Source organism: Barbatula barbatula (assembly GCF_947034865.1).
Source record: "Barbatula barbatula genome assembly, chromosome: 2".
In the NCBI taxonomy this organism is placed as follows: Eukaryota; Metazoa; Chordata; class Actinopteri; order Cypriniformes; family Nemacheilidae; genus Barbatula; species Barbatula barbatula.
This window is the reverse complement of record NC_136767.1, coordinates 16606346-16728241: the sequence shown is the minus strand read 5'-3', so window position 1 is coordinate 16728241 and position 121896 is coordinate 16606346. Positions and strand designations below refer to the sequence as shown.

Here is a 121896-nt window from a genome sequence, read left to right as displayed (position 1 = left end):
GTTAACATGTGTCCCTTTATAAAAATAAAAACAGTTTTATCGTGTTTTTAAAACAAACAAAAAAACTAAACTTAACTAAGTTTCCAGTTTATTTTGTGTGATTCAGACACAAAACATTAAAATCACTTTACAAACAAAACAACAATCTGACAAGATTATATGAAGAAATTCATAAAAAGTGAGTAATGGAGTGCCTTTATTGAAATGCGTGTAGGGTTTTTTCTTTGTTTTATGAATTTAAGATATGTTTTTACTCCAGAGTCTAGTTTATAACATTTTAGCAACATATAAACTGACCAGCAGACCGTTATAATAGCTCATAGAAAAAAATCCGCTAGGCGTCAGGACAGAAACTACAACAGTCAAAAGACGCACAACCACGAAAACTTCATATCCCGTGATGCTTTGCGGTTTGAATGGTTGTAGGACGGCGTCTACGGAAAGTCTTCTAATTAGAACTTATAGAAAAGAAATGAAACTGTAGTGCTATTGACTATCAATGAACCACGAATAACTGCCGGTTTGCCCCGAAGCAACAACTTCTAACTCAGCAGAGACGAAAGATCCGCGGTTAAAAGTCGAGTTCAGAAGTCAGACGAGTTTGGGGATGGATAAAAGCTGTAATGGCCAACAGGCGAGACGTTTAACCTCACAATTCAGAGAATCTACATACAAAGCTTTAACTTTACTGCGGAAGAAAGCGAAACGACGTCAAATAGAAGCGGGTAAGTCTTGCGGATACACTTTTGTTTTCGCGGGGATTGTATTTTCTGAGGGCATCTGGTCAGGCAGCAACGAGTAACTCTTATAACATTCCCAACAGGACTCAAAAGTTAGTCAGTTATGCGTTCTTCATTACGTATTTGCGTTTATTCAATTCTAAAAGGCGCTGTAAATGAATATATTGAAAGTTATGTTGTAGTGAGTGTGTAGTTAGAAAAAGCGGATCCTTTTATTACACGCTAAAACATGAATATGCCTATAATAGTTTTGTTAAACGTATGATAGCGCTAGGCTTAATACCTACGGCATTGACGTAAGTTATTCAATTGTTACTTTGGCCAAAAATGACGCTTTCAGAATTGTTCTGTCATATTGTTTATTTTTGATGACTGGTGATAGTGACAAGTCGTCACGAGTTTTACTGTAGAAAGAAAAATAAATTACGACTTCATACAAGAAAACGCCGATTGTATATTTTGGGGAAACATTGTTACCATGTCAAAATGTTCCGGGGGTCAGTTAAGTTACACTTGAGTGCACGCGCTGCCACGTTTTTACATTCGGTTGAAATAAGAGATCTATTCATCTGTGAGAGGCCAACAACTTTTCACTCGCACATATTATCGTGAAAACTGCGTGTAATTCACAGAGTTACACGGGTTTCCTTCGGTCTATTCAATGACTGGATTAACATCGTGAGCTTCTTAGCAGTTTTGGGTTATTTCATAGGTTTTAGGACGCAGGGGCAGTCTCTTCATACACACCGACTTAGAACTAATAATCATGCCTTTCAATGGAGAGAGAGGCCAATAACTGACATGTGTCCTGAAAGGGGTCTTATAAGATCCCTGAAATGTTTGATTTATGATGCAACTTTCTGCTCTTCTCATTTATTAACAAGACCCGGAATTCAATTTCGACAGATACGATGATTATCTTAATAAGTTTGCCAGTTGCTTTTATTAAGCTTTATGAAAGTTGACTTTTTCAGTCTGTGGACTTGTCTTTAATTCTTTGCCCTGGGGGAGAGAGAGTTATGTTTAGTGTAATAAACTGAGGAACAACGCACAGTTTCAGAATTGATCTGACACGGCAAGTCTTTCCTCTTTTGTTTGATTTAGTAGGTTAACATATGATGAACTTGTGATTTACATCGTGTGTTAGAATCAGGTAATGACACATCTTTCACCAGAGAGCGTTTCAAGAAAACGACGTGTTTGTTTGAATAGTATTGTTCTGGTGTCTTTGTGGGATGGTTCTGAGTATTGTTATCAATCTCTAAGTTTCTTTCTCACAATGATTTGGCAAAGGGCTCTGAAGATAATATCATTTTTGATGGAAGATTGTTGTCATGTGTTGATTCTACGTATGGTGGGATGTGTGCAGAATATCAGCACACATTTGGGTGATAATTTACAAGCAAACAGGCTAAAAAGCCTCATGAAAGCAGTATGCCGTACTGCATTTTTACACACTTGAACACTAGGAATGATTAACATGTGATCATGTACAAACACACACAAGCATCCCTGCTAAAAACAATAGAAACCATCACAGAAATTACATCACAGGATATATTGGTCATATTGGCTCTTGCATTGGTTTTAAGTGGAAACTGTAATGGTCTCTACTGGTTTTGTTGGGTTCTGTTGGTGTGTTATGGCCAATGGTAACCAGTGGAACACTGGGGTTGGGCAGAAAATCGATTAATCATTTAAAAAAACGTGGTTGATTAAAAATCGATTCTCAAAAGCTGTGAATCTATTTAGTTTCTTTCATATTTCTGCAAGCACTGAACATTCATTAACGTGAATGTTACTGCTACTACTATCCACTATCACTTTTCTTTTTGCAAAGGGAGGAGGTTACAACAGGGAGCATATCGTTCATTCATTGCTTAATTGACATGCGGGATGCGGGCGTGTCGTCGAATTTAACATAAAAAAGGCAACGGTTCATATGATTACAGGCCGTCTTTAAAGCAAATTTTGTGAAATGTTGTGTTGTACTGTATCTTAAATGTAAAAGGACTTCAATATACCCAAGTGTGTTTAAAATTTAATATACAGGTTTGTGGGTCTTCATCAAAACATTTTATTCACCATTGTAATGTGATATTAAGTATTCTTTTTAGAAATATCTGTAGGATTTGTATTAAATAGTATTTGACTCAAATCCATAATCGAATTGAATCGGTACATCAGAATCGATACCCAGCCCTATAGAACACCATGAAATCCGAATAAGGTGAATAAGGCATGAAACATGCTACACAAAGGAATTGTTATGGTTTTAATGGTAAACAGCTAATGGTTCATAATCGTATTGTATGTTGGACTTCAGAATTTGTATTAAATCAAAAGTTTTATTGAAACTTTAATGAGAAAAGAGTCTCCTTCAGCTCAACTAGAAAAATGAAGGATAAAGGAAGCAACAAACAGGCTTTGCTGACAGGTATTTATATGTTCTGCAGTGACATTATTGATTGTTAGTAAGTTGTTAGAGAGATAATATTACTCAACGAAGCTTGATAAGGTAATTCATTTCTCCCAGTTTCTTAATGTTGTTGGATGACCATTATGCGACCTTTGTAGCTAAGAGTAGGAATATTGGATGTCGGTAATCTTATTACGCTCTGATTTTGAGTTATTATAGACATAGAAATATCAATGTTTTATCGTCACATTGTTTTGAATGTAGTCTTGTTGCTGCAACTGGATGCATGTTTTCCACATGCTGCTTTAGATGGATGAGATCTTAGTTGACCCTTTAGGTAGGTCTGTTCATTCACATGGTCTTGTCATTTTAAACCTGTATGATTTTCTGTTCTTGAAGACAAGACAAGAAAATAAAGTTTGAAGAATGTTGTTAAGAACAGCCAAGGCAAGTCAGTGGTTGCCACTGTGGTTTGGTTTCCAACATTCTTTAAAACATCCTTTATGTTCTTCAGATGAAAGTTATACAGATTTGAAAAGACAAGTATGTGAATAAATTATGACAGAATTTTCATTTTGGGGTGAACTATCACTTTAAACAAAAACATATCTTTCATCTTTTGCAGTATTCTGTATAATAACTGTGGTTTTGATTACGTTTTTTTGTGGCTAAACACTTGTCATCATCTGATCAGAAAGCTGAAAAATGCAGTAAAGAAACCTTTCTGTTCTCCGCTGCAAGAACGTTTGTGAGAATAGCACAACAGACCGATACCAAAGGTACCAGAGATACCAAAGGGTCTTTGAATTGAAAGTACAAAGCAAATAAACAATTAACTGCAAACAGCTCACAAGATTCTACAAGAGGAAGCTGACAGTGCAACACATGGTCTTACTTTCGGTTTCATTATATATATATATCTTCTCTGTTTCTGTTTGGTGTGAATGTGGTGTGTATGCATGTAGTACATTTCTGGAAAGGTCAAGCAGAAAATAGTGCAGATCCTATCATTACTAGAGAAACATCTTTTGTGTGTGTTGTGTGTGTCCTATGTGGTTTACTGTGTGTTTAGGCAAATATATAAGTAACAGCTGTTCTTAGAACTCTAGACCAAATGAGCCACATGTTGTGTATCTACCTTGTGGTCTGGCCTACAAGTTTACAGTGTTTCAGGATTTCCGTAGTTATGTGTGGATGCGTCAATGGAAGTGCTCTAATATTTTTATAATATTGAATATAAAGGAAATAGAATTATGCAATGGGTGTTCACTATTATGTGTGTCTGACATTTCAAAATGCATCGAAAACTAAAAATATTCAACCACTTGAAAGAATATTTAATTTCAACCTCTATTCTAACGTTTGTATTTACACAAATTCATTAAAAACAATTATCACAAAAGTTGTGAAACGAGCAGTTGGCCACATCCAGTAAAATGCCTTTCTATGGCCCTCTGCTGGTCCAAATAATTCAATATTCATTAACAAATGTAATTAGCATAATCGTTGTAAAAGTGATTTTTCACATTCGGGCTAATTATATAGTGGAGGAAATTGGTGGTGAATGGGTACAAAAGTACCTACATTTTAACTTAATTTATCTCAAAACACAGCATTAATGTATAGGTGAGAAGTAAACAAAAACTGATATATTATTTGTATGGTTAAAAATGTATATATTCAATTGTTGGGGTCAGATTGACCCCAAATACCAGTAGTGTCAACAGGAAACGAGGACCATATAAGGGTTAATGCTGGGATATATTGCATGATTTTTTTGGCTGGGGGTGTGCAGTCTCTATATGTTCTTTGCGCCGGGGGACCAGTAAATACTTCAATAAAGTCAATTGAGCCCAGTCGAATATGTATATAAAAAGTTAAGATCTAATGTTTTATCAGGCCATTTATTTTATATTCTGATTCCCACAATATATATATATGAAACATAGAAGGCCTGGTAACTGTAGATTACTAGGAGAATTAGACCTTTACTGTCTGAGCATGCTAAGCAAGTTCTTGTCCTGTCTATGGGAATTCTCTATTGGCTGGTCTTCCAGCTTGTACAACCAGACTTCTTCAGATGATCCAGAATGCTGCGGCAAGAGTGGTAGTTTGCACTGGCTCCCTATAGTCGCTCGCATCCATTTCAAAGCTCTGCTATCAGCCTACAAAACCACCACTGATTCGGCACCCCAATATCTTTACTTGCTAATTCAGATTTATGCACCCGCACTATCCCTGCGCTCTGCAATCGAACAACGTCTTGTGGTGCCGTCCCACAAAGGGAAGAAATCACTCGTATGTGTTCCACGATTCTGGAACGATCTCCCTCTTGCCACAAGATCAGCGGATTTTGTTGGCTTTAAGAAGATGGTAAAACACATCTCTTCCGTCAACATCGGACCCATTACAACAGTATTCTACTTCTTTTCTGCTTTCCTACCCCCCCCAAACAATTTTAATCAATATTACAATCTTCGCTTCGTATACTGTGGTAGGCTAAATGAGACAAGTTTTACTGCACCGATGCATTGTTGTCCTTTTGCTGCACAAATTGCTTCTATTAATTTCCCCTATGTTGTAAGTCACTTTGGATAAAAGCATTTGCTAAATGACTAAATGTAAATGTAACTGAAACTCAATACTGGGAGCAGAGGAGAATTGTAAACGTGCGGCCATGTAGAGACAGAAACGAAATGCCGCAGTGTAAATGAGTTAAATAACTTAAAGCTATTTAATTTGATTAATAAAATACAAGGTATAGGATAGGTAACCTTAAATTACTTCTCTTGTGATCTGGCGCTATATAGAAAATAAAATCAACTTGACCTTCAAGGGGTGCTGGGGCTTGTGCCGTTGGAGGGGCGGGATGCCCCCCTAAGGTAATGGTAGGGGAAACACTGAGTGTGAATCCGCAACACGGCGGATGGTTTTCTGAAGTTTTTGAAGCAGCTTTTGATTTTCTTGTGATTTCCATCCTTTTGCTAGTTTGTGTGTGTGTTACTGCAGGTAGTCATGCTGTGTTTGAAGTGGAAATGCTAGTAGAGGTGTAGAGGTATGTGTTTGAGGTGATATTGCTCAGTGTATGTTGTGTATTTATAGATGTGCATATGTTTTAAAAGTGATGGTTTGTGTGTATGTGAGAGACAGATAGTCATGGCTTATTTCCGCTCAGTTTGTCACAGTAAGCAAGTTGATGTTTCCTTGAGCGTACTGTGATTGGCTTCTCAGTATTTTGGTGTCCATCAGTCTTTGGGAATGTGAGGTCAAAGCTGACTCGCTTACTGTCATTCATTTCCTATTTTAGATTACATCGTCTGTCTCTCTCCTATTGTCTGTTTCATTCTCCTTGTCTTTTTGCGCCTGTCTGAGATATTGCTTCTCTGGTGCAAGTATGTGTTTATTTGTTGCACGTCTCATGTCTGATAGACATTAAAGAAGCCCATCGAAAAGGAAGTGATGCGTGTATGATAAAGCCATGCCATTTTTGTGCTGTGACATTTTCCTTTGTGATTTCCTTTCTGATCCCTTGTTTCCTGAAGCGTCTGTCCTTCTCCACTGCTTTCCTCTACCGCCGCTCTCATAGTACCCAAGGAATTACATCTAATTTAGTGGAACAGGAAATGACTAGATTGTCTGAAATTTGTATCCAATCAGAATGAAGTATCGACTAGTGGAACCAACTATTTATTTAGGTGAATAATGAAACACTTGTAATTAAATAAAACTTTGTGTGCACTGACAGAAATTTACTTCTATGTTTCAGATCAGTAAATAACGGCAGAACTTCACATTCTCATAATTCTCAGTTTTATTTACCAAAAACCCAATTTGAAATGTGTTATTGCTTTTCAGGATCATGCCAAAATCCTTAAGTAAAGAGTTAATTTTCAAAAACAGAATATCATGTTTTATTGTGTTAGTTAGTTGTATTTTGTGAGTTATTATTACTTAATCAAAATAACCCAACTGCTGTTTTTCATATAAACTCCTTTATTCATTTTTTAACCAAAACAACACATAAGCACCTTTTTTTAAATGCTGCAGGTGTGCAGGTGGGTTTTGAGCTTGTTGGTTTGTTCCCTTTCCCAAGTTTAATAAGTTTATGATGCACCCGTCCCAACTCTGCTCCGGGGCCGAACCACTCTAATAAGACTAATTACAGGCCTTTGTTGATGACTGCGTTTGAGCGTGTTTGGCATGTCAGGGCACACAAACACGCACAGACTCTGAAGTGTGGTACGCGAAGGAGGAGTTTTGGAGGGTAGAACATTTGGTCTCTGAAACCAGATGGTGCAAGTGGGTGGGAGAGTGGCAGGAAAGACCAATCCCCCCACCCTCCCCCTCAGGATAACTCCACCGCAGTACATCAGATCTTCCTCCGATATTCTGAGGTGATTTGACTAACATTGACTGTTCATAATGGCCCGGTTTGGATAAAACCCATTTTCCGGTTGGCTTTGGGTGTATTAATGGCTTTTTCAGGCGAGTTTGAGTGTTTCCTGAATGTTAAAATGTTGGACCTCTAGAGTTTGAGCGATTAGGATGGAGGGGTCGTCTCCAAAGCATCGAAAGGGTCACGGTGAGTTTTAACCTTGCTTTTTTCATCTGTACATTTGGCTGTGGTTTCCACACTAAAGTGTCCCCAACCGGCTATAGCTTTGAAAATAAAGGTGACGACTGGTGTTGACCATGTGGTTTGATATACACTTGGAAACTTGAGAAAGGATGAGGTTTCAATTGTCGTCCGTCAGACCCTAGGGCAATTGTTGATTTTATTTCCAGTCCCACATGTACAACAAATTGCGTCTATTTGTGTGAGTGTATGGATTAGAGCTGTTGAATAAGACCGTACCAGAACAAACTGGTACAGAAACACCCCACTGCTTATAAAGCACATAGTTTGAGAATTTTACCTTTAAACCCTAAAACTGTTTGCAGTCAATGAAGAATGTTAATCATACATTTGTTTGATGGGGGAAGCAGAAAGCGGGATAGGTCGAAAAAGTAAAGGAAAAGTGTATTTGGGGTAAATGGAGGTGGACTGTGGGATTGTTTGGAGAAGCCAATGAACCGCTAAGAACAATGAGCAGCATTGAGCTAAACGCACACACACATCTAAAGCGCAGAAAACATTTCCTTCCACACACGTATACACTCAACAGTTGCTATTTATTCATACAGCAGTTGCCTCTATCTAAAGTGTTTCTCCTATTTCACATCCAGACACACCCAAAATTGATATGAGACCCACGAGGAAGCATTAACAGCATATCTGTAAATAATTCAAGTGTCTGGCCAGCGCACAATGTGATGTTCAGTCAGAAACTTAGCGAAATTCTTTGCATGTATTTATTGAAAAGAACCAGACGTGTATTGTTAGTATCCAGAAATGAATCTTCAGCTCATTCATCAGTTTGTTCACAAATACAGTTTTATTCTTATGGAACGCAATAAGTTTTGAGAAACAGAAGGACTCTTCAGAAACGTTTCTGAAAAATACAGAGAGTGTTCTGAAGAACACAGGAGACCGTAGAAATGCACAGAGACTAAAAAATGCAGAATCGTTAGAAACATAGAGACTTTTCAGACCGCACACACAGACTTCTTAGAAATGTGAGGGAACATGCCGTGACTTTGGAGAAATGTACTATGACCTTTCGGTCTCATCAGAAATACAAAGACGTTATAGAATTACCAGAAATATGTTCAAACGCGGAGGCCGAGCAACCACTTGTACTAGGGCTGGGCGATAAAACGATAACGATATATATCGCGATAGACATGTAATCAATATCAATAAAAAATGCGCTCGATAAAAGTTCGATAAAGTTTTTTTTTTTTTTCTTCGTCGGAAGAAACCCATGAAGAAACCAGAGGTTTCAAAGCAAGTTTGGTTGCATGAACAAAGGCACTCGCTCTCTGGTAGCCTAGCAACGTAGGGAGTGACAAGCTAACAGCCAATCGTGTAACAGTATCAAGTTTGGTTGCGCTGTTTCGTTGTCTCGTGCTGGTCTGCTGGATTCCTCTCAGAAACCGGCGACTGATAAGCAGAAAATGAGTGCCGCGGCGAGCGAGGAAATTGTAAATAAAAGAGGAAAAGTCAGCTCGCCAGTATGGCAGTTTTTTGGATATTACAAGTCTGACCGTAGTCAGACCAATGTCGTCTGCAAAGTATGCAAGACCGTTGTCCCCGCCAAGACTGGTAATACCACAAACTTGTTTTACCATCTTAGTCGCGCTCACCCTTTGGAGTACAGCCGTATTCAACCAACAACTTCTGCAGCTGCTGCAACACCGCATTTTGCACCTTAAATGTTAAGAGATAATTGTTAAGTGTTCATTGTGACTTTAGACTTATGTTTACATTTTAATTATTTGAGTTTTGCATGATTGTGTTGACATTTCTGTCTCAATAACTGAGGGGATTATGATCAGAGGAAGTTTAAGTTTAAAATAAAAATGTTTAAATGTACAATATTTTTCTCCTGGTCCTTATTTTAAATGGGTCATAAAAATATCAATAATTATCGATATCGACCGATATGAAACACTGATATCGTGATACAGTTTTCAGCCATATCGCCCAGCCCTAACTTGTACTCTGATGGGCACATGACACACCTACTTTTGGACATTTCTAAGTTACCCACAAAATTTGTATACAATAGCCGAATCATCTGCCAACTAGTGTAGTGTGGTGAACAAACAGGCGGCAGTCTATAATGGGCTAATGCCTTCTATTTTTCAGCAAAACTACTACACAAAAAGTGTGCTATATAGAACTAAAAGTAGTTCTTGGCTCGTAATCATAAGGGATCCACTTTTAGTGCTATATGGAACCATATTTTGGTGCTTCAGTGGTTCTTTAGCGGTTCTTTGGGATGGCTGAGGTGCTATATAGAAGCGCTGAAGAACCATACCGGGGCATAAGAGGTTCTTTATTCGGAAACTGTGCTATATAGCACACCAGTCACCCCAAAGAACCTCTGATTCTGATGATTGATTGAATAAAATGTTATGTATTTCTATATTTCATAAAATGCCACAAAATCTGTTGGCCCCCTGGATCCATCTGAGAGTCAAAGAGGCTACGACACCCAGTTTGAGAACCACTGCTCTATTGTATCACACACACATAATTTTGGCCATCTTGAGTTGAACCATCTGCTCATGGGGTAAGAAGTTCAAGCAACTTGTCGCCTTCGAACAAGAAGCACACACACATGCAGAGCATGAGATTAGACTCCCTCCCAGCAAACAGCAGGTTCACACTAAATTCTATTTACCAAAGGTCACCCCCCAAGAAGACGACACACTTGCAGTGCCCACAGTGAGGCACTCATGCACTTGTTAACATTACGGAGCTTTCGAAATGAGATTGAATACTTTCCCCCGGCTCATCAGACGTTCTGTTGGTTTCGAGCTCATGGGGTCATTTAATGTTTCTTTACCCCGCTGCGGTTTTAACTCATTCAAATGCCTCCCTGTCTAATTCTGGTTTGTTTTGTTCGTGCAGCAGGGATTACCCAGGCTTACTCCAAATCACTTTCACCCGCTCACTGAGGTTGGGGGCTGCAATGGTGCGAGTGGGTGGGTGTCTTATTAATCATAAACGTTAGTAAGTTATTTTATACTAATCCAGGTTGTGTACCCATCGGAAGGTTTTCTAATGACTGTATAAAAATGTATCTTCACTTGGTTCATTAGTTACAGCTAATGCCCCCCCAGAATACATGACGTGCTTGTACATACTATGCTATATTTATATGTAGGGTAAAGTAGGTAGAAGTCATCAAATTGCAACTTTCATAATGTGATTGTGGGTGTTTGAAAAGTGATGTTTTACAGTTTCTTTTATAATAATATTCTTAAGCTCAGCTCAGTGGATAGCGCAGCACCTCCCTTGCATTTCCATTTGTTATGTGAAAGGTTTTATGATTGAAAATGCATACTGTGTTGCATACTTGTTGATATGGCATCCAGATACAGTACAGGATGTTTTGTTGGTAGATATTTTATAGCAAAAGATTTAACAAATCAACTTGCAAAGAAACTACTTTTCTTTCACCTCAAAAAACAATCGAGATTCACTGACAATACCAACGATGCTGAAAGCACATTGAGGATAACAACTGAAGCCAAGATTTCTTTTTATTCTTGGGGCAAATTAAAGCAAGACTTTTGTCCATTGTGACTGAATAACAGAATGTCTTTCTGAACATAACCTAGAGCAAACTGCATAATAAAGCCAGAAAGCAGCAGCACATGTCAGGAAGGCAGAACTATATGTTTACTGAATATAAATAAGTCTTGCAACGCTTTAACAAAAAGTACTAGGGGTGTGATGAGACACGAGGCTGGGTTCAGGAGACCGAGACAAATTTTTTTCGACTTTTTAAAAAGAAAGCCTCAATGTAGGGCTGCATGATTTGAGGAAAATGTCACATTGCAATTTTTTGAGGTAAAAATTGCGATGTGCGATACGATAAACTGGGTATAATGAGTCAACTTGATTGATATCAAGGAAAATGCACACATAGATAACTGAAAATGCTCAAATTTGTATTTCTCAACTGAGATATACCGTTCAAACTAGCAACAAGAACTAGAATTGCACAAAGTTTTCAAATTAAAATAAATGTTATTTGATTTTGATTTGATTCAATTTATTGTCATTACACACATACAAGTACAGTGCAACGAAATGTATTACAATTAAATAGCAGTAACATCTTTGCATTACTGAATTCAATTAATTTAAAATATATATATTCTCAACAGTACAGTAAAATTAAACAAATAGAAATTATGAAAATAATCCCAACAAACAGACATTTAAGCAGATTGTAACATATACTTGTATGAACTCTTTTGAAAAATAAACTGGATATAAATGTGTGGTTCACTCTGTAAAACTTAAACCTCTATAATCTTTGTTGTTGCTTTAAATGGTTGTTACTCAACCAACTGGTTTGATCCTCTTTCTAAAACATTCTATTGGTACTTTATTTACAACTTTTGCCAATTCTGCACATTACCTCTCTCTGCTCAGTGTCTGATATCCTGAAACAAAAATATCGCTGCATCCATTTCTCCCGTTTCCACACTGCGCAAGCCCCGCAAGTAACGTGACCAAGCAAGCACACGCGCCACAGAAGACGCCTCGTTTTTTTCTCTAGCATATAAAATGGGCATATATATCTTAGAATGGATGTCTCATCACGTCCACGAATGCACTTGTTTCTTTAATATAATCACAACATTTTGCCGTCATGTAATCGCATAGCCTGAGATCGCAATTGCAATATGATTAATCGTGCAGCAATATCTCAATGATGAAATATATAGGGTCTTCTATTCACCTTAACAAAAAATGAAAAAATGTTGGCATTATAAAATCAACTTGTACTTTATGAAACATATTATAAATTATAAATTTAACTGAATTATACTATGCAGTAATAAACAATATGTAAACACTACAAAATGTTTTGTCATAAACTCAAATGACAGGCAGTAATTGCACAAAATGTATTCTTCGCTTTCTTAACAGGTGAAGCTTTTAGTAAAGAGCTGTAGTTATTTTCTCTATATGCTTTTGCATAGTGCTTATGTTGGCAGAGGTGCCGATCATTTCACTCTCGGAGCACGAACCTGCGTAAATACTATTGCTTTTATGCCCGAGGCGCTGCAAATGCAGGGGACCTCCTAGCTTGTGTTTACATAGAAAAACAGTGAGAAAGTGCGGGATGGAAAATCACGGAGTCTTTGAATGGCAGGGCGGGTAACTGTAGCTCACAGCACGGCACGCGAATACTTTGTGCAGTTCTTAGCATGTTCTGTACAGTAATGAAAACAGGTAACGCCACAACTAAATATGCACTCACACAAATGCTCCCAAATATATTTTGTGGTTGCACGGGTTAAATTTAGGGAGCAGATGCGACCAAAAGGGTCGCAATTTTGAGCTCAGCACTTCATGCCAATTGCGTAAGGAAATTGTGTTCTCGCGAGACCAGTCGGATGGTCTCGTGCCACGAGAACTCGTCACACCCCTATAAAGTATACATTATACACATTCACAGGATCAAGTGTCCTTATTCTTGGATTCGCTTTGTATAGCTATTTTCATGTTGGAGAGCATCATGTGGATTTGCTTTCAAAATGAATTAATTTTAAATGCGAAACATGACAGGGAATCGGTGAGAATGTCAGATCCACTTCTTTTATTGATTTCTAAAAGGAGAGTGGTGCGGACTCGCAAATAAGAAGTGAAAATCTTAGCTAGAAAAGTTGACAGGTGTGACATCACCGACTGTTATAATGTTTGCATACTGAAACATTGTGTTGACACTATCCATAGAATTTGCAGTTGTATTGAGGTGTATAAACCCATACATATGGCATGTTTCGGGCATTAAAATGCCCTGTTTAGATTTAGATGTTTGACGCATTGTAAGATGGTTGTTATGTTGTTCACTGTGGTTCTTTGAATGCATTGTTTTCATGTCATGAATCAGTATCCATATAATTATAGTCTATGTTTTTAAAGTAGTTCCGACAAAAAAAACGACAGAAAGACTCTTTAGGGACAGTGAAATTGAAAGTGAATCGAGAGGCTCTAAAACAAAATCTTCTGTTGGTTTCTTTGCTTTACTCATTACTGAGTTCCAGAAAGTTACAGCCGCTGTCAACATGGTCGCAAAACTAATTTCAGAACAATAAAACTTGAAAAATAGAGACCAACGTAAATCAATTCAAAAAAGTTATCGACTGAAAGTGTATCAAATATTGCACAATATTCTTCACAAAAACTATCCTAAAACTATTGACAGATGTATTTAAAGGTCGTTGATATATTTGTAGTCATTATTGTGACATCCGTGCAGTCGATTGCAATTACGTTCATAAAACCACAGGAGCCTGTAAGACGTCAATACTAGTTAAAGATTACATGCGCATGGTTGAATGTTTGCGTGAAAGACTTTCTCATATCACCCTTGTTTTAATAAATCCCAGTGTGTGCTTAGCAAATAGCAAATACACTTTATGAATCCAAATTGTGTATGTATAAGTGATGTTATATAGGAAGTTCTCTTGACACTTTTCTAAGACAGAAGGTTCTTTCAAAGTTGAACATGTTTGTGGGGGTTTATGTACTATTTTTCACAAACTGTAGTTTATTATAAATTAGCTTATTTCTGAGGGGAACCATTATATAGCTGTGTGGTCAACATTCAGAGACATTTCATCACCCTTATGAATGCTTTAAAACCTCAAAGGAGGCTCTTAAAACAGCTGTGAGAAGAATGTTGATACACACTGAATGAACACTCTGTATCACTGTTCCTGGAAGAGCTTTATTTAGCTCATATGTGGGAAATATGTCTTTTGGTTGTAGATATGTTATAAGTGTAGGGCAGACTTTAATTGTGAGACTGGCCAAATAAATCTGTGCTGCCTTAAAGGTATATTTCACTCAAAAAGGAAATTCTGTCATCATTTATTCTAGTTGTTTCAAATCTGTATACATTTCTTTGTTGAACAAAGAAAAAGAATTTTGAAGCACGTGGGAAACAAAACAGTTCTGGGACACTATTGACCACCATAGTAGTTTTGTTTCCTACTATAATTGTCAATGGTGCCCCAGGACTGTTAGTTAGTCAGTCTAACAATAACATTTATCCAGGTTTGAAGCAACTTGAGGGTGAGTAAAGGCAAAAGTATAGTCCGGTCGTCCGCGTCTGTGTGCCGTCGGCATGATGCAATTTTTGTCATCAGGAGGTTCAGCGGTCATCTGCACACCCCCTGTGCACTGCGCGGAGTCCACTCGGTGACGCACTGTGCATGTGTCAAACTCGTCTATATGCGTTTATCTGCAATTGAGTATGCTCAAGAATGAACAACAGGCGAATGCTCTAGTTAAGTAAGTTATCTTTACATTGTGTTGTGAACATGATGAAAAGTGTCCTTAATACAAAATAAAATCATTATAAGAACGTATTAAGACCTTTTATTTTGCTTAACACTATAGACAATAAAATATATACCTTTTCATCAAAATGACATGCATTTTTTCTGTTGATTCAATGAATTCAGTACCAATTGGGTTTGGTTATGCAGAGTTTAAACGGTCTCTTTACTTGGCACTTAAAGCTTCTCTGTAAGCGATGCCTCTTTTTTAATAATGAGCAGAACAACTGTCACCTGCGGTTAAATGCACAAACTTCTTGTATATTAAAACTATTTTAACACATTTACATGTCTGTACAAATGTAAACGCATTTAAAATTGTCCAACAGAATTCTGCAGATTTTAACTAAATCTTTCCACAGAATTATCAAAACAGTCCGGATTCCGTATGACACTGATATTGAGTAATGTTGAGTAAATTGAGTGAAAAAATGTTTGTCATTGGTAAAATTGCACTGCAACAATAGAAACCTTTAAGAATCCTTGAGTTTTTTAGGTAGAAAGCGATGACGGCTTTAAAAATCCACACTCAGAAAGGTTTGAGTCCAGTTCTCGTGAAGAAACTTGCCCAGAATTTCTGTACCCATGCAAGAATGAACATCATAAATAAACACTGATCTCTTATCATCCGAATATCTCTGGGCAGAAAGAATTAGAGAAGATTCAAACTCAAGCTGGGTGGTATGACAGTAAATACAGTATGACGTAATGTGGCAAGCAAAAAAGTTTCGGAAGTAGATCTGTTTGCATTATATACCAATAGTCAGGAGGATTTATGTACAGTATTGACACATGAGGTGAATCCTGAGAGCGGTTTAAGGTGATTTTTGCGGCAATTCCGGCTCAAATCTGTATGGATTTTAAAAGCAGATTCATTTAATGCATCTCATGGTAAAATCATGTTTGATCTGAATTTTCCACGTCATCTTCTAAGCAGTAGGATATTAGATGTTGACCTTTTCTTGCACCAGTGAAAAGTATCTTATTGTGAAACGGCATCACCATTCAAGCAGCGGTCACACTTGACTTTTCATTCCATCGACTTCCATTCATACGCATGCGAACGCGTCAGACCGGAAACGCAAGCCCGTCCCAAGATATTTTGTATTTCGCTGTAGGGCTTTGTAATCTTATCAAAAAAGCATATAACAATCTTCATAATAAAGTATCTAGATCCACGATCTGAATTGAAAATAGTTACACTGGTGCTACAGAGGTTTAAAGTTTTGTAGCACAAGGCAAACAGTTGTACAGGGAGCACAAGTATAAAATGTCTGTTATCATCTTTAAAAAACACAAATGCAGGTCATCACATAAATAGACTGGTTTACGACAAAGGACATTAATGTAATGTAACGGATCAATTAGGGTGGTTTTTTTTCCTGTGTTGTCCCGTTTTAACTATACTTTACAGTATTTTTATGTGGAGAAATATATTACTATTGTATAGTATTTACTAGGATTATAGTAAGCTGCAGTAAAATTCATAGATAATATAGTGTTTTTGAACCTTACCATCGCTTAACGTCACACACAAACAAGCACAAGGAAGGACAAACACACTTCACACAAACAAGCTGCTCGGTCTAATGTACTTTCAAAACTGTAGCGCACATGTATCTACACTGGTAATTTTTCTTCGCACAGACCAATTAATGTCGCACTGCATAGCCCTGCTGAAAAACACTTCAGTATTTTGCTTTATCCTATACATTTGTTTCTAAGTATGTGCAATCCCCTGGGATCGAACCCACAACCTTGGTGTTGTTAACGCCATGCTCTTACCATTGAGCTACAGGGAAGCAGGAAACCATTTTCGTAGCACTGTCCGAATGAATTTCGCACGCTCAAAGTCAAGTCTGATCGTGGCATCAGTCCTTTTCCATTTTTTACTGTTGTGTGTCTGTGTTTAAATATATTGTAAATGTGAAGGTGTTATAAAATAATTAGGGCTGTGATCGTTAACATGTTAGGACATGCGATTCATTGTTTTCAGATTAAAGTGTTAAGATAAATGGTCATTTTATATGTTATCGGTATCGTCGGTTACCGATATGGCCGATCATTTATTGTGCATCCCCACTAAAAAAGTATGATACAATCGCTAGTTCATACATTATATCCAGTCATCGTGGTGTCAGGATGCTTCACCCCGGCAACATCACCTCCCAACTTCATTTTTATACCAGAACTCTTTAAACTTCCTGTTTATTGACCCGAGAAGAAGGAGAGGTTGGGAAAAGGAAAAGAGGGGGAGGGTTGTGGGGAAAGAGAGGAAAAAAGGAACACTTAAAGTTAGGGGGTTTCCACCTTCCAAGTGATGAGAAACAGCTACAGGAAACGGTTCATGTTTTAGACCCTCTTTGACAGCAGTAATGTGACGATTCCTATGTTTTGCTTTAGCTAAAAGCAGAATCAGTAGCAACTATGATGAACATGAGAAAAAACAAACCGTATTGATGTTGAATTCATACTCATGCTTTGTAACCAAGGTGTTGATGTGAATCCGCATTTAAATGGATTGTCAGGCTATGTGTGCGGTGACTTGAAGTGTGTGGTATAGGCAGTAGAAATGTGGGCGTCTGGGCGGGAAATCCAGCAGCACTGCTGGGAGTTCTGGAATGTTGAAGGGGCCGAGCACAGAGACAGGAAATGTAGGAAGCTGATCCAATCATAGGAATGAAAAGTGTGCGTACGTGACCATTTATGTTCATATCTGAATGAATATGAGCTTGATCTACAGATTTAGGATTTAAAGTTAGATGTTTAAGTTCAGATGGTGTCAGAAATGAGAAAGGGGGCCTTGTCCTTATGCTTGTAAAATTAATCTGTTGATATTCAGCTTATTCAGAGAATGTGCTATTGTGTACTTTTCAGTTTTTTTAATAGACTTTATGAAATAAATTTTTCGTATGATATTTTCCTAGAAATCAGGTTTTAGACCTTTACCATTATGCTGTGATTACAAAAACATACCCACACAGATTTGTGAAGGTCTTAGAAAGCGCTAATATATATATATATATATATATATATATATAAGTAAATTAGTTTTTAGTTAAGTTAGAAACAATTTGGGCTGTCATAACAGGTTATAAGAGAGAAGTAAGGCTTTGAAACTCTAAATACTTGTCGTGTTCTGTATGTGTTAACACAAAGCTGCGGAAAAAATTAAGAGTCCATCCAAATTTCTAGATGTATTGTCGGCATTTCAGTCCAGTGTCACCATGATAAAATCAAACCTCAGGAGTAACATAAAGTGATCCAACTGCAATGAAAGACTGACAGCATGCCAAGACACATGAAAACTAATAAAATGAGAGGTTATCAAGTACGAAAATAAGTTTGGAACTTTTCCTTAATACCTGAAGAAATATTACTGTTGTTTTGCTTAAAGCGGCTGTGCAACTATGTTTCATGCATTCTGACTTATTTACAATGTTAAACGTGTTGTCTTCACATGCTTGACATGGTGAACTTGTCAAAAAACGAGTTGGACGTATGATGTAGTATTTCTCTGCTCTATACACTCCCCCAGTGTTCGTATAGGTTTCTGAAAGTTTGTTTCGAACATGAAAATCGCTTTCGTATCAACGTTTCTTAGTCCCTTATTTGACAATTCTCCCGGAAAAACAACGCGACAAGCCCACGCATCAACCAAGGAGAGCGGGAGAAGGAGCATGCACACAAGTCACTTTCATAGTAGCCTAGTTCTCATAATGAAACAAAATGATAATTTTAACTAAACACATACCTATAAATAGTGACCTAGAAAAACGGTCTTTGCAATGGTCTAAGTTTTTCAGATACTGTACAGTTGAAGCACCTATAAATTGGAAATGTATGATGAAATGCTTGTATCCGTCATATCCATATGAAAAGATTATGTATTCATGTATATCGGGAAAGGATTCTTTGGACTCTAAAGTGGATTTGATTGGACAAGAATTTTGAATAGAGGCTGAAATGTAGCATGGGAATGTCTGTATTTGTTTGACCGCACGTGCCAGACTGTCAGTTTTGAACATTATTGATCTTCTAAATGCAAAGTTTGTCACCACTTAAACTAATTGGTCACTTTCAACATACATTTTCATGATAATTTACTCACCCCCAGAGCAAGATCTTTATGTATTTTTTTCTTAATTCGAAAAGAAATTAAGTTTTTTGATGAAAACATTCCAGAATGATTCTCCATGTAGTGGAGTCAATGGACTCCAAATGGTTAAAGGTCAAAATTACAGTTTCAGTGCAGCTTCAGAGGGCTTTAAACGATACCAGACAATGTATAAGGGTCTTCTCTAGCGAGACGATCTGTCATTTAAAAAAAACCCATTATATTCTTTATAAACACAAATGCTCGCCTTGCTCTGTTCGCGCACACGACTTCACGTAATACGTAAATACGTTGAAAAGGTCCTTTAATAGCATATCGGTTTATTGTCGTCCTTAAGGCTCACTCATTTTTAATAGAAGGAAAAATGATCTAATGATTTCACTAGAGCTGTAAATACAAATATTGTTCCTGACAACACTTGCATGCTGTCTCCCATTGTTTTGTATTTGGCTAACAAACATACACGCATTTAACTCCTAAAGCCTTTTTTTTCATATTTGTCCTAAGTCTGTACTGTGATTAACAGAGACATGTCATTGGCTGGTCAGCATACTTATGGATCTGATTGGCTAATTTTCCTGAATGATAGAGGATGATGCTCTTAATGTTTATGCTAATGTGACCTGCTCATGCAACCTTTATATTGTTATTCATTTCATACTGCACAAAGGCTTTTGCCATTCAAAGGACTTGTTCACAGGTTAAATGTCATCTCCTCTAATAAATATTTAGATCTTCCATTAGCGTATTTTTAAGTCCACAGAGATTTCTTTCTAAAATGGCTTCAACTCAATTTTATGCCATCCAATTAAAGTCACTATAATGAAATAAAAAACTCCTGTATTTCTCCCTAAACAGGGATTATTGCTCATGACACTTCCTCAAATTTACTGACAAAAGTCAGTAACTGAACACTTGTCTGTTAATTGTTGACGTAAAAACAATATTTAATGTGTTTACTATTAATGTGTAGGTACTAAACAACAATTTGTTCTGTCAGTCTGACATCAAAACAAAACAAAAGAGCTTTCGATGTCTCCTATTAAACCTGAAGTGTGGAATCTCTCTTGTGCTCTTGAAGACGTAATGGTAGAGATCTGTACTGTAATATTGATGGGTATGAAAATGGTGGTAATCTCTCGCTCTCAGAAATCTTTATTTGAATTCCAACACAGAAGGCATCATCTGACAGCTTTAAGGTATATTTATAATGAGATGGCCTGTTAAATAATGAAATCTGTTATCGAGTATTCTACCAATTATTCCATCGATCAATCGAGTATTTGTATAATAAATGACTATTAAAGAGCAACCGTAAATATACAAGAGAAAATAAGACTCTAAAACTAATTTGTTGCCGAAATTGCATACATTGCTATCTGTGAAAACTAAACCCATTTAGCACATTCCATTGCCATATTACTTTCAAAATGCAATTAATACAAATGTATCAATAAGAAACATAATTAAATAATAGAAAGAATAATTTAAGGTAACCAATAATATGCCTGTTATCTCACAAAGAGTTGAATTGCTTTTCAAGTCTAGTATTTCTGTATAAACTGAATAAGTTAAATATTCCACTTCGCCACATCGCCAAGCAGTGACCACAGACTGATCTTATTATGTGGCCACAGATTACTGCTTATCTAAATAACTATAGGCAGGTCTTATTCATAGTGATAGTAATAATGAAAGTGAGTTTAATTGATATATTCTGAATGTTTCCTTTTTAATCAACTGATAAGAATCTTGGTAATCATTAACTACATAATTAATTTCTTTGAGGAATAAAGAGCTTAAATGAAGCTTAACGCTCAATTGTTTAATCAAACTGTGCCCTTAATTTTCTTAAATCAACAGAACAGAAAGCGTATACAATGTATTATCATATTAATTAATTATCATCAATCTCTCTCTCTTTCTCAGAGCTGGAGGCAAAAGAGGCCTGTGATTGGCTCCGAGCAGCAGGTTTTCCTCAGTATGCTCAATTCTATGAAGGTAATCAAACTCTCCTGCAAACAACTTTCTCCTGTATTTCCACACTGTCTCCTTCTTTCACCCATGAACATTGTGTGTGCCTGTGTTTTTTTTCTTTTCTGGTGTTCCCCATCTCGTCATTTTAGAACAGAACAGGGATGTTACATCTGCCTCTCGCTCGCTCTCTCGCTCTCTCTCTCGCTCGCCCTCCCTTTCTCTCTGTTCCTGCTCAGGACTGAATGGATGGAAGCACTCCACTGCAGACTTCTTAAATGTTATTGTTATGTTTCAGGCTTGATGGGGGAAATAGACTTGAGACCAGATGGCTTTTGGTTCAAATCCCTTTTGGGTTGTGAGCGTAAAGCCATGTTGTACCACTGAGTTTTCCACAGCACAGGTGCTAAAGATATTTTAAGCTTGTTTTAGTCCTGATGGTCTCTTTGCCCTCCAGAGGTTGATTTTTACAATTTCACATATGCTGAAGATAAACAAATCTGGAAAGCTCATGCAGACTCCGTGTACAGGCTGCAGGGATTGGAACCATTTAATAAGGACGACAGAACTTGAAGTCTTTAGACTATTTTAAGACTAGCTTAAAAAATGAAACCATTTGTCAGCAGTTATTCACTCTTATAATGACTTGTGTGCTATATTTGGTGTAGTCTGAAGTCACACAGTTGCTGTGTGATGAACAGTCTAATTTCCTTTTTTTTACTGATACTGATGATGAGTTTAACTGTTGCTGGAGATTTGACATACGTGGCATAAAACACCATTTGTTCTTGGTTGTCTCGCAACCAATTGCTGGACATGTCGCACTTGATAACTTAATATTGCGTAGCCACAGACACAATATTTATGGAGCTTAACGCACCTGTCCTCATTCATTTACATCCTATGGTAAAAAGTGGTCTGCATCAAAGTTTGGAATGACACAAGAGAGTATTAATTTTCTTTTTAGGTTGAACAATTATTTTAATCTTTTTACCAAAAATCGGAAACCGTATTCTAACAGCTTTTAAAGCTGCCTTCCAGGAAACCATTATTAATGATGTGTTGCCTCAAAGTTTTACTTTTATGAAAATGTGCAGGGATTCTGTCACTGATAAATCTGTAATTTTAATCGTTCCTCTTTAGGCACCCCAGGCCCATGAATATAAACCGAGAACCAAATTGTTTTTTATCCATCCTTAAATAAGTGTTCACTGTTGACATACATGGGATGCAAACCTGTTGTTTCATATGCATGGAATTTAACAATAATATTTACAAGGGTTTTTCTTAAATGCATAAACATATGGATAAAACGGTTTGGATAGAAATGACAGCCAAATGCGTACTGTAAATATAAACACAAGACCTTTAAAAAACATTACGTGTCACATTTCCAAATGCTGATTGCATCTAAAAAAATAAAATAAAATAAAAGCTGTCGATGTTTTGTTGCCTTTTAAACCCTGCCCGTTGATGATAATTGCAAAGCAGGATGCAACAGCACTTCTTTTCACTTGTCTCATTGAAGCGACCTGACAAACACCTGCCATCTGCTCGACTTCCTCTGACAGAGTTGTGTATTTTTCTGCAGCATGTCACAGACTAAACGCAGTGCCCTCCTTTCATTGGTTCTTGACCTGCGTTTGCTGTGACAGAAACAGGAATGTGCTGAATTAAAGATGCCGTGGTGTCTGGAACGTTCCTCCCAGTGACGTGTAGGGCTCTGTATTGGAAATATTCTTATGCGGTTATATATCAAAGCAGACTTGAACTCATTCATCCCTGTGGCATTTGTATAAAAATAACTTTAAAGGAACAGTGGAAAGAATTTAACGTTGAAGAAAGACTTTGATGCAGTGACTGATCACTAAATAACTGCTGTGAATCAGTAGAGGTCATTACTGAAGGATTCTGTGATCTCTTTTGTCTATTGATGTCCGGATTCTGCGTAACTGCTATAGAGGTTTCACACTTTTATCTCAGTATCATCCCATGACGCTCTAAGTAAAACTCTGTAGGTGGCGCTTTGTTGTTAAACAGCAGGGTTCCTTCTGCGAATGCTTTTACTCTGTTGCATGTAACTTGTATTAAAAATGGCTCATGGAGCGCTGCATGTGAGTCAGTCATGCCAACTTATTTCCGTATACATGTGATCTGTTGACAGTTTATTCCACTGCAATGGAATATGCTTTTATACCATCCAGCTATATGCAGGGCTCTAGACAAACATTTGAGAGAGGTGGCACTGGTGCTACCGAATTAGTCAGTTGGTGGCACCAGCCCTTAATTTGGTAGCACCAGAGTCATGGGGTGAGGTAAGAAACAATATTCACTAAAACTTCATTCAAACGTGTTTAATACATTAGTAAATCAATTAGAAACTGATACAAATCATTGTTTATGATTTAATTATTTTTATTTTAAATGTAAACTCTCTTGAAACACTTTCTTAAACACACAACTTTCTTAAAGCTACTTTTTTCCTTTATTTATTGTGAACAACTTGTATTACAGATGCGTTTCTGATAAGGTTCTGTTGAGCCAGATAAATATATTTGGAGGAATCTTAGCAATTTTAGTCTCTACCATAGTAGAAAAAATATTGTATTTTATTTTTTTCTGTTGATCACATAATGAGATATCTTGAAGCATTTAGGAAAACAATCAGTTCTGGGGCACCTTTGACTAGCATTTAATTATTTCCTACTACGGTAGTCAATGATGTCCCAGAACTGAAAATTGCTTACATTCTTCCAAATATCTTTGTGTTCATCAGAACAAAGATAATTATACAGGCAAGAAATTACGTGAGGGTGAGTGTAATAAAGTTCGTTAGAAGGGAAGGAAGGACGTGGGAACCGGCGAACATTCAAACACCAACACTTTAATTAAATCACTTAAACAAACACGGAAGTAAAGACCAGCAGCCACCTCACGGTCGACTGCCGGCCATAAAACATACACAAACTAAACACATGTTCTGGCTCGGTCCTCTCTCGTCAACAGTCCTGCCGATCGTCCTTTTAAGCTCCCAATCTCCTCCGTGATAAGATGCGGGACCGGTGCGCGCACAGCTGCTTGCACTTATCACTCACGCCACCGGCCCCGCGTCACGGCTCTCGTCCCGACTTCCTCACCAAAGTGAGTAAATAATGTCAGAATATTCATTTTTGGGTGAACTATCCCTTTAATATCAGTGAGTGTTTTTGGGCCGGTCCTTTGTTGTTTGGTGAACAATACACAGTTATTATGCGGCTGCCCCTTTAAGAGCTTGCGCACCATACTGTCGTACATATTATTTTTGTTTCCAAACTGTTTGTTCCATAACGGACTACTTTTACAAATATTCTTGTTAATATGGGAATTTTGATGTAATTTAGTGTTTATATGTCCGTTTCAGAGTTGTGCAAGAAGGTGTGAAAGAGAACTCAGTTTAGTATTTTGTGCTCAAGACCTGAATGCTTTTAGGGATTATATTCTTCATGAAAGCTGCTTTTTTTGCTGTTTTGCCGGGGAAATTCTTGTATTCTGCAGGCTGCAAGACAAATTTGAGTTTGAGCAAGATTGAGCGCTTCACTCATTTAATCTGTTGGTACGTCCGCTTCTTAGCATTACATGTGCTTCTTACACCCGTGCATTACGTTTTGGGGCGGGGGCATTGATAGATAAATTAATGGTTGAAGGAGAGACGCGCTTTAAATTTATAATAAGCAAAAATTATATATTGATCAGTTTGGCAATCGCACCGGTGCAACCATTAAGATAAACTGGTCGCACTGGCAATTAAAAAGCTGCAGTCTTGAGCCATGTATATGTGTTCTGTAATATCATGTAGTTTATATTTGATTTATATGCATTTGTATGTATGTTTTTTATTTTCAAATGCCCTATCAGTATTCTTGACGTTTTAAACACAATATTTGTTCCTCCGTGCCTGGAATGTTTCTTTTCAATGGGGCCATTGAGCATTTCCTTTAAGCAGACAATCAGACGGACGGTTTTACAAAGTATTTGATGGTGCAAGGAAAAATGAACCATTGGTGATCATTGAACTACACTCAAAAGGACACTTACAGTACTTAATAACTTTTTGAGAGGAAGAGATTGGAAGAAGAGTTGTGATGTACAATTGAAACTTCTCATGCACAACAAATGAAATGTCAGCTTAGTTCATTCTGACACTGAATGTGCCTTTTTATATTAGAGATGGCTGACTTGGTTTAAAGTTGCCTTTGTGTGTCATGGGTTTGATATAGTTTTACTTTGTTCTTGCTATGGTGTAAGCTGTTGGACATGAATGCTCTTAGGGAGTCATTTGTTGGACCTTCGTTTTCTCAGAAAGGAAGGAGGTTGAAACAAAAGCTGGAAATGGGACACTTCAGCAGTGTTCAAATGTGCACACACACGCAGCCACACAAACAATAAACAGGTATACACATGCTGAACTGTTTTTCATCTTTGCTCAGTCTAAGTAGGGCCACCCAGTGTTTAGTGCTGTTTGTCATTATTTTAACAGAACGTCACCGGTTTAAATTAAGATGTGTATGCCATTACAGTGTGTGCATTTCTACACAACAAGACATTACGTAAATCAACGACACTTCAGGAAATTTGACTGCATATTGAAAATTCTTTCACTGTCAGAATGTATATGAATAGTCTTACTTACTCTTCGTCTATTACTGTTGACTCCGTAGCTCAGAGAACGGCTCTCAATTACTCTTAAGCACAGCATTAAACATTCTGTTATTGACATGGCAAACATTCAGTGGTGTAAGTGGCTAAAAAACTTGAATGAAAATGAAAATTCCTTCTTCATTTACTCACCCTCAACTTGACTGAAATCTGCATTACATTTTTTCTGATGAACACAAAAGATATTTGTAATAATGCTTGTAACCAGCACCATAGTTGTTCTGTTGAACTCAAAAGAAGATCATTTGAAGAATGTAGGAAAGATAACCGTTCTGGGGCACATTTGACCACCATTGTCATTTTTCCTACTATGATAGTCAATGGTGGCCAAGAACTGTTTGGTTACAAGCATTCTTCAAAGTATCTTTCTCTGTGTTCATCTAAACAAATCCATTGGGTGCAATGTCCCTTTAAAATCCAACAAAGGATATTTCAACCATCAACTGTTGCATGTTTTTGTTTTATTTCAGTCAAAGCTAATACATACATATCACTATTTTGATAAGCTTCATTTTGTCAAAGGCGCAACGTCTTGAGATAATTTCTTATTTCCGCAGCCATGTGTGCGTAATTCTTTGTCAGTTTCTTGCTTGTTCTTTGGGATGAAGTGTAATGTCATTTATGACTAATCTTTCTTCCCCTATTACTGGTCTTCTTTACTAACCACTGGCCTGAATATTACATTTGATCTCAGTGGGCTTTAATAATGCTCATTATGTTTGTGAAATAATTCAGTTATTCTTCTGTCTGTGCTCAGCCTCTCTGTTTCCCATTGAGATCTCCGCTGTGAGGAGAGACCATGAGTTTCTGGATCATGACTCTCTCAAGGCATTATGCAGGTGAGAAGCCATTGCTTATTCATGTCAATAGAAATTTCCTGTAACATTCTATTGTAGAACAGTGTCTTCTAGTGTGAGTTCATACATTTTATTCACCTGGTACCCACTGCATTCATCATCGAAAAAACATGTGAAAATATGAATGAATTAAAGGAAAACCCTCATAACGTGACATTTATGTTATTCTGCGTACATTTAACATTGTGAGTCATGTGTCATGGGATGGCATCTAATTTGTTACAGTCTCCAAAGCCCATCTATGATCACCATGGAGACGGGAGCGTTGTGTCAGAAGGCCTCGCTGTGCTTTATTGTTCTATGAATTTCCTTTTTATCATGAACTTTATTCTCGTTTTCTTTTCATTCATCCATGTGGAATAAGTGATTATGTGACCGGTCACACCTGCAGAATCATGAAGCGAATGGCCTTTTCTACAAACATAGTAAATAAACAAAAAAGAGGAAATTACATTTCCCAGGATGCAACCGGTGCCGTTGGTCCTTGGGAGATGGAAGAAGAGAGAAAATGTCATCTGGTCTAAAGCAGCTAGTGATGCACAGTTTAAAGAAAACTGAGAGAAAAAACACACACCAGGATAGCTCCATTAAGAAAAACACACACGCATAGCTGAAGCGGAAATACTAAAATACACATCATATGCATGGAAACAAGTCGATAAAAACGTACATTTAAAGAAGTTAAACCTGCATAGTATATCAGTTTCCTGTAGATCAGTGGTTAGAGCATGGCACTAGCAACACCAAGGTACTTGGAAACAAATTCTATAGTATAATGCAATGTAAGTCGCTTTGGATAAAAGCATCTGCCAAATGCATACATGTAATTGTAAATGCATAATGTGTGGTTGTATTGAAAGCAAAATTAAGGCTTCAGTATGATACCGTGCCACTGGTAGCTTCCACCTAAATTCAAAACTAAACTGAAGAAAAACTATGCATGTCAACAACTCCATGTCAATATTTTATATTTTTGAGAATCTGTCTAAATACACTGTAAATGGAAATGCTGCTATATTTACATTCAGTAATTTAGCAGACGCTCTTATCTAAAGCGACTTACAAATGAGGTAAACAATGGAAGCATACGGACAACAAAAAGCATAAGTGCAATAAAACTGGTATAAGAATATTACAGTATTTAAAACCTTAAGCACAGTCTCTTACTTCCACCAATTGACCATTTTGCCAAATGTAAACATTACTGGTCCAGAAGCACTTCCTGTTTCAGCGTTTTTATATTTCACAATACATCGTAAAGATGTTTGTTAAACATTCTCATTTAGTCCTAAATGTTTTTTTGGTTGTATTTTGTTTTAAAGCCCCCAATCCAGAAAATGCATGTTTAAATGTTGTTTTAAGATATCTGTGTGTCCGAAGTGTGTGTACAGAACCAACCTAGAATCCACCCATTTTTTTTAATCCCCAATAAACCTCAATTGTCCTCTTGAATGAGCTGTTGGAATTCTCTGTAACTTGACGTCACATTGATTGAGCCTTCCCTATGACTGCTAATGGACTGCTGTCTCCGCCCTCATCGAGTTGTACACTGTCCACCATTATTTTCACGCTGGACCACTTACAGTGAGCTACAAGAATGTTTTGTAAACAAACACGGTGTTTTGTTTTTGTATGCAAGACTGTACAGAAGTCTGAAGACACTGTGGATAAGTTTTATTTCTCAACTTTATGTGCAAAAGGCATAAGGTGAGGTCACTTTACACCGGGATGCCTCACAAACGAATGTTAGTAAAATGCTGGATTCATAATGGGTCATGTTTTTAAACGTATGACGTGTTTGTCCCGTGTATTGACATGTATTAGACAATGTGCACGTAATAAAAAAGACATTTTGCGAAGTGCATTCACCGTTTTTAAACAAATAACGCATTTGTCTTTTTATACAAAACAAAACCTTTTTTAAAGATGACACCGTGCTTCTCTTAAGCTTAATGACCATTGTCTTCAGTTATGTTGTTGGAAGCACCGGCACACACAGCCCTGCACTTTCTGTTGGAAAGGGGGCAGAGACAAGCTGCTCTTTTTTTCATTTTCTCCAAAATAGCCAGTTGTTCCTCACAGGCAAAAATGGACATGTAGGGCACAGATCTGTGGTGTATTTTGAGCTGAAACTTCATAGACCCATAGGACTGATTGAATTTTATAGCAGCAATAGAAAAGTCAATCTTCTCCAGAATCTCTGCAGTTGTTTTTGAATCCACTTTGCCCCATCACACCCCCACCGGCCCTCTTACGTTAGTGAGCTGATGAGCTCATCTGTTCATTTCTCTGCTTCATCAGGTTCCTCATGCTCTTAAAGATCCCTGACTGTCTCTCAGTGAAGTGGCCTCATGCAGCGTCTGTCTCGCCACCAGAGCGGATATGTCAGTCTGCGGCCGCGTTGCCAAATAGCTTGAAGATGAAATGGACTACCAGGTTATCTCAGGAGAAATGCTAAGATGAAATTTCATGCTGTCAGTCAGCTGTTTATTGGAATCTGGTGTGATGTTTCTTTGGCTTGGACACCGTCGAACATTCGTGCTATGTTCTGCGTGATCAAAATTGGAGAGAGGCTGTGAATTTGTTTTTCTGGGTCGGTCCTTTGTGAGACGTTTGCGTCTGCGGACCCACCCAGCAGCTGTATTGTTTGAGACTTCTGATCAATAAACTTCAACATTTTCTTAACTGGCCTCTCTCCAATTTTGAACACGCAGAACATAGCACGAATGTTCGACAACACAATGATTAGATATCCGTGATACTGTGGGAAGTGACTTTATTTGCTTGTTGATGTTTAATCATGATTAATCGCATCCAGAATAAAATGTTTACATAACATGTATGTTTGTGTATTTTGTATTTGTAAACGTATACACATACATGCATTAATTTAAGAAAAATATAAAAATGTATAAGTTTATATATAATTTAAATTATTGGTAAATAGGAACTATTTAGATAAATGTATAAGTATATACTTATGATAATTTTTTTTGTATTTATAAATGAAAAATTAAAACGCACATTTAACAGGCATATATTCTGTAAACATAAACTTTTAGTCTGGATGCGATTAATTGCGATTAATCGTTAGACAGCCCTACCTAGCAGTTGGCTTATTTAGCAGATAAGAGTCTTGATCCTATTCTGCTGTAATAAACTCATATAGCATGATCGTTTTTCAAGCAGTAACCCCATTATTTGCCATTTAATGTTTACTGGACAGACTTTTTTACTGTATAAACAAGAAAAACATGACAGTAAAATATGACAAAGGAAAAGCTGAAGGTGGCACATTCTGCAAATGTTTTATTTTCAGGTTTGCTTTGGTCCCAGTTTAAAACAATAGTCTCATTCATTTTTAAAAGCTCTTTTGCATTGTAGCACAGTAGCTTTCACACAGGATAAACACTGTGTGTATTATTTTGTCTTTTTAGCCTATTGTTTGCACCTTTTATTCTTAATAGTTTTGTTAAATAATAGACAATTAGTTTGATATATTGATACTTATGGCAGTGTATCGGCAACAACTTTACAAGACGATACACATCCCGCTTCACGGCCATGATACGTTTCGTATCCCATATGTATGCATGTGTTTATACAAATAGACAATATGTATAACAAATAAATATGAATATATGTACAAACGTGCAATCAGAGCAATGGATTCAATTAAAAAAGAAATTTGTTGAAACGAAATAGATGACAGATTTCTAGATATAATCGTATGTGACGGGTGCTGTAAGATTTAAGCAGGTATTTGCTCTTCACTTTCTGTTACCCTTATGTACTGTGGCTTTTCCACGTCTTACTTTTCAAATGCATTACTGTTTTACGAGCAAGTGGCACGTCACTACATCCCTCCAGCGCCAGGAGTTTCATTTATTTTAATCACATGCAATCGTTTTTAGTGGATAAGGCAATTAATAAAATCCACACAGAGCACGGATAAACTCTGGTCAGATCCTTTACACCCCTAGTTACACAATAGTTTTTACATAATAATTGGCCAATTTTAAAAGTGCTGCAGAATCGATGTGGAGGCAGTTGTATCAATGCGAGCATTGTCAGGAGCTCATGACAATCTATTGGCAATATTTTAAACACTGGTAAGAAAAATCGCATAGCACACACACACACACACTTTTTTAAATCCGTTTCTCACATACCATACCAAACACACTCCCGTACCCCTGTGTTTCCTTGTGGTTTGGGTTTCCTAGGAGTAGGTTTGGTCTCTCATGCAAAACAAAAGCATTTATAAAAACTCAAAATCCTGAGGCCACCAGGGCCAAACAATGTGTTTGCCGATATGTGTTCAACAGCAATCCTGTTGCCATTGGTGCACATCAAATTAACAGACTCGGTCAAAGCAGATCAGATAGGTAGAGGCTTTGTTATGTGCGGTCGCTACATTTCTATATGTCCATTTTTTACATTTATCGCTCTCTCTCGCTCTCGCTCTCTCTCTCTCTCTCTCTCTCTCTCTCTCTCTGCTGGGATTGCTCGCATCAACCGTAAACAGGCCAATAATTAGATAATGACATGGTGATGAATGTCTCTCTACCTTAAACAAAAGTTCTGTCAAGTCAGAGCTGATCAGGTGCAGATGGTAAGAGCGTTGGAGTCACGATCAGACCAAACACGGGTTTGATAGATCTATCACTCTGTCGAGCGTGGCATTAATGAAATTACGCTTGGGAAATCATCAGCGCTCGATCAACATAAAATCGCACAAACACTCAGTGCGCCTTTTCAACAGAATGAAATGTTTGCTTTTAGCCTTGACAACCGCACATTAGCAGTCACTATTTCTATTTGTATTGCATTTTTGCTGGGAATTGACTTCTGGTGGTTTTGTCCTACAGTAATAACAAGAACATACAACATATACTTAAAGCTCACACAGCAGTGGGTTTTATTCAGCGTGAGTACAGTAATGACACAGACAGTCTTGCTTAGGGACACATTAGCCGCCTTTCCACTATCGAGCCAGAAGCGGGCGTGCAGGCCATTCCCGTTTCCACAGTCTCTTCCGGGGCCTAAGCGTGGCACACCGAGGCTTAATCAGGGATACAGCGAGCCTGGTGGGGCTTAAGGGTTGGTTAAGGTGAATGGGGCAGATGATCTGAGTCAGAGGAACTGTGGCAGCAGCAAGACGTGCGATTTACTTTTATTTAAGACAAACAAATATCTGCATACAAATTTTATATCTGTCTAAAAAAAAAACACACAAAACGGCAAAAAAGTACATTGATATTTGCTACTAAACACAGACCTTTAAAAAGGAATAATCACAGCATACATCAAGCAAAACAATACATAAGAAACGAAAATTAAAAAAAACATTTAGATTAGATGTCTCTCAATGAACAACATCAGTTGTTGAGCACCTACATACCTGTAAACGTCAGTATTCAAAACTTCATTCTTATCCAAAGTCACAACAGTAGTGTTAGGGTTCGTTCACACACAATGCGTTTTTTTTATTTATGTAAACCTTTTACCATTGTACTCGCGTCTTGTGTCTTTTGCAGCATCTCTCGCATAAGTGCTACATTGATAAAGCACTGTGTCAAGTTAGAATTATTTCAACTTTTACTCGCAATACCATTCATCAATGTCAGTTTCAGAACAGTGGACCAATCAGAAGATCCCAGAGGGTGGGCAAGAAGGGCAAGCTTTTGTTTATAGTTTTGGGCTTTTTTAAACAGTTCCTGAGCGTGGCGTTTTGCAAGAGTCTTTAGGTGTAAACGCCCATTATAACGATTTATAATTTTAGCTGTTAGGTATCTCTTTGGGAAATGTCTGTTTAATGTCATTTTAACACACATAAATCTAAGTACATTAAGTAACCTACAATTTTACGTAGACATCAAAATTATGGATTTTATCCAAAGCGACTTACATTGCATTATACTATAAATTTGTTTCTAAGTATGTACAATCCCCTGGGATCGAACCCATGGCCTAGGTGTAGCTCGCAACATGCTCTTACCACTGACCTGAAGAAAACCACTAAGCCACACTTTTCCATTATCCAATAAAATTTATATAATTTACTTTCATGTTATTGCATGTCAATTTCAATCACAAAATGCTCAATATGTCATTCCCTTTGTGTGTTTAGGAGGCTAACAACCCTGAACAAGTGTGCCGCGATGAGCTTGGAGGTTCATTTCCAATGTAAACAGGTAAACAAACACGCTGTCCACTTCTAATTTCAAATGTGATGATCTGGTGTGCTGCCAGCTGCTGTTCTCTTGCCCGTCATCATTAGTACTCGCTTTAAATGGATGACGTAAAATAAGATTGAACTAAAGGTCTTATGTTATATTCTCTCTTTAAAAATTCTTTCATTTATATTATCTGATTTTGTCTGTCTGTGTGTTACTCTTAGCAAAGTGAGGACTCTGAAGAGGATGACGCATGTGCTCTTAGTTCCCGCTGGGCATTTCAGCGCGAGAGTAAAACATGGTCCCGTCTCCGCACCCTCTCGCCCCACCCTGTCGTCCCTGGCAACAGGACCTCAACGTTACGACCCTCAGGAAGTAGTGACAGTGTGCTGAGTGACAATAGTCTTCTAGACGTCACCTCGCTAACCTCTGACCTCACCACTAGCAGCTTGAGCTTGGACAGTACCCGGGAAACTACCTCTCCGGACGTCGTTGGCATGAGCTCATCGCCCGTTTGCATCTCAACCAGCCAAGATGAAAATGACGAAGCTGGGTCCTCATCTTCCCTGCCCTCCGTAAGAGAGAAGGCGAAGCGTCCTTCTAGAACATTCTTACGGAGGAGAGAGTCAGTAAAGAAGAGGGATCAGGAGAAAGCGATGGCCCCTGCAGGTGTTTTAACAGTCTCTCAACATCAGCCACCCTCAGGTTTACACTGCACGTCTGATACAAGTTTGCCTGGACAAACCGCAAACACGTGCCGAAATACCAAAGATGTTGCTTGGAAATCACATACGATATGCCGCAGTAACATTAGCCAGCTAGCTCCACTGCACAAGCCTCACAGAGCATGCCTTTATCTGGAGGACTACCAGTTAACTTGGGAGATGCCCACGTTAACCAATCACAACCGTCAGAGGAAAGAAGATCGTGTGGTCCATCTCCCCTTTGACCACAAACCTGGAACATTTCCCAAGTCTTTGTCAATCGAGAGTATTTGTCCAGTCACCATCTCTCAAAGTCCTAGCCATATTGACTGGACGGGAGAAGATGGAGACTTCTCGTTGGACGGAAGCATTAGTCAAAGCGGGTCACAAGATCTTTTCTCACCTGGTTTTGGGAAGAGAAGAAACTCAGTGAGCTCGATTGGAAGCATATACGACAACGTTCCAGAAGCACCCGATAGACCGTGTAACACATTCGACCCAGGGAAAGAACAAACTTTTCAGCATCTAGATGACATTTTACAGCACATGCAAGGGCTGCAGCACAACATCGACGAGTGGTCTCGCTCGCTCGGCATCCAGCAACTGGACCAATCTAATGCAGGAACAGAGTCTACGGCAGACACAACGTTAGCCAGCAGTTTGATCAACTCGCTCAACTTTGACGAACGTTCCATGTCAGATGTTGGGACAACAGCAAGCGATTACGATAGCGGAGGAAACTCTATGAATGAGGGAGAGGGAGGAATGAGAGAGAGGAGGGACTCCGGGGTGGGAGCATCGCTCACTAGGCCAAGCAGGTGAGCAAATGTTCCCTGCAAAAAATGTCCTGTCGCTCAGGGGTTAGAGCAAAGCACTAGCAGCACCAAGGCCGTGGGTTCTATACCTGGGGATTGCACATACTTAGAAACAAATATATAGTATAATGCAATGTAAGTCGCTTTGGATAAAAGCATCTGCCAAATGCATTAATGTAAAAATGCCCATGTGACTGCAATTAACATTCTATCTTAGGGTGATGCACTGCATGCACTGTTATTATTACTAACGGAAACAATTATTTTCCTGCAAGGTAAAGCCAGAGCCACGCGCATTACAAGCTCCCTCGCATGCAGAAAACTCAAACCCTGCACATTACAAACGCTCTGTTGCGAGGAAAAGCCTAAGTCATGTCCATGGCAAGCTCTCGAAAACAAAGAAATGTGCAATATGCGTTTGTAATATTAATTAGCAAAATTGAATGACAAACAGCCAACTATCGTCGAAGGATTCAACTATCGCCAAAATGTCTGACTGTCGTCGATAGACGATAATATCGTCAATCGGAACAACCCTGTGCTGTGTGTAATATTAAGGAGGATCAAATGGAAGGCAAGGGGTGGTGGGAGCCATTGGTTGCAATTCACAACGTTACCACTAGATGCCACTAAAATCTCCACTTTGCTCCTTTTATATTCTATACGAAAATTTTTGTGTAAACGTACCTCTAGACTTGCTTAATGGTTCTATCCAGCTGTTCGTTCTTAAAAATGTTCTGTCTCCACGATCAGAAAGTTGCGTTGGCACAGTTTCCAGAACTCTCATCGTCCGAGCGTGACCTCTGCATCTTCAGAGATCAACAGGCAGTCGGCTGCTCAGCTCAACCTCCTGCAGAAGTTCAGTCTGTTACGACTAACCGCCATTCTGGAGAAACACACGGATACCAGCAAACACGGATGGAACTGGTAATAAGGAGATCTCATATGTACATGCTGTACACATCACATAATTTCACATAGCATCCTAAATTGTGCCTTCTTCTTACACAATGCCAAAAGAAGCCGAACGCCTGTTGGATACTTGCAGTTAATTTTAAAATCAAAGTCATTAATAGAGCGTTGAACCTCCATTCGCTGTTATAACGCGCTTCTTTCCACTAAAGGTTGAAATGGATGTGGGGAGTAGCTTCCATTCAGTCGCAAGAGCATCTGTGAGGTGAGGTGCTAACGTTGGGTGATGGGTCCTGACTCAGTTCCAATTCATCCTGAAGGTGTTTAATGGGCTTCAGGTCTGGGCTTTGTGAAGGCCAGACTTCACACCATAAAACACATTTCTGTGCAAAGGACACGCCATTCTAGTTCCCTAGGATATTGCCTGATTTTATGGGTTATTTTAAGCAGCTGTTAGTGATGTCTGAAATAGCCCGGCCTGTTCATTAGAAGGGAATGTCTGCATTATTATGTATTGTAGTGCATTAAACATGTGTGGCAGGCTATGAATGCCCAGGCTAATACAGTGGGCGTCTTGTGTGACTCATTAGGTCAGTCAAGATATTAATGCTCTGTATGGTCAGATCAATTCTCATTTGAGCCAAAAGTGTTTTTAATGGCGCGATCAGTTTGATAAAAACATACTTACAGATGCAGTTAATGACTACATCTTTCTGACTCTTTGTGTCTGCTCCCCTGTTATCTCTTTATTGCTTATGAATATTAGATTTAATTTCTACCTCTGCCAACAGGGCGAAAAAAAACAGCCGTATTTATGAACACACATGCAGGCAAGCACACACACACACTGTTTTCTGTTCTCCAGTCATTTTATGTGGCATTGCAGTGGTGACTATAAATTGGTTTATAATTTTTGCATTTGTCCGTTTTAAAATCCAGCTGCTGAAAAGGGCTTCAGATGAGAAGCTTATAGATCTATAAGAAACTGTCATGACCCTCAGATCTAATGGATTCATTTTATTTTAAACCATTCGCTGAGGATGCATTATCACTTCTCTTTATGACACACACACGCTGCAGTCAAAGGCCTGTGTCAGTAACACATTTCTGGGGTGATTTGCTTGTTTTTCATTGTACGTCGTATTTTGAAGTTCCACGTACATATTTGCACACAGATGTTAAGTGATGTTTAGATGTAGTTTCATCTAAACTGATATTCATTACTTTTCTTTCAATAAGAAATTAAATTACAATTTGAATACAGCATGGCTAACCATTTTGTCTATTGTTTTACATTAACCTCGAAAAGTCAAAGTGGGATCAACAATTGTGCTGCTGTGTGACAGTCTGTCTAGACCGGTTCCAGACAAGCGAAATGTAACAAGTCTTGTTGTACAAGTATCCAAGGAAATTCGATTGGCATAACTTGGAAATATAACATTTCTTATAAAAGGATGGTTCACCACCCCAAAGAACAGTCTTATGTCACGAGGTGTCACATTCAACATTACTTGCCCATATACAAACCATATGACTCTTTTCTTCTTTTGGTAAACAAAAGAAGATACTTTGAGAAATTCTCAGTGGTTTTGTATCCCATAAGTCCATGGGAGTTTACAGCATTCTTTAAAATATCTTCTTTTGTGTTCTGCAGAAGAAAGAAAGTCATTGTTCATGAAATTTACAGAAGCTAAACTAATAGCTTCAGTCTCCTGGTGAGCAAGCGGACACGGCACAGTGATGAGGAATCAAAACGCCAATGATTAATAAATGGAAAAAAACATTGGGTAAAACCAGACTCAGCTGGGAGTGCCAGGTCTCCTCTGACATGTTAAAGCTGAACTTAGTAGTTTTTATTAAAAGTTACTCCGTAAATGTTTTTGATTAATATCAATACATTTAATTTTATTTGGGTTCATGTCAATCTGCTCTCCTTGGTCAACTGTACTTATATAATTGATATAATTGGACAAAATAAACTTGCATTTCTTGTGTTTTTCTCTCTGGTTGGTCAGGGTGGTTCCAAAGTTCATGAAGCGTTCCAAAGTTCCAGATTACAAAGATAAACACGTATTTGGAGTTCCACCCATCGTAAATGTCCAGAGAACCGGCCAGCCCCTCCCACAGAGCATACAGCAGGCGATGAGATATCTACGCAGCCAGTGTCTGATGAAGGTTAATATATAAACACACACACACACACAAACACACACTTCTGTGTCTCACCTCTGCCTCTCTTCCTCAGGTGGGAATATTCCGGAAATCCGGAGTTAAATCCCGCATCCATGCCCTCAGGCAGCTCAATGAGAATTCCCCCGATCATGTGACCTACCAGGGCCAATCTGCCTACGATGTGGCTGACCTGATTAAACAGTACTTCAGGGATCTGCCTGAACCGGTGCTCACCTCCAAACTTACAGACACCTTTCTGCACATATACCAGTGTAAGTAAAACACACACACACAGAGTCTTGAGAAAACTTGCATCAGTCATCTTTATATCTCAGTCCTCTGTGTTCGTGTGTAGTCGTTCCAGCTGAACAGCGTTTACAGGCCGTGCAGGCAGCTGTGATCTTGCTTCCTGATGAGAACAGAGAGGTTCTACAGACGCTGCTCTATTTCCTCAGTGACATCGCATCCGCACCGGACAACCAGATGACTGCAGACAGTCTGGCTGTGTGCCTTGCCCCGTCTGTACTGCATCTAAACACCTCGAAGAAAGATGGGACTTCACCAAGGTGTGTGTGTGCATGCATGCGTGTGTGAGCGTACATTGCCATGACGTGTTGTTTTTTGTGCCACTGTGAAAATGTGAGTTTTAAAGTTTGCAAAAAAATCAACCGTTATATTTCGAGGATTGATATGATCACTGTCCCAATGAGGTTAAGAGTATAGCCAAGAAAACGTAGGGTTTGGATTTTAAATGACAATTCTGTCATCTTCATTCTGTCATTCTTGTCATTTCAAACCTGTTTGACTTTCTTTCTTCAGCAGAATGTAGAAGATATTTAGAAAAATGTTGGTAAAAGAAAACCGTTGGTACCCATGGACTAACATTGGTTTTATGGCCATACAGTAGAGCTCAATTGGGACCAACAGTTTTTATTTTGAAGGCGAACTATTCCTTTAAATAAAAACAGAGCATCAGAGCAGGCAGCATATCTTTGGTTATCATGTTATGTTATGTTTATTTAGTTTGTTGTTTATTTTTTGGGAACAGGCTCATAAGCAAAAAAGGTGGAGCCAAGCCAGACCACAAGGAGCTAAGTGAGAACATGGCTGCCACGCAGTGCCTTAGTCACATGATCACAGAATGCAAGAAGCTTTTCCAGGTAAACACGCAAGTTCTTTTTGATGTTTGCTTGCGTGCCATTTTTATGTACACCAATGCCAGAAATACTGTGGAGAGGATAACTTTTTGACTGTAATTGTTTTCCTGAAGATCCCTCATGAAATGATGCTGCAGTCTAGGAACTCTTATGTGGCAGCTGATGCCCAGCCGCTGCCTCTGCATGGGCTTGGTGTCAACGCCCTGGGTGAGCCTGTGGATTACCGGGCGTATCTGGAAGACAACATTCAGTGTCTTCTCAGAGAGGCATCTGAGCGGAGTAAGGGCTGGCATCAATCCCATGGACCTGATAACACTGAACTGTCTTATAAAAAGGTTAGAGATACTGTACACACATACTCTGAGAAGAAATAGTATAGGTTACATAAGTGTAAATTTCAGGATGGATTAAAAAATATTTCATATGGTTTTATAAAATCTGTCACAATTTCACAAACGTACGTTTTTTGTTATTGGACAGAGAAGCTAAAAGTTGATATCTACTTTTTAATCTACTTAACTCTAATGCCAAAATATGGTTCCTCTGGTTTTATTTGTGTGTGCTTTGCATAATTTTCCTTAAAACAAGAAACTATAAACTGGCTGCAAAAAATCTGTTCAAATATCAGATAATAGATTTGTGTTTTTCCACTGGGCCTGAAGAATCTGCCTTAGAAATTAGGACAATTTATCAAAGATAGTCTAATATCCTTTCATAAGTGTGTCTCAGGTTATTCTAGTTACTTTGGTTATAGAGCAGATTTTGGGATCAATAAACTCTGAGAAGATAACTGCAGTTTATACCTGGGTTCTAAACTGTTCCTGACCCTGCTTTTAATAGTTTTTCAGCTCTTATGAGTGAAAGAATCCTGCTCTGTGAATCTTGAATAAAAAATTAATGTAAATTTGTTAAATTGTATTTGTTGGGCAAGTTAATCAAAAACAGTGTTGAAAACTGCCTCCTTCCCCTGATTTACAACGGTAAGATTATAATAGTGATCGATATATATTGGGCTGTACGATTTTGTAGGAAATTTAACAGTGGTTGACTTCAACCAATATGAAAATAAATACATAAAGTAACCTGCAATTACAATTTTGTTTGCAGGTAGGAGATGGGCACCCAATGCGGCTGTGGCGTGTTTCAGTGGAGATGGAGGCTCCCCCTGCTGTGGTTCTCCAGCGTATTCTGCGAGAGCGCCACCTGTGGGATGAAGACCTTCTGCATAGTCGAGTCATTGAGACTTTGGAAAACAACACGGAGGTCTTTCATTACATCACGGACAGCATGGCCCCTCATCCTCGCAGGAATTTCATAGTGCTCAGGTACACAGATGCTGAAAACTAAGGCCACATCCATATAAAGCCAGAGCTTTCCTTACCTGATGTTATTTGTTTTCACGGTGTCGTCTCAAGAAATATCTGCGCGCACACAAAACAGCTAAACCGACTCAAAACGATGTCATCAGAATGTACATGCCAGATCAGAATGTGGCGCTGGTATTCTGCCACAGAGATACACAAAAAATGGACAAGAAGATTTGGAGCATGCGCATAAACTTTACGCGCTTGGGTGATGACATCATTGTTTCAAAATATTTACGGACAGACTTCACACAAAAACACAAGGGGGGCGTTCTTTTTAGATTTATCCAATCGTGGGACCTGGTTTAGAAAAATAGCGTTTTTATGCTCTCAAAATGCCAGATCTGTGTGTATGAAACGCTGATACAATATAAAATCTTTACGTATACCGCTAATCGTGTCTCTGTGTGGATGGCCTCTAAGTTTGATGGTCTTTGTCTTATTACTGTGGTGTGTACACTTTTTGTTCTTGAAATTAATTTGTTCAGTAAATGTATGTGCTGTGTATGTGTTTTGTTATCTAAATTTTGTTGATACTGTGTTTCAGACGTTGGTGTAGTGATCTTCCGAAGGGGGTTTGTGTTCTTGTGTCCTCCTCTGTTGATCATGATAACGTACAACTGGAGGCGGGGTTACGGGCAGTTCTTCTGACCTCACGCATTCTTATTGAGCCGTGTGGAATGGGACGGTCCCGGCTTACACACTACTGCAGGGCTGATTTAAGGTATGACGGACAGGTTATGTGATTTGTTGCATTGCTAAAGCACATTTTTACGTTAATTCTCTTAAATATACTTGCATTTATAGACTTCTATCATTAATCCAGATTGTTAACCTTTTTCATTTCTGTCCCACAGGGGGCGCTCACCTGACTGGTATAATAAAGTATTCGGACACCTGTGTGCAATGGAGGGTGCCCGTATACGGAGTTCGTTCCCTGTTTTGTCAACACGTGGACCTGAGACCAAGCTGTGAATCAGGACCTATCAGGATTTTATCTAAGACCAGTTTCACTTTTTTAAAAGAGTTTGAGCAAGAGAGAGAAGGAGAGAATTATGAGAGCTCAGGTGTGAGAACAGGATGAAAGCGTAAGTGTGAAAAACTCAAATGGTGGAGAATGTTAGTAGCGGGATTTGTGAATCTGAGGAAGAAGAGAATACTGGAGTTAAAGTATTGAACCAACCCATTGGGTTTTAAAAGCCATGGACGATCAATGTGAAAAAAATCAAACTCACAATCGTGAGCGTTTTTGTTTGTTTGTGTGTTTAATGGAATATATGTGGCAAAGCAGTGTGTCTTAATAGACATCTGTTGTGCCCCATTTGTTCTCAGGGTAAATGCTAACAGTTTTTTATGTCTTGACTGGTACAGGAGTTGTCACATGTCTAAAATTGACCAATGACTTGGCTAGAGATAAACAAGGCTTGTCTGTTTATAAGCGGGATGCTGTGCCAAATCTATCACCTAATGTGAAAATGTGATAATCATTTGATTTTCTGACAAATTGAATCGATGTATGATATTCTATATTCACAACCTGAAACCATTTATCCTTTCTATCACCTTATTTATTTGTGGCGAACTTCATTTATGAAGTTTTTGTATTTTAACATCTGCATGGAATCCATGGAAATTAGCTTCTTCCAGTCACTTTTTAAATTTTCTTAACCCCAAAGGATAACATTTTGTAATATAATGAGATCATTTTCTGTCTTATTGTTACTAAACTGTTAAGAAACGGTTTGCAGTCTGCCTAAGTGCCTTTGTGTAAGAAAACTTGTATGCATGTGTTTGTATTACAATATGATTATTATTATTAAATTAGTGCAGTCTCACCAGGGCATTATGTAAGATCAGTATTTTATTTATTTAAAAGTATTACTACATGTACAGTACAAATTGCTTTTTAGCATTCTGCCTCATTTTGTTTAATGAGTTTAATGTGCAGTGACTCCAAATGCCACAGTGTGGTTATACATTATGTGCTTTGATCTTTCTGGTGTACAGAACTCTTGTTCATTTAACCCTAATGTTTATTTTATTGAAACCTCCGTTTTTTTTTCATTTCATCTAAAACTAGCAAATTCATTTTATTTACCATTGTTGTTTTTATTTTGTTGCATTTTCAATCATACTCTCATGTGTGTTGTACCAACCTAGCCTTCAGGGCATTGACAATAAAGTGGCTTTTCAGATAAAAAGTTTGTTTCTAGTTTTTCCTAAAAACTAAATGTAATTCAACTAACAGGTCTCTTGCAGTGAGCAGTATAATCCGTTTAAAACACATTGCGGTCCTGCTGGCACAAGGTGTGGGACGACACCTGGGGCCACTGGTTCAGTTGCCAAACAAAGCCACAAATGTCTTTCAAGCTTTACTCACGCGGCTGAACCCTGGTTATACCCCGGCCCAGTTCCTGTCGGTCTGTTGCCCATGCAATATATTACAACATTTTGGTTAAAGTTTTTGACTGGTAATTTAAGCTCTAGGTTCATTGCCCAGAAGGCGCCTTTGAGCAAACCACTCAAATCAAGGTCGCTCCAGATGGGGGATTCCCTGTAGCCCACATCCCTTTTTGATAAGGCAACATCTGCTAAATGAGAACTAATGAACAATAATGTCCTCTTGATCGCTTCCCTTGACACAAAAGTGATTTCCTGGTTTTTCAAACATCTTCAGATGATTTACTGAGGCCCCGGCCTTCTTTAGAAGAGCAATTCATTTTCTCGTTCTCTTGTTCTCTGTTATCACCTGCTGCACATTATATTGTAACACGCAGATTTGGTTTGCTTTGAAAAATTGTGCTTGATGTGGTAGGTTGCATAAAAGCATTCTGAGGTCACCGGTGAGGTGAGGTGAGGTTAGGTTTGAATTTAAAGTCATTTCCCCCCCTCTCGCTCTCTCCCTTTCCGGCCCTCTCTCCATCGCTGCTCAGTGTTGATGTTGATTGTGCCTCATCTGTTGTGTCGATTAGATAAATTCATTGTCTGATGTGCGGCTGGCTCCAGTGACAAAAAACGTCTCAAGTTGGGAAAATGTATATTGTATTATTCTGTTAAAGCACAACATTCGAGGACCTGTTGAAAATAATTGGTTTTAAATCGAAAGAAAGTCTAATCTCAGAAGGCATGCCAAAAGGACTGTTTGTTTACCGACCGTCTAAATGAATATTGCACTCAGAACGGATATGCAGTAGCTGAAAATTGATGCTTCCAATCTGATATCTATGCAATAAAGTTCCTCAGGAATCAGTTCTTGCTCCTCTCCTCTTTTCTATACAGTAATGTTCAAAATTACAGCAGTCATTACTAACCAGATCAGTCACTGTTTTTGGTAGAAATTATATTTCTATATGGCAAATGTTTTACTAGTATGTGTAGTAGAGTACTAGAAAGCCAACAGACCCAACAGTCATGACATGCATGCTGCTAATTCTGTGTTACTAAATCAGTTACTGAAAGGGTGTGTTCAGAACAATAGCAGTGTGGAGTTCAATTAGAGAGGTAAATCATTCTGTGACAAAACTGGTGTCAAACAAATGGCCCTTATTCAAGAACAAAGGTAGCAAATGTTGTACTGTGCATTTCGCTCTGAAAATCGGAGTAAAATGGGTCGTTCCAGACATTGTTCAAGAACAGCGTACTTTGATAAAAAAATCATTAGAGAGGGAAAAACATATAAAGAAGTGCAGAAAATGATGTGCCGCTCAGCTAAAATGATATCAAATGCTTTAAAATGGCAATCAAAACCAGAAAGAGGTTGAAGAAAATGGAAAACTACGATTCGAACGAATCAAAGAACAGCCAAAATGGCAAAGATACAGCCAATGATCAGCTCCAGTTTTTCAGACAACCCCCAAACAATGAATTCAAGTCACAATACACTGTGAATACAGTGAAGCATGGTGGCGCAAGCATCATGATATGGGGATGTTTCTCGTACTATGGTGTTGGGACTATTTATCTGATCATGGATCATGGATCTGTATTTAAGCACATTAAAATAATTAAAGAGGTCATGTTGCCTTATGCCGAAGGCAAATTTCAAGGGCATAATGCCCTTGAAATTGGTGTTTCAACAAGACAACAACCTCAAACACACCAGTAAGCGAGAAGCATCTTGGTTCCAGCCCTACAAGATTAACGTTATGCAGTGCCCAACCTCCAGACCTTAGTCAAATAGAAACCGTGTGGGGTGACATCAAAAATGCTGTTTCTGAGGCTAAACCAAGAAATGCAGAGGAATTGTGGTCTGTAGTGCAATCATACTGGGCTGGAATACCTGTTCACAGGTGCCGGCAGTTCATCTTCTCAAAACAACATAGATGTGAAGCAGTTGCTATAAAACTAAATTTTTGTTCAGTGATTCACAATAATGCTTAATCTTAACTGGAGTGCTGCAATTCTCTCCTGGCTGGCCTTCCAACCAATGCAGTCAAGCCCTTGCAAATGATCCAGAATGCAGCTGCACGTAGTTTTCAATCAGTCTAAAAGAACCCATGTAACACCCCTCCTGATTTCACTTCACTGGCTGCCAGTTGCCGTTTAAATCGCTGACACTGGCCTTCTGAACGATTGCGGCATATTCGCCCCTTTACCTTAACTCACTACTCTAGGTCTTCATCCCCTACCATCATTTTCGGTCTGAAAAAGAGCAATGCCTGATTGTTCCATCACAGCGAGGAACCAAATCGCTTGCAAAAACCTTTACTTGTTTGGTTTCCCTGTGGCGGAATAAACTGCCAGCAAAACATACTTGTCACCAATAACTGTCTGTCTTGTGTCTAAAAATATATTATTCATTCTCTCCCTTGCTTACTCCAGCTTTGATCCTGCAAGTAGCACAGCCTTGTAAACTAACGGTACTGTTTAGCATGTTGACAAAATGTTTATATGCTCTATTACTTGTAAGTCGCTTTGGATAAAAGCATCTGCCAAATGAATAAATGTAATGTAAATGCAAAGCTAGAGGGGTTTGAAAGCAAATATACTGTAAGTAACAAAGGGGTCAAGAGTGCATTACATTTTGCTACACATATCAAACAACTACAATGAAATATAATGAAACAATTATTTTATTAATTTCAAATGTTTTAGACTTTACATTTATTTTGCATATTATAGACAGCTCACAAATGACAGCAAAACAAAGAAGTCAGTGAGTTTTATAATCAGCTGACACAGGTAACATGTCATTTATTAACAGCAGTTTGGAGCAAATGTTTTACTGGATGCTAATATGAACATCATGATCTGTATTTCTCTTAATTTTCAGGGATGAATTATGATTCAGAGAGTTTGAATAAATTAATTCACTGCACAAAATATTTTCCTCAGTCAATATTTCTGTCTTTAGGCCCGGTTTCACAGACACGGCTCAATTCAACCAACGCATAGTCCTGGCTTAAGCTAAGATATTTATGTTGCTTTTAAAAAAGACAATGGCACTGATATATTTTAAGATATTTCATGGCAAATCATTTTCAGTTAATACAGCTCTAATATTAATTTTAGTCTGTGAAACCGGGCCTTAAAGTCAGCATGAAATCAAAATGAACAATTCTTATTTTGTATGTAAAATTGCAATGTTAATGTAACATGTTTTTATAATGTTCACTGTTTTTGAATTTCTCTTGCATTCACTGCCGCCGTCATAAAGTTTAGAATTAAACTTTGAAAATGTCTTTATGCAGCTCTGCCTCTCTGTTTCCAAGGGTTACAGTCCTCTGTCCATGGGTCCACACCAAACCTTTATCTGTCCATTAGCTCCTCTGACAACCGCAGAGTTTAGCTTTCACTGCATACACTGCATCAGGTGCATATGGCAAGTTTCTTAGTTTTCATGTCAGGCCTGGTAGTACAGAATAATTGCATAAGTGCATGTCGTTGGTCTGCTGGTTCCCATGACCGTACATTCAGGCTGGTGTACAGCAGACCTGATTATCTTCTGCTTCTGCGGTCATTGACTTTATATTTGGCATGGAAGATTACTCTCATTGTATTGTGCATATGCATAGTGTATGTGTGATAGTCCGTATCAGTTTGTCTGCTGGCAACGATATTTCAGACACTTTTTAAGTCTCTGCTGAAATGCGCTGGTTGTGATAGTGTACAGAATGGGATTCAGGGCACTGTTTATAGGTAGGATAAAAATCACCACCCACAGAATGATTGTACCTGGAGAGGAGACAGAGAGCAAGTGCAGATTAAACCACATTGTCGGGGAAAAGAATCGCAGGCACTTATCTGGATGATAAGTGCTCATATGTGCTGCGATGGTTGAATGTCCAATGCTCCCTATGGTTTGACATCAGCTCTTCAGATGTCTAACAAACAAAACGTGCCTCTTGGCTCAGCGGTCAACATCTTTTACAAGAAGAATACAATTATATCTGGATTTAGATTCAAAGTTGATTTGGAAAATGTTTTTTTAACTAAACCAGCACACAGGATTTCATTTTGGTTAAAGGAAACTTTCAAGGCTTCAGAAAGGCTTTCAGAATCAAACTAATGCCTACATGTTATTATTTAGCAGATGATTTTATCTAGAATGAATAAAAGACAAAGATATAACATTTGTTTTTCACTTTTTGGAACACACCAGTTCCAATTTCGCTTATTAAAATAAAAAAAACAAAGAAAATACCAAATTGAGTATTGTTTAAAACAATATTTAAGCCCAATCGTATGTACCACAACCAGTGTTGCCAGATATTGCTTTAAAGAACAGGTAACCTGGACTGAAATACTGTAGCAAACAGTAATGAAATAACTAAATTAAATTGCCTTCCTAGAAATAGCATTTGCTAAATAACGCTGATAAAAATGTAATGTAGAATTCACTATCTAAACCAAAATTTAATTCTATTAGCATTAAGGAATAAAGAAAACTGCTGTGTTGTGACAAACAAACTTGCTGTGAACTTTTTAGTAAACTCCACATCTACTGAAGCAAAGCTCCCATCTTATTCTAAAGATCCATTCTCTTAAAAATCCAGGTTTACCCATTGAACGCGTAGAACCTTCGGTTACGTTCTCTGAATGATATAAGAGGTCCACAAGGACACACAGGAAGATTTAATTGTTAAGTTTCACACAGTTTTATTGACTGGACTGGAGGCCAGGATAAATCACCTCTGGTTTCCAGCGCACAAGTCATATTTCACCTTGAAAATATATGAATTATCTGTCTCATTAAGATCATTAGCTAATGTTTAAAATCATGGAAAAATTACGAGTTAACCTAATGCGTCAATGTCTTCTGTGATCGGTTGTAAAATATATTGACACTCGTACCTGCGATCTGTACTCTCAGCAGCGAGAGAATCTTCAAGAGGAAGATGGGGATCCAGCACATCGCGTCAGTGAAGACGATGAAGAAAAATCTCTTTGCGATGGAGACCTCACGATCAAATACTGTCTGGCGAGCTGTCTTTGCCGTCTTCTGCACAGAGTAAAACATACTGGAATAGGAGAATACGATCATCACAAAGGCCAGCAGATTCAGACCTGATGGACAAACAAAGAAGCATCAAGGTAACAGAATGAAGTGCAGACTGGAAGATTTGAAAAGGTTTGAATCTCAAAATCAACTCAAAAACTGTGGAAAGATCTAGGAGTGATCTGCCCATAACCAGCTAACCATTTTTTGTTACCAAGAATGTTCCTGGAATGTAAGTTTTTGGTTCCCGAAAATAACTAAAAGGGAACCAAAAACTAATGTTAGGGGCAAATTCTGTCTTTATGGGTTTAAAAAGAAGAATCACGGTGGAGGTTTTTTATGTCAATTATTTCTCCAATACATTAATGGGATTAAATAGAGTGCAAATGTGAACATTCTCATTAGTAATTTTATGACAAAGAGTTGATACTGATATGAAACTGAGATATAAATTGTAATCTCTTGAGCAATAATATTTTTCTTAAGACGGGGGGTTTCATTAGTTTAGATTTGTCATTATTTTGTGGTACAGAGTGACCCATTTTGGGAGTGTCCTTTTCATTAAACACCCCAATGACCCAAAGTCAGAAGGCTTATGAGATTTAATGAAGCATACCATCCAGCATTGATGGAAAATACACAAACTGAAGTCTATTCTAATCTTACGTGTTCAATATTCTGACTGGTGGTTAATGCAACCTTGGCACAAGTTGGCAGCTTTATTCTGAGACTGAGTTTACTTTCTCTCCTTCAAAATCATTTTTGATACGCAGCATTGTTAAATCTCTGGGGAAATGCAGGTTATTGTTCAATAACCAGAGACTGGCACAAACAAACCCAGAACACACACTTCATTGCCCTCTGCTCTCACCGAGGAAGATGGCTGTAGAGTAGCATCTGGCACCAGGTTTCTCTGTCTGGTCTGAGTGAAGAGGGAAACAAACTCCATTTCGACCATAAAAATTCCCAAATGTCTGTTTATCCCAGAAGGGAATAACGGCAATGACGAATCCCAGCAGCCAGATGAAGGTCAGAGAGCAGAGGGTCTGTTTTCGGCCAGCGCGGTAATGCTGGAACGGGAAGACGATGCACAGGTACTTCTCCATAGTCATGTAGGTCAACATCATGACGGATACCTCCGTGGATAGCATGGCCAGAGAGCCAATCAGCTGGCAGGACAGGCTTTCCATCCATATCTGAGCGTGGCGGTTATATTCGCCGCAGTACTTAATGTCAAAGGCACCGATGAAAAGAAGGTACACGCCCATCAGACAGTCTGCACCTATCAGAGAGCAACAGTTGGAGATTAACACCATTTATCATCTATGCATCTTTTTATCCAAGTATCCATCTTTTCATTCATTCATCCATAATCCATCAACCTGGCATGTTTTATATATATCTATATATATATATATACTGTATGTGTGAGGTCAGGTCTCTCTCGTTCGCCCGTGGGTGTGCTACAGAAATCTTCTGGCCAGTCGGTTAATCGAATTACTAATAACCCCCAAATATTTCATTCACTCACTTCTATTTCCATATCACTTCCCCTCCCGCATTTATGTTATTCATTCGTTAGAATCCTCACCTCCATAGTGAGTTGTTCAGTGCACTGCAAATTTCTGTAAGAGCCTCAGTGATATTCTAGTCGAATATATGAGAGAATGAAACCCCATTACTACTGCTGCAGAAAATTCAGGCCAATCTCAACCAATGGCCATTTCCAACGCTATAGAGACACAAAGTCTTTCCTCCCTCCGCACATCTCTCTCCTGAGGGGGTGGTACGTTTTGATAATTGAAGAGAGCAAAGTGTCCTTTTAACTCCATGTAGGTTACAAAAAACCTTGAACGTATCCAGCCATCTTTTCATCCATCAATTTTTTCCAGCTCTGTGGCTGCTATTTTTTGGTCTTTGAGACATGGATTAGCCTTTACCCCCCGAACCCCAGCTGAATAGCTCTGGACGGTTGAAAAATTGTCTGCTGTACAATGAATGCCTCTCTCTAGGTATGAGTTGTGTTGCTGCTGTTTGCGTCCTGCGTCAGAGAGGTCGCGTATAAGTCAACCAGCTCTGTATGTGTTGCTGTTGGTTGTAATTATTTATCTGCCCGGCGGGTGGGAAAGTGTGTATGTATTTTGATGTTTAATAAAAGCTTGTGATACTGCATAGATGTATAATTGATTGAGTTTGATGCGTAATGGCATGTGTGTGTGTGTGTGTGTGTGTGTGTGTAGATGCTGCAATTAGAGGGAACTATGAACCTTTAATCCTGTTTGACTGATGTGACTGAATGACAAAATTAAACATATTAAACACATTTTAGAAAACAAGTCATTATTTATTAGCTTTGATTCACTTCAGTGGATAATTATATATTATGTCAATATAAAATATCAATATTCTTGTCTTATTGAATGATTATGAAGGACTCATCCGTGCAGATTTTTTTACAAGAAGAAATGTTTGTCTTGAATTTATTTGTATTTGTTTTAATTGATTTAAATCTGAGTGAAATAAGTTACCCGCCTCTGGATCAGGTCCCACCCTACGGCTACTGTAATGAATATCTTGTTTCACTTAGAAATGTGTCATTATGTAAATGAGTTGTGAATGCTAATACTGTATATGTCGACTTGAACATGATGTTTTTGTGAATACCAGTCAAAATGGCTACTATGTTACCAGTTATTCAGAAAACATTTATTAAATATATTTCGTATACTTCTTTTTATATATTTCTTATAAAAGTGTGTTTCATATTATTAAAAAATTGGCAAGTTGTTTGACAGCGTTGCCCGCCATGATTGGTATTTGGTGAGCGCCAACCTTCTGGGCTGGGTTTCCTGGAACCTTTAAATCGCTATGTTGTTCTTAAAAATATATTGCTACCACTCTTAAGGTATAACTTAAGAATGACGTAGCATTAAGAAGTTTTCGGGAAACCCAGCACTAGTCTCTTTCATGAAACCAATAAGGAAGTGTATTAAACTGCAATTCATAATCTGGCCGCTAGAGGCTGGCTCCAGAAGGGAGTCAATTCCATAAACAAACCATGTTAAAATGCCAACTTCACAGCAGAATTTTTTTACAGCTTGGTACAAAAAACAGCCTGGTTTTGGTCTATAAAGCTTAAATTGTCCTTCATGCCAACTGTGAGGGGCTGATTTTTTAGCCTGAGCTACTGTAGCTTGTTCGCATCGCGCTAGGCGGGCGACTGCGTGGTTTCAGCAACCTCAGCTCCACCCACATCCTGCCTCTTTGCCCATTTTCAATTATCAGGGGGTAACGTACCGCCAAAATGGCGACGACAGGCTCCACCCACTTTAGGTTTTAAAAATGCTTATCACAAACCTTGTGGTCACGTCACAGATACTACGTCCATGTTTTATACTGTGGTTGGCAGGTGTCAATTTCAAACCCTTGTTATATCATATCACAAGAATGCGCTAGTCTACTGGGTTCTTTTTGTTTGAATAGGAATGGATCTGAACTGTTGCTGGTTCTGTGACACTACTGTTTGATGTATAACAGACTTACAGCAAAGAGATTTGATGGCCATGGTGTGATGTTGATTCTCAGAGGCGATACAGGAGCGCAGACAGATAACAAAGATGTTTCCGAAGCAAATGATGAAGGCGACGACCCAGACAAACACGCGCAGAATGATGTTGGCAAGGAGATTCTCAAAGGAGGAGATTCCATCTGTGTTCGGCTTGCAACTTCGCACGTTGGGAGAATATCCGCAGAATTCAAATCGCTTGAAATAGCTGACAGTATCCAACACGTACATAACACAAACAGACAGCAGAAGAACAAATGTGTGTTATATGTAGAGCAGACACTGATAAAAAATTGAATTGACCAATTTAACAATGATTCTACATTAATACAAATATTTTGCTATTTGGGACGTACAGGATAAAAAATAAATTGATTTAATGTTTAATAAACATTGTAAATATCAATTTGGGGTGCATATAATCCTGTCGAACAGACAGCATATGTTGTGTTTTGAACTCTGGTAATACTATTCATATAAAATTATTCATTGTTGTAAAATAGTTACGTAATGAACTTAAACCCACGTTCTAGTGCACTCTCAAGTGTTGATACTTAAAAAGCGAGTCTTCGAGTAGAGTGTACACAAAATAGATCCGTTGGCATTTACTTCAGATTGATCAGAAAGGAGTAGAAGTGCTGTCTTATTCCTGACACAATCTGCCAGAGCAGACTCTCTCAAATATAAAAAAAATTCTTTATAAGATTCTGTAAAGTAACAATAACAGTAAACTCATATTCACACCAAAGTGCATTAGAGTTCACTGTGAGGTTTAACTTTATGAAGACTTCAATGCAGCACCACTCATCTGCACAAAGCCAAAGAGTGTGCATGGATTTCAACTCATTCTTCAATCAGAAAGGAGGGAATTCCATTTTAAACTTCTCTGAAGGCTTCATCTCTACAGCTTTTTTTCAAATTTGTTTCTCCATAGGGGACACACCTGTTCTAGAGATAATAAAAAGGATGGGAAAAATATCAAATGATTCATGAGACATCTTATAATCTTGATGCTAAAGGTTCCAGGGAAGTTATGTACATGCAGGTATGGCTTTCTAAATGAAGTTATCATTCACCCTAGAGCTGACACAAGTGACACAAAAGAAGATATTGAAAAATGTTGGTAGCAGAAAACCGTTGATCCCCATTGGGGACCAATGTTTTTTGGTTACCAACATTTTCAAAATATCTTCAAGCATACCTGCATGTAATAAAACTTGTGTTTTGCAGAAGAACGAAAATCATACAGGTTGGAAATGACATGAAGGGTGAGTAAATGATGACAGAATTTTCATTTTAAAGATGAACTATTCTTTTAAGACATGCCCATTTTCAGAAATGGATCAACTTCCTAGCGGAAGGACGTCCTCGCTCTGTGTGCATAAACCCCATTGAATCTTATATCAAATATCTGATTCCTTTTATTTCCATTCCGATTCCCAACCCAAATGACAGATGCAATGTTGTGATAAATGTTTTAGCTTGCTCACATGTGAGTGAGGTTATTTAGGGGCCGGAACATCCTGATGCTGATGTTGGGAATCTCCACTTCTTCCATACTCCTGCACACAAAGCAGATAGATGGGGATTGACTCACAATGAGGTTTTTATCCTTCAGCTGTTTTTCATCCAGAGAACATGCACACTGTATATCAGTATAAGACGACAACTTTACTATTAATTACATTTCTTCTGCGAGATATTTTGAAAGATGGTTGTAACCAAAAATCGTTGGACCAACGGTTTTCTGTTACCAACATTTTGCTAAACTAAATTTCACAAGCTATATCCTCACATTTGCCAAAATTTTTAAGTTTGTAATCAAAAGTAAAACATTTTCTCAGCTCACCACATGAATGTCAACCATACTCGATGTCAAAAATTGTTTTATTTGATTCTCTTTCTTTTCCTCTAAAGGGATTTCAGAAGAAATATTTGAGACAAATTTGATAACAGCTCAGTGCAACCTCGGTTTTCTCTAGATAGGGCTGTGATTGGCTGACAGGAATTGATTTTTAGAAACAACTTAGGATGTTGATCCAGGAACATTGTGTCTTACTTGTGTAAATGATGCTGTGAAGTGAACGAGTAACACTATGCCATCTTTGGCATCTTATCTGTAGAATCATTGTTGATATCATATAAATAAGTAGTAATGTTTGTACTTTTATGCTCTGAGAAAAGTGCTCTCATTTTTCTCAATGACTGTTTTTTCTGCATTTTTCCCTTGTGTGGACAGAAATTTCCCCAGTTTCTCGTTTCGTATAAGGTAAGAACACTCTGAGCTGCTTCACATTTGAGACACTGTATAGAAAAAATCAGGGAGAGACAAATATACAAAAACAGACAAATACAAATCTCTCAATTCCCTTGTATAGCCAATCACCACACTTTGAAGAAGCATCAGCACATTATATATTTGTAGCTGTTATTGACTTTCTAATAAGAGCCCATAAGAGCCCCTCTAAACTGACCTCACAAACTGTCTGATTAAAAGACTGAGGTCGATCACCACCGAGAGTGGCAGTCGTGAACGTGATTCTCATTTCAATATAACATACATTCTGCACATATGAATGAATAGTGCTCTCTTGAGACATTTAACTGATCTGATGTACAAATGAAAAAATGTGACACCTGTTTACTCACAGAGACTGTAAATTCACCAAACTGTCAAACTGATTGCTGTATATGTGTGCCAGAGGGTTGTTGGAGATATTTCTAAAACAATAAAACACACAAAAATGGATGGTTGAGAATATGTTTGTGATTCATAGGACCCGTTTCTATATCTCTACAGGCTTTTAAGTAATCGATAAATCACTAGAAAGACCAACACAAGGCAAGTGAATAACACTGACAGACCAGTAGAAAATTGTGTTAGACTTTGAACAATTTAGTAATAATAATCAAGTGAAGAACGTCTTACAGCTGCTTCAGGTTCTGGAGGTTCTGGAAGAGAGATGGAGGCATATCTTGAATCTGGTTCACAGAAACATCTCTGTAAAAGAAAGCACATCCAGCAGCTCATTTCTCACCTTAATCACGAATGGAAGTAAAAAGGTCTACAAATAGAAGCTGTTTCACCAGCTCTGTTCCCAGATTTATGCATGTTATGCTGACAGTATTTACTCAGCTGGTGTCTCTCTTTGCTTTTCTCTCTACACCTTGAAAGGGTCAATCTGCAGCAGAGACTTGATTAAAAAAAAGTTTACCTAAAATTATTATTATGATAAATCAAAGAACTCTTGTTGTTGCTTGTGCGACTTTCTTCCAGAACACAAAACAAGAGAGTTAGACTTGCTTTCAGAGACTGTGTCTCATGCATAAAAATAACTAAATGTAAATGCTGAAATTTGCCGATAGGGTACAAAAACAATAAAAATGTAATTAGATTCTCTCAAAACAAGTCTTAGTATTATTGGCAAATGTAGGTAAATGTAGTTATCTGTTCAGAATGCTCAGATATTTTGGCAGAAAAAAAAGACATTACTGATAAAGAAAATTAGTTCTGCAGTATGGCCAGAGGCTGTCAAGCTCAGGAAAATGTTTTAAGTTCACAAATTGGCCTCTTATCCAATGGGACATTCAATATATAAAAATAATTCTGTGTGTGTGCTCCCCGGGGCTTTAAAGAAAGAAAAGTAGAAAGAAAGAAAGAATGAAAGAACAAACAAATTGACCAACGAACGAACGGAAGAAAGAAAGAACAAACAAATTAACCAACGAAAGAAAGAAAGAAGTGTGTGGGTTACACATACTCACAAGTCTATTAATTTATGCATGTCTGCAAATGTTCCCTCCTCAATGGTGCTAATGTGGTTCCTCCTCAGTGCCCTAAACACACACACACACACACACACACACACACACACACACACACACAAATCAGAATCTCAAACCAAAGCCTTCACAGCCGCGGAATAAAGTCATATACATCTATATGTAAATCGGCTTCTCTCTATCTCTGGGTCTTGAGAGAGCCTCAGGATCACACTTAACCACCATCCATCTAATTCATGCTACAGAGAACTACCTCAAACCTTTCCAATAATGCCTGAGTTCACAGGCACACACTTACAGTCACGTATAAGATTTCAAAAGCACTAGACAAATGTGACCGATAAAATATTTACATATGTGAAGAAATGTGGTTTGCGGTGATATGAGAAACAGCTCTTTAAATGTTAGATTAAGAGTGGCTTCACTCAATAATCAAACTGTATTAAATACAAACAAACCAGCCAATGTAAGATTCAGAGACCATTCCTGAATTATTTACAGTATATACACTACAATAATGTGAATATTTTAGAGAAATGTTGTCACTATTTCACAGATTTAAACAAAAATTCTAATTTTACTTAAGACACAAATCTATAAAAAGTTAATTCCGAAAGGGTGAAATTTATTTTGGAGTGGTCCCTTATATTGATATACAGTAAAAACTGATACATTATATATATATATATATATTGTAATATTACAGTGTATGATAATAATCGACTATATTTATATTTTGCCCACAGTGTAAGGTCAACCACATCTCTCAAAAATTATAAAAACTTCTTAAAACCCATCTCTTCTGTGAATACTTGACAGACAAATAAAAAAAAACACAACTAACTCTTTCTCTCCACAGGTAGTGGTCTGGCTTTTCTTGAAACTAGTAACTTTGTATTAGCACCTATTGTACAATTTTTTATGACATATATCGCTTATTGCTGCCTGAACTCTCTGTAAATCGCTTTGGATAAAAGCGTCTGCTAAATGACTAAATGTAAATGTACGGATGCGGAACATTGAATTTCACGTATGAGAAAGCTCGACCCCCTTTGGTCTATTTAGTTATTCTAGGTGTTATCAAAAGTCAGGAGTTTGGAGATCTTAGAGAGCGTGATGGCTTGTAGTGTGATAGAAGCTCTGTTAGGTAGGTAGGGGCTAAGCTGTTTTTAGGCTTTATAAGTAATTAAAAGAACTATAAAGTCAATACGATACTTAATGGGTAGCCAGTGAAGGGTTGATAACATTGGGGTTATGTGATCGTATTTTCTGGACCTGGTTAGAACTCTGGCAGCTGCATTCTGAACTAACTGAAGTGTGTTTATTGATGATGCAGGACAACCACTAAGAAGTGCATTACAGTAGTCAAGTCTTGAGGTCACAAATGCATGAATAAGCTTCTCTGCATTAGCAACACATAGAATATTTCGTAAATTGGCAACATTTTAAGGTGGAAAAAGGCTGTTTTTGTGACCTATAATGTGTGGTGCGCAGTGATGTGACGAAGACAGCACACCCCAAACCATCAGAGTCCTAACCGTGAACACAGGCAGAAAATCTCGCAAATTCTCTCAAGACTTAAGAATGAGTTATTTATTATTGCACTGTAAACTTTGTCTATTATATACAGATATGCGTTTAATATAAACTAATGTGTACATATAACTGAGTAAAAATATTATTCATCGTTGGGAAATTGCTCAAGCAGCATCGTCTAAAGTATTTAAGGTAGCACCACACTAGATATAATTTTATTGCAACTCAAATATTGTGGTATTTATGTCTTCACAGTAATTTAAAAAGAATATTAATACAGTTTTGTAAAAAAATCTGCTGACATTATCACCCAAACGAGTATACTGGCTACCCTAGCTCCACTGGACCTATTTTTTCTTTTCCACCTTAAAGCATCCGCACACTCGGACTCCAACCACTACCGTCACTTGCACATAGCCTGGTTTTTATTGAAATTATTCGTAATTGCGATGATAGTGTTTGTAATGCTTTTGACAGAAAATTGACAGAATAAAGAATAAAGTGATAACTACGGTCGTTATACTTCTGTCATCTGGCTTTCTGATTGGGCATTGTTTTGTTCCATGTGACAATCAACAGAGATCTTGTGCGTTTGTCCTCGGGGTTTCTTAAGAATTTCTGATCGACAATATTCAACATGTTGAATATTTAAGTAGCACTAAACCAAGTGGCATCCACACATGAATATTTAAGATTTGCGGTCTCCGATGTTCTTCCGAGGCAGGAACTGCAATAACAGATTGTTCTTTATTTCCAAGCCATGAGCTGTGTAGCACCAGCTAACAAGTCAATTAAAATGAAAAAGACTGGACAAGGCTATTTTTAAAATGTATGAAAAAGAATGTACAAAAGTCTAATGTTTGAATAAAATAAGTATGATGTGAAATGAACCAAGTGGCATCCACAAATGAATATTTAAGATTGCCGATCGGGGCGGCTCCGATGTTCTTCCGATCAGATTCATTCACTCTTAACACACATCACACCACAGGGAATCTGATAAGATTATCTTTAGAGCTTTTTAAGGTAAATCATCAGGACTTTACCCATGACTGTCGGAAATAGAGAAATCGCCCAATTATCTTTTGGTGTGGCCCCAGCATAACTTGTCTTTGGTCCTATAAGTCATATTTCTGCTGTTCCAATGTTTCTGCCAATTTGGATAGCTGGAAAGAATCATCTGGTCTTGATATACAGTATAGCTGAGTGTCATGATTCTGCCGCATCATGTCATGTTTCTCTTGGTTTAGGGGCAGGATGTCAAATCTTGTGTGGAGAGAGGCAGTTATGGTCTTCCACACACTCTCTCCGGTCTCGTCTCTGTTGCCATCCTCTCGTTTCCTCCTTATGATTCATGCCCTACACCTGTGCCACTCTTGATTTTTTCCCTTATTTAATGCCCTTGTGTCTTCTGTCTTATGCTGGTTCAATGTGGTTGTGTGGTGAGGTCATGTGTTTGTCAGTTTAGTCATATGTAGTTTTGTAGTTCATGTTAATAGTTAATTTTAGTCTTATTTAAGTGTAGTTAGTATTAGTCTTATCTTGTCATGTTATTGTATCCATGTTTTGTTCTGTTACCCCCTCGTGGGTTTTTGTTTTATACTTCTTATTAAAGTCCACTGTTAACCCCTTAGCCGCTATCTGCAACTGGGTCCTCTGTCCGTGTCTCACCACCCGAGATCATGACAGCTGAGTATCATCTGCATAACAGTGGAAGCTAAATGTTTTCTAATAATGTTTCCAAGGGGTAGCATGTATATGGAGAATAGCAAGGGTCCTAAAACCGATCCCTGCGGTAATCCATAATTTACATGCGTTAGATTTGATGATTCCCCATTAAAATGGACAAATTGATGTCTGTTTGATAAGTAAGATCTAAACTATTGTAGTGCCTGTCCCTTAATACCGGTATAATTGTGTAAGCAATCTAAAAGTATACAGCAGGGGTATTTAATTAAAGTTCCAAGAGGTCCGGTCTTCATATTTTCTTCCAAATGGAGGTCCAGACAATATGTTTTTTGAAAATAAAAAATATTGAATCCATTTAGCCCAGTTGGATAAACTTTATAAAATATATATTTTACAAGGCCATTTATTTTATATTTTGATAGACTGTATGTAGCCTATGTATAGGCTCTGTGGTTTTAGGGGAATGCCCTCTTAATAGAAGTCTGATAATTAACATTTGTAAATAAAAAACTATTGACAAAATGCAAACAGCTAAATGAAGATAAAAACGTTATGGTTAATAAAATATCACAAATCTGGTTGAAAGGTTCGAGACATATAGCAAACAGTAAACAGACTGATGGATACAAATGCTTTAATATTCGCTGCATTTTATTTACTGTTGAGTATCAATTTACCTACTCTGCGTGTCTGCACTAGTGTTGTTAATATAAGCACGTTTTTGCTGCTCTCTTTAAAGCAGCGTGCACGGAGCGTAAAGGGTTAAAATTAAGCTTTTTGGCCCTAAATAAAGATAAATTATATAAATGTTCCTGAGAGCGTGTGTGATGTGATTCTCCATTGTGAAGACGTGCGGCTCAATTTAAACAACCAAAATAGTCAAAAGTTTTAAATGGTTTATTAGACTGTCTGGCAGTCCGGTTGGAACGAAGCAAAGGTCCGGATCCAGACTGGGGTCCGCCTATTGAGGATAACTGGTCTACAGTATCCAACGCAGCACTAAGGTCATGCAGGACTAGGAGTGAGATGTTACCTTCTCATATTAGCATGTCGTTTGTAATTTTATCGAGCACAGTTTCACTACTATGATGCGGTCTAAAACATGACTGAAATCTTTTGTGTATGTCATTATTTTGTAAGTAAGAGTACAACTGAGTTGACACTACTTTTCTAGTATTTAGACAGGTGAGGGAGATTTGAAATCGGTCTATAGTTTCCTATTGGGGTCTATGTTTGGTTTCTTGATGAGAGGCTTAATGATGGCCAGTTTAAAGAGTCCTGGGACATGGCCTAGATTAATTGAGGAGTTGATAATGTTATTAATGGGCTCAATTGCAAATGTAGTTACTCTTTCAATAACTTAGTTGGTATGGGGTCTAATAAGTATGTTGTAGGTTTAGATGTTGCAATAAGTTGAATTAAATCTTGCTGTTTTATTTATTTAACACATTAGCTTTTCTTCTGGGGCAATGCTTGGTACTAATTCATAGTACAGACTTCGATTTATTCTGTAAAAAAATCATTAATTCGTTTTTTACCAAGGTACGGCGGAATAACCAGGTAAATAAATAAATAAAAAATAATTGGGTGTACTGACCCATTGATTAACCTTTCATTGAGATGTCTATTCCATATTTGTGTCCATATCAAAATGTATATTATATAACTGTCTTCTATACAAACAGTAACAATCACTGCAGCTTAAATTGTATGTAAAAGAGAAAGTGTGGGTGTTTATGCTTTGTTGATACTCACAAAACAGTAAGTGAAGAACAGTTTTTGAAACTTGAAGCCCAGAGAGATGATATTCTATTTCCCTCCATTTCCCTGAAGAAACAAACACACTCATTCACTTGAAACTGCTGTCAGTAACGGAGTGAGGGATGTAAATGCATTCATCTTTATTTAAAATGTGGATTCATTATTCTCAGTCATAAACATGTAATTGTGTTTGCATTTCTGGTTTAAAGAAAATATAAAGTGGCCGAAAAATATCTGGACACCAATTTCTCTTTTTTTATGAAGAGTTTATTTTTCAGAACTGCAATAACAGATCGTTCTATATTTTCAAGCAATGAGCTGTCAATTAAAATGAAAACGACTGGACAAAGCTATTTTAAAAATGTGTGAATAAGAATGTAAAAAATGATTCTAATGTTTGAAAAAAATATGTTTGATGTGAAATGAACCAAGTGGCATCCACACACAAATCCTGTCGGATGTTTCAACATTTATGACATTTTGCAGTTGCCCTTGCAGACTAACTGAAGTATTTAGTGAAAGAATTATGTCAGTTTTTTTAACAGTATAATGTCTTAAATTTTCCTTTTGAAATTTTTTGTCATTTATATCAAATCTATGGGATGTAATTATGTTTAAAACTCACAACCAATTGAGGCGGGGCATCTCAAGACAGATAGACGTTTTAGGAAACTGCTCAACAGAGTTATTCAATAAAGATCTGTAAAGTACAAACATACACGCATTATTTTATGAATGTGTTGAGCTGTACAAAAAAATTAAGATTTTAACATATACTGTACTCTTAAAGGGACAGTTCACCTAAAAATAAACATTCTGCCGTCATTTACTCACCCTCCAAAATCTGTTTAAATTTCGTCGTTCTGAGGAAAATATTTCCTACTAGTCAATGGTGGCCAAGAACTGTTAGGTTATAATCATTCTTCCAAATATCTTTCCCTGTGTTCATCAGAACAAATAAATGTACACAGATTTGCAACAACGTGAGGGTGTCATGATCCTGCCTCTCCTTGTCTTGGTTTTCGAGTCTTGCGGCAGGATCATGTCAGTCCCATGTGTTTTGTGTGGAGAAAGAGCATTGTTTTGGTTTGTCACGCCATGCTCTCTCTCCGGTGTCGCATCATTTAGTCCCGCCCCCTTGTTTCCCCTGTCACCGGCCCTGGTCCATCTTTCCCTTAGTGTTTCATTCCCCTCACCTGCCTCGTGCAGTCCTCCTTTCCTTTAGTGTTTCATTCATGTCTCCTGCCGCCACTCTCCCTGTGTGATCAGTCCTCGTCAGTGTTTCCCTTTATCAAGTCCCAGTTTCCCCCTCTCTCTTGTCGGTTCATTGTCATTATTTGTTATCATCATCCCTGCTGAAGTCACCTTGTTGGAGTGTACCTGTTCGTGGATTATCTTGTTCCTGTTCTAAGTTTGTGGATTTTGTTGTTTTATTATTCTAAGGACCCCTTGTGGGAAGTTTTAGTTCCCCTTCAGTCGGTCTCTCGACGTTGTGAGAGACTGACTGGGGTTTGATCTTGAGAACCTACCTTCTCCGAGATAATTAATTATAAAACGCCACAGGGCTTGGCGAATGGCACGCGCACGCCAGTCTCCGCCCCGTGCATACGGGTATAAAGGAAGATGGCGGCGGTCATTCACTCATCCTTTGTTCTTCGGAACCTGTGTGTTTGCTGATGCTACACGCGATACTCGACTTCGAGAAAACTTTTAACCTGCTGGATTTATGACGCGGAGCAGCGGACTTCTCCTTTCGGTGGACTTCCCCTGGGCGTTTCGGCAGAAGGCTACAGACCTTAAGAGGTAAGTCCCTCCGGCTACGAGCATGTCTCGTAGCTGTATCCTTGGGTGCGACAGACTGATCCCGGAGTCTGACGGCCATGATTCCTGTGTCACTTGCTTGGGGCTCAAGCATGCTGAGGCAGGTTTCACTGATGCGGTATGTCCCGTGTGTGCGGACATAGCAATCAGGGTGTTGCGGTCACGGTGGCTACGTGCTTTTGAGCGCTGCCACCACCCCGTCTGTTTCCCAGGCGTGTTCAACTGCCGTTTCGGCGAGGTTGACCGCTTTGGCGAGCGGCGGGGGTGATTGAGGGACGCCGACAGATGTTGCTCCGTCAGCTTCACGCTCGCGGACCATCTATAGCCCTTCACGCTCACCTGGTTCTTCCCCTTCGAGCGACAGACGGCCATCTCATAGTGGTAAGACTTCGTACACGGATGATGACGCTATCTCTGTCGCTGCGTCGGACAGCTGCCTGCTGGCATCGGATGCGGAAGACTCCTCTGATCTCCTGTCGTCAGGCAGTCGAGCTCCGGAGGAGACTGACGCTGAGATGACGCCCATGCTTTCCCGGGCAGCCGCGTGCATCGGGTTTCAGGGTGTAACAACATCCTCCCCGGAACGCTCGCGGCTAGATGCGCGGTTTCGGGGGCGTGGTCAAAAGCCACGCCCGCTCCGTTACCATTCTTCCCGGAGGTGCATGACGAGCTTGCCAAGTCCTGGAATGCGCCCCTTTCGGCGCGTTTCAGGCCGGAAGGCTCGGTGGCTGTGACTTCCCTGGTTGGTGGGGCGGCTAGAGGCTATGATTGACGTCCCCCGCGTGGAGCGTTCAGTCGCGGGCCACTTGTGCCCGCAGACAGCTGCCACTTGGGGGGCTCGACCTAGACTCCCGTCCAGAGCATGTAAGCTCTCTTCGACACTCGTGTCGAAGGCTTGCAGTGCTGCTGGACGAACCGCCTCCGCTCTCCACGCCATGGCGGTCCTCCGGGTTTCTCAGGCGAAAGTCCTGAAGGATTTGGACGGCGGGAAGTCCGACCCAACTCGTATGAGTGAGCTGCGTACTGCACAGACCTCACGCTACGAGCGGCGAAGGCAACACCACGTGCCCTGGGTCGGTCGATGTCCACACTGGTGGTCCAAGAGAGGCATCTGTGGCTTAGTCTTGCGCAGGTGAGCGGCGCCCAGAAGGCCCAGAAGAAGCAGTCTCTCCATCAGGGAACGGAGGTTACAGACGTAACCGAGACGTTTTCATTTGTGTCTTGGTTTTTGTTCATGTTTTCCCCATCGAGGGTCTTTGTTTAAATAAAGTTTTATTATTTAGCAAACAGCTGCCTGTTAAACTTTATTTAAACAACTAAATTTGTTTTTGGGTGAGCTGTTCCTTTAATACTATTTGAATAATATGTTAGTCTGTCAATGTCAAGCTGAAAAAACTCAGTTCTTACAAGAAAAATAAAGACTTCAGGCCTTCAAAAGACTTCTGCCGCAAAGATGATATTCTATTCTCATCCAAAATCCTAAACATGCACCAAGAGAGACAAACCGACATCAAATAAAGAACGACAAATCACTAAATATTCAAACGGTTGACCTTGATAGACGTCTAAGCATCATCTGAGCTCTTAAAGAGACAGGCTTCATTTCAATTATTCTAGATTTCACTCATACAGAGAACGAACACAGTCTGCCAAATATGTCTGAGAACAAAAGCAAGTAAACATCAAGGCAGAAAGTAGCTTAAATAAAGTTATTTGAAATAAAGTGAAAGAAGACAGATGGGACAAATTATTCCCAATTGAATAGCATTTATGATCAGTTCTTGTATGTGTGTTTTTCTACTTACAGCCACTCTAAACTGTTGAGGTCACTAAAGATCCCTGCTTTCAGAGATACAATCCTATTCTGACTCAAAAAACTGCAGAAATGGGACAGATGAAGAATGCAGATACAGAGAAAAAGAGAAAAAGAGAAGGTCACAATTGTATGATTGCATATCCCGCTCTCTCACTCTCCTCTCTCTCTCTCTCTCTCTCTCTCTCTCTCTCAAGCATTCCAATTCATTCTCTAATCATCATCAGAATGAGTCGTAATCCCCCAGCCCCATCATAACTATATGGATAAATGAAGATGATGAAAGCATCAGACTGATGTTATGAATCAGATGGGATGCTCATAATCAAACACAGGTACAATCCCACATGCTCATTTGAAGCAGAGCTGAGAAAAGATTAATAGCAAGTTGTAAATGCTGAACGATTTATATGAATGTGCACATAATATACACAGTTAATCAACTCTTCATTTACACATTATAGTTTGACTCACAGTTTACGCAAAGAGAACAATCCGAAAAATGCCTTCTTGGATATCATTTCTATGCTATTACTCTCCAAATGTCTGCAGAGAGAAAGAGAGAGTTTGAATCAATGTTTAGTTCTGGATGAGTACAGTATGTTGCATTATGTTATATTACATTATATATTTTGATGGATCAAATGCAATATTCTGCAGTCCAATATTACAAATGACAGTTAAATGGTTAAATTGACTGTGTAATAAACAATAGAATATGAAATCAGTCAGTTATTGCTGTAAATGAAACATTTGACTGTATACTGTCCATTACACATATTCTAAGTACACAATGTCTAAAAACAGTAATCTAGAGTCAAATGTCAGTGTGATTGTTAGAAGGTCGTCACATAAATATACACCTCACATCAGTTTATTGTGTTTACAGTACATAAAGATAATTCCTTTAAATATCCCAATACATTAAATTTAAAGGCTCTCAGGCTTTCCTTTACAACTGAAGAACAGGAAGAAAAGGTCAAAAGAACAATACACTGTTCTTCAGGGTTGCTCTGGGAACAGAAACATTTAAAGCTTGCCATAAATTATTTTTATTAATTATATACTTCGATCCTTTCTCGCATTAATTTCCTAATTCATGCATGAATGGGTTAAATGACAACCTTTTGAAACGTTTTCAAAGCAGTGTCTGTAATTTTTTTAATTGATTGTGACATTTGTCTGGCTATTGTTAAACTCTGAAAGGCAGGTAAAATGTCATACTGAAAGCCGGTCTTTAAAGCCACCACTGCACTTAACAGTAAATGAAGAACAGTTAGAGGATGATGGGGAGGCACATTATGATTTTTTTTGTCAGCAGATTGAAAAGCTGGAAGGACAAGTTGGGTCAGAAAAAAATGGGTGAATTATGTCCATGGATGCAGTTTAGAAGAACACAGGCGCACAGATGGCACTAGGGTCGGGGGGGCTGGCATGATCCCCTCAGATTCATAGTGACCCGATCCGTTCCCCTCACTGTCCCTATGGAGGTGGGACAGTGGTGATAAAGGTGATAAACATCTGTTAAACTGAGGATTACCGCTATGTACATTAGCCTTAGTAGTGGAGGACAGGCCAGCAGCTCCTTAATTATTTTACCATCACTGCATCACAATCAGTTCAGCCACCGACGTTTAAATAAAGCCATCTGCGCCCCAAGACGCACACACAGCTAGGTTCATTATTATAAGAGAAGAGATTTAAAAATGAAAATGACAGATGACAGAATAAAGCATTACTCACAGTCTTTCCAAGTGCCTGTAGCGGATAAACAGGTCACGAGAAAGAGATTCGATCCTGTTACTGTTGAGCTCTCTGCGGAAAATAAATGGTTAGTATATGATGAACTTCTTGTTCTGGTTGTTTTACGGTTCTCTGTGGTTTTACACTTACAGTGCTGTAACATTAGAGGACACGTCAGGAACGTGAAGGAGATTTTTGCCATTGCAGTTCACCTTCCTTCCCTCACAATGACACACATCTGGATAGACGTCTAACACTAAAAACATGCACACAAACAGGTCATTAACATTTCTGCAGGAAATTGCTGTTTAAAAAATGGTGCCTGTACGTTTTTTGCATGAAAATGTTCGGCCAAGCGATTCATTCAGACGTAGAAAAGAATAAGGCAAAAATAGCCTTATACTTGTGTGTAAGTTTGATAGTCTGTGTTTTAAATAAGTAAACTTGGAAAATGTGTGATAATAACAAATTATCTTATGTTCCACAAAAAAAGGATACGTAAATGTCAAATGTCAAAAAAATCATTTTGTAGTCAATCCGTTTTGTTTTTCCAAGTGATATCTATGTTGGACTTCTATTCATGCTTTGTTTCATTTGAAAGTTATTGTTTCCTAGTTAAATAAATTCGCCATTTTTGCTCCATTACCGATGTGTATTGATTTTAAGCTAGCTAGAAAAAATGACAGAGAAAGAAAGTCATGAGAGTACAACAAAAGAGAGAGAAATTGATTGTAGTTACCCTAGAATATAAAGATAATGTTTCCATTTTATGCATCGATTTGCGTTCCCTCAAATCTTTTCACATTCACAATCTCCATTAATGTTTAAAAACTCAAGTTGCTCAAGTTCACGTTGCCCTCTTGAGCCCATAATAGTCATGACCACTTTAATGTTTTGTTCTGGTTGAAATAAAAGCAAGTTTTCTTTAGAAGAACAGATTGACTTCATGCCTTATAGAAATCAGCAGGGAGGAACAAAAATCTGTGAGTTTTAAGTAAGGCAAAAGTGAAAATCACATATCCTATCTGAACAATTCATCATAGGACACAAACAGTCATGTCAATCATTACAATGTGGTTAGCAGAAGAAGAAAGCTAAATTAGTTAAATATGTTGAGGACAGAATTTAAGACGGATATAAAACTACTGATGGCTTCTCAAGTTTGACAGACTGGTTGCAGTTTTATCTTGTTTTGCAGCTGATTTTAAAATAGTTTATATTTGAGACTAAATATAAAGCTTAATTCCCACTGAGACATCACCCTCAGACTTCATTCACATAGACATTCATTCACTTCAAGTCACTACCTTAAGCCTGACAGAAAGCAAGTATCTGGATTTTCGAGCATAACATAGTGTGAACGTTCAGTTCCCAATTATGGGGTGTCACACCAGCTTTTTTCTGAAAAAATTCCTCTCAGATACCATGTCAAGCACTGCAGGAATAAAAGTAGGAGCACAAAACACAATAATAATAGGGTAATCCCTGTTGAAAAAAACAGCATATGCTCAAACCTGCTACCAAGCTTCAAAACATGCCTAACAAGCATATGCTGTTTTCAACAGGGTTGCATTCATGATTTTGCAAATGTGATGCTTTTCTTTGGGCTCAGAGAGTTTATGTTAATAACCACCAGTAAGAAAAAGATTTGCATTTAATAAACACACACATTGTTCTTCATCCAGATTCTTATTTTAATAATCATTTAGGCGTAGGACATCCCTGTCATTGAACACTAGCAAGGCCATGAGCTTCTGCCCCAGTGATAGCCAGCCATCATTGTCTGGTAGATGCGGTCAGAGGGACAGCAGGCCCATTTACTCAGCATGGAGTTTAGTTTCTAAGGTGAGACACGTGGCAACATGTACCAACTCCCTCTGATTCTCCAACAACTATGTCAATAAACCTTGAAAAATCTAGAACTCAAAATCGTCTGGAAATGAAAAAAAAGACCCTTGGTTACAAACACCTCAACCAGCCAAGACAAACCTTCTGAAAAACAAAGAACTCTGCCCAAAACACAATATAAAATTATATGGATTTAACGGTTACAATGGGAACTGTATTGGTTATAATGGAAAAAGGGTGTCTACTTGCAATGTGTTGCGTTTTATTGGGGGATGTTATGTGGCAGATGGGAACAAATAGAACGCCATTAAATCATATTGGAATAATGCCCCAAAGACAAGAAACAAGGATTTTTGTTGCATCTGGTTCACAATAGTATTTAATGGAAACTATTAGTGTAACGAATGCTTGACTGCAGTTCATTGTCAGGTCTAGTTGTCTTTTCTTCTTCGCTAGTTCAGACTATTGTTGTATTATATTCCATGGATGTTACCTGTTAAAGTTTAGATTTACCCGTGGATGTTACCTGTTTGTTCTCACCAGTGAATATTAAACTGTTGAACTGTACATTGCTGGTGTGCGTCATGTCCTGCCCTGGTAGTTTGACAATTAGAATTTATGTGATGTTTTCTACTGTTTTTTTAGCAGGATTATTAGCAGATCTGAATGCCTATATTTATCCAAATAGTTTAAACAAAAGCCACTTTTCTTCCGTATGACCGGTTTTAACAACTGTAAGGAACGGTAACAGCATCATTTAAGGGTACCAGTTTCTCGCTAGCTTACCATTTCAAGTTGCTGCGTGTTATTTTTTTGGAGGCTCCCTTGACGGAAATGCAATATAATATGCATAACTGTGTCTTCAGAGGTGTATAAGAACCTTAAATAATGAAGCGTCATGTTTATATTATTATTAGCTATTTCTATCTACATACACCGTGGGTCTCCCTACATAGAATCGCCATGTTGTTTCTACAGTAGCCCTAAACGGAAAAACTTCTTTACAGAATGCATTTGTCCTGTGTAAGCCTCCGTGGTGCTTTCCATACAAAGAGCTCCAGTATCATCCCTCAGTGGGAAATGAAGCCATATCTGTACCAACTGGCATGGACCGGTAGATAATGGACCGGTGACTCTGAGAAAGTGGCGATAGATCAGAGAGCTCCAGAGAACTGGACCCCTTTTTTTATTCGCAAAAGTCTAGATTAGTTTTACAACTGTGTTGTGAGCAGTTTCATATCCCTAGGCGCTCCCTCTCAGCTCACGCAGAACCTTCCCTAGAAAGCAATGGAAGGCAAGCTATCACTATCCATTAAAGCCAAGGCTCCGGGGAGACATGCTCAACAAGGAGGAAACTTGAGGGAAGAAAATAAGCTTTCATAATAAGTGCATTTGTCTTGAAAAATGTCATAGCCTTTATTTCACATCAAAACCATTTCCTAGATTTGATTTTTTTGCCGAATCAAACTGGACAAAGTACTCTAACAAAAAGTATTTAATAAAGGGGAATCAAGGCAAGGCAAGGCACACAAAAACACTATTTCCATTTACAAAATAATCACAGTTTCCTTACTCACGGCAAAGTGCGAGTTAAACTAGATTCCAGGTGGATAGTTACATTTTTTAACTGAAATAACACTGGCACAGCGGTTTAGTGAATTCATCCCTGGGTATTTGCTTGTGCAAATCTGCGGTAGGTCTCTATAGAACACAGGTCATAACAACTCCCCTCTTTTTTAGATGCTTACAACACAGGTATGTCTGTTTCATCTCTGTTCATAAACATACAGCTCATGTCTAATGTGACCCTGATCTTTATGAAGACAGCACATGGGAAGGCAGAGCAAAGAAAATCTAACGGCAAGGATCTGTCTCCTTTACACACGTGTTTGACTAGCTGATTCGTTTAATAATGTCTATAGCGGTTTTTGATTTATATGTAAAATAAGGGCCGTGGTTTACATTATTTGACGTCATATGTGAAATGTGAAATATTAAAAATTTAAAGACTACAACGGCTGTCTCACATCACACATCATTTTGCAAAAGCATAATGCCTGGCTGTACAAAATATATTTCATTACTCTCTCAGCTGCCTTTTTAATTTAACAAAAAACATAAAGTAATATTTGTGTGATGTAAATGTTTCAAATGTCCCATCCTTTCCTCTCACCCTTTCATCCAGGCAAAGTTAGGGTTGTTTGGTCAGTCTTGCAATTTGCTTAGATGTTTTATCAATAAAATAAGCACTGTGACAAATTGATTTGTTGCAGAGTTTAAAACTGTTGTTTGTGGTTTTTAAAAACAAATTGATCTTCAGAAGTGAGACAATGAACCATGTCTAATATATTCAGCAAACTAAACACATTGGCCACCGCAACCCTCTTTCTGGCACACTAAGATGAAAGAGGGAAATAAACATCTGCTTCTCTCAGTCCTTGAAGTTCCACTTCAAGAAGGATCAGATTTCTACATTATAACATGAAATATAATTAGAAATGTCTAAGGAAATGGAAAATTCTAAATTCATTTCACAGTTGTTTTCATACTCTCAATAGAATCAATGCAGTTTGGTAAAATCCCACACCTGTCCAGCCTTTCAACACTCAAAATATCATCCCCTATGATAAAACTTGATATCTTGGGAGCTGGAGCACATGTTTAGATAACAAACAAAAAGTAAACACACATAATAACAGACAGTGTGCTTATCTTATTTCTGTGGTGATAGAAGATAACAGTCAAGTGAAAGAGAACAACAAAGTAAAGCACAGGGGTCTGTTTGGTAAAAGCACTATAGGCTGCAATTCCTTGACAATGGATAGCGGGTGCAATTAAAATTCGGCCCATTTCAGCAAAAGAAGACTATTTGGAGTCTCCGGAGCCCGAGAAAGCTGCTGCTTTAGGTGGCTACCTATATACATACGCCTATGCCAAGATCCATTGGAAACACAGACTTAATGGAGAGACAGACAAATAGGAAGGGAATACAGGAGAGATACTCTAGATGTGAATACTTACTGCACTCTTTTGACTCCTGGACTCTTTTTTTCATGAAGGCATCAAACAGGTGTGGCCAACCACTGTTATCCACTGGAACACAAAACACACATTAGTGAAAGGTTCTCCTGTACTGTTTTTTTTTACCAGACTAATGATATACCTAAACATTATCCTCAAACAAACTGTAGTGAGGTGGCGGGATGAAAGCCGGGATTCGAGGCCGGTGCGTGAATGATAATGAGCATCAGCTGTACATGCACCCGTCTCGTATCACAGAGGTAATTGGGAGCAAAAGAGGACGAGCGACCGGACTGTCAGTGAGTGAGGACCTGGCCTGGATTTTAGTTGTGGTTTGTGTATGTCGTAGGGGGCTGCCGGCTGTCTATTTACGTTTTTATTTATTCAAAGTTGTTTTATGTTCGCCGGTTCCCGCCTTTTAGTATATTTAATGTGAAACATGATTTGTTGAACCAACTAAAATGTCCCCACATACCAAATAGTTTGATACATTTGTATTGTACAAGTTTTCCAAACGTTAAATATACATATTTAAAACATCAGTATGTGTCTCTATGCACATGCATGTTCATTTAAAATTCATTTAAAAATATTAGTTTGTGCATTACTTGACCAGGTCATGTGTCTGTACAGCTCCAGGAAAAATAAGGAGACCATTTCAAAATTGTTTTCTGAGATTACAATTTTTAGCTATTTTAGGTTTAGGTCAAATGAACTACTCACAACATTTTGAATAAATAAAATAGACCATGTTCATTTATATTCATTAAACATTTTTTCAGACCTCAAATAAAACCTGCAAACAAAACAAGTTCACATTCATTTTTAAGCAATACAACATTAATATCTGTACATGTATTTAGGAAAAGTTCAAATATCATCTTTATGTGATAACCTTGATTGTTATCAAAGTCTTTACATCGCTGTTGGACGACTTTATGTCACTCCTGAGGTTTGATTTTGTTGAAATTCAACAGACACTGGACTGGAATGGGCAAAATACATCTACAAATGCTGATAAAATACAAATTGGGAATGGTTTAAAAACGAATTCCGTGGCCATACATGTAGGTGAGTGCTCATGTACACATTCTCACCACAGTTCTCTTCATCTGCTCCATTAGGACAGTCCTGCTGCCCGTTGCAGTGCTGTGGCTGTGGCAAACAGATCGATAGATTCCCACATGGAAATTGACCCAATGGACACATATCGGACCCTGAAGAATCTACATACAAACAAACACATACACGGACATACAGAAACAAGGTAATGCCAAAGTGTGCTCAGACTTCTTCATTGAGGCCAACATGCATTCATATGCAGACCACCAGAAACACAGTCATCAATAAATGCAATTTTTGAAGTTCTGTTTCAGCCAGTAAACCGGCAAAACTTCCAAGATATTGATTCAATAATCACATGTCAAATTAAACTTCAGGCACTTTACAGCAATTATTTTGTACAAAAACTTTTTTTCCTTGTCTTCACTGCTTCCGTGGGTGTGGGTCAAATACCTGTACGGTACAAAAATGCAACTTTAAAATGCAAACAAACAAAATTAAAATGGAAAAAAATTCACAAGAGAAGGATTTGAAAAAAAACATGTCTTTAATGGTTAAGTGTGCAATGCCGGCTGCCTAAACTGGATTTTGAGCTGATCCATATGCCTACTCTTTGTAGTTTTTGATTCGTCATTGTTATGATGAAGTTCTGGAGGTCAGAGTTCATGATGCTGGTAGGTCACGTGACTGATGGAAGACTTTCGTTGGTAGTAACCCTGCCACCACTCGCGTGACCTCTCAGCCTCGTGACATCATAGCGCGTCTTGTTGCAAACTGATGACATCATATTGTGATGCAGGTGTGACCTTATCTCATGAAACCAAAATGTCCTTTATTAGAGTTAAGGTTTTCAAATGTTTGACCTTATCAGTTTATCTGTGAAGTTAACATCTTTATATTTAAACTGCAGATGTTTGATCACTTATGGTGCTTATAACAAAAGTATTTATTACAGTAACTATTCCACTTCTACCAGGGCTGATGTAGTAAAAATAAAATTAAACTTGAGCCTGAATGTGACAAAAATAGATTAAACTTTTTTTCCGTAAAGCTCACAGCAATTTAAATGTGATGATGCAAAAATGAAAATTCTGTCATCATTTACTCGCACTTAGATTGTTCCAAGCCTGTATACATCCCTTTGTTCTGCTAAAGACAAAGGAAGCTTTTTGGAAGAATGTCAGTGACCGAGGAGATCTCGTCCCCCATTTACTGCCATAGTAGGGAAAATAAATACTATGGGGGTCAATGGGGGACGAGATACACTTGTTTACTGACATTATTCCAAATATCTTCCTTTGTGTTTAACAGAAGAAATGTATACAGGATTGAAACAATTTGAGAGTGCGTAAATTATTTTTGGGTGAACTATCCCTTTAATGGTTTCACAACTAAAGAAAAATTTAAAAATTACTTTTAAAATAAACATACAAATACATAAATATAATATTTGAATCTGGTATCCATTGTATAATAAGCTCAACCATATTTTGAGGTCATGCCTAACAAAACCCATCAGCTTTGAAAATATTAACACAACCTCTTACTTTTTTGCTTAAATGTTTCCGTTTAAAAAAAGTATTTTTCTTATATGCCACATGCAATTATATTGCCGGATTTAAAGTACTCCAAGAGGGTATACGGTGTTGTTCACTCATTCATTCCAACGTTACTATCATATCTCATGACATCATAGATTAAAAAACAGTGGCCTTTTCTAATCGTTTTCTGCCTCATTCACACAAGTGATTTATCACTTTCCGTTCAGCATTTCTCATTCTGCTTTTTGTCTTCTCCATGATCAACTTCTCACTCTGGATGAATACAAACCACTCCAAGGCAGCAAGTGTGTCTATACACAACACATTGAGCCGGTGTCATGTACCACACCTCCACATGCTCTTTATCAAACTACAGGTCAACAAAAGTTCTCTGTCTCTTTAAATCGATCTTCTCCATTCACACATAAAGACGCACACCTGAATAATGTCTTGCTGGTACACTCTGAGGTCTGTCATTATTGGGCAGGTAAGTCAGTCACGTAGGTGTCTTCTCTGTCAAGTCTGTCTCCTCTGAACTGCACGCAACCCAATTACCTCACCTCTCCAGAACCTCATCCTTGACACTGGGATGCTCAAGTATCTCTCCCTCACACGCATACAAACACGTCTGTGTGCACATCGTCTCACACATGCACAGATGATCTTTATTATCATTTTAAAGGTAACTAAGACAGATGGAGAGAGTGAAACAGATAAAGTTAAATCTTTCTAGCTGTGTAGCTTTGAAACTGAGAGATGTGTTTGTCTCACCACACACACACACCCATACATCCTTAAGGATAATCGATATAATTCAGTGAAACTGTTTAGTGATCAATGAGAGACTGTCTTGAAGGCATTGTTGCACATGAACACATTAAAACACGCACACACACACACAACAGTTGCACAGATATACAGATAATTTTGTGCAATAATGATTACACATACTTAATTGTGTCATTTTATGTGTGTATAATGTAGCATGGAAGAGGTGGGGAGACAAAACTATTTTCAATTATTGAAAATTAAATTAATTCACAGTATTTAGGAGAAATTATCTTATACTTATCCTATGCGTCTTTACTTGGCATTCTTGGCATATCCTCAACTTTTTAATTCTCTGCCTCAAGTTTTCAACCGATTTAGTTGTGTTTTTTAAACTCTCATTATCTCAGTCAACAAAATTGTTCAATTCTTCTGAACCCATCTGGTTTAAGGCTAGAAGTTTTCGACTGGCAATTACACACTTTAAAACTTTTCTCACAGATTTCACTTGACGTCTCATTGTGAGAACCTTTTCATGCTAAATCACTGCATTCTGTTATGACAAAACACTTCATTCTCTTTTACTCTAGTAAATGAGACACCTATTAAGAATTCAACTTACCTTTAAGACTAATCGATTCTGTTAGGAGGTCATTTGAGTCAGATGCTCCCATGATGTCCCATCAATTAAATAATGCTCTGGTGAGTTTGAGGAGCCTTACTAATTACGAATTGACTTCAAACAAGGTTTCTAACCAAATCTTAAAATAGAAGTTGTAGTCTTTAATGGAAAGGATGTCCAGGTGATTACAGAGTAAACAAGATATCACAATTACCTAAACATCTGATTCTGCAGACATTTCAGTATTCATTACCATCATGTTATTCATTCGCCGTGAAGAAAACTGAACAGCACACCCCTGCATAAAACTCCTTTTCAAAAACAACACCACTTCTTGTTATGTGGTTCTTAAAATATACATCATTGAACAGTACTTTTAGAATATATTGTAAACATAGTTTGGCCGAATTTGTATGTGTTCCGAAAACATAATGCTGAATACCTACAGTAGAATCTCATCCTAATAATGTATAGTGAGAGTATTACACTTAGGGCAGGTTTGATGGATTCAATAAACTTTCAAGCATTAAAGGGATGGATGATGCATTCTGGACACAGACTATGATAGATGATTAATTATTAAAGATGACAGAAGTCACATTGTTAATGGAGACATATAGAAAGAGAACGAAAGCAGGTGAGAGAAAGAGTGAAACGTGTCTATCAATTAACTGGATATATCCTATGTTCTTCGTGTTTTTTTATTTATTTTGTTAATGATGTTTTTATTAGCGATGCACCGATTCCATTTTTTAAAGGCTGTGTACAAGTACTGAAATATATTATTACCGATACCTGCCTTTTCAGAACACAGTGAGACTAATAAAAAATAGAATACCTTCACAATGACAAACAACTCTACTTTAAAAACAAAAAATAAAATAATTGTATGTGCTTGTTCACATTTCAGTGAGTTCTATATGGGCTTAGTATCGGCCCGAGCATTCCTAGTTTTTATTGATTATAGCTATTCTTTGCACTTTACCTGTCAAGTATACATTGTATAGGCTATTTTGGCTTTTTTACCTTATCTACATTTGCAGTGTTGTTGTTATTGATTTGCACTGTTTTGTTGCCTTTCTCATGTAAATGCTTTGACAATAAAGTGTACATTATGAGCATTAAATAAAGCCTTAAATAAAAACAAATAAACTTCTTTGCTGTAAGTGGATCTTTGGACAGGTGAATATGTTACATTTCAAAACCTTTGGGAATTTTGTACCGTGTGTATGTGTGTGAGTATCAGCATGTGTGTATCTTTGTCCATCAATCTTCTAAGGTCTCCTCAATAATTCAAAAAACACACATCCTCACTCTCTGTAACACGCACACATTTTGCACCAATTCTCAAGAGATACTTTTAGACCCACCAACAGATCTAAAAAGAGAATTCACCTATTAAGCATCACAGGTAACTCATAATCACCAAATTATTACACAAGCTTTTTACACAGTCCTACACCATAACCAAACAATTACACCAAGTTTACAGCATTAAAGTAACATAGAAAAAAATGCACAAATAACACCTTTTCACAGTTGCAAAAACTGTGCAGCCAGAAAAATGCAGACTATTCCCTACTCAGCTCTGACAAAAGTGCCTGATGAACAGGGTTCTTCCAACATTTCCCCTGCGTTTTTTCAAGATCTCACCTCTATTACTGCGGCGCAATGCCATATGAACGTCTAATTATAACAATTAAAAGGTCTGTTCCAAACAAGCACATGCAGCTGTATAAAGCCAGTTTACCAAACGTATTAATTCAATTAGACGAACGAATGATCTGCAAAACTGATAAAGACCAATAAAAACACCCACATGCCTGGCTAAAGGTGTGCCTTATTCAATAGATGCGTTCATTCTTTCATTCATCTGCACAGGTGTTCATTAACACATTTGTGAAGCTGCACCACATACACACACAAGAGACAGAATGAAAGAGAACAAGACTAAGCAAGCCGAGTAAAGGAAAAGCAAAAGAACAACTATCTTCTGAGATCACAGTGTGGTTACCTGTGTTTAAAACAAGAAAGCCACGAGAGAGATACGGTGCGAGGAAAAAGATAAAGTGCGGGTAAAAAAGTGCCTTACCTGAAAGAAAAGCGAGGGAAAGGGAGAGAGAAGAGAGGAGGAGAGGAGAAAGCATGATGCGTGGTGTTCTGAGAGGAAAGTATGTATCACTAAGGCTGCTTGTCCCTGATCCGAGCAATGAAGAGAGAGAGAGGGAGAGAGAGAGAGAGAGAGAGAGAGAGAGAGATATTAATCACACAAATTTAGACATCACATCATAGCATCACTGCTAAACCAACCCAGCAGGATTTCTAACACACATGTGTGCTTGCTTAAGGAGACCCATGTGCTCTGTCTATTATTTAAGGCATCCCGTTGTTATGTTCAATTGTAACTCTGTGAGTCTTCTCAAGAATATTTTACTGTGTTTGTGTAAGCGGTGAGTGATTGTGTATTCAAGGTAGGAGTGCTTTATTATATAATATATGTTTGCTAAACAAACCAAATAGAAGCGTACACAATAATAGCCTACTTTTACCCACTAGAACTAAAGAATCAACTAACGGTATTATTCAATCATTCATATCCAAACGCTTTCCACAATTTTTTTTATTTAATTTTTTTATTCAGTATTAACAATATAATACAACAACATCTGTTTATGCCAGGGTTGATACATAAAATACACTACTAAAAAAGGCATACAAGACAAACAATAACCACAAAATAAAATAAAAAATAAAACGAGACCAAATTACATAAAAGCGTGCAAATTAAACATATTTAGAGAGTACAAGATCGGTCTTAATAGCCTTTCTATTTTTAAGACCTCTTACAGTGGTGTGAGCTTTTCACACTTTGTAGGGCGATTCTCCGATTTTCACCATACGGGTTGAGTAGAGTACTGTTAACATCCACAGCGCCATCTAGAGGACAAAATATGCGCGGACTGCCCTTAAGTCACGCCGAACCACGTCATCACCAGTCGACGGCAGTACCGCGAACAAGCGTCAAACGAGATATTACATTCCGCCTTTTTTTTAAGTAAACGGAAATCAAATATGCCCAAAGTCGTGTCTCGGAGCGTTGTGTGCTCGGACACCCGTGACCGGGAGGAGTATGACGACGGGGAGAAACCCCTGCACGTGTACTACTGTCTGTGTGGCCAGATGGTTCTGGTTTTGGGTAAGTAGCGGCATCACAACAGTCTCGATCGAAAACGAACCCCGTAGTTGCATGTTTTCCGGTCCAAAGCGAGTAGACTGCTTTTAGATAAACAAACAATTGACCGTGTTCCCAATGTCTGTTCTATGCTTCTACCGCCGCGACACACAATTGTTTAAAGTTGGCTTAGTTTGTAAAGCATTGCATTAGTCCTCTGACCTCACCGCGTTCTCACTGTTTACGTCACGGAGCGGCGGTGCGACACATCTTAAATGTGTGAACAGGGAAACCCTTTTAGAGGACTTGGACTGATCTTTCCCACCACATTGCCGTGACCCGATCAGCATCACTTATCCGGTGCCAGTTTAGACGTCTGGCGCTCGAAAATGTGTTGTCCTTTAGTTTGGTCTGGGGACGTGATATAAGACAACGCAATGTTAGTTTGGCACAGTAATGTCTGTGAGTTCTCCAGAGTCTTTTGAAAGTGTCCGTCTAAATGGCAAAGCTTATGGAAAGACATCCGTCGACATGGATTTCAGAATATGTCTGTTCTCTGACACAAAAACAAGCATAATAAAACATGCAGTAAGTGAAGGGCAACACTTGTGTAATATATATTTTGACATGGTGTCGCCTGAACTACTTTACTAAAGAGAGTCCCTGCCAATACTGCAAGTGACCAACCCTACTAATTTCGACCTGGTTCTTAAAAGATCTCAGTCCACAGAGTCCAAATTAGCCGTGTTATATCATCGTGTACTGCTTAAAGCAAAATGTGATTTGCTCATTTAATAATCTCACAGCATGATTTCCTGAAACTCCCATTAATGTTGGATTGGTGTAGAATCATGTCATTAATTATTGGCTTGGGCTGCCTTGAGACTCTCTCTTTCTGTTCCAGCACAGTTGTAAGCTTCTTGAAATTCTCACTCATTTATTCGCTTCAGCAAGGGTGTGATTATGAAAAATAGCACACTGACTTGAAATGTAATCAGAACACAGGGATAATTAACAGCTGCTGTTCTGCCTTTTATTTTTATGGTGTTCTGCATGTGGTTTCCCTCTGTGGAAACTAAATGAGTGTGACTAGAAGTGCTCTGTATGCTATTTTTATTTATCATTATTGAAAGTAAGTGTCATAAAGCTTAATAATTTCAAAGTTTAAGTTTAGGCCAAATTTACAGCTCAACATAAAGACCTAGAAAGGTCTGGTTTGTCATTTAATGTTGGTCTGTTGAATAATAAAGAAAGAAATAAAATCAAGAAAAAATATTTGATGATGCAGCAATAAGCTGTCTGGGATACCTTTATGCATGCCTCAGTTTGACTTCTGTACTTGTGAGAATACAATAGAGATCCTTAAAACCCTGTGTTCCTTTTTAGACTGTCAACTAGAGAAGTTACCCATGAGACCACGGGACAAAGCCAGAGTGATTGATGCAGCCAAACATGCCCACAAGTTCTGCAAGGTGGACGAAGATGAGACCGTGTACTTAAAAAGGTGCTTCTAAATATAGGTTTAAGTTTTACACTGCACGATTGTTTCAATTTCACTAACCACTGTATGTATCTGCCTGCAGGTCGGAGGGCATCGAAAGGCAAGTTCGCAAAAAATGTGGAAAGTAAGTGAGACACGTACCATGTAAACTAAATAATCAATGCCCTTTTGGCCTAATATCCCTTTATACATGAGCATGCACTTATAAGCATATAACAAGAACAGCCGGTCCTTCTGCCTGATAGGCTGAGATTCTGCTTATCACAATGACAACTAGGTCATGCTGTGGCCCAGGTGCTTGATGTCAAAGCTTAGTGAAAGATTGCGATTAGGGGGGTGTTTTGTTTGTAGATTCTGTTAATTATGTGGGATCTCAGCATCTTTAGTAAGTTTGAGTCCGCTGATCTCAATGTTCTCCTTTGTCAGCACTGAAGGAAGTTTCTGTTAAAGAGCATTTTAACTATTTTATTTGTGTGTGTTTTGTAGGTGCGGTTTGCTATTGTTTTATCAGCATCATATGAAAAGCAACCCAGTGACGTTCATTGTGGATGGAGCGCTGGTAAAGTTTGGCCAGAGCTTTGGCAACACAAATGTATACAGTCAGAAACAAGAGGCGCCCAAGAAAGTCAGGGTAAGATTTATTGATTTATTTTACAACAAATTGGGAAATCTGGAAATTACAGGAGCTTGTGCATGTTAAGGAGTGTTCATTCATGAGTAGGGTTGGGTATCGTTTTAATCGTAGCGATTCCGGTTCTGCTTAACGAATCTGGTTCTTGTTGATTCCCTGTTCCGATTCCAATATTTTCTTGGGGAGCGAAAAAATAGCAAATACTTAAAGAAAAATGACTTTACCTTTTATGCCACATTTAGGCTATAACCAGCTGTAAATGTTTACTGTGGCAATTCGTCAAATAATTAAATAAATAAGACTTCCATTAAGGAAAAATCAGAAGCAATTACAAACCAAAACTTTTTAAGTATAACACAAAAATACAATGGAGAACGTCCATTATCCGTACAATTATTTGTGAATAAAGTACTAAATTAATTTATTTTTTAAAAAGTGATTGAATTAATATTTCAAATGAATATCATTTTAAATAAACTAGAACATAACTTAAAAAGTAACTTTATGATTGTCTTTTCCTCTCACATCTGTATTTTGTACCGGAGTGTGAGACGCTGCTATTGCTGCTAATATTAGCTGTATGTGGTGTGTTGTAGCAGGAGGATTTGAGGCTGGTAGACTTCCTCCCTTGCACAAAATATCTTAACCTCATGTATTGCTTGTGGCAACACTATCATCTTTTTTCCCAAAGTTTAACAGGCACATCGTGCCGATGGTAATGAACAACGCATGTGCGTAATGAGATAAGGTCCTTGTCGCAGGTCCTGGCAGACAGATACAACTGTAAATGCTCAATGCCGTTCACGAGTGACTGAAAAAGTCAGGAATCGATAAACAGAACGGAATTGTGCACATCCTATCGAATCCCCGGTTCTTTGAAATCGGTTCTAAAATGGAACCAGTTCTCGATACCCAACCGTATTCGTAAGGCATGGGTGAAGAAAAAGAATGGAACAAAAATATTTACCTAATAAAGTAATGGGGTGTTTAAAGTAAAAGTGCAAAATAAAATGTGTGTATGTTATAGGTTATGATGACAAAGCGCACCAAAGACATGGGCAAGTTCAGCTCTGTTACCGTCTCGACCATCGATGAGGAAGAGGAGGAGATTGAAGCCGTAAGTTTCTGCTCATCAGTGCTGACTCATCACTTACATCATGTCGCTTTGTTAAAGAGCTGTCATTGATTGTGATTGGTTTGTCCTACAGCGGGAGGTGGCAGACTCTTATGCCCAGAATGCCAAAGTGATTGAAAAGCAGCTGGAGAGGAAGGGAATGAGCAAGAGAAGACTACAAGAACTGGTATGAACACACACACACACACACACCGTGAGATGAAAGTAAAGGCCATGTGTATTCCTGCTTTGCAGAATGAAACCGTGAATAGATTCTGCAAAGTTTATTACGAAGTACATTTGAATTAAACTTGACAGAGATCCCTCACAGACACACACAGACACAACCCTTTTTAAATCTTATTTACAGTTGATACATACATTTACTATCAAAGTAAAGAGAACCATGGAGATAAGTAAACACTGTACAGTAAATATATATAATGTACAAACATTGGGTCGTTCTACAGTGCAATGTTATCTGGTACCAACATCTGTGTTAGATGAGCCGATATCCAGTGGCTATCCAAGCCATACAGCTGTTTGCATACCTGAAATTATTGAATCGCCTGTGTTTTGTACATGTTTGTTCTAAATTCAGAGTTGGTGTCTTCTAACTTTTTTTTTGTCAATGCTAATTTATTAAAATTATTTACATAATAGACCGTAGCAGGTGTCTTACGCAGAACACAATATATTCACATTACACATGATCTACATGTCATCACAAAAGACATAACTGACTGGGTTTAATACTTACCAGTAATGTGAATTTTGAAGTGTACAGTATTTGATGATGCAGACATGCATGACCTTTGACAACCTTGTGTCTATGACCACAAGATTGACTGATCTGAGACACATTGGGCGTTTTTCAATGTACGTAGCATTGACCATTTTGATCACCTGGATGTAAATTCCAGGTACAAATGCGGTCAGACATCTATACTGTTTACAGAACACAGCAACTAAGAAAACGTAATAACTATTAGGCTGTGGATATAGCTTTGTGAACTACTAGACGAGCAACAATAACTGCAGCTGAGCAGGATGGAGAAAATTTTGCATATGTAGGCAAGTGAAAGATTGCAGGAGGACATGCTGAGTTTGTTTGAAGTTTGGCTTCTTTTGGACTTCATATACACTATAAAAAACACTTGAGCTCATTCAAGATTTGGGTGCACAGCAAAACAGAGACGATGTTAAAGTGTTTTGTTTATCAATGAGGAAGGTGAATAAAGAACGACGGTGGATTACAATGCAGTGTTTTTACATTGTCTTAAAAATATAGAAAATGGCAATATTGTTGTATGGAGATAGTTTGAGGATGTGGCATCATAAGCTCAATGTGAAAAATAAAATCACAGGGGGTGTATGTTTTTTTAAATGCTCTTGATCTCTCTCCACAGGCTGAACTTGAAGCTAAGAAGGCCAAGATGAAGGGAACCCTCATTGACAACCAATTCAAATAAAGTCTGTGTGTGTATGAGAGAGCAAATGAGTTTTGATGTATGTGTGGAGCTGCGTCAGAGTATTTGTGCAATAGGGTGTATGAAGGGGCATGGGGTATTTGGTGTATTTTTTTATTACATTTCCTGTAAAACTTTTTGAATCTTAAGTAAAAACAACTGAACAAAACCTATCCTTCCAGAATTACTTTTGTGAGATACGTGCAAAGATGTCTGTAGACGGTTTCATCGGATGCATGCGCCTGGCCAAAAGTAACTTAAATCTGTGTTTGGTTAGAATATAACAGTTTGTTTTATTTTTAATTTATATTAATTTAAATTAATATTTTGTTGTATATTCATTGTATTGACCCTCTGGCACTCTTCGTTTAGGGGTCACACTTGGCTTTAAGTATTTGGCGGTCAAAAGTGACCGAAGCCTTAATTTAAAAAAAATTCCAGGAAAGTTGATGTTATACATTTTGTCTTTTGTTAAGCATTTTTAGAGAATTTGATGGTACTTTTTAATATTTAGGCAATAATTATTACCCATATTTTCCCACTGAAAACAATAAACAATTTTTTATATATTTTTAAATAATCTTTCAATGAATGCATTATTTTAGGTTAAAACCGAGACTGGGCTATTAAAACCAAATTTTTTCTTAGAGCCTTCTGGTTGTAAAAACACTTTTCTGTAGTGCACTGTATACAGGGCTCTGCAAATTTCTTTTATGGAGGATTTATTACCTCTGTGGGGACATGGAGAAAGTCTGACCTGTATTAAAGACGAACAATGTGGAAATAACATTTAACACAGAAGATAAATATACGTATAGTTAAACATCAAGAACAGCTATATACACTTCAAAACAAAATCTAAGGCCGGAGGAAACATTACAACTATTCAAATTTTTCGCTGGTGGATCGGAACCAGATTGTAAGTACTGCTTTAAAATGCCAAAACAAGAAACGGGAGCCAGAGACAAAAATAAACAGTAGGCAATTTATTGAAAACTATATTTAAACTCAAACAGGCTATTCAAAAGTTTAAGCTAAAAGTGTCAAAAATGGACTTGTCAGATTCTTGTTTATGCGACTGTTTCCAGGAGGCTGGTGGTTATGTTTCTCCATGTGGTGAAGATCGCTTCATGAATGGTACCACGCTCTGGAACTGACGTCCGTTTTTGTAAACATCCCTTTCCATCCATCCACCCACAAACGTTCTCAATGGGATTTAGATCAGGGGGACATGCAGGATGGTACAAAGGAGTGACGTTTAAGAAGTCCTTTGTCTGGCGGGCATTGTAAACCGCAGCGTTGTCCTGTTGAAAGACAGAATCCTTACCGCATAGACGAGGGCTCTCAGTCAAGAGGAATGCCTGCTGCAACATGCCCACATAGCCAGCCTGCCCAACCTGAGAATCAGAGAATTCAACTTTTTCCACCTGTCAGTGTCTCATGTTTGGTGCTCCCTTGCAAATTCCAAACTGGTTTGTGGCGTGGAAGAAGTGGCTTTTGAAGACGTTGTTGGTTCTTGAAACCCTTTTCTCACAGATGCTGTCTTCTGGTTATTGGGCTGCAGTCAGCATCAGTAAGGGCCTTAATTTGGGTTGAGGATCGCCCTATGTCTTCACAGACAGCCCGTCGGATCCTCCGGCTCAGTGCAGGTTTTATTTTTTTGGGGTCAACCACTTGATCTCCTTCCTCCTCTATTGTCTTTGCTCACTGTATTATAACTGATTCATCTGGAGCTGCAAGCAAACAACATCATGACAATGCTGATTGGCTGATCACACCACAAAAAGCATTTCCAAGTTTAAAAAAAATATATTTGCTGTTTATTATAGATGTCAAAGAAACATGTTTTTTTTGCAGCCAGATTATGTTTATAGCACCCCTCAAGTTCCTTGTTCTAAATCCGACTGCTCCACAATTTTAATTGTGTCCTTCAACCCAGCCGTGTGTCAGCCTTGTATACATGATCAGTTCTCTTGGAAAGATTGATCATGCTGATGACTGAATCTCTGAGCATCTGATTAAAGGGTTGCCATGTGGATGGAAGGTTAATGGAACCTCTGGAGAATGATGTTGCACACACCTGCATGAAGACTGATATATGCGTTTGCACATTTGGAGCAGTGTTCCTCTGTCATATTGAGAGGTCTGTGATAAATGTCTCGATTCTGGATCATTAAACAGTTCATGAGCATTATTTCACATCTGCACAGTCCCCAGTGTGGTATTGTACCTGCACACGTGCAGTTAATCGCCTCTCATGCTGGCCAGGCATCATACCAGACCATAGGCAATCGACTCAGCTGCTGCCTTTTGACTGGATGAGTAAATTCTGGGTTTCAACAAAAAAAGTGCTCTTTATGGTGTGCTGTCTATTCTGTTTATCATAATAATACATTACAACAACTATCATCTTTACTATCTTTACTATTTACTGCATCATCAAGCATGCTTTTCAAATCAGAGATGCACACAGATTAATCCCAGGCGGCTACAGACTTGCCATGCATCCATCACAGGATAGTACATTGTTCATTTAGAGTAACTGTGTGGAAAATGACTGAAAAACTCCAGGTTTCAAATGTTCCTAAATTACTGGTAACAGCAGGAAATAGTCAGTCTGATTTGATTTACTTTCTCTGTATTTCACTCTTCTGAATGCTGGTGGTGAAAGATTCTCATCCACTTAAAGGGATAGTTAATCAAAAAATGAACATTCTGTCATAATTGAATCACCCTCTTTTCATTTCAAACATGTTTGACTATCTTTCCTCTGCAGGACACAAATGATGATATTTTAAAGAATGTTGGTACCTGAACAATTTTGGTACCCATTGACTTGCATTGGTTTTGTGTTCATACAATAGATGTGCCATTGTTCAGTTATCAATAATTTTTTGTGAAAATTATGACAGAATCTTCATTTTTGGGTGAACTATATTCCTTTGATTTTTAAAAGCAAATGGAAATAAGATGCCATAGTAAGGTGTTGTGATATTACACACTTTTAATACTCATAGCACACATTTCAGCTGTTTTAACAGTAAGTTAATTTAATATTTTACACCGTCATTCAGCAAAGTGACATTTATTAACATTATTAGTATTTTGAAATGTTATTTATGTTGAATTGTGAATTAGACATCGTAATTGAGCTGTGTTGGTTTAAAGGTACAGTGATAGGTTTACAGTCTGAGCAGCTTTTTGGAAGATCATCTTTTTAAATGTAAATGAGCATTTATTGCTTAAAATGTTACTTATACTGCTTTAGTGGCATAGCGCAAGTGTCTGTGATTAAATCTACAGTTTTATTGTCAGTGTTTTATAATGACCTGTGTAGTTAGGTGCGTGGTGCGGTAACGTACACTGGCTCCCCCTCACCACTGTGCTTCTCACCCTTCAGCTTCACATAAATATGTAAATAATACATATTTGCCCATCACATAGTGAGACAAGAAACACAAATATGACATTTCTGTCTCTGTAGGAGAGCACTATTTGTGCGTGTTGGTTAAGGTTAATGTGTGATTATTTTAAACAGATTGAAATGTGCCATTGGAAGATATAGCAAACAAAGAAACGAATGATCGTAATGCGATCATAAGAGTGTTTATACGCTGGTATTTTAACAAACATTTGGACAGATTGTAGACTTGCAGTCGTGCACACAACCACTCTGATAAGATCCATCACGCTGCAGAGCACGGAGAGGACCAGCCGTCTCCCCTCGTGGGCACCAGAGAGCCGCCAAGATGGAGACGGCAGATGCCTCAGACAATTTTACTTTGCTGGACATTTCAGATGAATACACACTCACAGCCACTGTCCCACGGCTCATCCAGTCTAAACGTGTCTTATTGTATTAGTTTTTAATAAAAAATCAGCTATTATAAAAAAAGGTTCTCAAAGTTCCTGTCTATTCATGCAGAAGTGGAGTTCTCGCGATGTGTGATATGAGTCATCAATGTGCATGAGGGCGTCAGAGTTACGGGAGTGGAAAGGTGGATATGCGTGCAGATCAGCCGAGCTTCCTGAATGTCAAGGGTATTTAAAGGTTTACAGGAAGTCCTCAGGTTCACATTGACAGTGATGTGTGCGTTGGTGATGGGGGTGTTGGAGCAGGTGTAAGCATGGTGTGGGACTGATTGAGTGCTGACAAAGTGAGAAAAGATTCCTCTGGGTTTATCGCGTTGGGAAGATGTTTATGTGCACATCACAGTTGAGAGTGTCACCAGCAGAGTTGGAGATCTGGGGCCTATGAGTGCAATATAAAACAATCCCATGATGTATTTGAATGCATTTATGGTGAGTAACACAAGTATTGTCCGTAAAAGAAAGTAGACTTACCTTTTGGTGCCTAATTCGTTTACCACTTTCTACTGACTGTTATACTTTATCTTCTACAGTAGGCCAATGTGAATGTTCCCTAAAACAGCAGGCTTCTGACTGCAGTAATTCATGCCCTTGTGTGTGTGATGGAGTCTTTTGGTTGGCCGGGGCATACTTTACTGTGGACAGCTAGAGATGGGTAAAATCTTCTCTAGAAAAGACAGTGAAAACAGTCAGATTTGTATGAGAGACACATAGCCTACCAGTGGATAGCTAGATGATGTTTTCCTCTCACAGTTTAGTAATTGATTATTGAGAAATTCTCATGAACTTCAAACTCTATTTTTAAAGCAGTGAAAGTTGTATGCTTTGCTTCACGTGTAACATGAAATGCTAGGCAAAATGATGGAAATTTATAGAAAAAGCCAAACATGTATAAAACTTTATTAGGTCAAGTTAATTACTTAATACAGAAAAATAGTGGATAACTCAACCCTCCCCCAAAAAAGTTCTGTCATCATTTACTCACCCTCTTGTCGATTCAGACCTGAACGACTTATTTCTTCTGCAGAACACAAACAGAGACAGGCCTATTTTGAGGAACGTTGGTATCATTTGTTTTGGTTTTGTGTTATTTGCATACAATACAAGTGAATTGAGGCAACTATTGATGGCAGTCATGGCACACTGACACTGGTTTACGTTTTTATTATCAAAAACTGTGTCCAGTTCATTAAATTTCAGTGTATCCAGTTGTGTGACATTTAAACGTTACGGTGGCATTTCCTCCTTACTGTGTTTTTTCTCCAACGTTATGTGCGCCCTCTAGTGTGCATTACAATGAAATGCGCAATAATTCAGGTCATGCCTATCTGTACATTTACGCATTTATCCAAAGCAACTATATCGCATCCAGTGACGTCTTTTATCAGTTTGTGTTATCAGTAGAGTCTACCTAGTGCACTTGATAGTTTTAATGAGACCAGTTCTTTTAATAATTTGAATATCTGTGTCTTATATGTTCAAAAGTCGGAGAGAGGGCTGTTAAACAAGCACCTGGTATTAACATAGGCTTTGTTAAGGGAGATAGATTCAATGACAAGCACTGAGTGTAGTTAGTTATGAAGGTAAATGATACAATTGTTTTCTGAGCCACATTAAAAAGATAGTAAGAAACCATATTTGTCGTGTATAATTTAATGTGCCTGATATAAAGCCCAATGCATTAGTGTCAGAGATATGAGCACTTATCCTGCTGTAAAACATAATCACTGCAGTCTGCACCACAACCGTTTATACATCAAGCACAAACATACAGTGTACAGTAGCCTATAGTAACCAAAATGGAGAAAAAAATCTTGCATAAAAATATGAGATGTTCAAGATTCCGCAATATTCCTTGGTCACCAAACAAATAGAAAAAATGTGTGGTAATATAAAGAGTCGCCCTTAAAAAAGGACATCAAATGTATAAGTGAATTTAGTTCTATTACATTTTTGACTTTTTACCAAAATTATTACGTTACGTTAATTTGTACTGAAAAAAATCATAATAGACGTTTTTTACTCGTGGTGGCAGACTTTTGGATCAGACTGTACATTCGCAAGTCAAATATTTAGATGCTTGACATTAGTAGCAGTAGCAGACTTAGAGATAAGAGATAATCCCCTTAAGGAAATCCAAGTGTTCACTATATGCTTATAAAATACAGGTTGGTTAGAATAAAAGACAATCTGTCTCACCCACCATTTGTGCTGATCACCTACGGATGTTAAGGGGGTTAAACTGGGGACTTAGCAGTCTCTTTATAAAGCTGTTGTGTCCCAACAATTCTTTCCAGTTTTAACTATACTTGTGAGGACTCCTGCAGAAATTTCATATTCACAAAAATGGCACAGACAACAAAAACAAGCAGTGAACTACTGCAAAATACCTCTTACTGGCCTTCCCAAAAAGACCATAGGAAAGACTAGATAGCTGTGTCTGGCTTCATTAAATGTTTCAGAAGTGAAGTTTTACATAATTCAATTCTCTTTCTTGAAAAGCACATTGAAATACCATTAGTGCTAATAAATTGCAAAGCATGAACATACAGTTAATATGGTTTCTGATTTAACGTATGTTGAATTGCACACGGTAAACACTATTTACTTGACACCTAAAGTTTTTGTTATATCCTGAACAAGCCAGGTGGAAACAGCAGAAGACTTTCATGCCATCTAGTCTGGCTTCATTCTTAAAGATCTCAGTGCAAAAATTCTTTAGATGTTCAAACAAGTTTGTTACGTATTAAAAAACAAAAGACCTTTGTAGGTCTATACTCTACTTGGGGAATAAATTAAAGTTTATTTCAGGCAAGGTCGCGTGAATGTTCTTACTATTGTTCTTAATGAGCATGTGTTCAGCTTCAGCGAGTGTAAAGTCAACAGAATGCATTAAGTAAAAACTTTAAAAACAAAGGAATTTGACAAAACTATTCAGCATTCTGAATTCAAAGCCAGATGACCTTCATCAAATATAAAACTTTTTTTTTTAAATAATACAAGCTTGCAAGTCTGCCACGATTCATTTTTACGTTGGATAACCTAATTCATATTCATGATACATTATAGTACATTTGGTAACTTAATACAAACCATAATCTCTTGCTTTTTAGATCCCCTTTAAGAGTTAAGGGAAAAGTAAATGTATGTCCTTTCAGAATTATCCATTGAATACCAGTGGTGTGGCCACTAGGTGACAGCGTTATATCACTTGTGCCTTATCTGTTTAGAGCTGTAGAACTTCACAAAGTGGTGCTGCTGAACAAAACCATTATGTCTATGAGCAAAACGAGCAGAAATGTCGCTGGTGTGGGTGTCCCAAAGACAACGGTGTCCAAGCATCAGGATGTTTTGTCCGAAGTCCCAAAGGAGTGTAGGGTTAGTCTTTACGTTTAATATTTCTTTGGATAATCCAAAAGGAAAACATCTGTCATATGATGGCAGTTTAACTATAGTGGGCTTTTTTATGGTAAAACCATACGTACCACTATGACTTTCACTACAGTAGTTTAACCATGACATTTGTAGTAAAATTACAATACAAATGCTAAATACGCCAAAATTTTTGCTTTACAACAACACAAAGATGGCAGAGGTCTAAGTAGACACATAGATTGATAAGATATAGTATGATTCTGTCATGATTCTCGAGTGGTGAGACAAGGACAGAGGACCCAGGTGCAGACAGCGGGTAAGGGGTTAACATATATTTAATAAATAATAAAACAAAGACCCATGTGGGGGTAACATAACATGGTAATATTATGACAAGACAGAACAAGACTTGAATAAACTCTTGACAAAAACTACAAATAACTAAACTAACACAACACAGGAACTCACCACACAAACCAGCACAAGACAGAAGACACAAGGGCATTAAATAAGGGAGCAAATCAAGAGGGAAACAGGTGTAGGCATTAATCAATAACGAGGTAACAAGAGGATGGGAACAATGACGAGACCGGAGAGAGTATGGAAGGCCATAAGAACAATAATTGTCTCTCCACATTTAACATGAGGTTCTGTCATGATCCTGCTACTAAACCAAGAGAAACATGACATGATGCAGCAGAATCATGACATAAGCCTCTCCTAAAGGAGCAGCAACCTGATGCTCCTCAAGGCACAAACAAGACAAGACAGACTGTGACAATGGCAACATAATACAACATGACAATACAATAAATCAAAACGAGCAAGCACAAGAGTCCAAGGGAAGAGGCACACAAGAGTCCAAAGGGAAGTCCAAACAAGGGCTGACACGGACACGATAGCCGGCATGACAGGTACCAGACACAAACAGGATAGCCGGCAAACACGAACAGGACAGCAGGCAGACATGAAACAGGCATGCACCGGTCTGGAATGGCCGCATGCACCGGTCTGGAATGGCCGCATGCACCGGTCTGGAATGGCCGCATGCACCGGTCTGGAATGGCCGCATGCACCGGTCTGGAATGGCCGCATGCACCGGTCTGGAATGGCCGCATGCACCGGTCTGGAATGGCCGCATGCACCGGTCTGGAATGGCCGCATGCACCGGTCTGGAATGGCCGCATGCACCGGTCTGGAATGGCCGCATGCACCGGTCTGGAATGGCCGCATGCACCGGTCTGGAATGGCCGCATGCACCGGTCTGGAATGGCCGCATGCACCGGTCTGGAATGGCCGCATGCACCGGTCTGGAATGGCCGCATGCACCGGTCTGGAATGGCCGCATGCACCGGGCTGGAATGGCCGCATGCACCGGTCTGGAATGGCCGCATGCACCGGGCTGGAATGGCCGCATGCACCGGGCTGGAATGGCCGCATGCACCGGGCTGGAATGGCCGCATGCACCGGGCTGGAATGGCCGCATGCACCGGGCTGGAATGGCCGCATGCACCGGGCTGGAATGGCCGCATGCACCGGGCTGGAATGGCCGCATGCACCGGGCTGGAATGGCCGCATGCACCGGGCTGGAATGGCCGCATGCACCGGGCTGGAATGGCCGCATGCACCGGGCTGGAATGGCCGCATGCACCGGGCTGGAATGGCCGCATGCACCGGGCTGGAATGGCCGCATGCACCGGACGGGAATGGCCGCATGCACCGGACGGGAATGGCCGCATGCACCGGACGGGAATGGCCGCATGCACCGGACGGGAATGGCCGCATGCACCGACCTGGAATGCCCGGCTGCACCGACCTGGAATGCCCGGCTGCACCGACCTGGAATGCCCGGCTGCACCGACCTGGAATGCCCGGCTGCACCGACCTGGAATGCCCGGCTGCACCGACCTGGAATGCCCGGCTGCACCGACCTGGAATGCCCGGCTGCACCGACCTGGAATGCCCGGCTGCACCGACCTGGAATGCCCGGCTGCACCGACCTGGAATGCCCGGCTGCACCGACCTGGAATGCCCGGCTGCACAGACCTGGAATGCCCGGCTGCACAGACCTGGAATGCCTGGCTGGGGATCGGTTGCAGGCAACAGGATTCCGGCAGCTTCGACCCTGGAGGGAAGTCCGGCGGTCTCAACCCTGGAGGGAAGTCCGGCGGTCTCAACCCTGGTAGGGAGTCCGGCAGCCCCGACTCAGGAGGGAGTCCGGCCTTCTCGACCCTGGAAGGGAGTCCGGCAACCTCTAACCCTGGAGGGGAATCCGGCAGCCTCAACTGCTGCCACAACGATCCCTCTGTCTGCTGGGTCCGATTATGGCTGGTTCATTCTGTCATGATTCTCGAGTGGTGAGACAAGGACAGAGGACCCAGGTGCAGACAGCGGGTAAGGGGTTAACATATATTTAATAAATAATAAAACAAAGACCCACGTGGGGGTAACATAACAAAACATGGTAATATTATGACAAGACAGAACAAGACTTGAATAACCTCTTGACAAAAACTACAAATAACTAAACTAACACAACACAGGAACTCACCACACAAACCACAATGAACCAGCACAAGACAGAAGACACAAGGGCATTAAATAAGGGAGCAAATCAAGAGGGAAACAGGTGTAGGCATTAATCAATAACGAGGTAACAAGAGGATGGGAACAATGACGAGACCGGAGAGAGTATGGAAGGCCATAAGAACAATAATTGTCTCTCTCCACATTTAACATGAGGTTCTGTCATGATCCTGCTACTAAACCAAGAGAAACATGACATGATGCAGCAGAATCATGACAGATACAATAATAAAAGAGGTTATCCAAAAGATAAGAGTACAGACAACCAGAATTTTTTGTAGGAATGCTACCAAATATATCTAATACACCCCCGTCTGCCTGTATGTGTTTGTGAGGTAGATGAAAGTCATAACATTGCTGTTTTCATTTCTCAGTTTCAGTCTCTCTCCTAACTGGACTTGATTACACGAGCTAAGGGAAAAAGAAAGCATATCCTCTGATTGTGGCTCCCTTTTGCTCATAAACAGGGAAGACAATCAAGATTTGCTTTTCATACTGATTTTGCTTAGATAAACACCGCCATATTCATATTACGGGTAAATGACCTTTACAGTGTTCTGTTCCATCAGTTCACTAAATATCATAGCTGAAAATGGCACCGGTGACATCTAAACACACTGTAGAGTAGATGAATCATAGTCTCTGTTTCGCTGTCTGTCCGTCCGAATCTTTCCTCAGAAAAGATTTCTGCTTTGTCTGACATTTACAGTGATGTTGACCTTTCATCTCCCCACATTCATATCACAAACACTTTTCTTCCCCCCTTTTTTCTGGAAACATATCCCATCTCATCACCATCCTCGGATTTGGTTTGGTTCTTTTCATATACACCCCCCCACACATATACTTGGATTGAACTTGTGTTGCTACCATCCAGAGACACACAATACACCACACTGATGTTTAAAATATAATTCGTTTTCCAGTCTATACAAATCCTGAAATCTTTGTGTAAAAGATATAGCTTTGAGTCTTGTCATCTTATGTTTTGTATCAGTGAATTCGGTCTGTTTCTGACCTTATTACTAGCAGATCCTCTCCTATCAGATTGGATTGAGGGCATCATTGTGTTGTTGTTTTTGTGTCTTACCACAGTTTCTCTATGGAGTTTAAGTTCGGTTTTGGCTAGGCTACTAAAACAGTGTTGTAGTTTCAATAATGGGGATCTATGTTTTGTTATTTGTTAAATTAGAGATCTGTATTTTTAAAGACTTTGCATAAATGTTTTCTATTTGCTATTACTAAAAACATGGGTTTGTGGTGTGAATATAAAAACCATGTGTAGCACGATCAGGTTTTCACCAGAAATAACATTTGACATTTAGGCAGGAGAGTTGTTCTCATAAGATCTACCATTTTCTCTGTCAGGTATATCTTTCATGGAGACCTATTTGAGTAAAGCAGACATGAATTGGAAGCGTCTTTGATCTGCAGTCTTAACATATTTTCTTTCCATTCCTATGCAGAAAGTTGTATTTGGTTGAAATGGTTTAAATTGTAGATCAAATTGTAGAATTGTAACGTTATACTTCCTAGTTATTTCTAGGTGAATTTTAATGAAGTGAATAGGCCAAGTCATGCACCAGGTTGATTCAAGCCGGAATCACGGCAAAGCCAATTGACGGCGCAGTGGAAAAAGGTTACGAAAGGCTGCCTCCCCTCGATGAGTTTGTGGCCGCCCACCTGTGTGCCATTGGATGGACGGTGAAAGTGGGCCACTCGTCTGAGCGTGTGCTACTGATCTCGCTCTACGCCCCACCAAGGTGGCAGTCTCATGGTGCTCGAGCGCCACTTATGGCTGATGCTCATGGAGATGAAGGAAGCTGACAAGATTCCCTTCCTCGACCCTCCGTTCTCTCCCATGGGCCTCTTCGGACCTGCGGTGGGAAAACGCTTCCCTCACCCTCAACAACAGGGATCACGCTGGATCACGTGATCATGCTGGATCACACTGGACCCTGCGCCTCAGGCTCCGCCCTGAGACTTAGGTGGGAATGCGCGTTCTGAACTACCTCGAGGACTGGCGATCGGGAAAGGAGCCTGCACATGAACTCCCTGGAGATGCAGGCAGTATGGCTGGCCCTCCACAACTTCCTTCCGGTTCTATGGGGATGCCATGTCTTAGCCAGGTCGGACAGTATGACGTTGGTGTCTTACATAAATCACAAGGGAGGCCTCTCTTCAAGGCACCTTTTCTCCCTGGTACTCTGCCTCTTGGAATGGGCCCAGTTCAATCTGCGCTCACTGAGGGCAACACGTGCCGGGAGCAGATACTGTATGTTCTCGGAGAAACGTCCATTCAGATGAATCTCCACCCTCTGATGGTTCAGAACATCTGGGAGATCTTTGGCAAGGCTGAAGTGGACCTCTTTGCCTCAGACGACTCTAATTGCCCAACCTACTTTCAAAGAACAGTGGCCAACACTTGGCCCAATTGCCTCCTCTATGCTTTCCCCCCGATCGCTCTCATATCACAGCTGATCATAAGGATCAGAGATCATGCGCACAAAGTGCTGTTCGTAGCCCCACTCTGGATGAACCAGCCTTGGATCGCGGACCTGTCTTGACTGCTCGTGGGAGCCCTGTGGCCTATCCCCTGAGACAAGACCTCCTCTCTCAGGCAGGCAACACGATCTGGCATGCCAAGCCTGAGCAGTGGGCTCTGCACCTTTGGCCTCTCGATGGGAGCCTATGGTCCTCCCGGAGAGTGTCATGAATACTATCGCTCAGGCTTGAGCGATGTCCACGAGACGACTCTATAACCTTAAGTGGTCTGTCTTTCCGCCTGGTGTGCAGCCCATGGCACCTACCCGGAATCTTGCGACGTATCATTGATACTATCCTTCCTGCAGGAGCTGTTGGAAAAGGGCCGTTCCCCTTCCACGCTCAAGGTCTATGCAGCAGCCATTTTCGGCTTCCCACATCCTTATAGCAGGCCAAACGGTGGGAAAGAACAACCTCGTTGTTTGTTTCTGAAAGAGGTCCAGGCGGCTCTGCTCTCCTCGGCCTTCAACTATGCCTTTATGGGATCTTCCCATGGTATTGAGAGTTCTGATGAGACCTCCCTTTGATCTGTGGCCCTTTGTTCCCTGCAAGCGCTGGCATTGGTTAAAAGCATGGGAGATTTACAGGCACTCTCGGTGAGCTCCCTGTCTGTCTTGAATTTTGATCTGACAACTCTAGGGTGGTCCTCAAACCAAAACATGGCTATGTACCGAAGGTGCTCTCTACCCTGTTAGGGTACTGGTAGAGACGCTTTCTGTTCTCCTCTGCTCCGAGCAAGACCCGGAGCTAAACCTGCTCTGCCCTGTCAGAGCACTGAAGGTTTACATCGAGAGTTCCGCCCCCTTCAGGTGCTCGGAACAGCTATTTGTTTGCTTCGGTGACTGCACAAGAGTCCCTGGTCATAGGATAGTTGATCATGCAAACATATTCTTCCTTGGGCCTTCTATGCTCCACGGGAGTAAGAGCCAACTCTACTTGAGGTATCGCCTCATCCTGGGCTTGGTCTAGCGGTGCGTCTATAGCGGAGATTTGGGCAGCGGCCGCCCACATTACCAGATTCTATAGTCTGCATGTCCCGGCATTACAGGCTCGGCTCACTTGCTCATGCTGGCCCTGAACCTAGTTCTTGGGTAGTCTTGAGTTATCGTTCCTGTTGTAGCACGGCGGAATTGTATTGGTTCCCCATAGCGTCCTGCTATGCAGTACGAGTGAAGTATCGATAGGGAAAGTACTCAGTTACTTACGTAACCTTGGTTCCCTGAGATACGGGAACGAGTACTGCGTTCCTTGCCATGCTTACAAGCTGCATGGTCGTCGCTTCAGTCGAAGTAACCTGAGGACACTGCGGCGATGTGTCTGCTTATATAGCCATAAGCCCCAACCCCATAAAAATAAATAAAATAAAATGTATTTCAAATAAATAAAAAACATACTTTATTTGCTTTCAGGTTCTTTTCATATGTGGGCTATTGTGTGACAGTTCTGAACACTTCCTGTCTCTTTAGATCATATTTCTCATTGTCTTTCCCTTTATTGATGATCATATTCCATTTCTCATCCCAGTTCTTCTGGTCACTTTGTTTCTCTCAATTTCCAATTTATTATGCTTTAGAGGCATGACAAAAATTGTACAGTTTTAGTGCTAAAGCATTTCTCTCTCTTCCTCTCTTTTTCTCTTTTAGATGTAATTCTACTGCTTTATATTTCCTTGGCATTACAACGACAATCAGAATTTGCCGATAACCACATTTCATGGCTCGATCAGTACACACTTAACTTGGAAGAGAACAACTACTAAATGAAAAGTGAACTTGACATGAACTGATCCCAATGTGGTGACATCAGTGTGTGAGGACTTACATGATGCGTGGGGACATAAATGAATTTTATTAATGTGTCATCACCGGTTTGTAGTTACAATGGCACTTCGAGTTTGCCTTCTATGTTCTAAAGAGATCTCACGTGAAGGAGCCGCGTCCAAAGCACTTTATATGACAAACCTGATTTTACACGACTACTTCAATTTAATTACTGTAAAAATATAACAATAATATAACAAAGGCAGCATTTATGGTATTAACGGTGATCATAAAGCAACGTATCAGTTATATTATATAAAGCTTAAAGCATCAAAATCCGGATCTGTATCGGCCGATCATGATGACAAGAAATCAGTACTCTGTGCCGGCTGCAAAAATCCCTAAACGACTTTTAAGTCACAGTTTTATCACTCGACATCTGTGATTTCATGTAGCGATTAGGACAGGACTCTTGTAAAAAATCATTCAGACTCAATAAAGAGAAGATAACATCATTATATCTGTAGCTGTCACATTGACAGGGAAATAACATTTTCAGCTTCTATGCAGTTCAGCTCACATTATTGAGGCAGCATTACTATTTATTACCTTTATTCTTTAACACATTGACCATAACAAAATTCTTCATTTATAAGCTATCAGATAGTGTATGAATGCTTTCCTTGTATCGGGGAGTTCTTTAAAAAGGTTTTCGGCTGTCTGGGATGTGATTTTTGCCTAGTAATTAAGGATCTGAGCTGGAAACACAAAGGTCACAAGTTTGATCCCAAGTATGGATGACACCATTGTGCCTTTGAGCAGCAGACTTAACCCAGCATTGCTACCCGAGCCTGTCCTTACAATTGAGGTATTGTAAGTCACTTAAGATAGAAAGCAACTACTAAATGAAAAGTAATCAACTCCTCTTTTCAATCTTCTCGTCAGTTTTTGTCTTCCCCAGAACCTAATTTAGCTACGATCTGACTCCAATTGATTTACTTGTCTGCTTAGTAGACTACCTTCTATTGTATGTATTATATTCTCTCTCCCTTTGATCATTTTTTACCCGTTTGAGAGAATGAAATGTGAGTCACTGCTGACACTGCGAATCAATTCTCCTGAAATACAATGAAGGGAGATACTAAAAATGGACGATGGAAGCTGGATAGCCCGATCCATGAAAATAATATAGCATGGCCATTGTGGTATGAGAACACACACGGGATGATCAGAGCAGAGCTTATTGTTCTTTATGGTTTGTAATAAGCATAACTCATGTGATCCGTTTTTAGTAGTATTTTGATTGTCTAGATCTATTAAAGCATTCCAGAATGCATTGAAATGCAGTTTGTTCAGATAACGGCTTAAATGAACATCTTAAAAAGTCATATATTTATTTCTTTCTTTAAACAAGTTGGAAAATACTGTAATACAAATTGTTTGGGCCAACAAGTTATAATATATACAAGAAATACGGCAATTGTGTCAAATGTGTTTAATAAGTTGGCCTAATGTATAAGGCAATATTGTATTATGTATATCTTATATTATACAGAATAATAGTTTTTTTAAATAATTTAAATATTAGAATAAAGCATGTTAGAAAAAAAGTGTAAAACCAATTATTACATACATTTTGCCTAATAACCTAATCTTATTTGTTGGCTATCAATCCAAATGTGTGTCCTTCTCCCATAATTTGCATCTCTTCTCCGCTCAAGTCAAGAGCCACCTCAAGCAATTGTGAAAACGTATTTGGGAATTAAGGATTGTTTTGTCTGAATTTTGCATTTCCATCACTCTTTTCTGTTGCGATACTTGAAAAGGCACATACAACTGTGATGGCAACCTCAGATTTGTAAAAAGGTTTCTCTTTAGACAGGGCAATCCTCATCCTATCTGTTTCCATGTGCAATTTATTTGATTATTATCTCATTAAATATATGTAAAGACCCTCTCAGCTGCAGATGTCCACACAAAACACCTGTAATATCTTTGTTGAAGAGCAGTGAAAGTTGCATGCCATGTCACCCTTCATGCTACGATATAATGGATTCCAAGAATTCTGCAGCTGAAGGGACGTTTCCTCCAGGCAAAGAACCCTTTTGACCTCAGCAGTCTACAGGCCATGTGAAGAGATGGGAAACGGCTGTTGCAGATTCTGGAGGATTTCACTTAAGAGATTGATGCTCCTGCAGCCGCTCAAAATTCTCTGTCAGTCTTGTTGAGAATGTCCTGTTTTTTCATGTGTGTTAACATCACAGATGTCTGCCGTCTTGATCTGATTCCAGTGGGTCAGATTTAAGTGTAAAGCTTAATACACATCAGCAATGATCTAGTCTTTTCCTTCAAATTGCAGATTAAATTGATTGTGGTGTGATACAATATCATATAGTCCTATGCCACTTGGAAGCAGTCAGTGAGAAAGTGAGAAAGAATGATGTCTTTCTGCACAGAAGGCTGCCAAAAAAGAGCAAAGGTTATTTAAGAGTTCATACTCTCAGCACATAAGGTTGTAATCTTCCGCTGTCATATCCGTCAGCAAAGCTTTAACGAATTAATGTTGTGCACTGAAAATGTTACGAGCCTCATTATGGGATCCGTGGTGTCTTTTATTTTCTCGCTCAGTTTGGCACACAAAACAGATTTATCAATAATGCACGGAAATGCCATTAGTACAGGAAATGGCAGTTAATGGCAGTCAGCAGACCTAACAGATGCGTGTTGTCCACTCACTGAGTTCCATCAATAACAGTTATGCCATTTCCAAATTGAAATAGTTTTATAAAAATACAGTATATCAAAATTATTGGAATATCGCAATATGTATTTATTTTTTTAAATTGTCAACTTATTCTAGTCGACATAGTTTGCACCTTGATGTCATTAATCCAATTATAACATTATTTTGCCACTTTCTGTAATAACATGGGCAACAGACTCCATTAACGAATTTGAACAGTCAATATAAAGCGAAGTCAGGTGCATCAGTTTTTGGGGTCCTCCTTTGGGGTCTGTGCGGCTTGCAACGCGTTACAGCGTAGTGAAACCAAGCAGCCTCCGTAAGTTTTGCTGGGAGTTAGGCCTACACGGTTTGTTGTGTTTGAGAGTCCAGCCATTAAATGTTGAGCTACTTTTGTTGGTATTAACAGTTACGTCTTATTATAAATCTAAATAGTCTGTAATATTTTTACTGTAATACTTTTTCTTTAGTTAGGCTACTTGTATTTTCTGTTTTTGTGCTATGGTGGGTTGTACGAATCACATAGCTGTGGAGTTATAGAAAGTGAACACTCTAGAATGTGTTAACCATCGTTATTTTTCTTTAGACATATGATGCTATTAAAAGAGAAGCGATGTGTTATTGTCTGAAGCACAAGGTAAAAAACGTCAAATTAATATTCTTTGGCTATATCACAAAAGGAGCCCTCCATATAATTCTATCCCTTAAGGGAACTTTCACTCACAATAATATTGGAGACCCCCGGTCTACACGGCCAATAGACAGTAGCCTGCTTTGATTAGTTTAATGTATAGGCAACATATGTTGGCATACTTATTCCAAACCTAAATGTTGGGAGGGAGCCAACAGTTTGACTTTTTGGGAAACTCTGCACTACAACATCTGTTTTAATGTTTGGTTGAACGTCTTGACTAATCTGTGGATCTGCCATCTTCAGACGTTCTGCCCTAAACTCTTTCTCTGGCATTCAGATCAGGTACTTAAGGCATTAAGTAACATATAGTCCGGAGAACTAACTCCGGTCTGTGTTTCTCTTGTTTTATGTCATCGGGTGACTAGCCATGCACAACAGACATGCCTGCTTACCCTGCTCCAGACCACCTATTCTGACCTCCACATTTTAGACAACAATTCCACCTACTACAATTAAATCTGTGGTAGTGCGGTTCCACCAGCCTGGCTAACTCTGGGCCAGCTCCAACTAATCATTGAATTACTCCGATGATTTTAACTTTGCTTCTTTTGGAATCATGTCTGTGATGTATTTTAAACAGATATATTCTCTTATTCTGTGCTTGAGAATGAAGATTTCTAATAATAATTCGCTAAACTTTCCAAGTTGGAGCAGATTGCGTGGCATAGTTTTGCAATTGTGAATTGTAGATCAAGGGTGTTTGTTTTTTCACCATTTCCAAGGCAACACCTTCGCTTGGCACATCCAAAGAGTCGCTAAAAAGGAACTACCTAATCTAAAGAAATCTAAGACGTTGTGTTTTTATATTGTAAGTCTATATACCCATTAATTCAACAGCCATTTAATATTCGCAGACGCTCGCATCATATCTGGCCAAATCAATTTTTTCATCAACCGAGCTGTAATGCAACCCTAAAAGTCATTTATTCAGGATATGACATGGGCTACGAAAGCTGTTGAAAGCAGTTTCACTCAAAGTTGTTACACTATACCAGTAAATCTATATTCCAGTCATTCACATTGCTTTGGAGCAAAAACCACAACCTCAAAAATGGACTACCCAAAACTTCCCTCAACGAAGAAACATTTAGCGTCTTTGTATAAGATGAGCTCGGCAAGACCTCATTTCATAAAACCCATCGCTACCAGAATACTGCCTAACCATTTGCTATCCACGCTCTATTGCCCTCAAAAATTTGTCTGCAGACCGTCACAAGATCACGATTTCTGCCCCTGTAGTGTCATGATGTGCAGCAGAGCATTCAGCAAATCACATGTCGTTCGATTGTCTTTCACAACAAAAAAACTTTGCTTTAGTCCGTCCCCGCTGAATGCTCCACAGATGGCAATGAACTGAGTGGGATGTTCAGCTTGCTTTTATGTCCATTTAGTTACACCAAAAATACTACTGTTAAACAGAAGGCCATTTAAAATCAATTAACATCACATGTTTCACGAGAGGATTCACTAATGCTCTTCATAGCTTTTACTTTGTTTATTTGCGGGTGCATGATGATACGTATTTGCTAGTCATGATTTAATCATTTCAGACAGAAGATGGTGGGCACAATGAGCATCTCAGTGCCCGCAGAGAACCATGGCGCCACAGGATGCCACCGTCTGTCTGTTACCATTGTTTATGAGTGTGCGTGTGTGAAAGGGCACCTTGTTTTGGTGAATAATTAAAATCCTTGTTAATCAGCTCATCATTGGCGGCACAGTGAGTGAACAGGCATCCAACCATGATATGATTATTTGCACACAAACATAACACACACACACTTTTTGTTCTCATTGCATGCACACATATACAAACTAGAATGTTTAATTGAATGATCATCGGTTTTCCCCTCCCTGGATATATCCCCTGGATACAACGAATCAGGCTAGTGTCCAAATCGACACACACACATTATTGTAGAATGATCTGATTAGGTATGCATTGAGAGGTCATCATAGTTGATTTTTAACTTGAAACTTGTATTAAAATGCAATAAGATGTTGTTTTTTATTCTAAAGGGTTTTTCTTTATTGTTTGTGATAAAACAGTAACATAATGCAGCACAATTATATTGCAACGTACGTCTCGGTTAATGTTTGGTAGTTAAAGTCCCACTTCAATTCCTTGGAATGCACAGCATTATTTGATGTGCCGAGGTTATTTCAAATAAAACATGCAGAGCCTGACCCCACCCCCTTTTAAAATAACCAATCGCTTTCGTTAACGGCACGCAGTCGGCCTGGCAAAGCTGCATTTGCCATAGTTGTACTGGCTTTGTCAGACTTCTCTTGCATCTAACTGTCCAGCAAGTTTAAACAGGGAAGTTTATGTGAACGTACAGTAAGACCAAATGTTGTTTATTCTACATTTACATTTAGGCATTTGGCAGACGCTTTTATCCAAAGAGACTTACATAGCATTATCCTTTACATTTTACATAGGTATCTGCAATCCCCTGGGATCGAGCCCACAACCTTGCGTTGTTAACGCAATCCTCTTACCACTGAGCTACAGGAACGCTGCGCTGTTGTGATGTTATTCTGCGCTGCGCATAATAGCATCAAGTGTATAAAAAACCCCACAATGAATTGACCCGTGTTCTGTTTACTATCATGTGTCATGCATGTTTGTGATGAGGTAAGATGAATGCAATCGCACCAGGGTTCGATAGAATCAAGCTGTGACACAAACCAACTCTGCGAGGGGCGTCAGAACAATCGCCCTCGGATACACAAACACCAAATACTTAGGTGTTTCCTTTACATTCCTGGTTACTTTGCATTAGCAAATACCACGCACAAGCTCCAGTTTTATACAAGTATACCTAAAATATCAAACGGCCCCTAAAAACTTTACTGAGACACAAACCACTGTGCATTACATAAACCGTGTATAAAACAAGGCCATAATTAAATACCAACATGTATAGTATGCGTGTCATTGTGGAGTAACTCCCTTATATATTACAGAGGACATGATGAGCTAACTGCTGAAACAGCTAAGGATCCCGCTGCTGTTGTTTCAACAACAGCCAGTTCGAGTTCCCTGTCCACCTGCTGCTATCTTAGTCACGTTGTTCTTTTAACCTTTTATTTTCTGTTATTGTGCTCCACTATTGTACATTCTTTCTGACATTTTGCTATCTTGCAATAGCAGTGACGTAAAAGAAAATGATTGACATGATTTCACCCAAATGTCACATCTATCCAATCACCGGCTTATTTTTTTAAATATTTCTTATGGACCAAGGGTCGAATTTTTTGTTACTACTTCAGTATATTTAAAATAAAAATAATCTTGCCAATCTGAGGCCCCTAAAAAAGTGGGGCCCCTAGGCTGCAGCCTAGGCACGCCTGTGCGTTAATCCCCTCCTGGTTACATTATATAATCACACTCTTATTCATGTAAAGGCCATTAAAACATTTAAAAACAGTTTGAAACAGTTGCTTTGATACGTTCAGTATAGATAGACAGCTTCAAAACCCTTTTGGTGAACCTATCAACTAAAAAAAATCTGCATTACATAACAGAGCAAATGTAAGTTAACTAAACATCGAAACAATCGATGACTCAAAAATCTTGCTGTTACAGGTTGCCTTATTTTTAGTTTTCTCAACTATTCATTTTGTACAGTGTGAGATGTTTCATCGTTTTTCATATATCAGCCTTTAATAAATGACTATGAAAAGTATAGCCCCCATTTCCTCCACGTGTTCCTAAATGACGAGCAAAACAGGGATTGATGGATGGATGTGTATTTAATTTTAGTAAGGTGCAGTCATTCAGTTTGATTATCAGACAGCTGTAGTCGGGATCAAGGGCCCCGAGCTAATGTTGGTTGCTGTACGTGTTGATTTATGTTAGCGAGCTGTTGGTATTGTATTCCGAAAAGCAGAAACACACTTGAGGCGTGATGTGAGTTAATGTTTCTACATCAAATTAAAACTTCTGGACCGTTTAGAAAAAAGTAACTCACAAAGATTGGATTTAATTCAATCACATGCACTAAATGCTTTAGTTCGATATGAACACCGGACCTTTCACTGTTCCGGGAGTTGGGAAACGTCCCAGTCCGTTGTATGATTCAGATGCACTGAGCGTCGGCTCCTGACATACTTCTGGGAATTCGGGAATCGAGTTGAACATAGGAGAAAATCGATGGATGTATGAGCAAATCAATGCAGGATGGGGTGTCAAATATGCAGTAACTGAGCTGCACATGTTAAACTGATATTTAATGGGCAGAGGGAGGAAGTGGGTTTGGCTTTGCTGGTCTTCCTGTTACAGTGGCTGTTAGTGGTGCAGTTTATGCTGTTGTAAATGTTAAATGTGTTTGTTACTGTTAATACTTGTAATTGTCTTGTGATGTTAGTGTTGGCAGAGGTTGTGTTAGCATTCTTTTATTTTTGCACGCTATCAATGTTTGCTTTCGTAATTGTGTTTAGCGCTTGTGTTGAATTTGTTAGGAACCACAAAGCAAGAAAAACATTTAATTAGATTGACAGAATTCTGGCATTATTAAAGTAGTATCTGACATTCACTGAGAGCATATCTCTTTTTGCACTCTCAGTATTATGTGCCGTAATAATATCCATTAAAATGAATTTCTGATGCCTGTCTTCCAAATGCCACGCTGGGGAGGTGCGATCATTCAGCAGAAACCATTAGATAATTAGACCCTCTTGCTGTGTATTGCACAAACACACACATTCATCTTCTGCATCATCACTGTGCACACTACAAAAACAACAATCTCTCAGCACTTAATAGTCTCTTAAAATGATAGTTCACAGAAACATGAAAGTTCTGTCATTGTTTGACTCAAACTTATGGCTTTCTTTTTTCAGTCAAACACAAAAGGATGTAAGGCAGGTTTTAGCCTATGTACTGTAAATAAAAGGACTTTCAACTCTCAAAAAAGTACTATGACAGCATTGGAAGAATGCTTGTAACCAAATAGTTCTTGGCCACCATTGAATACCACAGTAGGAAAATTTACAACGGTGTCCCAAAACTCTTTGCTTTCCTAGATTCTTCAAAATATCTTCTTTTGTGTTCAACAGAACAAAGAAATGTATCAAGCAAATGTTCCTACTATGGTAGTCAATGGTGGCCAAGGACTGTTTGGTTCAAAGCATTCTTCCAAATATATGTCTCTCTGTGCATCACAAAAAAGAAATATATACAGATTGGAACACCTTGAGCGGACGTAAATTGTGACAGAATTTTCCTCTTTGGGGGAACTGTCCCTTTAAGATACTCAGCACATGCACATAGACATATACATTGCCTTTCTGTGTTAGATTTAACTTCCCTGGATCTATAGATAGGAACTGAAGGATCTAAAGGATATGTCAAGGATTACTCTGCCATCTGTTGTATAGGTGACATGGCCTGCAGTGAGGGAGTGAACCATAAGGGGGCAGTGCGAGAATGTTTCAAAGCGATAATGGCCCTTATGTTTGAGATTTATCTGACATCTAGGTACTTCATGGGAAGTGAAAACACAGAGCCAAACACTTTTGCCTTTTTAATGTGAAAAATGCCAACCTGGGAGTTTAATAAAGGTGAGTCATATTTCTGAGTGTGCACTTTAGTGTGAGAATAAGTAGAGGGAGAAGAGGATGGTTTGTTCATGGGGTCTGAAGTTGGCAAAAGTGTATTTTTATTTCTGGTTTTGGCTCTTCATGTGTAATGCAAAGTTTAGGCGATAAAACTAAGCAAGTTTGTGTATTTGGTCTTAATGTGTGTCAAGTTGATTTCTAGGAGTTTTGCTGGCTGTTTTCGGCTGCTCTCAAGGTGAGGCGTGTTTAACCTCCCTTGGTTCTGCTTCACAATTTGAAAGTGGAAGTTAATCTGCATTTTCAGTATTATGTCAGGAAAGTCTTGAGTTAAACTACATTCTCCCCCTCGTCCCCCCGGCCGGCCCCCCTCTTTTCTCTCTCTAGGTTGCGCCGTCAGCCCTTTTGTTCCAGTCTCTTTGTAACGCGTTGGCGTGGAAACGATGCTTTCTGACACCTGGCCCACATGAGCCGGGCCCTCTGAAACAGACCTCATCACCACCAATCAGATCAGCTCTCCCACACATCACAACCAATCAGATCACTGGCCTCGCAGACACAGCCGACGCCACAGCGACCGCCGACCTAGTTGTGCTCTTAAAGGGACAATATGCTCTCATCTACAAAGCCCCGCACCCACAAACTCGCAGGCTGTTAGGGAGTCCTTCGTCTGTAAATGATGTACATTTTTTGGTTCATTGTATAAATGGATTTTTTATGAAGCATCCATATTTTCAATTTAAGGCTAATTTAATATCTCAAATATTTAGCTCTCCATACTCCAAACACATTAACTCAGATTGTCATTTCCATAACGGCCTTTGTTGAGAATCATTCTTTAGATAGAAAATGATTCCTCTCATATGATCTTTTAATATAGTGAAAATGTTAAATTATAGCTAAAAAAAAATAGTTATTTCAAAACCATCCAGTAAACTGTTTTGCAAGAATAGTAAGCAAAACTTAAATTATTGTTTGTTAGTTGAATAGTTGCGTTCTGATCATTCCTATGGTGTCAACTATGAGTAAACTGTTTTGTATCGCAGGTTTATGGATCATATTTGTTAACTGTACAGTGGAAATTTGTGTGTGGTAAGGAGACCTGTTAATGCCTCTTTGTAATTTCCCCAATGATCTGTTCTGAGTGTTAAAATGCATATGCAAAAAATATACACAGGAGAGTTTACTGTCGATCACAGCTTTTTCAAACCTTCCCTCCCGCCTGTACAATTTTCAGTCAATATGAAAAATATGAAGAAAACCAGCAGCGGTTTGTGTGTTTCACTGACATATGAATGATCAAACCTTGAACTGCAGAAGGGTTCACCTATGCGCGTGTGTGTACAACATATGTTTGACATATTAAGATGTAGTCAGACGTTTTTGTGTCCTGCAGCTTTTTGCCCCTTAATTTCTTCAAGACCGCTTCTTTCCTCCCCGCCTGTCCATCAGACCCACGCGGGGCATTAACGTTCTAAAAAAACCCACATAAACACAGTAAATGCAACAACACAGAGGAGCACTGTCCCCAGAGGAATGCAGCGCACATATTACCTGTGCTGAATATTCTGTGCAAACTCTCATAGGAGCTTGTCTGTTTACACCGTAAATGTTTATTTCAGGTTATAAGAGTTTGTCATATGAATATGCTTGAGAATATTGATGAGTTTGTGTGGGTATTATAAAGGTAGAAGCGTTCGATAGTATACTTGCTCTATGAATCCTACAATTGAATCATCTTATGAATTGGATGCACAGTTATTGCTTCAGCACAGCAAAGTGTGTGTGTGATGTTCTAGCGTAGTGTAACAAAATGCAAGCTCATCAGGACAGATAACTGTTAGCGCTAACATTACCATCCGACAATCCATAACACTGTTCGTAATGGTCCCAGTGCTGGTGTATCGACTGGAGAATTGACCGTTTTGTGCGGTTGTGCGAGTATATCGCTACGAGGGGGTAACTAAAGACGTCTCTTAGATCTCTTACGTAATTCAATACATTCAGTTCAGATTGAGTTTCAACTGATCCATATCTGTCTGTCTTCTCACAGTCAGTGGTTTGTATGCTCACATCTGAACATCATTTCTCTCTCTTTTACTCTTTCTTTCGATCTATATATCTCTCTATCGCTCTTTTTCTCCTTTGCTCTCTTTTCAGAACACATGTTTTCCACTCAATCTTTGACCCAGATGATGTTGGGTCTGCCGGGACTAAGTATTCTTCAAGCAGTGCGGGGTGGGAAAACATATGTTTAATATATAACTAATGCTGGATAATGCTCGAATTAACCCACAGAGTCATTTATCCGTAAAGCTTAAGAAAAACGTGTCAACAGGCTTACAGTCTGTATTTTATTTTTCAATAATGTGTTCACTTTTCAATTATGTTTGGCACATTTGTATACATTTTTGAAGTGTATTTGAAGATGTGGGTTAGATGTTTAATGTGTAAAGCATAGGTTTATAATCTGGGCGATACATCAAAACCATAATAATATGTAAACATACTTTTCATACCTTGAAAAGTGTCTTTTCATGAAAGGCAACCTCAAGTTTATTTTCATGTGTTCCTTTATAATTCACTCGCTTCCAATATCTGCGAGGCTTACATTTTTTCACAGGCTTTAATGTACATTGAAAGTGAAGAATCAATAAAGCTTGACTGTAGAACTCTACCAACCAAAACTATTAGACTCTATGCCTCCCACAAGCTCTGATCACCATTAAAGATTAGATTAATCAAATTTCCTCCAGTGTGTATTCAGTCCTCCAGCAGAGAGCAAAGATATTTTCCTTCTTAAAGTCACTTTAAGTCTCAGCTCAGATCATTGACTATGGTTTAGGTTCTGGTGTATTAACACAAAGAAGCAGATTTAATCGCCGGTAAGCTTAGAACCAGAGTTACTGAGAGCAAAACTTGTACCCTTGAGCAAGCCAGGTTGCGGCAGCGGGCCTGTCCCTGCATTCAGAGTGCGGAAATTTACTTGAGTAACAAAGCATTTAGTACAATAGGTTGGTGACACGTTGGTTGTGGTGTTTACTGAATTACTGGCATTAAAGGTTTGTCTTGTTAAATCACGTGTATCCTTTCAAAATCCTGTTTTAAAAATATGATTTATCATGTGATTTGAAAATGTTATTGTCATATGTGAAAATGCTAGTTTATAATTTATAATTACAAATGCTTAACAATTTTACATTTAAATATGATTTTACTTTTATTTAACATTATAGTCACAAACGTAATACACCTTTTATTTCGCATATTTTCATATACTGAGTGTACTTTTTAATTGTGCATAAAGTTACATTTAATTATTTATTTACGATTTACTAATTGAAAATTACGTAGTGCTTGTTGCAAGAAAGTGCTTGTAAAAAACATAAATGAAAAGAATATGCTTAGAGTTGTATGCTTTGAAGGCAGGATCTTCCCCGAGAACACAGACAATGTTTTCCGACCTCTGACCTAAAATTCGGAGCATTTGGATTAAATTAGATACGGTTTAACGGGGTCTCTTGATGATCTCCAGATAATTCAGTTTTTTATCTGGAGGTAATCCCGCTATACAAGCATAGAAGATTCCTCAACCGGTCTAACTAGTTAATGACAGACTTATTCTAGCCCTGTGCCCATACGGGTTAAACGCATTAATGATTAATTCAGGTTTCAGCAAACAGGAATAGCACACAAAACTCGAGCCTTAAATCAGATAATATTTTAAAAGCTAACAAGAATCGTCACCGCCAACTCAATCCAAAATATATCAGTTAAATCAACATCGTAAAATAAGAGTTTATCGCCTCTTTCTAATCTTGGTCAACTGCTTGGCTAAAACCGTCCAAGAATGCAACAAAAGTTGTTCGAATTTTTACAAGTTTGGATACAGATTGACCTACTACTTTTCAATTCATTTTTAATTAAGTTTAAAGAATGTTAAAAAATATATAGTAGTTGTGCTTAATATTTTTACACTTAATCCTCTCTGCCATCAGTTTTTTTCATTCATGTGTATTTGTTTGCGTGGCTTAAAGTTTAGTAAGAAAAGTTTTTAGATGTTCCAGTAATGTTGAAGGAGAATGCACGTTATGGTGTGTGTGTTTGACCGTTGGCTTTGGGGGCAGATAACATAGGTGATAAATGAGTGTGGTAAATTCTCCTTGTACCTGCTTTTAGATGCCCTACAAACACATCCACAAAGCCACACACACACATTTATACAACCTACTTCTGAATTAATTTGTCAAAAAAAAACATAAACACACACACACAGAAATCCTATCCGTGGAATATAAATTTACAAAAGCTTGACATGAAAGCTTGTTTTCCTTTGCGTGTGTCAGTGTGCGAACGCATATTCTTCGGTCTTGGTCGTTTTTTCTGATTTGTTTATTTTTTCTCCTCAGCCAAACAGGATATTACTTTTTGCTTTGCTTTTGTCGCTGTCGTAATCACTCTTTCTGTTTGCGTTTCTTCTCTCCTATGGCACAGAACTGGCTGACACTCTCTCGCTAGTAGTTTGTTTGGAATAAACAGTATAATATTGTATGCACAGTAAGGCAGTGATTACAGCGTGGGTGTGTTTGTCTTTACATGTATTTGTGTGTGTGTGGGTGATTAGAGTTTGGGTTTGCGTTTCCTCGGAGGAAATTAAGCAGGCATGGCCTCTAAGAAACTTCCAAAACTCCTACAGCATGGAAATCATATCCAGACCACAGAGCCGTGTGTGTGTTTGAAGCAGCTTGAGAGAAATATATGTGTGAACATGAAGTGTTATGTCTTGAGTTGTGAACAAGTATGCATGCGTTGTTTTAAAAAATTGACATTAAAAGCTTGACAAAATCATAGGAAATACACTAAAATATTTAATAGAAACATTTGCATCTAGAGTTTGTATGACCTTTTGACCGTGGTGTTTTAGAGAGCGTAATGTGTAAGTTCAAAGTTGTGTGTTTTGAATGGGATGAATTCATATGTCGTCTTGTGTTAAAGAGCTGTCCTTGATACTGAATGTGAACTGGTGACAGCATTCCTTAAAATCACTCAAAAATCAAGTAAAAAGGTGCTAAATCACATTGGTTTAATAAAATATATAATTCAGTGTTACTTAAGATATTTTAAGGGGGAATAAGAAATCAGGACGTCACATACCAAAAGTTTCCGTTAATGAAAAAGTCTTCAGGGTTTTGAGTATTGTGACGCTGAAGTGCATGTTACCAGTTACAGTTACCAGCAGGGGACGCTGTGGTGATGTCTTGCCACACTGTGTCTAGGGGTTCCTGACAGTAGTGTTAATACTGCAAACTCACTTACTTTTTCATATGTAATAGTTTACAGCACGACTCGACAACATTCAGTTCTCCTACTAAGTAGTTTGTTATTTATAAACAGTATCTCCCTTTGTTTTGGTTTGTCTTTCACACAGACAGTGAGGAACAATACACGCACACATATTCAGACTAACATTGTGAAATTCCATGGCTGTCCAAACCTGTTGCAAATACAGAGGACTATGTCATTTGGCTTACTTTGAAGGTTTACTGATTTATCTAAATGGGGATATTCCTTAGACGTCTATGGTTTTTACAAACAGATGTTTATATCCGTATCTATTTCGTGAATTATGTTTTTTTGCCATAAATCATTATTATTAGCCACCCTTTATGTTTGTCACTGGGTTTTGTAAATATCTAACCAATAAAAAGAATTGAAAAAGATCTTGTCAACTTTTTCACTTGTCCACTTTATATTTAATTAAAGAGATTTTGGAAAAACAGCGATGAAATACGCCATTGTGGGGCTTTTTATGCGGTACAAACTGTATATTATCCCATCACCTCACCCCTAAATCTAACTTTCACAGAATCCCTATACAGAATTTTACATTTTCAAATAAACATAATTTAGTTTGTTTAATAATCTTTTTCCATAGTGGGAACCAATGACTAAAGATTTTCATAAAATAAATAAAAGATTTAATCTAAATAAACATAGCCTTATCCTACCCACAATTCATCCTTTTTTTAATTTAGAATAAAACAAACAACAATATTAATAATACACATTTGTGGACAACCAAAAACTAGCATGTCCTAAATAAACAGCAGCTAAAAATAGCCTCTTGAAATAAAAATTCTGAATTTTTAACTCTGATGAGAGACATGAGAAACTTCTCTCACCTGTATGTCTGCACTTCAAGCTAATACCCATTACAGCAGAGCTGTTGAGACATTGTGGAAACTGTCTGTGTAACTTTCAACAGAAGAATTACCCTTTTCTATATATTTGATTGGAATTGGACTCCAAAAATGCAAAGGAACCAAAGATGAAAACCAGCGTGGAAAGCAAAAAATACATTCCCCCATAATGATGTCATTAATAATAAGAGTCAGGGGTGTACCTGCCTGGTCTTGATTAAATAAGCAGAAGTTAAGAATTCATAATTCTTATTCAGTACCCATTAGCAATTGATCAAGTTTTCATAAGATTAACTTCTGTATGAAATCAATATGGGCGACCTGGACTGTCATGAACGTGTTGCGTGAACAGAGAAAGAGGACCCAAGCGCAGACAGCGGATGAAGGGTTAACAAGGGATTTTAATGATAAGTACAAAACAGGAACGAAACAAAAACCCACGAGGGAGTAAAACAAGAGAACAGCACCGGTACGTAAGAACATAAACTGACTTCACTAAACTAACATACAACTTAAGACAATACACTAGACTTACATTACATGAGAAGGCAGGAGACAAGTGCAACATCTGACACATAACAATGATCCGACAGAAGACACTAGGGCATTAAATTGGGAAATAATCAAGGTGGGGACAGGTGCAGGGCATTAACTAATTAACAAGCAATAACGAGAGGACGAGAACAGAGATGGGACCGGATTGAGCCTATGGCAAACCAAAATAAACCATAATCGCCTCTCTCCACATTAAACATGAGGTTATGTCATGATCCTGCCACTAGACTAAGAGAAACATGACATGATGCGGCAGAATCATGACATGGACATTGTTGCTTTTTATTTACATTCAGCCATTTGGCAGACATTTTCTTTTTCAAAATCACAGTACATTAATTACATGTACTGTTTTAAGCATTTTATTAATATGTGCATTCCCTTTGAAGCAAACCCATGAGCATTGCTAGAACCATGCGCTACCAGTTGAGCAAGTGCGACGCCATACAAGTTGAAGCCCTGGCAAATAAAAGTTTTAGTCATGATGTTTTAATTTAAAGTTAGGCCGGGTAAAAATGGCAGGAACAGTGACGTTGCTGTAGGTGAGAGAGGAAGAAGAGAATAGAAACAGCAGGAGCGAACCAGACGTGTGAGGGCTTTTTGCTATGGTGTTGGCAGGTTATCAGACAGTTCTGAGGTGTCTGTGACACACCAGGACATTTCCTCTCCTTCTTGCTTATTAATATTAAAAAAGTAGAGCTGACATTATCCATAATCCCACACACTAACACCTAGTATCGCATTTGTGTGCGTGTGCCTGACCAAAATGTCCAAACGTCCCCACAAAGATAGTTAAATCTGACATCTCCAACAATGCGGGGGCCTGGCAAATGTACCTTAATGAAGGGACTTAATGTAAAAAAGATGGTTATTTATTTTGTTGTCGAATAATGAAAGAGGGTTTAGGCATGTTTTGTGTGTTGGGCTTTTTGTGCTATAATGTCATGTTTATATTCATGAATTCCATGTTCAAACTGGTGTTTGCACATTTTCCATTTAGCAACACACAAGGGCTGTCGTGGAGAGACATTTTTTTCTCATTTATCGGCTATTGCTGTCATCTGTAAAAATGTGGGTTGCACAAATGTGGGTTTTTTATTTGTCAATTATTTTGTGTTGAGTTAATTCTTCTCTTGCCTACTTTGTAGCAATCACCTCTGAGTTAGGAGGTGTGAGGTTAGGGTATAGAAAATGTAACAAGTTTAAAATAAAACCAGCAGACCTAATTTGTGCGTATATCTGTGTGTGTGGTCAGGTTTTGCCTACACAAGCGTAGTAAAAATCTAAAAATCACCTTCAGAGCCAACATCCCCCTGGAGAAAAGCAGCTTCATAAACATATTAAATAATGTCTTAATGGAGTTCTAAATAAGTGTGAGAGTTAGATATGCGATGAAAGACACTGGAAAAAAACAATTTCTGGCAGGTGGGGCGCCAGAAATATTCATGGTTTTTCTGGTAAATTAGCTGTCTTCTGTTATTCAACGTTTTTTCACAGAAAAAGGCTGGCACCAGAAATATACAGTAAAAATACATGTTTTCTTGTAAATTTGCAGTCTTTCCTGTAAATTGAATGTAATTTAGTAAAAACTAAAAGTAAAATTCTATAAAATTCAGTTTTTATTTGCACTGTAAGTATAAACTGTGTATAGGTAAATAATGCTGGAGTTTTGTGCACATGTGGTGAGTTTAATTCCACAGAAAGCTATGATGATTAAGGTGGTCTATCGATCTTGTCACCTCTAAACACATGAAGGGAGAGTGTCTGTGTGTGTGTGCATACTATTACTTGTTTATCTTTCCTGTGATGGAAAGAAGAAAGATGCCTGAAAAGAAAGCATGATCACACATTTGTTTGTCGAATTATTGCTTCCACACAGAGCATCAAGCTCCTGTAACTCAATAGAAAAGTGTAAGGCGAGATATAGTGATTGCAGCTCACTGAATAAATGGCATAGTGATGGAATGAAATTGCCTATTTAAACACTTACATCATCTTTGCACACTATGACCTTGATCTGTTTTCACTTTGAAACTAACAGGAGGTGTAAGAAGACAGCGATGAAAGTGTGCTAGTCTTGAAATTACAGTGACAAATGTCATCAAACTGCCAGGTGATGGGATTGCTAAAAATGGAAACAATTAAAAGTGGAAAAATATCCCAGAAAACCTTCAAGAGATAAACATCTGAATTATATATGCTATGTTGTTATGCTTTAATCGTTATATAGCTGATTGTCTGTGTCTACGGGAGCTTCTGCTTGCTTAAGATCTGCTCTAATAATCTTGATGTCAGTTTGCTATATTAAGTACTTGCCATTGGCGGTAGTTGACACCAGTCTCATCCGTCTCCTTTTTTTAACCGTGGCCTTCAGGGGCCGTTGGGTAAGTGTGTGAGTATATCTGTATAAAAGTTTATTTGAAAAAGAAAAATGACACAATAGAGTGGTGTAGAGATTACATATTATTGTACAGTAGGCCAACCCAGAAGTTAGCGTGGCACAGGCTCTCTCGACTGAAAGCCTATGCATTTTTCCCATAGACTTTTGGAAGAAGCAAAAAATAAGCTCTGTGATTAACAAAGGTTTATGATTCTTACACATTTTGTCTATGAAGGAAATATTTACCGATTAAAAAGATAACATGAGGCTATGATAACATGAGACTACACTACGCTCGCTTGATATCAGGGACACCAACGGCAAGGGTCCGACAACTATTTCAAACTTCATTAAAAAACTGTAAATAATGAATTACGCTGTGAATAAATCCCAGCCCATGTTTTTAGACTTTTGTGTCTGTTACATTATTTGTGAGATTTATTTGCGACAATTACGTCTGACGTCCACGCTAAAGGATGATTTTATCAATTTGCTAGCCTCCACAGTTTTAAAAAAATCATGAGTGGGTGTGTCATAGAATAAAACGTAAAACTATTTAGAGGTTTTGTTAACCACAGACCTTATTTTAAGCATTTGACCAAAAACCCATTGACTTTGGGGCCATGGAACCAGACTAAAAGAATATTTTTTTAAATCTCTGCACCACTCTATAACTCTTGCTTAGTTTGAAATATTTTTGGAAACAGGTACATCTTGTCAGGGCTGTGGTGGGAAGGAACCCAAGTGCAGGCAGCGATAAAGGGGTTCACAAAAAGTATTTAATACACAAAACAAAGACCCACGATGGGGAGACCCGAAAACCAAACAAGAATACAAAACAAACCACTTCCCTCAAAAATAGACTTACACAGAAATGACTAGAACAAGACTAACTAATGACACATGCATGAACGACTAGGCAAACAAGTATCGGTACACTGCATAATGAACGAGCACAGGACAATATACATGAGGACATTAAATAGGGAGACTAACAAAGGAGATAACAATGGGCAGTTGTGGGTAATGAGACACAGGCGGGAAGCTAACAAGGAAACGAAAGGGGCGGGGCCATAGAGAAAGCACATCAGGTCATAACCAGCAATAATGTGTTTCTCTCCACACAAAACCTGAGGCTCTGCCATGACTTTGCCACCAGACCAAAAAAGACATGACATGATGAGGCAGAATCATGACACATCTGTGTAATTATCAGAAATTAATAAAATTATGCACCGTGATATATGAATCTTCTCCATTTGCAGTATAAATTTGTGTGATTATTTATAAGATGATAATAAGATGTATTTTTATATGTGTAACTTCCCAATAAAACGCAAGACAGAAACTCTATATCCATTTTTTTCTACTCAATCATTGAGCTAGCAAAACAATTACATCCTTTTTGGCAGCGTTATTTGTGTTTTTTCTCTTTATAAGACATGAATGCCCAAATTAAGCTCCTAAATCAAGACCCAAAGCAGTAAAATATTGATATAGTTTTAATGCTTCTTCGTAAATCATGCTGTCGTATAGACCACCTGTATGACAGCAGAATGCCTCGTATTGCTAAATCAATAGTTTTCTATTAGAAATGAAACCCAGACAGCCAAAAACATTGTCTTCATTTGAGACAGAACAATAGATCAGAGCCGACCTGGACTTCAGCTGAGAGTCATTAATGTCAAACCAGAGTAACTCATATATTTAGAGATCACCGGATATAAGCTAATAATCCTAGTCTTTTTCCCTGTTCAGTTCAGAAATAATTCATGCTTTCTCGACATATACTTTTGTCAAGTTGCGTGTTTGATCCATCATGATGTAATATTTAGAAATGTGTAATATAATTGCAGGAAATATTAAATTGTTAAACTAAGGTTTACTCGCTGAGGTTGTCATGTGTAAAGCTGCATGCCAGGAAAACAAGTCCTAGTGCAAAAGTATCTTAATATCTTTTAGGCATAATGAATAACTGAGTCATGTGTTACTTTGTGAGCTGAATGTGAACAGCTCTGTGGTCTCAAGGGCAGGCATGTCCAAGGGCTAAGGGTTTGGCTGATCATTTTGGCAGTTCACCCCTGCTGGCAGATGACGTAACTACACCATTAACCATGAAAAAGCTTTCTCCATTGACTGCCTTCGAAAAGTAGCTTTGTATTCATATTTCATACTAAATATCTTTTTTGCATGCAACATATAAATCGCAAATGTTTTATTATACTTTTTATTATGGTAGATGTTTTACTAGTGTTTTTTGGATGGCTCTTAAGAGCGTGTAATATTTCTCCCTGTCTGCTATGTTACTCAAGATTGATTCTGCTGGATGGCTTTGGGACTGTGTGTATTTTTGTTGTGCCATTGCCCAATCAGCGTGAGCTTTCTATTATAGACCTGTTTTGTAGTGTCACTCAAAGTTGTCCAGATCCAATGTTTGGTCAACACATTGCAGGCCCCATAATACTTGCATTCCTGCTTTTTTACTGTGGCGACAACCCTCAGTTCTTAATGTACACCATTAAATCAGATGTGTTATTATTCCAGTAGTTAGTTACAGACATGAAGCCAGTTTAACAGTAGAGAAGAAGACAGTTTGCACTTATTTTGGCTATAGTGCTTGCTCGTGGCAACAATGACAATGCGAAACACAAAACCCAATTATGTTTGCAAACTTGCTTCGGTCAAAGTCACATCTGCTAGGCTGCAAAAGGTGGTCCTTTTTTCCACAATTCCCAAGACATAAGGATATAATTTTTTTTACTAAAAATTCATCTATAAGCATTAATATAGCATATGTAAAGGTTTTTCCCCTTTATAGTAATTTCTTCATGACTTAAAATGACTTGAATGTACTTCTTCACGCTTGATGCATTTAGTATACCTGGATTCATGAGTATACAAATTAGTCCCAGCCTGTATTCAATTACATTGAGCTCGGACCATTGATTATAGGTACATAGATGCCTCATTTGACATGTTGCAGAAGCAGAGCTGAAACACCAACGATCGTCTCGGCGCCAAATCTGTGCGCCGTCCTTACATATCTATGCCTATTAACGTGATGTCATAAACAGCGGTTTCGAACTGTGTTTTTAAACTGTCTTTGGTAACTGCAGAGAAATATTCACCAGTGGTTTAAAGTGATGATTTTGCACATGCTTTATCTTTAAGCATATTAAAAACACCACATAGACATATAAACAAAAAAACTTCATTTTCACCACAGTGGGACTTTATAGCAAATGCCCTCATGTGTCTGGCCTTCTTGTTTGATCTGTCCATACAAGATGTCTATGTCTCTCTATCTATCTGATAATCTACACTGCCAGACTAGAGGATCATCTATTATGTATCAGGAAAGCTCCTTATTTTTTCCCTCTCTCCAAACTCTACACCTGAATGATCCAACAGCAGGCCGGCAGAACCGAGCTTGTACGTAAAATCAATAATGCCTTTTTATGTGGGATCAGATAAGAATGCCATGTCTTAACCTTTGTGATTCCATTACGCTATCAGTGCCATGCATCTGTCACTTGACAGTTTGTCAGGCTTTATATAAACAAATGGTTGATGGAGAGGGTTTAGGCCAGAGTAAAGCAGATCTTACGCAAACTAATTGGAACGTTTTCTGTAATAAATATGCAGTTTCAATTTGGAAGACCTCTTTAACCGGCTACCCTTTATAAATATTTGTGAACAGTTTTGGAGTCAGTAAACACTTGCAGAGGCCAAACCAAGGACAAACAGCATCAATTGAAACCATCTGGTGCTGTACAGTCACAATGTGTGTGCGCGTGCATGTTTATGTATGTGTGTGTGTGTTTGTCCTTTATGTGTTTTGCGTCTGGGGAGGTTCAAGACGTCATGATGTCCGAGTGAAGTTCATCAATGCTTCCAAACAGAAAACTTGCTTCTAAATATTTGGGTTGGAGGAAGCATTATATATGTATATACTGTCAACACTTAAGTTTGAACGCATATTTGGCAGCTCATTCTGTTTATGACACGACTTCACTACATTGATAGCATGTAAACCAACCCAAATTTAGATTTCCAGTCAAAGCCGCAGTGCTATTGTTTGCTTTGCGATCGCCGTGTTTAGCATTTTAGGGATTTTTCTTTTGGTTCTGGCTGATGGGAGGAAGTTTCCTATTTGTGTATTTGCATCATAATAAATTCCCCAAAGCAGAGTCGCTGATCTGGGTTCTGATACCCCTGGTTCACGGTAGTCCAAGATGTACTGCACCAAACTTTTAAAACTTGTCTTGAGTCAGCAGCTTTTTATAAGTTCCAATCTGTTAAATCCTTTGCTTAAGGTTTATATCCACTTGCAGTTCCCCAGACATTCTGTCAAACACATCAGCAAGTCAAATCCAAGCTTCAAATATTTGACACACTTTATTGAATCAGTTGGGTGTCTCACATAGAGGCTAAATATTCAGTCAGTCAACTGAGCTTCGCCGTAAGATGGAGTTCACAGTTACACTTATTACATCGTAGCTGGTTAACCTTGAAAGGGTCATTTTTTATGTTCGAGATGCATGAGAAAATTGAGTAGACGTCTGTTGTGATAACTCTGTCCACTCGTGCAGCGCTGCCATTGGCCGTCTACTGAATGATGTTCACGGAGAATTCTACTCAGTTAAACATTCGGAGAGGGAATATTTTACCTTTCCACATAGCTTATCTCTACAGGTCAGACGTGTGTGTGATGGAAACCGAAGTGAATGTTGGATGGAGCTGGACACTTGAGAAAGAATGTGTTTCAAGTGTTAGGAGCATGAGCTTGCATGTGTGTGTGTGCGCGCGCACGCGTGTGTGATTAGGTGTACAGCTGTAGGCAGTATTAGCAGGTGCAGTTCTGAGATTAAAGGCTGAGGACTCTGGTGGCGTAGCTAATAGTCTGAAGTAATGGGTTCAAAAACACACACGTCCATCCACTCAATCACTTTTATAGATCCACGTTGACTCACTCTTGTCATTAAGACGGCACAGTTTGAAATGAGGGATATCAAACACCTAGACTAAATAAAATAATTATATGATATGCTGATTGGTTAATGTAGTAATCGCAGTTAATCACAATATAAAGTGTTTTTGTGATATATTTTTATAACAAATTGTACATTATTAATGTCTTAAATATTACATATTATTGTTAGCAAACAATATATGCTTATATAGTTCATGGAGTTAATGCAGATAACTTAACTTTCAAAAAAGAAAGTTTTAAAAATAATTTTAGATTTAAGAGAATAGCAAAATGCACACAACTTGTATATTATAACTGTACAGTTTAAATATTCTGATTCAAGGAAATATATTGTTATCATGTTCAGAGTTTTTTTCCATCTGATGTTCAACAAAAGAAGTAAAAGCCCATTTGAAGGCAAAATGTTAAACTGTGGTGCTGTTGATGTGTTCCCTAATATGAATATCTTTATACTTTTGTTTTGGTTTGAATGGGCCTTAAATATTTTAGATATTATAGAATTAGCATCTCTTGCCATTTTATTATTCATTATTTTGGGATCTTTCCATGAGAAGCTTTTTAAAGAGACATAAAAAATCATTTACACCCCTGAGTTGTTTCAAATCTGTATAAATTACTTTGTTCTGATGAACGCAGAGAATTTGGACGAATGCTTGTAACCAAAAAGTTCTTGGCCACCATTGACTACCATAGTAAAAATGACAAATGCCCCAGAGATATTTACTAACATTCTTCAAAATATCTTCTTTTGTGGTCAACAGAACAAAGATATTTAGAAAGGATTTTTCCTCCAATGGAAGTCAAGCAAACACCTTGAGATTTAAAAGATTTTTTTTGGTAAAAAAATGTTTGGTACCCTATACAAATAAAATTATATAAAAATACCTTGGAGTACAACCTACACACCATTGCATATGTATAAAGCAGTGATATAGCATATATACCTGTATATACTGTATATCAAAGTGGAAAGTGAACTACAGAACCATTTTTATAGCCAATGCAATATACACTTAGAATTACTGGAGCAGCTCATGCTGAACATTATGAGAGCTTCAGTGTTCTAGTAAAAAAACAGAGCTAAAGGCATCGAGACATGCTGGGTTAGCACAGGTGCTATGATGGTTAGCCACTGCTGTAAAGGGCTCAAGGCTATAGGCTACGCTACACTAACCACATCATTGCCAGGCCAGGGGAGGGTAATGACTACTTGTCCATATTGGCATTCAGTCTGTGCAAGCAGTCCCACTGCCAACAAATCCACATACCCTTAAGACACACATCAGCACAAACAGTAGTCTACATATGGCACACAGGCACATTAAAACTAGAAAAAGCACACAAGAAAACCCAGTGATAAATGCAGAGTGACACACTGAAAGACAAACACATGGACAGACACTTGTGATGGGGCCTGCCCAGTGACTCGAATATTCTGATATTCATCCAGAAATCTTATTCGGATTTGTTCACTGGTTTGTTCAGTGCCCCTAACTGATTGACCCTCGAGCTTTGGTTGGCATCGTTCAGTAAGTTTCTATAGTCGACATCTGATGACTTCTGTTTTGACTTCCGACGAATTAAAACTGGCTACTTGTAGTTAACATCGCTTTAATTGTGTGTGGTCATCAGCCATCTTTCATATTTTCATCAACTACCAATAACATATGCACACCAAGTCCAAAAAGAACACTTGCCTGCTGCCATATGGAGTTTTATTAGAAACTGCAACAGTAATGTGGTTTTCATTTAATTTTGGGAATAATAGCACTCTCATTGATGTAAGTGATGTGCACAAATTCAAGAGTTGACAATTCAAACCGTCCAGTGGAGAAAACAGGAGTTCAGACTGAGAGAGTCTGATCCCTGTTCATTACAAATGCAAGTTAAATATTAATTCATTGTCAAGGGGACATTTAATGTGCAAACTCAAAACATCCAACAATTTTATTACAAACTCCAATGTCAACGTCTGTTGCGTAAAGCTCGAGGCCACATACATTTAGCAGGTTGCGTTATAAGCCCTATATGGTTATTTGATTTGGAAAAAACATTGAAGCACTTCACTACTGCTATTAAAGGCCAGAGACTTCAGTTCATGGAAAATACAAGTAAGTGCATGCAAGTGAGCAAGATTGCGAAAGTTCACTTCAATTATTAATTAGAAACACTCATTTATAACTGGGGCAGGACTAACACACAGATCGATTTTTACATGCAGTATCTCTGCCTTTTTCTGTCGAACAGTTCAATTTGCTCGTGTTGAACTCCAAGTGCTGTGTCATCAGATATTAGGATGACAGGGGAACATACAACACCATAGGTTGTCCCATTAATGTCCTTTGTAAAGTGGCTAAATCCTGACCTTATTCGATTTAGGAAGTTAAGTAATTTATCTCTTGGTGTTTCCATGGTAACCGCTGACAGGTAGGGCAGACAGTGTGCCCACCTGAGTTCTATGTTTAGCTTGTGCATCATTGTCTCACCTAGTAACAATAGACACGTGGCGGCTGTACCTGGGGTTACCTGATTGATGCACCGATCCTTAATCTAGACTAGCAATCTATCATCAATTTGCTAATTAACAACTCCTTTGTTCATACTTGGTTTTATGGCGGGTAAAGTCATTTATAATGACTTTGTTTATGTAGTTGC

At 38.6% G+C, this 121896-nt stretch overlaps 3 protein-coding genes across 4 annotated transcripts; 2 read left to right on the top strand and 1 right to left on the bottom strand.

Annotated features, from left to right (window-relative positions):
* Positions 1 to 402: 402 nt before the first annotated feature.
* Positions 403 to 42278, top strand: stard8 (StAR related lipid transfer domain containing 8). 2 transcript variants are annotated; one of them, XM_079479780.1, is made up of 14 exons: positions 403 to 725; positions 21182 to 21253; positions 26679 to 26760; positions 32912 to 32975; positions 33182 to 34479; positions 35230 to 35403; positions 37404 to 37563; positions 37634 to 37832; positions 37916 to 38126; positions 38609 to 38720; positions 38831 to 39052; positions 39825 to 40042; positions 40629 to 40805; positions 40939 to 42278. In XM_079479780.1, exons 1-14 carry the CDS (start codon positions 608 to 610, stop codon positions 41054 to 41056), a joined length of 3225 nt encoding a protein of 1074 aa, XP_079335906.1. In that variant the 5' UTR covers positions 403 to 607; the 3' UTR covers positions 41057 to 42278. The 2 variants fall into 2 exon arrangements, with proteins under 2 accessions (XP_079335906.1, XP_079335907.1); XM_079479781.1 differs by lacking the exon at positions 403 to 725 and adding an exon at positions 7539 to 7741.
* A 3837-nt stretch (positions 42279 to 46115) lies between these two features.
* rxfp2l (relaxin family peptide receptor 2, like) lies at positions 46116 to 76239 on the bottom strand (the record flags this gene model as incomplete). The annotated part of the gene is made up of 18 exons (XM_079451128.1): positions 46116 to 46255; positions 47375 to 47587; positions 48391 to 48801; positions 51063 to 51292; positions 52575 to 52646; positions 53734 to 53805; positions 54014 to 54085; positions 54850 to 54921; positions 59848 to 59919; positions 60479 to 60553; positions 63082 to 63153; positions 63480 to 63551; positions 63962 to 64033; positions 65231 to 65302; positions 65381 to 65486; positions 70100 to 70171; positions 71197 to 71325; positions 76185 to 76239. The coding sequence occupies 18 exons, from the start codon at positions 76237 to 76239 to the stop codon at positions 46116 to 46118; spliced, it is 2079 nt and encodes a 692-aa protein (XP_079307254.1).
* Positions 76240 to 76891: 652 nt separating this feature from the next.
* Positions 76892 to 82552, top strand: steep1 (STING1 ER exit protein 1). The gene is made up of 7 exons (XM_079451319.1): positions 76892 to 77288; positions 78651 to 78768; positions 78848 to 78889; positions 79252 to 79396; positions 80424 to 80513; positions 80605 to 80697; positions 81920 to 82552. Exons 1-7 carry the CDS (start codon positions 77165 to 77167, stop codon positions 81980 to 81982), a joined length of 675 nt encoding a protein of 224 aa, XP_079307445.1. The 5' UTR covers positions 76892 to 77164; the 3' UTR covers positions 81983 to 82552.
* The last annotated feature ends 39344 nt before the right edge of the window (positions 82553 to 121896 follow it).

What these genes read in the sequence shown, in the direction of transcription:
- stard8 (XM_079479780.1), top strand. Translation starts at nt 608, where the DNA reads ATGGATAAAAGCTGTAATGGCCAACAGGCGAGACGTTTAACCTCACAA. An exon ending in TCTCTCAAGGCATTATGCAG is followed by an intron (nt 26,761 to 32,911) that starts GTGAGAAGCCAT and finishes TTGTGTGTTTAG; the next exon opens with GAGGCTAACAACCCTGAACA. An exon ending in CTGAACTGTCTTATAAAAAG is followed by an intron (nt 39,053 to 39,824) that starts GTTAGAGATACT and finishes TTTTGTTTGCAG; the next exon opens with GTAGGAGATGGGCACCCAAT.
- steep1 (XM_079451319.1), top strand. Translation starts at nt 77,165, where the DNA reads ATGCCCAAAGTCGTGTCTCGGAGCGTTGTGTGCTCGGACACCCGTGAC. An exon ending in GAGACCGTGTACTTAAAAAG is followed by an intron (nt 78,769 to 78,847) that starts GTGCTTCTAAAT and finishes ATCTGCCTGCAG; the next exon opens with GTCGGAGGGCATCGAAAGGC. An exon ending in AAGAGGAGGAGATTGAAGCC is followed by an intron (nt 80,514 to 80,604) that starts GTAAGTTTCTGC and finishes TTTGTCCTACAG; the next exon opens with CGGGAGGTGGCAGACTCTTA.